Source organism: Cydia strobilella, chromosome 7, assembly GCF_947568885.1.
Source record: "Cydia strobilella chromosome 7, ilCydStro3.1, whole genome shotgun sequence".
NCBI lineage: Eukaryota > Metazoa > Arthropoda > Insecta > Lepidoptera > Tortricidae > Cydia > Cydia strobilella.
The window spans coordinates 16,603,102-16,724,997 of NC_086047.1; the positions used below are offsets into that span (position 1 = coordinate 16,603,102).

The window sequence follows — 121,896 nt, forward strand, 5'->3', positions numbered from 1 at the left end:
TCCGTTTCTAAATCACATTTAGAAACGGGTCTATCGCGAATTTATTTTGTTACCTTTATTTACCGACGTTTCGACACAGGTTTTACTGGTCGTGGTCGCGGCTAACTGACGTCCCAGCAAAATGTCAAAACAGAGATTTGTGTGACTACCCCACGAAAAGTGAAAGTTAATTATTATCAATAGTCCGACACACAACACTCACAACATCCGCGCACACATCCGAAGATAGATCCCTTGGCTTTAACTTCTGGATCACTGGTCCCCAAGTTGCCGATAAGTTAAAACCATCTTCCCTATTAAAATTTCTGGGGTGCTTCTTGATTTCAATCGCTTCTCGCACAACTCGAGGATAATAATGGCGTTCAGTGGAGACAACTTTTGGTTTATGAAGCTCAATCCACATACTCAATACACAATACACAATAAAAACACTTGGAACTTTGAACTCGACACACCGCGCCCTAAAAATAATAAATCGGAGTATGTTATACGGAACTTAACCACAATATTTTCTCTCATGTTTTAGAAAACCTAATTTAACTAGGTATCTCAGTCTTGACTTTTTTGATGCTTAGCCATTTAAAAAGCTTATTGTGTATAAATCGCTTTAAACGGTGAAACAATGAACGGTAAAAAATATCAAAAGCAGAAAGATCCCACAATTGTTCATTCACTATGAAAGCAAACAACTTTTTATAGCTGAAGGTACGAGACCTACCACAGCGGCCTTAAAACAGCCTAGCCATTAACTTTAATTATTTGTGATACATGTACAAATCAAGTACAAATAGGAAAAATAATTAGACACCTATTGCGGTACGAAAAATTGATCAAAAACTTCATAGAAGGGAGAATTTTAAGAAAAGAGGAAGAAGGGGAGACCAAGGAGCGTGTACATGGAAGTATTCGTAGAAATCGCTCCATTGACAAGAGTTTAACTCTTAAATACGTCTTAATGACGTTATATACGTTGTTGTACAAAAACTAACGGGTGCTGGGATTGTACAATCTACTATCAAGTATGACGACCGGTCGGGCCTAGTGGGTGACCCTGCCTATGAAGCCGATGGACTTTGGTTCGAATCCCGGTAAAGGCATTTATTTGTGTGATGAGCACAAATATGTGTTCCTGATAGTCATGGGTGTTTTCCATATATGTAAGTATATAAATATATGTATATATATATATATATATTATGTATATATAGTATAATTATATTTTAAACGGTTGTAATTTTTGTTTAATTAATGGGTAATGCTTAATTAATACATCAATTCAAATTTAAACTTAGCTACTAACTACATTACATTACACAGAAAATAGGCAATACATAAATCAAAACATAAATAATAAAATTGTATATATTTGTTCTCTGAGTACACAAGCCATCTTGAGCTTACTTAGTGCCAGTTGCACCATCCGCACTTGACAGACTGATCAACGTTACCCGGCGCGCCGCGGCAGTTTACTATGAAACTTTCCATACTATAAAATTTAGCGAACTCTTTAACGATGACAAACAGTTGGTGCAACCGACCCTTAGTCAATCTTTGTAGATTGTCCTATAATATTGATTTATTTATTCATAAGTATTCTCAATCAATAATTGATACTAATTATTCCTAATCGAGGTAACGTACTGTACGTAATTAACGTCTTTATATTAATACATATGATCTTCGTTGAATGAGTTTGCATGTATAAATATAAGACATTGTCATCAACGTTAAGAAAATATGCTAAATTTGAACTCAATCAGACAATAATATAGTCCATAGAAAAGTACTGTACAAAGAGTGAAACTAAAAGCGTGAAAAAATAAATTGAAACGGGCAAACGCAATCTAGCATCACAAAGTGGACCAGCTGTTTCAATCTGTAACCGTTTAAAGCAAAGGAAACAGAAAATAAGAACCGAGAGCACTAAAAGGTAATTTCCATTTCGCGGCGAAGTTGGCATTCCTTTACCCCTTAGAACAGCGCAATTAACAGAGCAATGACGTTATTTGTTCATTAACATTAATTTTCTTTGTTATATGTCTATGAGACCACTGATTATATTCCAACGCTGTCCCCTTCACTCGTATTCTGATCAGCTAAAGATTTGGTCGTCGCGCCTGAGTTGGTTACCTGGCTTAGCGACCTCAATGCTATACTCAGCAATAACGTTATTTGTTCATTAACATTAATTTTCTTTGTTATTAAAATAGTTTATGTCTATGCGACTACTGATCAATTATATTCCAACGCTGTCCCATTCACTCGTATTCTGGACCAGCTAAAGATTTGGACGTCACGCTTAAGTTGGTTACCTGGCTTAGCGACTTCAATGCTATACTCAGTCACTCGGGCTGACGTAAGGATTCTAACCATACGTCATACACCTAAATCAGTCAAGGCACTCAGAAGTTATGGTGGAATAAAGAATCTCACATACAAACATGAACCCTGAAAACAATACACTCCTTTTTTTGGGCAGTCGTGTCATCAAAATCAGTGATGGCTTGAACCTCAGTGGTAGGTAGTGCGACACCGAACGTCTCTCATTTTATCAAGGAAATTCACTGAGCGGCGACATCAATACCGCAGCAGCAGCAGTAATGTCGAAATAGTAATGCAACTGTAGGTAATTGACATCAGAATGTGTTGTCTTTGTCGTATGATATCTATTTCAGTTTATAATTTAAATATAGTAGTGTGACTACTTAAAACAAAAACTAATCAGAATGTTTTCATAAAATAATTTGATTTGTTATAGTTGGAGAATGTCACATATAGTGAAGATGGTCGTAACGTTAAGGCACTAGGATTTTGGGATGTAACTTTCATTTGACCTCGCAACAAAATGAAGATGTTCATTTAATTAATAAAATAGACGACAAGGAGGTAAAAACAGAAGCACGCAAAAAGTTTGCAAACTGCCTTATTAAGACTTTTGCCAAGTTACTCTATGAATTGAATGAAAAATGTGTTTAATTAAAATTTCGTCTACTTTTAATAAATAGACAGAAAAGTTAAACTATTGTTCGTGATTAAGCATTCAAATAAGTACAGCTACACACGTTGATATTAATATTATTAAAATTTCAAATTATTATTTTTTTCTTTTTTTTTTATCAGCTGAACCGAGCATTTTGCATTTTTTTTAATTAAATTATCATTTATTTCAGGCATAATACTCGAATAATCCATATATGTGTTAGTAACTTACATAGCTAATAAAAAATAATGTTGAAGAGTACAATTACAAGACAAACTAACATGCAAATTAATTACTAGGAGCTAACTTAGGGCTAGGACAAAACCGGATGAGCCTTATAATTTAAATACAACGCAACAAATTATATTGTTATCATTTTGCATCAAGTTGAAATTTTATATTCGTGGCCATTTTGTAAATCGTGTCATTTCAACCTAATTGAATTGACTGTATTATATTTAGTAAATAGAACTTCATTATAAGCGATATAATCCGTGAAAGTAGTTCTATTTCACGCATAACCTAAACGGGCCGATTTTTATTTTATTGTCAATATTTTTTTTGTTAGATTTCGAAAAAAAATGGCTGGTATGAGGAGCTTGTCCTTTCGTAGCGCGGAGGAATTTTTTTTAGGGCATACGGTGAAATTGTGCTCTATCTGCTCTCTGCGCGTGGCGAAAAAGTATAGGGAACTATCTATTCCCCAAATTTTACGAAAACGAAATAAGACAACAAACTAAAAAATCGACCTTAACATTGTCACGTAAAATTGGCAACAACCGGCGTATATAGGTAGTAATTAATAATGAGCCCGCGTAATGATGTGGGTAATCGTTCGCGGCGGAAGGGTGTTCAGTTCGTGGCTGAGGTTCGACAATTAATCGCTTCCGGTTTGATTTTGAAGCGGAGCGGATTTTGGGTTTTACTAGCCTCAATTAAACTTTGCATGAGACTTAAGACAAGGACGATCTGAGTCAAGATCGCTGGGAATATTGGATTTGATTTAAAATAATTGTAGAAAGGAAAAAGTCAACGGCTTAGTAACTCGTTTCTCGGATCCTTTTTAACCCCTTCAGGGGATGAATTTCTTAAAACGCTGAAATTACTTTCCTTGTACTAATAATATGCATTTAATAACAAAACTTCCGTGATTGTGTCGAGCGTTTTTCGACTTAAAATACGTGAGTGACCCGTTATTAATATATTTAATATGCCTTTATATAAAAATTCAAGTCCCGCAACTCCCACACTCACAAAATGTTTGATCTCGATACAAAGTTTCAAGTTCCAAGCTTAGAATACAATTTTAACCCCACACAAGCTTTCAGTCCTTATTTACCCCCTTAGGGGTTGAATTTTCCATAACGTTGAATTAACTTTTTTTACTCTTATTTAAGCCTTTCTAAGAAGTTTTAAAGCATTTGTAATGGATTCAAAGTTTCATCCCCATTTTAACCCCCATAGGGGTGTAATTTCTCAAAATCGCTTCTTGTCTCTTGTAAACTTTATAAATGCATCTTTTGTAGTTTCGGCTCTGCGTTGATGAATCAGTCAGGACACGCATATAAAATATAAATTAAACTTTGCAATTATGTGATTTAAGATAGGCGACGCGACGATCTTATCAAGATTGGAGGAAATGATGGATGTGTTTTTAAAAATGTGTTGATGAAGGAAAAGGGTCAAATCTCATTTTTAGTTTTCTGTATTTATGTGCAGAATGCAGTTCAGTTCATATTTAAGGTTCCAGTTTAATTTTGGATGTTTTTGGGCTTTAATTAAACTTAGCATGAGATTTAAGATAAGGAAAATGTTGTCAAGGCCGCAGGGAACCATTGGATGAGGTTTGAAAATTTGTAGAAGGAATACGATTAGTCTATTTTCATGGATATACTGGTATGGATGTTAAAAAGACACTCTGTCGTAAAAACTTGTAATTGCATAATTTTTTGGAATAGGATAAAGTTGCCAAATCAAAGCTGGTAGCAAATTATTTAATTAAATGACTGGTACTTTGGTGGCATTAGCTCTTCCGCGTTTTGAGAACCATAGTGGCAATATACACAAATTAAGAACCATTTAATTTGACGTTTTTCGATTTTTCCAATTTGAATTTTGAAGCACAGACGATTTGTATTACGACACTAATGGTTCTCTAGGAGCGTTTTTTGGTTGAAACTTACATACACACACAATTACACACAACAGACATACGAATTTTTAGTATATTCCCGCGCTATGCCAGTGCTTGTAATGTACTATTAAAAGACTAGGTCTGTCTCTCGAGACGAGCGTCCGGGTCGTTACGGAACTGAGTCAAGGGGCCGCTACATCGTTACGTCACATTACTAGTCTTCAGTGCATCATGACGAGAGGTTAGATCGTTTACAACAGTGTCAAACTCTTATTATGGTCGTCATTTGTTAGATAGTAGTTTGATGGTCATTTTGAGATTTTGATACTCGTATCACACAAATTGACTAATCACCACAATAAGCTCAAGAAGGCTTGTGTTGTGGGCACTCAAACAACGATATATGTATAATATATAAATATTTTTATATATACTTAAATACATAAAAAACACCAAAGACTCAGAAAAAAAATATCCGTGCTCATCACACAAATAAATGGAATTTAACTCAGAACCATCGGCTCCAGGCAGGGTCACTACCCACTAGGCCAGAACGGTCGTAAGGAATAGCCAAGTAACTGCTTAATTTCTAATTTTCAGCATCTTTTTGGTGGGATTTGTTTATGTACTCGTAAGTAGTTAAAAAATTGGATTATAATTTGTGATATTTTAATTTTAATAATTAAACTTACCATTTATATTATTAATAATTTAACTGATGATAATTTTTTGTGGTGATTTATGCACCAATATTTTTTCTTACTTTTAGCACAAACCACAGTAAAAAAAATCGTTTATTTACGCCAGAACGATTGTTAGCAATTTTTGTAAGTTTACTATTTCAGAAAAAAAATGCGTGAGGCTTACCTAAAATTCGGTCGATAGTTGCGTAGGTATATTTATTAACGATGGAAATTTGCTCTAAATATCTAATGTAGATGTTATGCAAACAAACGCGCTTACTGCAAACTCTAACAATCCAACACCTCTAAACATGTTTAATTAAAAACTGAACAATGAAAAACACGAAACTATTACCATTCAGTATAACGACCGACGCGGGCACAAAGGCCAAACTTCGGTCGTTGAAAATGTTGCAATGGTTTGGACATCTCATTTATTAAATAAAAGTGTCTGAAGTAAAGGGGTAAGTTTATTCGTAGGTAATATTAAGTCAAACAATACAAAACATAGTTGCAGTGAATCAAATAAATGATTGTGTTATTAAAGAAAATTATAAAGACAGGTATTTACAAATATTTCTGAAAAAATGTATTAACTTAATTAATAAAACGCAGTCGGTTTGTTAATTCGTTGTCATTTGAGTTGTAGAACAAAACAATAAATAAATAGTTACGTGTTATTACTTAGTTATTTTTTTTGTTTACAAACATAGGTTAACTATAATCCGACAAAAATAAGACTATTTTTGTTTTGAAGGACAAAAGGAAAGTAACAAAGCTAGGTGGAACGTCATCAAGTTTAGATTTATATGAGTAAGTAGATATGTGCGTTTTTAAGAAAGCGGAATCCGCTTTTCTAATTTGTTAGAACGAGATTTTCGTTTGCATTACAAGTTCGTAAAATGGGCCCAAATCGTTTCATTGCAAGCCACGAAGTTCGGGCAGCATCCAACTCAAATCGAAATCTATCCAAATATCCGTAATGTTTTCAAAATGTCATAGCTTTTAAGTATGTGAATGGTGTCTACGACTGTTTGGAAATTAACCAGTGTGCTCAATTTCATTTTGTTGACACTATCGAGCACAGACGTCACATAGACAGCTGTCAGTCCTTTTGTGTTGCTACGACCCTTTGTGGCTCGCTTTTATCAGAGATCTGTGCGAAAGATTATCAGATTTTTTGCAAGGTAAATGGCAGAACTCTTCAACCGCTGCATGGAGCAGAGGAGGGCATTATGCCCCCTTTGCTTAAAACTAGCAAAGTAGCTCCGATTTTCAAAGGCATAGGTAAAAGAGAAAATATGAATGGATGTATTTCTATCATCCCAGCGGTATTTAAGGTTCTTGAGAGTGGCCTGAGTAGCCGCCTCTCCAACTTCGGCAGCGTCTTACGTAGGCGAACAACTTGCGAACGCGATGCGGCGCGACGCGGCGGCCCACGCGGCGGCCAAGCGAATTTACCGCAAATGCGAAGCGGCGCGACGCGGCGAGGAAGAAACAAACCGTTGATACGTATGGAAGTGTCCTAGGTGAGCGTTCTTCGCGTGAACGCAGCACGGCGGCGCGGCGCGAAGCTATGGCCTTGTCCGAAGTAGGCGCGTCTATAATACACGTGCGCGGTTTTGATGCTAGAAAGATATCGACCTTATTCTTATTTCCTAAAGTAGATTTTTGTATTGTATGAAATAAAAATTCAATAATTAATGGTTCTGTGAGCTGTTGTAGACCTCGCGATAAGCTTCATAACATAAGATTAAAAATTAAAAATCTAGTTGAGTCATTATGACAGCGAACTCACAATAGTCTTAAGTGCCATTGACGTTACTGGCACCAAAGTCCTTTATTTCAATTTCCACCATTTTGAACATATAAAAATTATGAAATGAAATGAAATGAAAGCATTTATTTCGGATACAAATAATCCATATTATGTTAGTAGTAACTTATATTAGGTGTGTTAGTAGAAAGTATAATTATAATTACAATTCACATGCACGGACATCCAGTGAGCGAGGATAGGGCTGTCCATCCTCTCAGCGATCACCTTCAGGAGAGTGTTGGTACTGCCCCGCACGCGTTCGCCCAGGGACGCCACGCGCTTGCGCAGCACGGCTTGAAAACCGTCAGTTCTCCACGCGGCGAACATTCCTGACGCGCTGCCGCGCCAGGGCAGCCCCAACAACCCCCTGAAGGCGTTATTGTACTGGACGCGCAGAGCACTGTAGGCTTTTTTGGTGTAGTCACTCCACAGGTTGCACGTGTATAGGTTTTGGCAATACGTTTTGAACAGGGTTATTTTCACCTCAGTAGAACAACGCGCAAACCTGCGAGAAAGCATGTTACACCTTACCGACAGTGCTCTGCGCTCCCTTTCTATATCAATATCATCTTTTAGATTGTCAGTAATCCAGTGACCCAAGTATTTGAACCTAGTAACTGTTTGAAGAGGAGAACCACTGAGCATTATTGGCGGAATGGGATATGTTTTAGTGCCAGACTTGAACAGTAATACCTCACTCTTTTTTACATTATATTTTAGTCCGTGGGCCACAGCGTATCTGTCACATATATCAAGCAGAATCCTAAGGCCGTTGACTGAGGGGCTCAACAGCACCATGTCGTCTGCGTAGCTTATGTTGTTAACAAAACAACCATCCACCGAACATCCGACACCTGCGCTGCTGAGCTCCTCAATCAAGCCGTTAATGTACATGTTGAACAAAGTGGGTGAAGTCCCCCCCCTGTCTAACTCCGCACTCCATTTTATATTTATCGGAGTATCCCCCCGCCCACCGAACTACGTTTGATTGGTTGTCATACCAGTACTTTAAAAATTTTATGACTTCAGCTGGTAAACTTGAGCTCATGCTTAACTTGTTCCACAACACTTGGTATGAGACTAGGTCAAATGCCTTCGACAAGTCCAAAAAGCATGCGTATACCGGCGTGCTCCTGTCAGTATAATACCGAACAGTGTGCTTGAGACATAGAACCGCTGATTCAGTGGATAGTCCCGGTCGGAAACCGAACTGGGCGTCATGCAGGTTAATATGCTTGTTCATATACGTGTTAAGCACACTGTCCAGTACCTTCGCCAAGATGCTAGCCAGAGAAATTGGCCTATAATTGGACTTATCGGAGGCATCACCTGTCTTGTTTTTTATGATGGGTACGACTATAGTCTTCATGAGGTCGTCCGGCAAGTAGTTGTGGCGTAAGCAGAATGTATAAAACATGGCAAGGACTCTACGGAGATGTGCGCCTGCATATTGCAGATGTTCGATACTGAGGCCGTCGTGCCCGGGCGACTTACCTCTCGTCATCTGTCGGATTACCTTAGACACTTCTGCTGTCGTAATTCTGATCGGGCTGTCACCAGGCACGCGGTTCCCAGCATCGGGCACCTGCCCTCCCCCTGCAGCTGGCAGCGGTTCCACTTTGAAGTAATTCATAAAAAGATTGGCAACATCACTAGGCTCACTAATACTCTCAACACTAGCCGGTGGACTCACTCGAGGATTTACTTTATTGGTGGATTTCCAGAACTGTGCGAAGTTTTTTGACTTGTGGTGTGATGCAATTATATCCATTCTAATTTGGTCTTTGTTGTTTTGACAAAACTTCAGTTTGGTTTTGAATTTTTCCTGGAACTGCACATTTCCTCATATAAGCGGCCTGATTTAGGCTTCCCATGTGCACACCATTCCTGAAAACAAAGCCTCGCCTTCAAGTGAGCCAAGTGAGATGTTTGTTCCAACCCGTCACGTAACCACGTCCCCTGGACCGCTCTCTACCACAACTACCAACCGAAGCCTCAATGAGTGCCCCCGTAATAGAACTATATAGTTTGTCAATGATTTTCCTATGACAATTGTTATTGCATAACTTATCACAACATGCCTCCAATTCTCTAGGAAAATCAATGTGCTTCAACTTGTTATTACATATGTTTACATATTCTTTTATTTGTGATACGTCCCTTTCCCCCCATATTATTCCCTTCAATATATTATTATCCTTGCTAGCCTCACTTACACTAATTTTTGGCACACTTTTATTTAGATTGCATACAATTTCTATGGGAAAGTGATCGGACCAGTACACATCATAATGTATTTTGGCGGACAGAACTGTTTGTCTAGCAGCTGCTGATATCACGCAGTGATCTAGCCACCTTCTACACCCGTGACTGTCACTCACATATGTGTACGAGTCCGAAGGCAAGAGCTCTGAGTCTATTATACACATTTGTTGCTCCAAACAAAAGCTATTTAATTCATTATAGAAAGGCGTATTCGGATGAGCGTTAAAGTCGCCTAACAAATAAATCAAGTCAACCTGTTCATTATCTATGATCGCATGAAACGACAAAAAAATTCTATAATAATTAATTGTAATTTTAATTTCGACTTTAATTTTAATGTTGGTCTCAATGTTATTTTTAATTTTAACTGTAATTTTAATTTTATTTTGACATGTAAATTGACTTTATGAATATAAGTAAGTATGAGTATGAGTAAACGAGTGACTTCGGAAATGGGGTAAATTTCGATATTGCTAATGTCTATTAAAATGCCTACAAAAACAGTTTTACATTGGAGTATAGTTGTTTTTTGTAGGCATTTTAATAGAAAAATGGCAATGGAAAATGGCAATAGGCAAATGTGGTTACATTTAGAATGTTAATTTTATACACCAATGTAAAACTGTTTATTTTTTACCGTAAAGTAACGAGTAAATAGCTGCTTAGTAAGTAGGTAAGTTATACCTATTCACTTGCAGAGTATGAATAAGTTGAAAGGCACACTGCACCTATGTGTAAGTAGGTATACCTAATTATATATTATGTATGACATATAAATCGATAGTTATCGTATTAATGAAGAAATAATTTCCCGAATTGGTCTAGCCGTGTTTAAAAAATCGGTAACCTACGAAAAAGGATCCTGAATTCCCAACCCGCACTTATTACAAATATTTTAGTAATAAGTAGGTACAAACCCAAAAAACATAAAAGTATCTGGTAAGTAGTTACAAAGTTCGTTTTAATGTCGAGTAAGCAGTCAATTATTTTGGGTGACTACACAGCTTTTTAAAGAATATAACGAGGCTGCCAAGTGCTCTTTTAACGAAAATACTTTTAGTATCAAAAATAAAACAATGCTGAGCTGCTTGTTTTAGATGTCAAGGCATTATAATTAGAAAAACGATAGAAAAATAACGATCATATTTATTCACCCAGGCTTCTTATTACAAAAATAAAATAAAATTAATACTAAACATATTAATAACGGGTCAATCACGTATTTTAAGTCGAAAACGCTCGACATGTTTCACCCCGTATCGAGGAGCGTCATCAGGAGCTTCAGCCGCAGGAGCAGGAGCAGGAGGAGGAGGAGCGGGATGTCGAGCGTTTTCGACTTAAAATACGTGAGTGACCCGTTATTAATATATTTAATATGTCTGTGTCTCACGGAAGTTTTGTTATTAAATTTAATAGTGTTTAAAAGCCGCATTTAACTTTAAAGTCACAACAGGATTTAATGTTGATTTAATATGTAGGTATAAAGCTCTAAATTTCTAAGACATCTGACTACTGTAGTATTTTCTTCATATTACATTGTATATTTAGTTGAATTTAAAGTAAAAGTTTCAACACATAGCGCGGCGTTCGTGAACGCTAATCAGTAATCACGCACTGTTAGTGCTTGAAAATGGACACCTAGGCTCTCCGAAACATGTCGCACGAGTGACAAAAATAGAGTTAAACCGTTTAGGTAGCTTAGTGGTTAGTATGACTCACGAAAATTTAAATTCGATTTTTGAACTACCTACCTTCATATATTTATATTATTTTTTATATTTTAATTTCTCCTCGAACAACGGGGCGAACAAAATCTAAATCTTTGAATGTCGCAACATTTTCAAAAACATACCATTGAACTAATCCTATAACCAACCTCTCGCTTCTTCACGCGCGTAGTGGTTAAAATTTTGAACATAATTTTCACCGCCTACAAAACTACAAAAAACATTACATTTTTTTTACTTACAAAAAATCTTTTCCCGAAACAGCGCGGGCACCCTTGTCAAGAGGCCAAGGTTTGCTTAGGTATTTTTTTTCTAGTTAGGTTTAGTTTTAGTCGTTTTATTTTATAAGTAGCCTTCATTTTCTTTTATTTATTTATTTATGTTAAGGAGAACCAACAGCTATACACTTACACTTTTATTCAATCTTCATCGTTATTATAACTTCTGTACCTATTTATCATCTTTTCAATAAAGAATTATCACACTTCCAAATGAAGGTGAATTTTCATTTTCGTTTCGCTGACTAAAGCCTCAATTTTAAGTATAATCGCAATGTTTACTAAGTTTTCTAACTAGCAAGTTAAGTAACTTATCTTTAATTACTCTAGAGGGCAAAACCTGGTTAACTGTCTAGATAAACACAGCTTATTTTATAAATAGTAGTTTACAAGGACTTTGCACATTAAGTAGACTCATTAGGCTGGCCTGGATAAACTTTTATTCCTCAGGTCACCTAGATAAAAGGACTGGATTAACTTTGCAATTTAATTACAAAAACGTTTATTTTTAAATTACTTTGATGAAGTTTTTAATTGAAATGAAAAGTACCATTCGATTCCAAATCGCAATTTCCTTGTCTTCCATACATGGAAACGGCTTCTAAGCAATATAGCGGCGTTACATGGTGACGTCATCTGAAAAGTGACATTTAGATGTCAACTGCAGTTGCAGTACTGTTGCGACATTAGGGTAGACCGAGGTGAGTAGTGACAGAGGAGAGTTGTGACATAGTCGATTTTTTTCGCGATGTTAGTTCAAGTTACTAGCTAACAAACTCGTACTGTTGCGAGCTCGCTAACAGTTAATAGGTTCCAAAAAATCGACAATGTCACAACTCTCCTTTGTCACAACTCACCTCGGTCTCCCCTACCTGCAGTGGTGTGGATATTGCCGCTGTATTTGTCCATTTCCTTGATAAAATGAGTAACAACCGGTTTTGTAGTCCTCGGTTACATTTACGAAACGTACATTTTACTAACATTATTGGACGCCATTTGTCATATCCAAAATTGTAAAACACTGTTGTTTACAAGCTAGCAAAAATACTCAAATACTCTTTTCGATTTTTTATTGATATACATATAAAAAGCTCCTAACTCTAATTATAATTAAAAGAACTCAAAGGGGCAATAGAGCAGCAAAATGAACGCGCGAATAATAATTAACAAACTGACATCATTCAGATATATATTTTCATATCTAAATGATGCCAGTTTATTATCAATGTTATTTATTGCAATTTGCATTGGCCTCTCTAAAATGTGTAAAAATATTCTCCATATTGTAAATATTCAGGGAAAGAAATTGAGAACGTTTATATGGAAAAGCCGTTGTCCACTCACTATCCTCTTAAAGAGTCTTAGCATTCGAAGCAATAATAAACCTTAACATGCCTTTGCTTTGTACGGTAAAATACTCTCTATTTTTTATCTATTTCTTTTAAATTGAGGTTGGTTTGACAGCCATTGGACATAATTCTTTAATGAAAAATATATCTTCGCTTATCTTATATAAAAAAAGAAAATAGAGGACGAGATTGAAAAAATATACTTTCGTAAAAACTGGAAATATTTTTTCAAGTGAAGTAAAACTTTTAGTTATCAACAAGCAAATAGAATAACTGATTGGTGTTCTGACTCGATCCCAAGGAGAATAATGGACGACGACATGCATGTCGCAGTGAACGAAAATTTTTTTTTGGTAAATTTCTAATTTTCGCTTACATAATGTGTTTAAAGTTGCCTTAGAGGTATGTTCAAGTATATGACTAATCAGATAAGCATCGTCATCATCGTCGGCATCGTTCTAAGCTGTAAAATTATTTGACATTCTCTCGTTATGTACGGCAAATACATATTTATTTGCAGGAGTTCAAAGTAAGATCTGGAGGCCATTCCAACTTATATTTATTGCAAATTTGAAAGTACACTTTGACATCAAAATGATATCTAAATTATGTCATTTTGTCCTCATCCGCTCGTACGTCTCGCTTGCGCCAATACTTGTACGGCCAAGTACGAGGGAAATGCACGCTCGAATGATAAATAAATGACATAATTTAGATATCATTTTGATGTCAAAGTGTACTTTCAAATTGGCAAAAAATATAAGTTGGAATTGGCCTCCAGATCTTGCTTTAATGTCAAAAAATGTATTATAATTGTGAACAATAAACACTTGGACACATACTTATATATAACAGCAAACTTAATTTTTTTAGTTCAAATTCAGCATTTCGCATAACGCCATCCGCGCGAATGCGAAGCGTGTACAGGACGTAAAACAATCAACAATGTCCGTGTGTTTTCAATAGTTGTGTGAGGATGACGAGTCAAATTTTTGGTGAAACCAGTATTAAAGCGATCTCATATGTATTGTCATGATAGTACTCACAAGTTTTTAGCAAAATATGTCAAAATGGGATGTAATTGACTGTCTGTCTATAATGACTTGAGTCTGTGACTGATAGAGTAACTCTACCCATTATGCCATAGACAAAACTCTAGTCAAACGTTTAGTTTTCTCTAAAATTTGAAATATAATTTAAATTTTGTAGCGAGAGAATAATATTGATATTCGCGAGGCGCGCGGATCCGAATACTTTCTCGCTCGCACACTACTACCTGTTGCGCTCAGCGGACCGACCGACCCGAGCGCGCGCGAAGATCTCCGAGCGGCGCACGGCACTGAATAAAAGGCGCTGCGCGGCCGCCGATAATCATATCGGAGCCCTCTCTCATCATATCGGAGCCCTCTCTCCTCTGGAGCGAAGGGAATACGAAGCGCTGATCGACATCGCACTGTCCAAAATAATCGCCGCTAGGTCCGGCAGTCAGAACGGTCAACACCAATATGAATCATAGTTCCCTTAAGCTTAAACCCAGTTCGCTTACCATTGGCATCTACAATGCCAATGGCCTGAGCCGAATGAAGGATGAGGTGACTCTCTTCCTGCGCGATGATTCCGTAGACATTTTACTAGTTCAGGAGACATTCTTCAAACCGTTTATGAGAAGTTTTCGAGTCCCTGGGTTCACTCAGATTAGGAACGATAGGGTGGATAGGCCACTCGGGGGCACGTGCATTTTCTATAAAAGTAGTTTACATTGCATAAGTCTCGACCCCCCGCCACTGACTAACATGGAAGTGTCGGTCTGCCGCATATCGATGGAAGGTCATCCCCCAATATCGATTGCGTCAACCTACCTTTCACCACAACGCGACATACTTCAGACTGACCTTGATAGGCTCGCCTCCTTAGGTCCTTCGGTCATCGTGGCCGGAGACCTAAACAATAAGCATGTTCAATGGGGATGCGTGGCATCCAACCCCAACGGCATCCGACTCAATCGTCTCTTGCTCGAAAGCATCCCTTTCGATCTCCTCACTCCCCTTGAACCCACTCACTATCCCCATAACGTAGAACACCGACCCGACATACTTGACATAGCACTCCTAAAGAACGTAGGGTTAACCCTGCGTTCTATAGAAGTGGTACACGAACTAAACTCCGATCACAGGCCGGTCCTTTTGAGACTCGGGCCGCACCCTAATCATGCACCTCCTATCAGGACAGTTGTGGACTGGGATCAGGTAGCGCGTGGTCTCCTAAAGACAGATTCTCCCCTGTTAAGAGCCATCCCCGACAACATTACCACAACTCAAAAGACAGACGAAGCGATCGACCTTTTCACCAACTACCTCAACGCTGTAAAAAGCGAGGCCTCAAGGGAGGTGTCGGCCGAGGACATCCAACGCCGCCCTCTGCCTAGGGAGCTGAGAGAGTTGGTGACTAGGAAAAATCGTGCTATCAGGACTTACTCTAACTGGCCTTCCCCCGAAAACCGTCAAATCCTGAAGGACTTGTGCCGCGAGTCCAAGCAGCGAATTGCCGAATTTCGGGAGAACTCGTTCAGGGATCTGATGGGTGAGATAAAGCCTAGTCATCTGGCGTACTGGAAACTAGCTAGATCTCTCAAATCAGATGCCGTTTGGTCTACTCCCCCCTTGGATCGCCCGGATCACCCGACCCCCGCGTTCGAGGACGACGAGAAAGCCGAATGCCTTGCGAGTAGCTTAGAGTCCCAATGTACGCCCAGCCTCCTGCCTGCCGATGAAGCCCACGTCGAGAGGGTGAATTCCGAGGTGGACAGGAGATCGCGTCTCCCAGTAACTTCACCTTTCGTTCCGGTGTCGGTTGAGGAAGTCAGCTCCCGCGTAAGGTATCTGCGTGTTCGGAAGTCTCCGGGTGCGGATGGCATTTCCAACCGCATGCTGAGACTTTTGCCCGCGCATCTACTGCTCGTTTTGGTCGGCATCTTCAATGCCGCCCTGACCAATTGTCACTTTCCAGCCGCGTGGAAACGTGCAACGGTCATCGGAATTCCGAAACCGGGTAAACCCCGTACGTCTGCGTCCTCTTACAGGCCGATTAGCTTACTTAGTTCCGTCGCGAAGCTATTCGAGCGAATCCTTCTTACTAGGATTCTTAACTTCACGGTCGCAAATTCAATCGTCATTGACGAACAGTTCGGGTTCCGCGCAGGGCACTCGTGTGTCCAGCAGGTGCACCGCCTCACGGAGCACATCTTAGACGGCTTCTCACGGCTAAGTGGGGTAAAGACTGGTGCGATCTTTCTTGACGTAGCAAAAGCCTTCGACAAGGTCTGGCATAACGGGCTGATATACAAGTTATATCAGATCGGAATGCCGGATAGACTCGTACTCATAATACGAGATTTCCTTACGGACAGAAGCTTTTGCTACAGATTGGAGGGAACGCTATCAGCCCCACACCCCATTAGGGCAGGAGTCCCGCAAGGCTCCGTCCTCTCTCCTACGTTTTATTCGTTGTTCACAAATGACATTCCAAGACACCCGATGGTGCAACTTGGTCTGTTTGCTGATGACACCGCGCTTTTCACGTCTCACGTTCGTCGCGACCTTATCCGGAAATACCTCCAAGAGGCAATCATCGACCTCGGTCAATGGTTTCGTCTTTGGCGTATTGAAGTCAATCCGGATAAGAGCGCGGCTATCATATGCCACCCTACTTTCACCGCGCCGGTCGAAAGGAAGGTGGAACCGGTACGGCTATTTGACCAACCCATCCCGTGGGTGAACGAGGTCAAATATCTCGGCGTCACACTCGACCGTCGGCTGACTTTCCGAAACCACATCCGTAGGGTACGTAACAGAGCGCTGTTCGTATTAGGAAGGCTCGGGTCGATGATTAACAAGTTTAGTAAAATGTCACTTAGAAATAAGCTGACCCTTTACAAGACTTGTGTTCGTCCAATCATGACATACTCAAGTGTGGCATTCTCACACGTGAGTATGTCAAGTCTCAAGCCGCTTCAGGTCGTTCAAAATCGTTTCCTCCGTAGGGCGACTGGTGCCCCGTGGTACCAGACGAACCTCAGTTTGCACCGTGACTCGGGGCTTAACTCCATTTACGGTTTCTTTAAGCAGACTTCGCGGCGTTACTTTGATAACGCTCCGCACCATAGAAATCCGTTAGTTAGGAAGGCTGCGAACTACGTTCCCACTCCTCCACCTCCCCCCTCTGAAGTAACCCGATCCACACTGATTAGGGGACGCTCGGTCCGTCGTCCCAGGCACACACTCACGGATCCGGACGACGCAATCTCAGCGTCCATCGCTAGGATGGCCGCTGAGCGTGCGGCGTCCATCGCGGACACAACGCGTACACAAAGGCTTGCCCGCCGGCGGGGACGTCCACCACGCGACCACATCGACACATTCAGTCCGTTATCAACCCGGTACCGCCGCGTACCGGTTAGCATCATTCCGACAGTCGTCGGGCCTAGCTGAGTTTCTTGCTGGAGTCTTCTCGGCTAGGCTAGGTTGTAGCGAACCAGCGACAAAACTCCCATTAGCTCGATTCCCTTTACACCCTCAGATCAGGTTGAGACCGCTCAACCGATCTGCGCTGGAGCGAAAACTCTTTAGGAGTATTCCAGTGTAGCAAAAACCGTCTCGTGTGATGCGGAAGGGTCCTGGATTTTCCCCAGGCTACCATCCCCCCACACAGTCCTACCGCTCTAATTGCCACCCCTGCAATAGAGCCCAAGTCAGGTTCAAAAAAAAAAAAAAAAAAAGCCGATAATCATTCGGTTAACGTTTAGTCTAGCGTTGGACATCCCCTGAGGGATCGAGCAAGGAGTGAGAACGCCCCAGCGTACCGCTCTCCGCTCACATGTTATATATTTTGTAGCTAGGTACTTGTATGACTTGATTTTGTTCTAGTATAAGTTGCAACCAATAAAATACTGGTTTCCACTTGGCGTCTCATTCCATCCCTACAATTTTAAAATTATGATATTGTGGTAAGTATGGTGATGATGATGCCGATTTAAAGTATACCATCACTAGTATCATGTTAATACATAAAATAAGTAAGTTCTTGAAATGTCATGAATGAGGCTCCAACATTTTTAGGGATCCGTACCAAAAAAGTACAAAAGGAACCCTTATTTTATATATGAAAACTATATCACAAGTTTTGTGTATAAGAACTGTTGGAGCACAATTAGGTAGGTAGTAGACATGTTTGGAAAAAAAAATCATACATAAGCATACTCTTTATAATGCCTGTCTAAGCGTTAGTCTCGCCCGAACTCTGTATGCAAATTGAAATGACGTATGGACGCAAAGGACAATGTGCGGAGAGCTGTCACTCACGTTTTGAATTTCGTTTTTCACGTGCTTTGTTTCAGTGAACGCGCTGTTTTTATTTCCAATTTTTTGCACAATACTTTCGAATAGAAGTAGCCAAAAATTTACAGATTTGGCTTTTTACTCCATTACCTTTTATAATGATCAGCTGTTCGAAATGACGAATCATAAATGGGTGTTTTCTAAAATAAATATTGAAAACATGATTCTCACATACGATCCTGGTGTTTTTGGGTTCTTGGGTTTTTTCAACTCAGAATCACTAGAATATTCAATCCTGAGGCTAAAAAAATGTCCCAAAAATGTGTGTGAAAATTGTACTTTCCATTTAGGTCGTAAGGATGTCTCATCGGTAGTACTATAAGTGATGAGACATCTCACATATTACCTTAACTGTGACATATTTCAACTTTTGAAAATTACATAATTGACAAGAAACATTTCTGACAGTAATGTTACCGAATAAATTACACTTAAATTCCATGTAACATCTCCGCTACTTCTCACGTCAAGTAGATTTTTACAGATACTTCTATAAAAACAACACAAACACAAACAATTTAGAACAAATACGTAACAATTTAGAACAAATATATATTGTGTATTATTATTACGAGTCGAATATTAAATGATTGAAAATATTTTTTCTAATTGGTTTCCTTTGTTCGACTAGTACCTTACTCGAACTTAGGTACTTGTATAAACACGGTTACATCACTTACTAGTCTGTCAGAAACGTCAAATGCTACTTAAATGCTACGAGCCGCCGATGTCTAGCCATTATATATCTTTATATATAAAGATTTGTCAGAATTATTTGCAATTGACACTTAATTTCGAATACAACGTCATCTCGATTGACATTAGAATAGAGATCAAATCAAATTGCTTTGTTTTCAGAATTGTTCTAAATTTGAATGTAATTATGAAATAGATATTGATGTTAAAACTATACAATAATACCATTTTGACAGATGCGCAATTTGATCTAACAAAGCAGTTTAACTTTACGCTGGTCGCAATTCGCGGTTTAGAACGCATTATAGATAATTTATAATATTATGTACTATTACGAAGTACCTACATAATTAACAATTACAATAGGACCAATAGATGTAGTATCCTGATTTTGATAGCATAGTTAGAATTGCTATTTGAGATATACAATGCAATATACTACCGATACTTTATTTTCAATCCTAGAAAAAAGAGCACAAAATACTTAAACATGAAACAAAATATAAAATATTTATCAGTACGGTTTACAGGTCGCCAAAAGCGACTAAAAATAATAGTGAGTAAAAACCGTACTGATAAATATTTTGAAATATGTCTCACGATAGTTTAAGTGCGATTATGAAACAAAATATAATTATATATTTATTAAGAATTCAATAATATATTGTAAATACTTTGACTAATTATTAATTTAGGGGACCGAGTCTCCCCTAGGATCCCCCAGGCTAGGTATCTTCACGCTACCTTTCCTACGTAAAGTAATTTATGGGATGTAATAGACTTGGCAAATGTTATCTCAACTATGAAACACTAAGACAATATTTTAATTAACAACGACTTCTCCCAGGAGAGGCTTTCCCAAAGTTAAAATGTTTTAATGTACGAATACTTCTATATTTTTATATTATAAAGTATTTTGTTTATTTAGCCCTGTTTTTAATTTAAGAGAGAGCTTACGCAAAAATTGTAATTTTTATAATGAATTTATACACGTTTTAATCAAAGATAAATGCCATTAAAAAAATTAAAAAAAATTAGCTGAATCTAAACTACATATGTCTGACAAGACTCCAACCAAAACCTTAAAAAGTTAGTTGGCTCGGTAGAAAAAAATCACGAAAGCATGTTTACGTACCTACTTTTAATTTATTTTCATTTATTTATTTTCAGTTGTATAGCCGAGGCACACGACGAGCAACATTTTAAACACAAGTATATTTTCAGTTATTGAGATCGAGCGATTTCGGTCGAGCCGGCGGTCCCTGACGGTAACACGACACTCTCATACAACAACAAAGCGACCCTCGACCTAACTGCCGCTGGAGATGGAGAGTCGTCTGAGGAATGAGAAGTACAGCACAAGAAACGCCGTCCTGCCTCGGTACGGTGTACTGCGGGCCCCGATGTGACATGATGTCCTTCACCAAGCATTTAGTTACAATATTGGCGGCACCGACATATCGCGCTCGGAACAGGTACGCGATTTAGGTGTTCTCTTTGACTCAAATATAACGTTTCGCGAACATGTCCAGGCCGTGGTCAAGACTGCATACAAAAGACTGGGTTTCGTTCTGCGCAATTCCGCGCCCCTGACTGTGGAAGCCACACGCGTGTTGTATGCAGCACTCGTGCGCAGCATTCTCGAAACGAATGCAGTGGTGTGGAGTCCGCATGAAAGTAAATAATATATACTTATGATAGAGCAAGTCCAAAAGTCGTATCCTTGGGCTATATACAAAAAAATACACACCTTTTATCCGTATATGTACCCTACTCTGTTTCTGCAGGGACATCTAGGGTACGACTCGCTCCAGTTGTTGCGGAGGTTGCTCTTTTTGGCGAAATTCACGATCGGTGTTATTAGAAATACCCTTAGCCCTTTTCGAGGCCTTCATGCGATTATTTGTACCTAACCAGTACATTCGCGCGCGGCGTCACCCGCTGCTGGCGGAGGGCACCACGCGCACGCGGGCGCACGCGCAGGCGCCGGTCGCGCGCGCGCACGCTCTGCTCAACTCCGTGCTCGAGGCACACCCGGAGTGTGATTTGTTTGTGAGTGCAATCGGACGACTGATGATTGAGTGTAAGAGAGTGATAGAGTGAGAGATGCCTGTAAGTAGTATTATATAAGTATAATTAATAGTGTTATGTAAATACTTTTGTACCCAATGTATAAGTATTACTGTCACCCAATTTGTGCCGCTGTGGCTCTAGCTGTTAAGGTACAATTGTCAACTTAAATAATAATAAAAAATAATAAACAATAATAAAAGGCTAAACCCGGCGGAGGGCTATATCTTCCGTCGCACAGCGCGCCATATATTTTGTTTTCTTTTAATTTCCTGGCTCAACGCTCCCTCTTTAGGACACTTGAAAATTAAAATTATGTTTATTAGCCTATCTGCGCTGTGCGGACGTGTAACTTCTATGCTGATGGGGCCGTGGTCACTGCGATACTGTGGATTTCACGACACTAATTATTTCACGAAATTACTTTCGCATATATTGAAACTACTTTCGTGAAACTGATTTCAACATGCATGACACTAATTTCGTAATGTAAATCCCGCTTAAGCGTTGCAGTAGCATGTGTTGCTAAAGTATGAAGTACTTCTGGTTTTATATATATTTGCCATTTTCAAAATTGCCCCGCTTTCGAAGTAACCGTTCTACTGACCTTTCAGAATTGTTTACACTATAACCAAAACATCAACACTACACGGTGAACCCAACCCTCGTTTAGCTGCGGGTCCTGTCGCATATTATAAAAACTTTGTTTTTTGCTTACTTAGGCGGCACCGGTGATTAATCGTTGAATCTACAAAATACCTGGACGGTTCATACAATAGGTGACCAGCCATTTTCAGAAAAACCATTATAAGTTTGGTCTTTAATTAAAACTAAATCTTACGTCTCTAAATCTCAACTAATGTAGTTTTCTGAGACGAAGGCTCGGTAAGTGTCATGATTAGCAGTCTTGGATACTCGCTTCGAGAACAAATCTCATTAATCTTTGTTTTCCAAATGTTTTGTTGTTTCTCCCTCTTTGTTTTATAATTTGTAATTCGATCACGATTCGTCGCGGATGTGTCAAGCGACGATGTTTAGAGTTTATTTTAAATAACAAACCAGAAAGAGAAATAAATTTAGGGTTATTCCTTCTTCCCATCTAAGGTTACCTTTGAGGAAGTTTTTAAGAATTGTTTTCTCACGCGAAGTCCACTTGACCCAAACATTGTTGTCTTTTAATTTAGATGGCTTGTTTATTCAAGCACGGATAGATGGCTGAACTTTTACCTTCTATGGTTTTATACATCATTTTCGCGCTCACTTACTACAATAGTCCGTGTTGAACACTTAATTATGCGGAAAATGATAATGATGAAATTTCCTTTTGCAGAGTTGCTCCTTTCGACTTACAGATTGTTTTAAGAAGGGGAGCCAATCGAATTTTTGATGCAAAATTTTGACTTAAGGGTGAGAGGGGTTGTTTTGTCCAAATTTTTAAAATAAATATGCCATATGTTTACTTTTTATAACGAGGAATAGTAGGGCTTTTTCGTGACATTTTTATTTTTTGTGTGTATACTAAAATAAGAAAAACATAGGCATTCGGAAAAAATAAAATAGCAAATTTTAATTTTTCATTTATTTATTTTTTTCAAATTATTTATATAAAACTGTATAAATTAGATATCAGAAATGAATTTAGCATCCTTGACTTACACAAAAATTATACCAAACTTGAGCACATAGCAAAACTTTATAATATATATAACTTTAGTCAATAGGAGCAGAAAAACAGAAAAACCATCATCATCATTTGCCGTAAATCGCACTTTTTATCGTGTGCACCACAAGGGAAAAACGATATTTTTTTATTTTATATTATTGATAATTATAAAAAGGTATTGATTTTCACGATCTTGGATTCGAAACCGGTTCGGTATCTTTAAATAGGTAATCCACGTATAAAATTTGAGACTATAATATTATTATTATGGATATACTCTGTCAGTGTAAGCGTGTTCATATACCTATTCGCGTTTATGCTGGGGGCTTTATATCACGTGGCTTTTTAACACTTTTAATGATATGCAAATCTATAAAATGGTTGTTTGATATGAAATTTCTGATCACTTTGTTAAAATGTTTTCAAACCGGTCAGAGCGTTCAATGACGGTTATTTTGCAGAAAATTAAAAAGTGATTCTTATAATATGATTGAATTTAGGAAAAAACCATACACATTAATTAATGCACAACATCGTCACTATAAACATGATGTTCAAAACTGTACAGTTACCTGCAATAATGTATTGTTACACAACGAAGGCCACAAAAATATCTGGCACGATATCTTATTTGTAGAGCCATAAAAGCATGCAACGGAGCCACGCTGTTATGTCGTCGCCCAAATCTACTTAAATTGTATTTTGTTATTATTTGTGTTTTCTCGTATCTTTGTATTTTTCTTTGCTTTGTAGTTCGCAGTGCCTTAGTAGTAATACTGTAATGCTGTGTAACTAATTTGAATAATAAAATAAAAATAAATAAAATGTCACATATTATTGCAGGTGACTGTAAGTAACATATATTGGAAACTGTGATTATTAATATATAATAAGTACCTAAGTTATCTTACTTTTTTCAGGGTGATTATACTCAGTGCGATTTAGACAAAGAACACTACACTAAGCCCCACTTTCACCAGCCCACTAACCCGGGTTTAAGCAGTTAAACCGTTAACCCAGTGTCAAATTGTACTGGTAACCATGGTAACTCCAGGTTTAACCGATTAACCCCGGGTTAGTGGGATGGTGTAAGTGGCGCTAAGTAGCATAAAAATGCCTACCTTCTAAAACAAATGCCTACTCGTACAAGACATATCGACCGGGGTATGGACCGTGATTAGTGATTACCTTTTATATTGTTTTTGAGCTCCCGATATTTCCCGTGAATCATTTAAAACTCTTAAATGTCTACAAGTTTAAACTTCAGACGTTTTTATATCTTGTTCGAAGATTTTACTGAAAATAAAACAGATTTTTTGTGTTTTAAATGAAGAAAAGAATACCCGTTTAGTTTTTTATTTGAGTTTCTTTGTTTGAAGGTTACTTTTTTCACAATATTTTATTTCAGCTCAGGATAACATTACACGTTGAGTTCAATAACTTTGTTTCGGTATAATTCTAATCAGTAATTATATACGCACAAATCAACAAAGGTAGGGGAGACCAAGGAAAGTTGACACAAGTTTTACTTTTTTGGTCATAACTGTGTTGTATTAAAAGCTAGATTTATGAAATATGTATCATCTGATAGCAAATTTCATTACCATTTACCACCCAGAACAGAAATACCATAGTGTTCTTAGAACTATTCTAAAACATTTATTTTGTGCATCAATCCAGACTGTTTCAACTCTCCTTATCCCGAGGTAACTAAAAACAGGTACTTCCCAACACAGGTAATCCAACTTCAACCTTAAAACGAAAATATATAATACCTACGTATTAAGGTGACGGCTGTCACCGTACCCAATTATTTATTTATTAGCCAATTATTACCTCCCTCTCTTTCTTACACGCATCTCTGTCTGTGGCATTCGATCAATTTTCCCAGAAGTTAAGGTCGTGCCGTCATCTCCTCCGAGGTTTGCCGTGACGCCGCACAGAAGCTAAGTATGTTTGATATCCACTCGGTAGTTTTCTTGGCCCAAAAGTCGTTTGGCAGATGTGTCCAGCCCAGTCCCATTTAAGCCTACCTAAAAATCAAACTAAAAATAAAATAAAATTACGTACAATAATTAATTACCAAATGGCACCTTTTCTGAACTGTGCTCCCTATTACAATAAAATAAAATAAAGTAAATGTGACTTACCCTAGTACCTAAGCTATTTGAAAAATATTGTATAAGTATCCTTTATTTATTACAATATTTCAGAGCTGTCAAACTAGGCAAACTTAAAAACCGGCCAAGTGCGAGTCGGACTGGCGTTCCAAGGGTTCCGTACATTACACAATTTTTTATGTGAAACGTGAGTGAAATGTCTTTAAAAAATCCGTAGGGATCGGATCAAAAACTAAGTAATTAAGTCCTACTCACGCTTGACTGCAATTTCTAATAGGTTTTCCTGTAATCTATAGGTAAAGATCTATTTTGTGTATTTTTTTCTAAATTTTTGACCCAGTACTTTCGGAGATAAAGGGGGGGAATGGTCATTTTTTGCCTATTTTCTTAAATAACTTCTAAATTGTTTATCCTAAAATTATAAAAAAAATATATTTGAGATTCTCACAATAAGCTCTTTCATTTGATATATAGCACGATATAGTTTGAAAAACTTTAATTTTCTCATTTACCCCCCCAAAATTCATTTGTTTACGTTACATGTCCGTCTTTGGGTCACAAACTTACACATGTATACCAAATTTCAACTTAATTGGTCAAGTAGTTTACGACAACAAGTTAGTAGACAGACGGACGGACAGACAGACAGACAGACGCACGAGTGATCCTATAAGGGTTCCGTTTTTTCCTTTTGAGGTACGGAACCCTAAAAATTGAATAGAAATTACCGGTATTTCTCATACAAAATATTTACCGATTGCATTCCCCTCCTAATCATTTTTGCAATTGCCGAATGTCCGAAGTGCCTCGAGGGCAAGTTGTACAGCAAATAAATTATGTTATCTAAGCGTTTACGAGTTATTTACGTTTCGTAGTTCAACAGTTTAGTGTCCAAGTTACGTAAACTTACATTTAATTAATAAACAAACACCCGAAGCTATATTTACGAGCCAATTTGCACAGCCATTTAGGTCCTAACTGTGTTTAAGAAGTTTGCAATATTGATTATAATGAATGAATTAATTAATTATTAATTAATGAAATTATTTAATCCAGAAGATATCCATATGAGGTTAAAACATAATAATCATTACGTGTTATTAAGGAATCAAAATATTTGGCAAAATACTGATTTATGGTTATTGAACGTTTTTCATGTTATAATTAATTTCCAATAGGGTATTTGACTGTAATAAATTATTTTACACCATGCATGAAATAAAGCACCTGAAGATTAATGTAGAAACGTAGACGGCAGTTATTTTTAGACACAATTTCTATTTTAAAATCCGTATAAAACTATAAAGAGTAGGTAATTTGATTGTGACGTCACATGCTAGTTTCATATAAATTCCATAGTAGAAAAATCGTTTTGACAGTTCGAAAAAAGAAACTGGTTTGACTAGTAGTCAAAATACCCTATTGCGACTGGATATGCGCGTGAATGTCATTTATCAAAGACATTGACAATGACATCTCCCGCAGTAATGCGGCCAGCAGCACTTTGCACGGCAATGCAGCTGTAATTGGAAACTCAATCTTATTCCAATTCAATAAAACGTAATTTTGGTTAACAGTCGCCATCAGATATATCGGAGCGGCCAAGGTGCTCACAAATATCTGAACACGCCTCTATTGTCAGGGCGTTAGAGTGCGTGTTCAGATATTGTGAACACCTTGGCCGCTCCGATATATCTGATGGCGACTGTACTATACTTTGAGTAGCGAGCGGCCTCAATTAGGCTAATATTTAAGCCTAATTGAAGTGGTTTAATTAGCCAATTGTAAAAAGGTTATTCAATAATCTTTAACAGAAGAGGAATTAGACGCCGTTTAAAATATTTGAAAATTAATTAAATGGTATTTAATTCAATACAAATGCTTGATTTGTTGATAATAATACAAATATCAATACCTAAGTATATGGATTCCTATTATAGATAGATAGAATACTCTTTATTGACACACCTCAGTAAAAGATACAGCTTAAAGAAAAACAATTGATTAAAGATAGAGGCAGACAACAGGCGGTCTTATCGGTAAAGAGCGATCTCTTATAGACAACCTTGGGGTAGCGGAAACAAAGCATTAATTAAAAAAAATAGGTGTTACAAAAACGTTATGAAGCCTACTTTCACACAATAAAAATGTAAAATCTTATGTGTGTGATACATAAGATTTTATAAATTGACATACATAATACATAATTATACAGGGTGGAAAGGCACGACGATCCTTTCCGCAAAAGGGGGATTGTTTGGATTTAGTACTGTATTTCATCTAAAGAAACTAGGCTCATAATTAAGTTATAGACAGTTAACTTTTAATGCAAAATACTGCAAGTGACAACCCTCATTAGGTTCAGTAACATATATGGTTATCCTCTTTGCTTAGAACTACTAATATCTGTAACCTAAAGACATTTCAGTGCAGGTGACAAATTTGACGTGCGGTCTGCAGCTACACTAAATACACAAAAATGGCCATGCTACGTGCAGTGGCCGTGCTATGGAAATTGACAATAACACCGACGTGTCGGAGCAGTAGTGCAGCTGCGGTCGGGAATACGTTAAAATCACCATACGTGCAGTCGATATAGTCATTCATTTTACTATGGAAATTGAAAATAACACCGACGCGTTCAGGCCGCTGCAGCTGTCGCTGCAGGTCGCTGTAGTGTCGGAGCAGTAATGCAGCTGCGGTTGGAAATGGACTGTCACCTTTACCCGTGATAAAACCGTGACGCAAAATGCCCTTATGCCCGCGATTACCTAAATTTGCTTATGTTATACGGGGAGTGTAATTATAATGCCGCCGAGACGTTACGACGCTACAGACAAAGATATCCTCCACCACACCCAACTAGCCGTATGTCAATTTTATGTCAAATATTTTTGTAAGCATAAGTGTCACATTACACTTACATGTAGGTTGATAGTACGTAGTAATAGTAGGGTTGTCACTAAGAAGAAGATTAATTATTTTAATATTTTTACTAATTGTTCGTAACAAAAATCTAAACATTACGAATCGATTCTCCATCACTTAAACTAACCCCCCTTTGCGCGAAGGATCGTCGTGACTTTCCACCCTGTATATAACACCAGTGAAGGAAGCGAAAGAGGTATGTCAGGATCGTAGCAAGTGGAAATCCGTGGTCTCTGCCTACCCCTCCGGGAAATAGGCGTGATTATATGTATGTATGTATATAACACCAAACATAACATAGCTAAATATAACAGACACATATCAGCCACACTATATTTGAGGAGTTCCCCCGATTCCTCACAGATCTCATCAACAAAAATCTGTGATAAACACACAAATAAATGGCTTTACCAGGATTCGAACCTGGGACCTCCTGCATCGTAGGCAGGAGCAGGAGGGTAAAAAAGTCAAAATAGTAAAAAATATTATTATTGTCTGAAATAGGTATCATATACTAAAGAATAGTTATTTACGATACAAGTGCGGAAAAGAGGAAATTCGAAACGAGTGGCGATAAATTAAAACACGACCGCAGGGAGTGTTTTAAATCGACACGAGTTCCGAATTACCTATTCGCGCGTGTATCGTACAACGTTTTACAGTACATATGGCCCTTTAAACTTTCGACATATGCACGAAAAGTGCTCTTTACGCACTAGTGCGGGTAAATAGCACCATATGTACTGTAAAGGTTTTTTCTTAAGTATGACATCTATTTCAGTTTATAATTTGTATATAGTAGATAAGACAAATCAAAATATTTGATAAAATAGTTTAGTCTGTTTCCAAAGTTGAAAAAATATTATTAATTCTTAAAAGCCACACGATGTATAATTTTAAGGACCATTAACCATAACGTTAACATATCGTGCCGGCAGTCAGATAGCAGTATTTATTGCCACTAACACGGGAAAATACAGTTTAACTAAATTGCTATTGCCTTAATAGCATATTTTTCTTTACGGCTAAGCCGCTTTATTTACATTTTTACGTAAGTTTTATTGGTTTAGCTTAGCTAATTAACGTAACTACGTTTTTATAAATTATGCTTATAAATATTGAATTTGTTTGTCTCGAAGCTAAGTGTGTTTATATTTTATACTACAGATTATAAAATAATTTCGTGTCAAAAAAAATTATGCGAGGACAGTTAATTTATAAAAAATAAAAACCGCAGAAACCTGTTAAGTGATAATTTGCAAATGAATATTTTTTCAACATACGTGATCGAACAATCGTAATGAAGTTTTATTAAATAAACGTTGTTTATTGAAGTTTAGTTAATTAATAGGTATATGCTTATCAATACATTTTTTTACGCACCACTGACGCAAAAAAAGTAACAATTACTTTTTTTTCAAAACTTACCTTGTCAATAATCACTCTGTTCACAAAACACAGCACAACACTATAAACGCACTGCAAAACTGTCACCGTTCTCGTTTTCGATCGTAGCGCCGAGCGGTCGTAGCACTCAGGCGGCCGGCGCGGTTTAACTGAGCGCGTAGCACAGCTACGCGGGTCTACGGCGCGCGCAGCTACGATAACGGTAATTCAAAATACACTGAATTGGACTAAATGATGACACTTAACTCTATAAATGATTTAACTGATTACTGATGCTTGGCTGAGTTTGAGTCTAACTTACTTACAAGACTATGGTGAACTATAACTTTAAGGAAGATTGTGAAATCGAAATTAGATTTAACATAACTTGGTTTGGCTTCAAATCAGCTTACAAAATAAACAGTTGTTTTATGATTTTATTATAAAGATAATCGATTTATATTGTAATTGACAGCAGCGCAGATAAATAAGTAAAAACTTTTTTACAGAAAGTTGTTTCTTTTTGTCATCAAACCATAGTTATATTTTAACGCAGATAATTAAATTCATTTAATCCTTTAAATCATCCCACAGTAAAACAGTACTTGAAATACCATATACACACGATGATCCAATACCGCCCTCGGCGTAGTTTATAGTCCATATTAAAATTTTGAGCATTTTACCAATAGTATTTTCTAAAGAGACAATTTAGAACCTTAATCAATTAATCCAATCGTGCGTTGTCCCAAACAATCATACAGAGCCACAATTATTATTAAAATAAAAATATTTTGTTCTTTAAAATTTTAAGAAATAATCTAGGCCTATACTACACCCTTGCGGCACTTCTCTTAGGTCTTTACGTATAAGAAAATGCGATATAGCGATTCTAACGACTGTTATAAACATTCGTTTAACAATCAGACAAACTACCGACGTAAGTTTAATAGTGGGGTTTCGAGTATGGAACCCTAAAAATGCGGTAAAGGAAGATGTTAACACCAGTCAAACTAGTCAAAGGGCTTGCTAACATCACGCAAACACCTCCAAAACTCTAATTTGTTATCCAAAGGCCCTTGTATTTTCTCTCGGAAAACTTCAACCATTGTCGGTTTGCTTCGTGAAGATCCAGGCCTATTCGAGTCACAAAATTTTATTAACCTGACCGATATATGATATATATATGCAAAAGATATCCCTGGCCATTCAGCGAGGTAATGCCGCCAGTATTTTTGGCACATTTGGTCCGGGGGATAATCAGAGTGGGGGGTTATATTGTATTTGTTGTCATTTAGTTTTACTTTTATTTTAAGACACTTATTGTACCCTTTTTCATTATTCATTAAATATTTTATATTTGATATTTATACTGGAGGTGTATTTGTAAGAAAACACATATCTGACCTCCAGTATGTTACAAGCGCCCGTCGAAATAATCAGATAGCTCTGTCAGAGCCTAAATTAACGTTATATAAAAACGGATCCTATTACCAATCAATAAAATTATATATACAATAAAATCCCTGATACCATCAAACAATTATGATACCCAATAATGTGTTATTTCATAATTTTTTAATTTGATACAAATTTGTTGACAATGTAAAGGAATAATTGAATGAACTGTTCGCGGTTTGCCTTCGCCTGGGTCTGCGAATTTGCGAATCCCACTCTTGCAGTCGGTGCGCCCTGCCGGTGGACACTCTGGGGCGGCATGGCCTGCACTGCAGATTGAGCGCTGGCAGGCTTTACAGGCATGCCACCCTAAATGACTTAATCCGCCGCGCCCTCAGCACTGCCTCTCTCCCAGCGACTTTGGAGCCGTCAGGTCTCTGCGCAGCTGACGGGAAGAGACCTGATGGCTGCACGCTCGTGCCCTGGAGCCTAGGTCGCCCTTTGGCGTGGGACGCCACCTGCGTGGACACGCTGGGTCCGTCCCACGTGGAGGGGTCGGCTCGGAAGCCTGGGACTGCCGCGGACCAGGCCCAAACTATCAAGCGCCGCAAATACGCGTTCTTGTCGAATGAGTACGAGTTTGCGGCGCTTGCAATGGAGACATTGGGCCCGTGGTCGACCGACACCAAGAATTTTGTAGTGTCGGTCCGGTTGATAGGCGTATCAGGCGATCATAGGGCGGGCGCTTTCTTTGCCCAGAGGCTAAGTCTGGCGGTGCAGAGGGGTAACGCCGCTAGCGTCCTTGCGACCATGCCGGAAGGAGGTGATTTGGGGGAAGTCTTTTATATTTAAGGTTTAGTTTTAGGTTTTGTTAGCATAAGTTTAAATTGTACATGTTAAATGTTAATGAAAATTATTTGTTATTAAAAATATAAGAAAAGATTTGAATGAACTGTCAATATATGTCCCTTTTTGACATCACTGCATTCTTTTAAATATCGTATTGTAAATCTTATTGTAATTTTAATTTAATTGTAATTGAAAAAAACCATATCAAATTGTCAAAATAGAATCAGCCTGCGCGTACAAAACTATATCATAGACGTAAATGTGTAGTCTCAGCATCGATCAAGGTCATTGTTATCTTACAAACTTGTGCCAAAAGGTCAAAGTTTAATTATTTATCAGTGAGGGACGAAAAGTTTGGATATACGTCTTTATCAATAGTATTATCAGTATTGTACAGGCTAGCTATAGTCGAAGAGTGAAGCTAGGGATACACTAGGGGAAAAAGGTCCCGCAACATATTGTGTCGGTGACAAGTCAAGCTATGTCGATAGATTTAGCTTGACATATGTGGTATCAGGCGAAGTCGCACGACTTCATGAAACTTCGCCTGACGTACTGACGACAGCGCACGACTTATGACAGACACTGGCGACATGTGTCGCGCGTTGTTGCCAGAAATATCGAGATCCCACAACGTCACGCCACTGCACCCAAAGTAGCTGGCGATACGTGTAGCGAACCAAACTTACGGTTATTTATGGCCTGACGTTTCGAATGTGACGTTACGTTCGTGGTCACAGGCAGACTGGCGAGGAATTGTATCAACATCTTGCTGCGCGGGTTTTTGGAACTACCCGCACTTGATCTTAACCAAACCACTCAACCACAAATTAAATTATGTTCAGAAAATATTTCAAGTAGGAATACTACTATAAAAATTATAAACTGAAATAAATGTCTTATACTAAGAAAAAGCATGAAAAAGTGACCAAGGCCTCCAGTGCCCCAGGCTGGAATCGAACCAGCGTCCTCTGCTATCGCGGCAGGTGCCTGTGCCATTCGGCCACAGGGCCACGGCGGCATAGGTCAAATTTTTCCAAGTATATGCACTTCATACTGAAGGCTTATGGCGCCTCCTGGTCATCCCTAAGGTAGAACAGTATAGTTTGACCTTCTAACAGATTCTTACTGAATCATCCATGTGATTCCGAGCTAGCGAGAGAGATGGCGCTGCCAATCAATTATTTCAGTTTATAATTTATATAGTAGTGTTTTTACTTGAAATAAAAACTAATTAAAATAATTTCTGAAAATAATTTAATTTGTTATAATAATTCTAAAATAAGTATTGATTGGCAGCGTCAAATTGCTAGCTCGGAATCACATGGATGATTCAGTTAGAATTCAATTCTACCTTAGGGATGGGATGGCCAGGGAGCGCCATAGGCCTTCAGTAAGAAGTGCATATACTTGGAAAAATTCGACCTATGCCGCCGTGGCCCGGTGGCCGAATGGTACAGGTACCTGCCGCGATAGCAAAAGGGCGCTGGTTCGATTCTAGCCTGGGGCACTGGAGGCCTTGGTCACTTTTTCTTAGTATTAGACATTTATTTCAGTTCATAATAAATGATTAAATCTGAATTGGGCTTAAGCCCTATTATAATTTTGTGGGGGTTAGAAACATGTTAATAATAAAATTAGTATTACCAAAGATAGATATAACTCCGTAATAGATGAATACAGTCTAAGGAAAAAACATGCTTCGAAAATCACGAAAATTTCATTCTCGATCAGATGTCGCTAATACCTTTGGCCTACTCTCGTATAGAGGGCGTTGACGGTTTCGTTTGTTATTTAACAATTTTAACGCATATCAATGAAAGAACATGGGTCAAAATAATAAAAATAATTATCGCAAATAAAACAAATCATTTATCCATATTTAAATACATTTTATCGTATTTTTATAAATCTTCATTTTTAGTTTTAAAGTGTGTCGATAGATGGCAGTGAATTTACTGTGGTCACAAAATTTTCTATGACAGTACCGCTCTATAATATTATATCCTCTTTGGTATTACATACATTATAGTATTTTCATTGAAACAAATAGTTTGCAAAAGTATCGGGGCGGGTATCGCACTTGACCGAGTTTATTTTTACTCCCATTCTACCCCTTGGAAGCAAAGTGTAATTCTATCGGTTCCTGGCGATCGCGGGACCATTTCATCTGTTATTCCTAATGCTTACAGTTTGCACCGCTACATGCTATTGGACTCGCCATTTAGGAAGACACGCTTTTAATCTCGTCATCTACGAAGAGGAGGGGCTATTAGCCAAGATAATAATCGTTTATCAACAAATGCTTATCGAAAAGTAAGATTCAGTTTTTATTGGAATTATTTATCGTATGGCGAATTTAATACACTGTACATTCTCCTTCTTCCTCGCGTTATCCCGTCATTTTTGCCACGGCTCATGGGAGCCTGGGGTCCGCTTTGACTACTAATCCCAAGAATTGACGTAGGCACTAGTTTTTACTGCCATCTGACTTTCCTACCCAGAGGGAAAACTAGACCTTACTGGGCATTAGTCCGGTTTCCTTACGATGTTTTTATAATACACTGTACATTAAATGTATTACTTAAAATATTAAAATATAAAGCAATTTTTTTTTCAAATAGGTTAAGGCGGCACTCGTTATGGTTATGAAATCTTCCACGGGCCCATCGTATTTTGTCAGTGGGCACTCCAAGACGATATGTCAAACAGTTTGCTTTGAGCATCCGCATTTACGTTCCCGCCTAGATTCCTAGAGGTCTCAGTACACAGGTTGGTCAGAAAAGTTCTGCAAACGTCGGTAAGAGCAAGCGCAAACAGAGCAGTTGTTTGCGTCGTATTAATTGATTTCATTAGCGCCGATGAGAGCAACTATTTGCACTGTTTTAATGGACTTCGATTTTTGAAAAACACGCAAATAGTTAAAATGACGGTTTACTAATTTCAAATTATATAATATAGGTAGGTAATCAGTCAGTTTTATATACCTAAAAATGGTGTATGGAGATGATGGTCAGTTTTATCATCTATCGTGGCATGTGTCCTTATATAGATACTAGTTATGTGTTCTCCTTTACATGTTATTAGAAAATGATACTTTCTACACCGATATATAATAGGCCTTTTCATCTGTGCCAGATGTTTTAAGCGGCATCCCGGTAACGACACTTGCGTTCGTGGCTGTGTAGCCCTATGCGGGAGAGGATCCCTCGTCCACACACGCGGCAGGTGTATGCTCCCCCAGGTGGGCGGGGGTTGGAGGCCTGCTCGTGGCGCCCCAAGCGTTTTTCTTTCAAATAGGTAAACCAGGCATCGTCGTGCTTGGATTGGCCATCATGGACAACACGACGCCACATGGGTCGGTCTTCGGCCAGTTTCTGCCATTGGTTGCATGGGATATTAAAGGCAACCATATCACGCTTGACACAATCTTTGAAGCGCAGCATTGGCCGCCCGACCGGTCTTTTTGCGTCTGCAATCTCTCCTAGCAGGATTTGACGTGGTAAACGAGTCCGTTCCATACGATGCACATGCCCAAGCCACCTCAGTCGTCTCTTCTTTAGTATGGCTGTGATACTAGGGAGCTGTGCCTGGCCTAGAACAGACTCGTTTGTCACGCGATCCTTCCATGTGATGCCAAGTATGCTCCGCAGACAGCGCATGTGATAGGTGTTCAGCCGGCGTTCTTGTTTTGCGTAAGTTGTCCAGGATTCCGCTCCGTACAGAAGTGTGCTTAGAACACACGCTTGGTAAATAAGCATTTTCGTTTTTACCGTGAGATGATTGTTGTCCCGAGCCCTTGCACGGAGCCTCCCGAACGTAGTGGCTGCTCTGCCGATGCAACAGGTAAAAGTCAAATAAAATTTATTTCTTTATACAATCATTGCCAGCGCCAGCTACGCGCTACGAGGGTAACCGACACGGTAAAAACCGCATGTAGCGAAAAGCGCCTATGAACTGAGAACCACCCTAGCGGGTCGCTGGCAGTGAATGTGTTAACATATACAGTACTAGCACGCGCTACGCGCTACGAGCGTATCCGACAACACGGGAAAAACCGCATGTGGCGAAAAGCGCCTACGAACTAAAAACCACCCTAGCGGTTAGCTGGCAGTGAATGTGTTAACCCAGTTTTTACTTCACCTGATGGCTGATCGGCGGAAAACGATAACTACTTACGGAAGCCTAAGATTCCGAAGTCTGAAAATGGTCGGCACCAGACGACAAACAAACTGATTGCGACGTGTCTCCTTAATTAGTCGGGGATCAGCGACACGCCATTTATAATTGCGGTCTGTCTCGCGCGCCGGCCGTAGAACATGTCGATGAAAATTGTTCTAACTTAGTATAAGATTATTTTTATTAACTAAACTGGGACTTAAAGTAGTGCATGAAATGCGCAGACGATCGTCAAGGTCAAACCATAACATTGTTAAATTGCAATCGATCAAGAACAACATTTAAAATACTGCGGGTCTTGACCACACAAGTGCCGCAATCCCTCACAAGCTTTTACATCAGGTAATAAACACTAAAATTTAATTAAACATTTCAAGCATTTCTATTCTATTCTATTAATTGTTTTCTACTTTTTATTTTTAAAATATAATTAAAATATTACGGTGTTCCTTGCTTTTCCATAAAGCCACATTAAAAGTTACAACAGCAACGTGGGATGCGACATGTGTCAGCACACATCCCACACATGATACACACATTTGCTGCGTCCCATCTTAGGCTTAGAATAATGCACTGCGGTTTTTTCCTTGCGGTTTCAGTCTAATTTCTTGCATGCGGTTTCAGTCTTATAAAGCATGCCGTTCGTTTTTGCGGTTGCGGAACCGCTTTTGAAAAAACCGCAGTGCATTCTAAGGCTAAGACACACGGTAAAGGCGGCAGGTTCAGCGGCAGAATTTGCCGCCAAAAATAAGCACCCCAAATACTCCGGGTTACAGGGGGCGTACGATTTTGTGTCCGTTGCTGTCGAAACAGTCGGACCATGGTGCAGTGAGGCGTCCGAATTATTCAGAGAACTGGATCGGCGGCTAAGAGAGAGGGGGAACGATCCCCGTTCTGGGTCTTGGCTTGTCCAGCAAGTTTCCATCGCCATACAGCCGAGCGCGGCAACGCTCCGAGTGTGATGGGGACTTTTGGACCAGGCATGCCACAGAACGGGTCTTAGGTTAGTTAAATAGTTTTAAGTTTGTGTATAATTTAATATAAAAAATATGTTTACTAAAGCTGCAATACATTTCAACATTGCAACTCAAAGGAATACCTAAAGGTAGCAACAGAAAGTGGAATATCTGTTTATAACGTATCTGCGTCGGTAGCTTGTAGCAATTATCATATTCTAAAACAATTCGATTTGAAAGTAAGATAATGGGAGTGTTGCCGCTGTAATTAATTTAATTAAATTAAGCGACGCTCGCTGGCAGTTTAATTGTGATTTTGGATGTTGTGTAGGTTACTGACAGTTTGAAAGTTTGAGAAGAACAGTAGATTCTCGAAAGTAGGCCCGTTAACTGACAAAGAAGATTGTTTATAGTACGTATACCTACGTAATAACAGAAATATTTTGTCGGAATTAAATGTGTTTGTATCTTTGTGCTAATAATCTTTAACCAAATCTGTATAGCCGATTTATGTGTTACAATGACTATAACGCAGCGTCTTACGTAAGCGAACTACTCGCGAACGCGAAGCGAAGCGGCGCGGCGCGGCGGGCCTAGGCGTTCGCGTTCGCAACGAGATCGCCCACGTAGGTATCAAAGGATTGATTAACCCCGCGCCGCATCGCTTCGCTTCGCGATCGCGTGTTGTTTGCCTACAATAGAATATCCTCTATCAACTTTAAATAAATACAATATTCTAAACGGTAAACTGGTTGTGGTCCATCCGTTTCATAAAATAAATAACCTACCAAGAGGTAATCTTGGTCAGCTCGAAGGCGATCTAAAAGCACATACCGGTACCTAGCTCACAAATACTGGTACCTAACGTACAAATACCGGAGTTTAGGTATCTAAAGTGTAGGAATACCGAGCTGAGACGGAAGTGAGGTGAGCGTCACGTCGTCGCCACTACCGGCCGCGTATTACCGAACCCTACTCACTGATGTGCCATCGGAAAGTTTCGAAAATTGCGTAATTTTCACATGGAAAAGTAGCAGAAATTCTCATGTTTCTATAGGAATCGAAGCTGTCTATTTCCAAAATGATTATTTCCTTTGTTTTCTGTAAAATATTTTTCAAATATCTGAAAACTTTTTCAACTTTTTGGGAACTTTCCGCAATGTGCACATCTGTATTTAACTCATTGTGAGGCCTCGTATATTTTGAAAGATTATTTAGACCAGCGTCCATGAGAGATGAGAGGACGTGTGATAAGAACATACAACTATTATACATAACAATACACAGATAATTATCATAACCACATTTTTTTACAATGTTGGTCTGTATGTCAAATTTTGCAACCACCTGTTATTATTCAATTTAGTTAAAATCTGATACTTATGACCTGTCTTGGGGTTTTTAAACTTCGTAATAAAACAACGTTACCTCGATTACTAGCAGATATCTTTTTTAAGAAAAGTATAGTTGGGTATAAAAGCTTGCATCAAAAATTAAATAATTTACAAAGAAAAATGAGAAAGGCAGGTATATAGACGGACGGACATGAGCCATTTTTGTCACAAAACAAACTTTCTTACTACTCTACATTTTTAGTTAACTATACCGACTTTGCTGGGAATTCGTATAAACCCTTCTCAAAATCAGCGCGCTCCCAACTGTACTTCAAATACGCGACATCCGCTATCTCGCTCTGTTTTAGCACCTGTCTCCGGAGAAACCCAAACTTTTATTCCAAAAGGGTACAAGTCCACGCAAATATATACAAACTTACGATTTTTATAAATTTCTCGCTGGAGAATACAGTAAAACTTTTGTAGAGAACTCTCTCAAGCATTCATAGTAAAGTCAATTTATGCAGTGAGAAACCTAATTCGTTGATAATTATAACTAATGTGTTTCCCAGGTAGGTATACAGTTTTTGAGTCAACGCTTAAGTGCTATAAAGATATAGAAGCCGTATTCTGATTGTAATAACAGGTTATGAATTTGATCTGAATTTGTTATGGATACGATCTGTGTATCAAAAGTGACATTCTGTTATGGTTGCGACGACAGTGTCAAAGGTAATGGTTGACGAAATGTCACTTTTGACACTAACAGATCATGTTCATTACAAACCCAGATCATAATATGATATTATAAGCCTCCTACTCAATTCTTGTTTCTATGTTTTTAGGGTTCCGTACCCAAAGGGTAAAAACGGGACCCTATTACAAAGACTCCGCTGTCTGTCTGTCCGTCTGTCACCAGGCTGTATCTCGTGAACCGTGATAGCTAGAGAGTTGAAATTTTTACAGATGGTGTATTTCTGTTGCCGCTATAACAACAAATACTACAAACAGAATAATATAAATATTTAAATGAGGCTCCCATACCTTTTTTGCCGTTTTTTGCGTAACGGTACGGAACCCTTCGTGCGCGAGTCCGACTCGCACTTGGCCGGTTTTTTAATTTCTCTTTTCTAGGAAACGAACGAAATCCTCCATTTTGTATGCTCCAATAAATGTTCGTTTTTTTTAACTTTTTTGTAACCCATTTAGCGATTAGAGATTGACCCAATATCCAGGTCAGTCAATATCCACAACACAATTTATGCCCACGGACAGTCTTGCCCGGCGAACCGGGTAACGGTAACAATAAATTGACTCGGCTTATCTCTTAAAAGCTTTCGGCGAAGGGGTATGTCAACTTTTAGGATAGGGTAGCCATCGTTATACAAACGTGACATGGGTAGCTAATTTAGAAAAATGTGTTTTGATGACGCGTTGACCACGACGGTTGCTAACAAGCGCATGACCCGTCTTATTGGTAAGAATATCAAATATAAAAGAACCGAAGCTACTAGTTAACCTTAGTGCCAAACCTGCCTTAGAGTTAACCTTAGTTAAGCTTAGTGTAAAAATGACAAGGTTTATCAAGGAAATTTCCTGCCACGGCTATACTGTGATATAAACTGTCACCCGCGGTATTTCCGAACCGATACGACCTTCAAATAAAAATGAAAATGAAAAATTGTTTATTTCCTTATTAAGATTATTCTACAGATTGCCATCAGTGGTTGGGACTTCCTTTTAGGTGAATAAACCTGTATCAGGAAGCCCCGCTCCGCTATAACTAACAGTCTTGTTATATTAGGAAATATTGTACACACGAAAGTTACTTATTTTTATTTATCAATCAATCAATCAATATATTTTATGTAATAAAACTATGAAAACGGATTATATCGCGTATATTGAATTTATAATACATCCCGACGTTTCGAACGGGTGTCACCCGTTGACCACGAACGCTGTAAAGAGAAACGTCGGGATGTATTATAAATTCAATATACGCGATATAATCCGTTTTCATAGTTTTATTTCATAAGTAACTATCGCGGTAACCGAAGACAATACAATATATTTTATTTCAGACTAATGTCCATAGTGTTAGTGTACATTCCCTTAAGCCTATGTTAGTTAAACCTATACTAACTTATAATAAATTATAAACTAAACCTCTGGATTCCATATGTACATTGTCCCAATGTTTCCAGAAGGCGCAAGCAGGCGACTCTAACACTAGGCGCACGAGGCCGTTGGAACTGTCTCGCACGCGACGCATCAGGGAGGCAGTTCTTTTGCGTATATCGCACCGAAGCAAACTACTTATAATATTAACTTATAGTTTTCGGTACTTATGCCATTAATTAGTGTTCTAACCGAATTAAATTTCTTAATTAAATACTATGCTTGTAATGAGGATATATGTATGAATGTATATATATATTTTTTTTTTTAAACAGGACTAGGTATACAATATTTGATAGATATACTGAAGACAGTTTGTTAGTATATAGGTATATACTCATAATCTTTATTGTATATCACATTGTATCTTAACCTATACTTAACATAGAATTGTGTACGACATGATACCCTGTAGGGCATATATATATATATATGAGTGTGTGTGTGTGTGTGTGTATGTGTGTGTATGTGTGTGTGTGTGTGTGTGTGTGTGCGCGCACGTGTGTGGATTAGCCTTCAAACCTTCAAGGAAAGAGCATATTGCCATCTCAAAAGCCGGCAACGCACTCTTACAACCCCTCTGGTGTTGCAGGTATTCGTCTCTTTGCCTCCTATATTGTAAAAAGGTTGATATTCATGACAATTAATCTCTTTTATAACGGAGAGCAATTTTTCGACGATAACTCAAAAACTGTTAGAATCTGTTCGTAAAGAGAAGAGTCGTGGAATGTACTTGGCCCCATACATTCCGCGACTCTTCTCTTTCCGCACAGACTCTAGGTATAGGTACAGTCGACGTCAGAGATATGTTTAGGGGAGACCGAGGTGAGTTGTGACAGAGGAGAGTTGTGACATCGTCGATTTTCGCGCGTTTGTTAGTTTAAGTTACTAGATAACAAACGCGCACTGTTGCGAGCTCGCTAACAGTTAATAGGTTTGGTACTCTACGTTTCAGTGCCTAAATTGAATCATTTCTACGGATACCAATAACTAAAAAAACTAAAAAACATTTTATCTGATAGATTTACAAAGCCCTATTTTTAATTTAATAAATAACGTCAATAAAAGCATTCGACGAATTACTTTATAGTTTGTTTTTTACACATACTGCAGAACAAATTCGATATACGAGTACTCAGTACATACTGTCCGCGCGCGAATTCCGTGCACTGCTGAGGAATAAAAGGAATGTTGGACGTCATGACAGAGTGGTGTCATTTTGTACGTACGGGCGCGGCGCACATCCCCCCACTTCCTCGACCTCCGAATGCACGAAATTTGCGCGCGGACAGTACCTAGGTTTCATTTTCGCACGGCAGACGATGTGGTGTATTAAGTTGAGCTAAGGGTGTTCCAGCTGCGATCGCGCGATTTCGTACACTTCAGATCGTTTGTGGTACGCGTGCCGCGGCCGCTGCTAGAAACCATCGCGAGAAATACAATCTTTATTGGTAAATATAAACATAGTACATTTTACACGTCATAAACTTAACACTATTGAATACTTAATTATAACCTTATCATTAGATATAAGTAACAAACAAGTAACATTATTAGTAGGTAGGTACTAGAACTTGTTTTCGAACGGTGCTGGGCAATTACTTACCGCGCGCGGACTTCTGGCGGAAGGGTGTGGTATTTCGGCGGTTCCATGGTAATCTGCCGAATCCTACACCGCAACAGAGGTGACGCAACAGAAAACTGTATCGCCAAATGATTTTTAGCTTTTACGATTTTTATTATTGCATGTAGGTGTTGTTGGTCTAATAAGGTATGTACTCGTATCTATGTATATGGGACTTAGTTGAATGAAAATAAATTTGATTATTTTCAAAATCGACGTCATGGTTTCTTAAAACCTATCTTTTGTAAATTTAAATCTTTCCACTGCCCAATCAATTATAACATACAATTTTATTCCCATATATATATATTATTATAAATGCTAAAGTAACCTGTCTGTCTGTGTATACCACATACTTTAAATGAGATTTCGTATGGAGATAGTTCGAGTCCCGAATAAGGGCATAGCATAGTTTGTGTTACGGGAATCATCTTCCTACGCAGACGAACCATTTTGTAATTTTTGTGACATTTCTTGAACTAGAAACACAGAATAACTATAGTACTACCGTACAGAAAATTCACTCCTTCACAAAAGCCAGATTTAGGTATAAAATTATACCTACACTCGCCGCCTGCAAGCAAAATTGAAACTTATAACCGCGCACGAACCGTGAATCTTCTTTGCGCCCCGCAATTTTATGACCGAGCTGTGTGTCGGCACGGGGTTGTCACTTGACAAGTTTTTGTACCTATACCTACTGATTTATTATTTTTAAGATAAATATGTAGGAATTACAAACGTTGATTCTGTAAACATTATTAGCCGGAGATAGTATGTCTGATTCTCACGAAAGTAGGTATGCCACAGCCGTATTCCTTTGAAAATATGTCGGTCAGTTCCTAATATTGTTTCTGGGCGACCAATATTCAATAAATTAAGGATGTTTATTTCTAACTAACTATTACAAGTAAAGACTGCGGTAACTAATTTTCAATTTTGCGCGAGCGCCACGTGACACTACACGACTATCGTGCGAGCCGAGCGGCAGCCCACTGCCATACACCTGCCCGGGCGGTGCGCCGGCCAAATATACCTAAACTGCGTAGTGACACCCCCCTGCTAGAAACGTCGCTTTTGACATAGACAGATCATAATTATCTATACCAAGTCCAGATAAATAAATAAATATTTGGGAACAATCTTACACAGATCGATCTAGCCCCAAAACTAAACAAAGCTTGTACTTATAACCTTCAAACCTTTCTTCTTTTTTGTTTATCAAATTCTTGACCTGTTATTACAATCAGAATGTACGCCTCCTAAACCCCCTCAAAAATGTAGTAGTAATGTATGTAGTAGCTTCAATTAAAACAACAGGTAACCGCCTAAAAGGAACTGCAAAATAAAAAATGCTAGAAGGCTCAAATGAGGTTTTTAATAGGGAAAATCTCGAGCGCGTAATTAGACCGGCGTTCCTAAGACGTATTAAGATTAAAATAGACGGTGACAATCACAAGGCTTTGTTCTCTGATGGTAATTCATTTAAGAGATAAGAGCTGCTAAACCTTTAACGGGTTTAGTTGAAGGATTATTTTTTGTAATAAGTAAAATATCCTGTACCTATCTACCTGATAACCTATCTAACTTAGTACTAAAAATAGGTAATTTCCGAACCAGGATTGCCTGGCTCTTAATACCCTACGTCCTCACTCACGATCGTCTCAACAATCACCAACGTTCTTAAGAATCTCAAGGTAGTATTCTCAGAGAAAGGAGTTTTTGAAAGTCTTAGCGCTTTTTAGGTCCAAAAGGTACGGTTGACAAACATTTAATTAGCAATCGTAAGGCCTTTTTCTAGGCAGAGTTTTTGACTTTCGCTCGTTAGAAACTTTTTTTATAAATTTTGCCTAACTAATATTGGGGCTAGGTCGATCTGTGTATGATTGTCCCCAAATATTTATTTACTTAAATATCATATCATATAAAAACTTATTTACCAGTGTTTTTTGTGAATGAAATCATCTCCCCTTTTGTGGGAGACCTTCCTTTTTACCCAACTATGGTTTGTTTAATATGAGTAACTGAGATATTAATTTTTGACCAATAGTGACATTCTAGGTACATTTTTAATAAATCCTCAAGATCATCAGCTTCTGTTCCAAAAAATCGCAGTCAAAACGTTTCTAATCGTTTTACTTGTTTGAATGCGACTTAAAATAATTCTGGTACTACAAGCGATGATTTTAACAACTCGACAATCCCTTTAATTATTCATAAGAGTGCTTAACGAATTAAGGGCGTATTACGAGTCAAACAAAAGACAGAACTCCCTAATTACTCGCAATAATAAATTCATCTTTAATTATACCGGGCGGGGCGATCTCGTCGAATGAGCGCGCATTAACCGAACGATTGAGCCATTATGTTACCGCAGTAGATTTTAATTGAGTCTGAATGTTAGCTTTATAATAGTCATTTGCGAGTCTTGGTTCATGATTAATCACCTTTGATAAACATATCCCTTGAAGGAATAAATTCGCCTTTCTACTTAGATTTTCCTAATTATAAGTTACTTTTATTGTGTGTTTTTTGTACAATAAAGAGTACTAAGGTTTATTCTGCTATTTTCTAAAATACAATATAATATAAATGACTAATTATGGAAGTCGCCGCATAGGTGTAGGCCTCCCCCAGTCTTTTCCAATTGTCTCTATATTTAGCTAGTTTCTCAGATCAGCTACTCTACATATCAACTACTTAATATTAAATATATAAAAAATACGTTTTTTTATATCAAAAGTTGGTCGACCAATGGACTTATCTACCCACTACATAGTTTAGTGCAAAGAGAATACAACTAAATAAGTGAAAAAACCTCGTGGTACAGGTGAAGTTAAGCCTTATGTCAATGCTATAAAAACGTTGGTAATGGCAACACTTTTGTTGCTGTATCGGTACCGTATCGAAAATGTACCATAACCTCTTTACGCATTCAATGAAATATAGTTAGACCATGAAAAGTCTGCAACGATTTTCATAGCATACGCACATACGCAGTGTAAGTCTTATTTCTACGTCATAATTTCATAGAAGTTTGACGTTTAAAATGACACCTGGGGCCCTATTCGAGATGCACAACTGTCAGTTTCGGCTTCAACATCAGTTCAACAGTGGAATGAATCATTTGTTCATCAACTGTGGAAAGTATCATTTGGTTGTACACCAAAACTCATTCATTGAAAAAATTATGCAACAAAAATCAACTTTGTTTTCTTACTACTATACGGTTTAAAATGGCTCTGAACTCTGCGTGGTTCGGTTTGGTTTCGTTGTCACCTAACTGTGGATTGCTAATGTCAAATTTACCTATTTGACAACACACGATTTCTTCCATTCAACTGAAGTTCAACACGAAACGTCACTTAACGCATGTCGAATACCGCTCCTGCACTGCGTGTGCTATCAAAATTGCAAACTTAATTATACCGCCATAAATATCTTGATCTAACTATTGAATTACGGAAAAGAACAAAAAAAAATATTTTTATTATGTATTTCTAATTCCCGTTTCAAATACCCCCAATATTATGACTATTTCGCGTAATAAAATGCGTACTTAATGAATAGAATAGTATGAAATCTTGACCTGTAATTTATATTACCAATAAAGTATGAGTATGAGTATGAGTATGAGTATGAACTTTAAACGTGATAGTACCCAGTGGGCCGAAAATCGATGATCTCCTTTCCAAAAATAAACAATGGATGGAATAACTCAAATTCCCTGTAAATATCCGGAATCTAATTAACAAATACTTGCAAACGATATTTCATTGCTGATTTATCGTTCCTCGGTAAATCATTGCGTAGATAAATACTTAGAAACAGGAGTGAAGGGGCATCACTTTAATTTCTGGTGTAAAAGTCACTGAGAAATTTAGCTTATTTTCTTGAGCCAGCTATTACAATAAGGTAGACATCCAATGCTCGTCACTTTTCCGCTAAGTGTCGTTTTTAGGGTTCCGTTTGTCGTGTGTGTGTGTGTGTGTGTGTGTGTGTGTGTGTGTGTGTGTGTGTGTGTGTGTGTGTGTGTGTGTGTGTGTGTGTGTGTGTGTGTGTGTGTGTGTGTGTGTGTGTGTGTGTGTGTGTGTGTAGAGTGGATGTGTCATGTTTGAAGACAGCCGCCTCACAAGCTTAGACATAAAACGCCAGTTACGGAAAGAGAGACCTAAGCCCTTCTACGTGTACACGTTTAACGCAGCTGGCCAACTTTATTGTGACATTTGTGACGCGTGCAATAGAGTATTTAAGAGCAAGTTCGGCCTGGCCAGCCACATTAGGGCTCACGCTAAGGAAGAAAACGATGAGGAAGACTATGATTATATATATTTTAAGGGTTCCGTACGTAAAAACGGAACCCTTTTACTAAGACTCCACTGTCCGTCTGTCTGTTCGTCTGTCACCAGGCTGTATCTCGTGATCTGTGATAGCTGAAATTTTGAAATTTTTACAGATGATGATATTGTGTTGCCGCTATAACAACAAATACTAAGCACGGAACCCTTGGTGGGCGAGTCCGACTCGCACTTGTAATGTCCAGTTTTTTTATTAAACTTGCGTTATAAGAAATAATTATATAGCTTTAAAACCTGAGGTGATAAGTAAAAAACTCTTATCATGGGACTTACCTCTGTTTGAAATATCTTTTGATATTTACTTGTTTACTGCTAAACTTACGCCGTCGTCGGAACACTTTGGAGCACCATGTCTTGAGCGTTTCCCTGTCCGTGATCACCACGCTACCTGTTTCTTGTCGTTGGAATACATCGCAAGGAACTTGAATACTTCTGCGAAGAATTTAAAGAAAAGAGGTCCGAAATTCGCATTGGACTACTCAGCTACGAGACAAGCTTATGAAATGAGAATTTTTACTCATTTTATTTGGTATGTTTAGAAAATCCTCTTGGCATAATCGTTAAAACTTTCAAGAGTTCCGGATTTCAAAGTTTCTCTACAAGCTATGCACAAATAGTACGCGTTCCATTAGATCTCGTGTAGTAGGAAATCCAATCGTGCTCCCCAAGGTGTCACCCGGCTGCTCATAACTTGAGTGGTAGCACAAGCGACTAGATACAGCGATTAGCTCTCAATATTGTCGTTGACCTGAAATTACAAATGGAAGCACAAATGGCGATCAACTGATACTTGTCTTATAAATCTTATAATGCCGGTTTTATTGTAAAAACGCAATGTCTTCCAGATTTCCATAAAATAACAAAACAAAATGTTGGTGTCAATGCAATCAGGTGTCAAGCTTTTATGATAATATGCCGGTTATAACGACACTCGCTTACTTTATTCTGTTTAAATCGTTGCAAAGTTAGCTTAGACGAACTCTATACTTCTTCGTTTCGTCTGCAACACAAATGGAAATGTGTCGTCGAGCAGGCCTATTATGGATGGCTTTATTAGCGTAACGGAAAGTGACGGATACGCTGTCACGTAGACAAAAACGAGTCGTTTTAAACGACCATCATATCCGTACAGGACAATAAAATGTTAAAAGCGTATGACTTGCGGCAAACGCTCAAACTGTCAACTCCCATCCACCATTCCTTTGTGGCTTTCAACACTATCGAAGGTACCAGTTATTTGATGCCGCCAACTAAAGTGTTTCTGTTTCGCTTGCAAAAGCTTCGTTTTCATACATTAAGAATGCATAGGGTCGCCATATCCTACACCGTGCTGTCATTAAGATATAATTACTACTTATAGAGAAGTCCCTCTGGTGTTGCGGGTGTCCATGGGCGGCGGTAATCGCTTACCATCAGGTGATCCGTCTGCTAGTTTGCCTCCTATTTATTTCATAAATATTCTATTTTCAATGTGCCGAGCCCGAATTGCTCCCGTATTAAAGGTGACAGGTGACATTCGGATTCAGACTACACCAGCATTCCTGCAGCGGTATTGCAGCGCGACATTACTGCCGCCTGCATTGCTGCCGCAAATGTCAAATTTCCGGGCAGCAACATTGTGTCGGTCTTTTTGTTTTATTCGTCCATGGTACTAGCACAGTCTATAAAACAATACAGTCAGCTGACTAGACAGGGCAATCGTGCGGGGTGCGGGGGGCGAGGGGTGTACCGCGCGCACCCGAGCTGCATACATCGCCATTGTTAGTAGCTCGGTACACATCAAAGGCGTCGGTCCACTGTATACTTTTTACACTTTGTTTAAATAAGCTTTGCGAAGTGAGCTCTATAGGAATAATAACTCCGTTCATTTCGACCGCAACCGTTCGTTTTGTTTGTACAAACGAGTCCTTTGTAAAACACTTTATTCTCTTTATTGAGCTATGTGTGATTTGGGATTACCTTTATTTTGTTAAAGGTTTTTTCAAATCGAAACTGCAGTCGTCAAACAATTAATAAAATGTACAAGAGCGTTTTGGGAGCATTGCACCTTTCCGTAATCGACATTTACGCTCATTTTTTTAACTTTCGAAGCCTGGTACTCTTTTGACTTGTCTTTTCGTTGTGTATTATTAGTATCATCTTAAAGCCGCTTGGCTGTTCTTAAAAAGTTTATAACTTAGTTTTTCTAAACCAGCTACGTACATAAGTTGACAAAGAAATTCGTCATTAAAGCAAACTTTACGTAAGCGAGTCGTACTCATAAATTACGTCAATAAGTACTTTGAGCTATAATTAGGCATTGCTTAAATAATGGATTTTGATAAAAAATACGACTTAGATCAAAAACTTACTGTTTTCAAGGAATGCTTCTTTGACAGGTAACAAACTAACGTTTTCATAGCTCAATCGGTGACGTTATGTAATATACACTCATAATTATTATGCTCAAAAGGTAAAAGTTATTATGTTAGGGTTCCTTATGGTTGATAGTTTAGCCAACTCTTATGTTCAATGAATTGTAACATTGGTAGGTCGCTACCTATCAATGTTGCAAAACCCCGTTGAACTCAAATAAAACCCCGTTGAGCAAACCCAATTATGCCACCTATATATGGTTTCTCTAATGTAAGCTTTCACATTTGTAATATAAGTGGGATACATCCTACACGATCGAGGGTCAGCCCTTCACCTGCTATATATCATTTCTCGTAACATTTCGACATGATATTAATAATTCTTGTCGGATTGGAGCGACTGACAGCTATCAACTCAAAACTCCATTTGCTATTCAGGGCTGTGCAGCGCTTATAATATTTTTATTTGTTTTATTTTCTTTAACTCTATAGCTATGGTTGTAAGTATTACAATCAGATACATCAATATGTGTATACAGTACCTAAAAAATAATGTATTTCATAATCCGTTTCAGTATTATATATAACTATGATAACTTTTTGACGAATATACCTGGAGATTTAGGTATCAAATTCTTGTCTTTTTTTGGGAATTTTATGGTCTGTCCTTTTAAGCCAAATCTCAGAGCCAAACTAGAGACATAAACCTATGTTGGCGCCATCTATACAAACCTTTGACAGTTGCCAACCCCATTCGATACACATAAGCCTACTCTAAACCCGGATACAACTGTACATAAACCAAAGGCCGCCCCAAATCAAATCGCTCAAATTGATCATATTCGACAGTAAAAAGGGCCCATAGCCGACCCTTGCGGCATTCGGCAAGGTGTTACATGGCAAAGCTCTCAAGTCAGTCAAGTGAGACCTTTAGACTGCCATTACCGCGTCACACGTCAAAGCACCCAGGGTGGTTAGTATGTAGACTGGACAGTAGAGACCCTACCTATAAAACTGGCTGTAGGTTCGATTCACGGATAAATGCAATATTTTGTGAGTTGTTTAAATGTATGTATGAAAAGTTGTATACACTTTATTGTACAAAAGATATTTAATATTGTTCATTTGAATTTGATTTGTAATGGTTTCTTCTTCTTCAGTCGGTCCCTCACAATACTGTCCTTGAGGATCGTGACATCATGTCCTTCTGTTGAAGACCAGGTTCCTCCATAGTTGTAATGGTTTGCAGTTAGTATTTTCCTCGAGTTGGTGTGGTTTTTTATGTTTCACTCGGGAGCAAAGTTTGTTAAACCCTCGTGCCTTGAAATCCTCGCAATACTCGTGGTTCAATTTTGGAATCTTTCGCTTGCTCGGGTATCAATATTAGCACATATTAGCACAAGAGGTTACACAACACTTTGGGTCCTTGTAAAACAAATTACTATTTACAACTTCTGCGCGGATTAAATTACTTGTCGAAAATAGTACATAGTACCTACCTAGTTGGAGGCGCGGTGAAGGACATAATAATAGTTTTTTCAACACACTTGCTCCAAACGACGTTTTTATTCCACCGTTTTTGGCTCATAATCCTAGATATTAAACACGCGTGCTCTTTCAGTGTATTATTCCACTCGTGCTTTTTTATTATTAGTTAAGAAGGTAACTGATTGCTAATAATATGCATGGAAAGGGAGCCTTCTTTAATTGGTCAGACTGGCGGGCACCGGCGCGCCCGATCGCCTGCGCGGCGCGCGGCCCGTCCGGCCGGGGCGAGGGGCGGCCGACAGTATGACAGATGCAACACACAATACTAACTGTTTTAACTATTAAAATTTGATTATTATGAGTTTCTTTTTTTTCTCGCAAGTGTGTTGAAAAACATCGTATGAAACGCGTGTGCATTGGTCATTACACACGTCGGCTTTCTTATTGCGCGCTCGCTTACAGCTCGCGCGCACAATATCGCCTCGTGTGTAATGACCAACTTAGCACACTTGTATCATAATGTACTATTATCAATCATCATCATTCCATGGATACGAAGTCGCGGACAGACGCTACTTATGAAGGTACCAACATATTTATTAGGTAGAAACACATAAAATATACTTACTTTCTGACGAGTTATCTAATCTAACTACATGACGACTTATATAATTCAGTAACACAGTGTAGTATAAAAGCGATAGTCGCAACTAGTTCATAATAACTCCGAACGTACGCAAGTTTCCGACAAAAAGTTGCTCCCGTTATCGTCACATCGTTTATCTCAACAATTTCGCTCCTAACTAACAATATTTCTTTAGCTTTCGGATAATAAGAAACATTTTGTTAAACGAAATTGCGCATCATAGCTTAGATTATTTCCAGTTTTTGTCATAATTCTTACTGGAATAGTTTTGCTCTTTGAAATTCAAATAGGTAATATTATAATATTATAAATAGTAGGTACGTAATTTATCTTTTTTTTTTTGTTATGGCTCATCAATGATCATGGTATCATAAAAAGATGGGCGCTGGAAGTCGCCAGCAAAATGCTGACTTGAGATGAGGTCATTTCGTGGCACTTTCTTCTTTATTAAGAAAAATATTACTTTTTTAATAACAAAACTTCCGTGAGACACAGACATATTAAACGACGTTTTCGACTTAAAATACGTGAGTGACCCGTTTAAAATATAAGCATATGTTTAAAATATTACTTATAAGTATTTTGTTTTATAACACTTTAAACTTTCACGTTTTGAACACATAATTATTTACACGAATCGAACGTCGAAACGAAACGGAACGTCGGAATTAAAAGTGAAAATAATGAAATTAAATCTCGATAGACCCGTTCGTGTAATTAAATAAGTATTTTGTTTTGTTTCTGTTTACGAATATAAATATTTTTATTGAAGTAAAACTTCTTTAGGCGCGACTAGAGAGTAACTCAGATTTTTTTCTGACGGAAGTAACGCTCTGTAGTGACACACGCGCACACACACACGTCAAAGTGCCAACATAGCGATAAACGTCATCGTCAAAGAAGTTTTACTTCAATAAAATTGCGCGTAAGGATTACACGCACACACTTTTTTCTATGGTATTTTTTACTTATTTAAGTAATATGTATATATGTTAATATGTATTCTTATAACACTTTGTTGGCAAACAAGCCTTCAGTCCGTCTGATAATAAGCGATTACTGTATCCGACGGTAGCTTAAGCTAGAAATATAACATTGTTGATGGTCCTATAAAATTTGCTATGTTTAAATAGGTACCTATATATTTTGCTTAACAAAATTAATCAATTTTCGTTTAATATAAGCACAATTTTGAACTTCTAGTCAATTAATTACTTAATAACAACATAATTGCTAAAATCTAGACAAAAGCGTTGTTAAGCAAAAACTCAACAAAATCCAAAAATAACTCCAATCATTCGGCTCTAAAACTTTCCCCGTTAATTCTCGGAAACGGCCGAAAATGAATCGCGCATTCGTCTTCTTCCTAACTTTCTGTTCGGGGCACTGTTTCTTCGACATACGAGATATAATGTCGGGCACTATGAACCGACTCCCCGGGGAATTCGCAGCGGCCATTAAGGACATCGCGGAGGGTCTGCCCGCGAAAACGGTGGCCGTTGTCCGGGGGAACTCGACGAATTTAAGGTAAATAACAAAACTTCCATGAGACACAGACATATTAAACATATTAATAACGGGTCACTCACATATTTTAAGTCGAAAAACGCTCGACATGTTTCACTCCGTACCGAGTAGCATCATCGGGAGCTTGCGTTGACGGTGACGGACCGGCGCAGACTGCGGGCCGCAGCCCTCCGCGCCCGATGACTCGGCGCGGGCGGCGAGAAACTACCCTCGTTTACGGCATTATTGTCAAATGATGGGTTGCACACAACACTCACTACGTCATTCGCTAATGGTTCCTCCACACTGTTCACCGACGTAGTACCCAAAACAGTTTTCCAGCTCGGAGGCACTGACCAACCACAATCACGGTTAAAATTCGGATGACGACTAATTTCGATAAAACCCCGACTTCGACTCGACTCGGGGTTTTTCGACTTAAAATACGTGAGTGACCCGTTATTAATATGTTTAAGGTAAATAATTGGGTTGTGATCATTTTGCTGTGGGTTTTGTTTGTATTTAGAAGCTATTATTTAACTTGCTGTACTAAGGATACGCTAAACGGTCCGGGTCCGGGCCGAGACTACCGACACTTCGTTTTCTATGACGGGTAATCGGTGATCACAAATTAAATTTCTATAAAAAACTAAAGTGTCAGACGCCTCGTTCCGGACCCGGGCCTTTCGAGTCGGAGTATATGTACATAATATATAATTATACAGGAGCCGAAAAATTGTATAGACACATTGTGAGTTCATTGATATGTCCGTCAGATTTGTCTGGCAAAGTTGTGTCTGGTGGGCAAAACTTCTATTGGCTCTATATTTTTTTTATAACAATTAATAGCAACGGAAAATTCTACTGCCGTTAAATGGTACAACGCTGCAACTCAAGTTACAGCGTTTTAAGTAACCTTGGATCAAATGATTCCTTTTATGTTCTTCTACCGTCCCCTTTTTTCATATTTTTGATATCTCCTTTAATTAAGTCTGTAGAAAACTGTCAAAACGCGGCAACTATAGTCTGAGCATACCAAAACATTATACAAGAGTCAACGCGTTTTTATTTCAAATCCATGATGATATATTGATGACATTAGGTAAAGCAGCAGAATGCTGTAAGTGCTACTGGCAGCGTTCTGCCTGCAATATAATGTTATTACATTAAGAGCATAGAATACACCAAAACGAGGCAAGTGACTGAAAAAATTATGGTAACATTAAATTTAAAAGTGGAAAAATTACTGCCTTGGGTGAGACTTGAACTCACAAGGCAGAGAAATGCAGAATGAAGGCAGTAATTTTTCCACTTTTAAATTTATTCTAAGCTTAATAGCATCGATCGCAGACGTTTCTGCTTGTTAAAAATTAATTTATGGTAACATTGTTTATTTAAATTTAAAATAAAAATATACAATTATGTATTAAATTTAGATTTTTTAAATTAAATAACCTTTTTAAGAATTACACTTACAGTGTTTCCTCTTTTCAATGAATCAGTTTATGAGTTATAACTTAATAGCCATAACATTGCAACTAGGAAATAATTGTGGCAAAATGATGTAACTATGGAGTCACAGCATTTTGGTAAGACGTTTTCCTGGTTATTTTTTGTAGGATCCTATTGACAAATCACTTTATAGCTAATAATTTAGTAAATACACTGTTATAAAATTTTCATTATAAACGGCTATATAAAATGCACTATTAGGTATGTATTGAGTAAATTTCAACATGTTACAAAGGCCGAAATGTTAAACCTTTAAACGCGTTTTTCTCAAAACTATGTTTTCGACTTGCAGCGTTCTACCATTTGACGGCAGAGTAACAAACATAGATATAAGTATGTTTCGTAAATGTCCTTGCCAAGTTTCATTACCTAATTATTAAAGCATGTCGTTTAAAATGAAAGCGTAAGTTTCAAAATTGACTTAGAAAACGTAACCATGGCAACGACTTTAGGAACAAGTCCCGTCCAAATAAATACATTTTTAATGTTATAGTGCCGAAGATATGTACGAACTTTTCTGCTTGCTGAGCGCGCACTCGGTACAAGTTATCAACTTAGACATGAAGACGAAGGCGAACAAAGAAAAGGTAATAGATTTAATTAATCATTAAGAGATAGAAATGTCCTTTTTTAGAGTTCCGTAGTCAACTGGGTAGGTACCCTTATAGTTTCGCCATGTCCGTCTGTCTGTCTGTCCGTCCGCAGTTTTGCTCCGTGATTTCTAGCCCTAGAAAGCTGTAATTTGGCCAGGATATATAAATTAGTCACGCCGACAAAGTAAGGACGATTTTTTTTCACTTCAACCCTTTAAAGTGGGGTATCGTTGGATAGGTATTTCAAAACTAATAGGGTGTTCTGATAAAAATAATATTTTCGGAAATAATCGCTCCGAACAAAAAAAACCTGTGTACCTAATCCCTCTAACTTTTGAATTAAGCATATCCTGACTTGCTCTCTCGCGGTTTTTTTAAGGTTCCATATACAAAGGGCGACAACCAGGCCTTCACTACGTTTGTTTTAGGGTCACTACCGCATAGACAAGTCGTCAGACTCAACTTGTTTTCTTGTACTCGTATAAATAACAAATGACTATTATACTCATAATATACTATTCTTTACAGTATTACGCTTTCGTAAGAGAAGCTCTGGATGTCTCTGACGAAAGAACGAGTCTCATACTCTGTGAGCCATATGAATGCGAAGCAATTCTATCAGAGGTTTGTATTCACGTACGGGTGACAAGAACCTAGTCGCCAATATACAATAGAAGTTACGCTCTCGTTATAAAAAAACATTTATTTTAGACTAAAAGGTTCATTTATACATGGTTAGTAAACATTAAAATCTTATTACTAGTGTTAGTAACACAAAAAGATACATAACGGAAACTAAAAACTAAACGACGAATGACGAACAATTTTAAAACGACATTCTAAAGTAATATGAAATTTATCTGGTATTTATAGTCTGTCTGGTATTACACCCATGACATGTAAAATTTGTAATTTTATGAATAATGGAATCCCACAAAAATGTTGCCAAGAGGAAACCATAAGGCTCGCACTGTCAAAAAGTTATCAGATCTCTTGTAGAGCCAAGCTTCTAACTCTACAAGCCCTAACTTCACAAACTCTACACCTTAGTCTAAATATGCGGCTTGGCCGTTTCGCTACCATCACAGGGGCTATAGGTGAAAAATTTATTCACTATTCATTATTTTTAAATATAAAATAGTTCTTCGCTTTAGCGAAATGTTCGATACAATAAAATTTATAATAATAAATAAAATAACAGCTAAATTGTGTTCATGTTCGGATATTTTTAAGGCCTTTATATAAAAGAAAAAATAAAAAAAAATTAAGTTATTGTTAAAGCGAAATTAAATATTTTCAAATGAATGTAAACAAGCTTTTCGAGTAATCGAATTGAATTTGAAGTCGGTTAAAAGAGACAGTGGTAATGTTCCAAAAACTATGAATAACATTAGCTTCGTTCGCATAAAATTTGAAAGTAGGTCACCACCCTACGTAGACTGTATCATAAATTATTAATATTGTTTTCAAGAAACAGGTGCTTATAGTTATTTTGGTAACGCAGGGTTTATCTAATTTATACCAATTTATTCCTTTTTCATGAAATTGTATTGAAAATATTAAAACGGGTCACTCATACATTTTTGAATCGAAGATTGCTCGACATATTTCGCTCCATAACGAGAAGCTTCAACGGGAGCACGCGTTGCCAGACGACGCAGACTGCGACCTCCTCTTCTCAATTGTAAAGCTCCGTTTATGGAGCGAAACATGTCGAGCATTCTTCGACTTAAAAATATAATACAATACAATGAGATGTGGGATGGGTGGAAATCAAACATTGGCTAATTTATTTTGTTGTATTGTCTAGTTGACGGAACACAACCTGATCCACCGCACGATTCTGTACCTGTTCTACTGGTCGTACGGGCCCGTCAGCGAGCGGTTCCTGCTCACCCTCTCCGAAGCTATGAGGGTAGCTGTCATCACCAACCCACGGCCCGGTGTGTGAGTACATTCATGTTGTTGTGCTAGTTGACGGAACAACCTGATCCACCGCACGATCCTGTACCTGTTCTAATGGTCGTAGGGGCCCATCAGCGAGCGGTTCCTGCTCACCCTCTCCGAAGCTATGAGGGAGCTGTCGTCACCAACCCTCGGCCCGGTGTGTGAGTACATTCATGTTGTTGTGTTATTTCACGAAACAACCTGATCCACCGCACGACCCTGTGCCTGTTCTACTGGTCGTACGGGCCCATCAGCAAACGATTCCTGCTTACCCTCTCCGAAGCTCTGAGGTAGCTGTCGTCACCATCCCTCGGCCCGGTGTGTGAGTCCATTTGTTTTAAGATAGGCATTAATAGAAAAACCAGCCAAAAGCATGTCGGGCCATGCTCAGTGTACGGTTCCGTAGTTACCCTTCCGTTACAATAGGCTAAACTGGAGCTATTAGTATGGAAGATTGTAAACAAAGGGATAAAATGATGCTTTGTGCCTTTCACCCGAGTTAAATAATCTACTTTTCATATCGAATAGGTACGAGGAAACCAAAAAGACAAGGCAAATTTGCATAGTCAGTAAGGCTATATAGCTTTATAGTTTATGATGGATCATTATTTTTAGTATGTGGGTATTTTTGCACTTTGTAGCTTTTCCTCAGTCACCCGTTGACCACGAACGCAGCGCTGTAAAGGGTTCGAAACGACGGGATGTATTATAAATTCAATATACGCGATGTAATCCGTTTTCATAGTTTTATTTCATGAGTAACTATCGCGGTAACCGAAGACAATATTAAGTATTTTTTATCTTACATTTTAATTCATTTACATGAATATTGCCAAATAACTTTAAAAACACATTTAATGTCGTAATAACATACTGTTCCTGTGGCTGTACGTCGTTTTATTATGATTGGGAGATTTTTTGCGATATCATGTTCGCTATAGTTTTCATTTAATGTCTTTCTAAAGATCTATTTCTACGATTTTTTTCATAACTTTTGGACCCATGGTTCCAAAGTTAGAGGAGGGGGACACGATTTTTTTTCTATCGGAGCGATTATTTCCAAAAATATTTACTTTGTTTTTTTGTTGTACAACTTTGTCGGATTTATTGATTTATATAACCATGCCAAATTGCAGTTTTCTAACACTAGACGGACGGACGGAGCCCTAAAAAGGAAAAGTGGTACTATAATGTATAAGTAGTATGTAAAAAAAATATGTTGCGCTGCAATACTGCTCCAGTAATGCTACCGACTGCATTCTGCAGAAAACGTCATATTTAACATTGATGTCTCAATAAAATGACCAATAGAATTATTAATAGTAATGCTGCTGGTGCAGTCTTCAGAGTTCGAATAGTAGTACCTTTAATGTACTTATTACAATAAAATACTTTACTCATCACAGTAACCTCTACATATATAGCCAAATCAACATCTATATATAATAAACGTAAAAGTCCTGACTGACTGACTAACTCACTTAAATCAATGCCCAGCCCAAACCGTTGGACCTAGATAGCTGAATTTTTCACAATAGGTAGCTTTTATGACGTTAGTATCAACTAAGAAGGGGTTTTTCAAAATTCATCCCCTAAGCTGGTGAAAAAGGGGTTGAAAGTTTGTATGGAGATCATAATTTTTTTTTAGTGCGGGACTTGAAACTTCGTATAAAGGCTTATTATTGAAATACAAGAAAAGTGATTTCAGAGTATTTAAAAATTCATCCCCTAAATGGGTTAAAAAAGGGTTGAAAGTTTGAATCCATTACAAATACTTTGAAACTTCCTAGAAAGGCATAATAGCCGATTACAAAAAAAAGTAATATTGACGTTTTGGAAATTCAACCCCTAAGGGGGGTAAAAAGGGGATGAAAGTTTGTCTTGGGATTCAAAGTTTATAATGTCGGGAACAATTTTTTTCAGATCTTGAAACTTCGTAGTTTGTGAAAGACAAATTTCATGCGTTGTATAATTTTTAACAAATGATTAACCGTCCCTACTGACATCTTATTCTGCATAATGTTCTATATTATGCTCATGTAGAATATATAACCACCAACATACAAATCCACGCGTACGAAGTCGCGGGCAACAGCTAGTAATAATATAAAGCCAAAACATTTTTCCGTCGCCGCAGCGAAACCAAACATGGGTGATACGATCAAACTATTCGGGACGGCAATAATTCATTTACCTCCCTCGGGAACAAAATAGATGCCGTCCAATTACTACTAATTAGTAAATAATAAATGAATGGAGTATATAATAGGTAATCTTCCCAATTAATATTAAATATATCACTTGGGACTACGATTATACCCTGTTTACTTTTAAGCTCATTGTTTTTTTTTTTTTTTTTTTCATAATTCGATGGAAATTTCTAAAAGACATTTAAAGAAGAACTTGTTTAATTAATAATTAGGATAAGAGGTAGCTGACGGGGCGCAGCAAGGTCTTATTGTCAACTTTCGTGTATACACACATTCGTATGTACACGGTTCCTGTTTAATTAAAAGTAATATTGGGTAGAAACGCTCAAGATATTATGATCTAACAACCATTTGATACATTATCAATATATTTCTTCTAATTAAGCAGGAACCTTGTTGAGATAACTATAGAACTTGGTACACATTTAGATGTCAATTATTAAAATGTTTGAGATAACTTCGAAGAAGGAGTATTTTGAAAATAATATAAATGAAGGAGTGTCTTTTCAATAGGGAGTGTTTATCTTCTCAGAACCATACAGAAATAAGCCCCTTTGAAAGACACTCCTCTATTATACTAGAAGAATTTTCTGCTATAACGACGGTTAGCAAGATCTCCCCTAACAGCATTTATACGTCATTATGACGTCGCTGACGTCACTGCTACCTGGGTCTTAGTAAGCGTTGCAGTAACGTAAGTGTTGCCAAAGTATGAAGTACATCAGGTTGTGGTATAAGAGGTCTTCAAAACTACCCCGTCCCCGAAGTTATGCGTATTCACCTTATGTCAGCGAATGAACTTGGCTCAATTTCACATTTGTATGGATAATATATTATTTTTTACGCAAACAAATTCGCGATCGCGAGCAAATGCTAATACCTATTAGTAGTGGGTCCTAGTCTCGCGAGAGCTTTTAGGGTTCCGTACCCAAAGGGTAAAAACGGGACCGTATTACTAAGACTCCGCTGTCCGTTTGTCCGTCTGTTCCTCTGTCCGTCTGTCTGTCACCAGGCTGTATCTTATGAACCGTGATAGACAGTTGAAATTTTCTGTTGCTGCTATAACAACAAATACTAATAAGTATGGAACCCTCGGTGGGCGAGTCCGACTCGCACTTGGCCGGTTTTTTTTTTAATTTAAAATTGGTACTTATACAATTATGTCAGTTTATATCTCAAGAGCTTTGCGAAAACTGAATAAACATTTTAACAGCCTCAGTCTTTGATCGAAATCCAATTATTTCATCTCCGGTTGCTCTCTCAATTCATCAATTATGAAGCAAAATAAAATATTTACTGTTCGATAATTCAAAGAGATCCTTGATTTTCCCCATTTTCCGGGGAGACGCCAAACAACGCCCGATTGTCGGCCGCTCCTTTCTTAAAATTACATTATGTCCAGAGTTCAATAAGTCGGAATCGAAACAGTGGAAGATGTCTCACTAGCTCTCTCAATGTTTTTCGTTACTAGAAATTACAATACATAAAAATTAGAGCTACACAAAACCTACTCGCTTTATTTTCTTTGTAGACATATGTAGATGGGCGTTTTCTAAAATAAATATTAAAAACCTGATTCTGACAGATCGTGGTGATTTTAGGTTCTTTCAACTCAGAATCACTAGCTAGCGTACCTATTAAATTGATAAAAAATGTCACGTACGCACATACATGAAAAAAAAAACACTAAAACGTGACGTAATGGAATGGACATTTTGGGACATATTTTTTAATGGTGGAATGGAGAATGCTGTCGATTCTGAGTAGAATGAGCCCAAGAATGACTTGAAATAATCAGGTTTTCAATATTTATTTTAGAAAACGCCCAGATATAATAATATTATGTACGGGGGTTCGCCTCGAAGATCGTCTACATCAGCCATATTCGGGCGCACGAGCGCCGTGCTAACTGTAACAGTTAGCTCCTAGTTACTAGGAGTCGAAGTGGTCGCCATGGTCGAAATCGGCCGGAAGGATCATCATCATCATGTAACGTATTTACGTCACACATTTGCATTTGCGTTACACATTTGTGTTGTGCATGCCAAGTTTCATGTAATTTAAGCATGCCGTTTTAAAATGAACGCGTAACTTCGATTGTATGGAAGCTGCTTTTTGGCGGCGGATTTGTGTGGTTCTAAATACTTCATATTTATTGTCTTCGGTTACCGCGATAGTTACTCATGAAATAAAACTATGAAAACGGATTATATCGCGTATATTGAATTTATAATACATCCCGACGTTTCGAACTCTTTACAGCGTTCGTGGTCAACGGGTGACCACTTCATATTTACTTGTTTTGTAGAAACATTCGTCAATACTCTTCCATATTAGTGCGACAGAGATACATTCGCGTTTCGTTCGCTACGGCGCAAACGATTGGTATTTTGGCTAGGCCTCTAGATAAGAAGCGCTATACTAATAGCAAAGATAGATATAACTCCGTAATAGATGAATACAGTCTAAGGAAAAAACGTGCCTCGAAAATCAAGAAAATTTAATTCTCGTTCAGAGGGCGCTACTAGTTTTGGCCTACAGTCGTATAGATGGCGTTGACGGTTTCGTTTGTTATTTAACAATTTTAACGCATATCAGTGAAAGAACATGGATCAAAATCATAAAAATAATTAATGCAAATAAAAAAAAATTATTAATCTATATTTAAATACAAAACAATCTATATTTATTATTATTATTATTATTATTATTAAATACATTCTATCGTATTTTTATAAATCTTCATTTTTAGTTTTAAAGTGTGTCGACAGATGGCAGTGAATTTACTAGGGTTACAAAATTTACTATGACAGTACCGCTCTAGTATAAGTTACTCTATGCTAATAGCGATTCTCATTAAAATTGCGATACAATGGCTGTGACATACGGACGGACTAGACGAAACTATAAAGATTAGTTATTGCTATTAAGTATTTCTAGAAAATACATTTTCTGAATCGAACCGCTAAAGAAACATAATACTTATTAATTTTATTGATGGATGCGTTGACTTCAAAGTTCTTACTTTCAATATTCATCCAGTGATCAATCTTTATATACTTTCGTCTTTCACGAAGTTGCACAGAATACAAGCCTAGCGGCCACGTACTTAGTAATTTGATTGGCCGTCCGGTTAGGACTTCGAAACATGTTTTATGAGTGCCAAGGAAAATACGACTTATTGGGTTGAAAGTTTTTTTCAATATTGATGTCGTGGGTTATTGGATTTCGTGATTGCTTGGGGCCAGACAGGCTTAATTTTTGAGTGCCTAGTAAAACTTCGTCAAATAGAAATGACAAGCTTTTAGTTTTACGTTGTTTAAATATTTCGTCATTATTAAGTACGAAAGCTCTTGTCAAAAACAAGATATTAGGTAGGTACCTACTTATATTTTAATCACTTTTTGAGGTCGTTTCTCGTTTGTTAAATATTCAACGTAATCAGGTAGGTTGAAAGGTTGTATATTTCAGGTTAAATAGTTTGTACAACAAAAACATATAGGTACGACATGCTTTTAGGGTTCTATAAATTATATTCTGGCAAATATTTTTAGGCGGTTCGCTGTGCAAGATGTTATTGCAGATGATTATGATAGTTTTATTGTTTTCAATCCATTTCCCATTAATTTGATTAGCATAAATCAATTTATGTAAATTTAAAGGATGCCGGCAGACCACATAATGATCATTACCGTAAAACGGGGTGGCTTTCAAATGCAGGGGCGACTTTGTAATTTTAGTTTTTAAGCCAAAATATATTTTTATGCGAGATTGTTTACAGTAGGTAAACATCAATTGTTACGAATCGTTCGAAAATATACTCACTTTCGATCCTGTATTCGTAAGGATAAATAGCGAATAGTTGTATTAAAAATTAACTTCACAGTTTTATATTATATAATTTATTTTAACGCCTCAATATGTTCACATAATTAATTTAATTCATATTGCATGTTTTTTAACTAAAACATTCAATGATATTATAATTTAAGTCTCAATGTTCTGATTTTAATATGGCAATTTTGTATTCAAGACTTTGACAGTTAGGGCTTTCAAAAACTCACCATTCATTCTCTCGATTCCTAACGACAATTTCACTTTGCCACTTTTGTACTTCTTCGTAGTTTAGAAAGTAAACCAGCATTTAAAACTACAGTCCACTCTTATTTCACCACCTAAACAACACCTGAGACCAGCGAAGATTTTACATGGTCCTTACGAAGCCTCTGAATTGCGAGAAGGCAAGATTGTGGCATCGAGTCGAGCTCCACCTATTCAACGGACCTTCTCCAGTGAAGCCGTGAGTCATCCAGGTTGGCGCAGGGCACATCCAGCTACGTGCAAGTTCCAGAGCTGACACTCATCGAGTCCCAGCAGTCAGGATCGACGAGTGAACAAAGCCGCGACGGACACACGGAGCGTCCCATTGCAGCGGGAATCCAGCCGTAACCACCAGACAGTTACGGAATCCAGCCCATCCAGCACCAACCAGACCAGTCCAGGAGCATCCAGTGGGGATCAACATCAACCAACATTCAGATTCAGATCCAGAAGCAGTCAGCACAGAAAGAAGAAGCACGAGAAAGTGAGATCGTTCTATTTCCTTTCAATCCACATTTCCTTTGTTTTGTAGCTGCACCATCAATACATTTCAACCATATCCATATAAGTAATTCATATTCATTACTTTTCCATCTAGTGCAGAAAGTAAATTCATTGATTTCATTGCCATCATTTGATCAGTAGCAAGTAGATATTCACTAGATCACTAGTATTCATTAGCGGCATTTATAACTGTAGGCAAACATAACCTCTTAGCACATTTCGTAGTAATAAATAAGATTTCATTTCACAATTACACTTTTAACTTGATACCTAACTGTTAATTAATCACAATATTCATTAATTCATCAATATACTATCCTTTTTTCGATTTAAACATCACAATCGCACGTGAACACGTTATTCAGTCAATTTTTATAGCGAACTGCAGTGTGCCGGGAGCTCGTAAACAAGGTAATTAAACCATTGCATAATTTTATTGCACCTCAGATCTATAGTGCATAAAAGTTAAGCGCCTGAGAATTTCGCATAGCAAATTTTATTAAAGACAATTTATTTCATTTCAAATTAATTTTGAGTAGGGTCATACTTAGTTTATCTTAGTTCACAATGTCTTCGGAACAAGATTTAAAGAAACTTTATTACAAGCGTGGGGTTATTAAAGGCAAACTTAATGCTTTTCAGAAGTTTGTTTCAAATGTAGCAGCCGAGCCGCAATTAAGTGATTTGCAGGTTGCCGAGTTACAGTTAAGATTTGACAATACAGTGCCTATATACGATGAATTTGATGCATTACAGACAGACATCGATATTTCGTTTGCGTCTGCAAGCGGAGGGGATATCGGAGAGGAGCGGGCTCTTTTCGAAAATACCTACTTCGCGAGCATGTCGTCTGCGCAAGTGCTGATTCAAAAGCATTCGAGGCGTTATTCTCCCGGTAATGAGTCGGAGGTAAGCGCTACTAATATCGTTGTCAAGGCACACAATTCAGACTTCATCAATTTACCTAAAATCAATTCACATAAAATACGGTCAGATTCAAATATTGACATCCCGAGTTCGTGGGAGTCAGATTCAATTCAATCACAACAAAGCGTTTGTGAGGAGCAGTCTTTAAAAACTGATCCTGATGATTATTTCAAATATTCAATGCAGTTGAAGGAGTCGCCTGAGGTTCTAGGGGACTCATGTCAACGTGCTTCGGCTACGTCTCTTTCAATGGAGCGTCGCTTAGAAAGCAATCCAGATAGGGGATTCATCGTTAATTTGCCAGAAATGGCAGAACAATCCCTTGTTATCAATCAAGAACCTGAGAACACATTCACAAGATTAATACTTTCTACACGGTCACCTCCGCTTCTCGGTGATGGCAATCTCATTTGTGTGGGGGGAAGACTGAGCAACTGTAGCTACGATTACGACATCAAACATCCAGTGTTGCTCAGTTCAATATTCAAGTTACATTACAGCACGTTCTTGCATGCTGATCCAGTCAAGATATCCAACCAAAACGGTAACAGTTGTGAGTTTGTGTGTCTTGCAACGGAAGTAGTTCAAGCAGTGCACCTCGAACTCGATTCACATTTAAATGAACAAGCATACAATACAGACTTGCGCCGGCTCATTGCGCGCTGGAATGAACCTCAGACAATGTCTGATAATGCATCGACGTCATCGGAAGTCACTAAAGGCATCAAGTGTTCATTCATACCATCTTCACACATTACATACGAAGGGATATCTGCTCTTCTGATTCAAATTAGGGCAATTTCAATCTTAAGGCCGCTGACTTCAATGTCAGATGAGTCAAATAGCTTCAGTCCCTTAATTCCTTCCCACTTCCTTATAGGGCGATCCACAATTTTCATACCTCATGCACAGATTGCTAACTCCAGGACTTCGCCAAATCGACGTTCGTGGCACTATTCAACAGGAGAACTCCAGGAAGGCGTTCTGGTTGTCGTGCAGGACAAAACTGCCTCCTCTTCTCTTCTGGCAGCTCGGTCGAGTCATCCGAGGCATTCATGGCAGCGACGGCGTCGCAAGCGGAGCAAGGATTTATAGACAAAGAGAGGGGACTATCCGATGGGCCTTCAAAAACATTCGCCCTCTCCCTGTCGACACATAGTTGAAGCTCTCACGCTTCAAAGCCGGGAGCATGTTACGAATCGTTCGAAAATATACTCACTTTCGATCCTGTATTCGTAAGGATAAATAGCGAATAGTTGTATTAAAAATTAACTTCACAGTTTTATATTATATAATTTATTTTAACGTCTCAATATGTTCACATAATTAATTTAATTCATATTGCATGTTTTTTAACTAAAACATTCAATGATATTATAATTTAAGTCTCAATGTTCTGATTTTAATATGGCAATTTTGTATTCAAAACTTTGACAGTTAGGGCTTTCAAAAACTCACCATTCATTCTCTCGATTCCTAACGACAATTTCACTTTGCCACTTTTGTACTTCTTCGTAGTTTAGAAAGTAAACCAGCATTTAAAACTACAGTCCACTCTTATTTCACCACCTAAACAACACCTGAGACCAGCGAAGATTTTACATCAATATATAGTAATCTAACTAGTTACACGAACTGTTTCAGTAGATAATGAATAATGGTAATTTTATGGCCGTTTCAAAACTATCAAAGTACCTCACCTCCAATTTTCCTAAAGCCGCCCCGTTTTACCGTACTTTATAATTATTACAACAATAGCATTGTATAACTGTTAATGTTAAAGTTATATAAAACGGTACGGAAAACCGACGACATATCATTATGCCAAATAAATCATTATGGTCATTTTAGGTCAAACTAAAGTATATGCCTATTAACTACGCACCGACAGGACAGATGGTCCACTTAAGACTGCAGCAGCATCAAATATATAAAACTATTTAATTGTGATATTTATTTAGATGCGATGTTGACGCGAGCGATGCCACTGTCAGTTTTGAAATTGTGCGCCCGCGTCAACTGCAGCAATAGCTAGCCATACACGCACGGATTTGCCCGTCGGATCTGCCTGAAAGATGTGTCAGGCGGACACATCCGTCAATGTGTGGCGAGTAATAGACACAGATTTGTCCGCCGGATGCCCGTCCGCTGCCCATCTGTGTCTATTTTACACATTGACGGATTTGTCCGCCAGACACATCTTTCAGGCAGATCCAACGGGCAAATCCGTGCGTGTATGGCTAGCTAGTAACATTGCTACTTCAGTCGCCAACCCAATGAGTGCCAACATGTTACTAATTAGGTTAGCTTAGTAGTTATATATGGTACCTAAACTACGGAGAAGGTCTCTCATGAGCGAGATAGTTCTCACGCTAGCCCAATGCGGATTCTTGACTACAATTTTCAAATACACCTTTGAATTTCTTCGCAAATGTATGTGCAGGTTACCTCACGATGTTTTCCTTCACCAAAAAGCTAGTGGAATATCAAATGCTATTCTTTACAAGTACCAAAAAACTCATTGGTCTCATCGAGCCCGGATTTGAACCCGCTTCGTCGTATCCACTCGGCCACTACCGCTTTTTTTGCTTCCGTGCGTAAACATAAAAAATCTAAAATCAAATATCCGTTGTGAATTTTTCCACAGATTCCGTATTTACTACAACCAGGCTACGCCCCACAAAATCCACCATCTCTCTCTAGTCAACTGGTGGTCAGGGACATTGTATAAGTCACCAGTGCTGCCGCCGGCTGACAAGGTGTACCAGGACTTTAAGGGGAGAGTGTTCAGAGTGCCAGTGTTACACGTAAGTTGCATCCACTGATCCTCTTATATTATTCATTCATTCATTTATTTACTGCAATCCATGGTACATATAGGTGTTATAATAATTTTAATTGTAACAGCATGAACCCTGAATAGGGTATAGCAAGAAAATCTTAACAACTAAATACTTAAAATACTTTACAAAACTTAACATAACATAGATTTGATTAATTTCTAAATTCTTCTTCTTAATTTTGGCGTGCGGCTATTAATTTGGCGCACGATGGGGTAACTTTGCGCCCCTAAGTAAACATAGGTAGGAGCAAAGAAACAATCGGTATCTTTTGCTACTTTTTCATTATTGATCCTTATGTTTTATTATATAAATGAATATATTCCATAACGTTGATTTAGGTACTAATAATATTATGTTAGATAAGATCTTGTTCTTAATGTCAGTTCATCTGAATGAATTTTATAAAGAAAAGTTTTAGATTTCTCGTGGCAAAGTGGACATTATGGAACATATTTTAACATAATTTGATGTTTATCAATCATAGCTCATTTCTTTACACATGTATCAAAATCTGTTATCACCTTCCGAATTCTCTGAAAAACTTACAAAATTATTCCAAAATAAGTTAATAATCTTCCTTATTAATAAGTGCTGTTTTATAGTGTGAAAGACTACTTTAACGAAAAATATGAATAAAATTATCTTATAAGGAATATGTAATAAAATTTTTAAATGTTTAAAATTGTTTAGTTAGTAGTTTTAAGTTAACTGTACCTATAGTATAAGTTTATGTTGCTGTGTCCTTACTATACAGGGCGTCACTTAAACTAACCCAATAATATATACCATTTTTATAACAGTAGGCCGAGCACATGATTGACGCGACAGTATCTCGCCGCGAGATAGACTACCCGTCTTTTACTAACTGTATGAATTAAAGGGGGACGGGTAGTCTATGTCGCGGCGAGATACTCTCGCGCCAATCATGTGCTAGCCCGGCTGGTTTGTGACATGCAAAAAATTATTCTATATTCTATTCTATTCTATTCTATTCTATCATCATTGCTTTATATGTAGATTTTTTAAATTTCGTTTGGATTCAAAATAAATATTACTAATGATGTACTAAATGTAGGTACATTTTATAGTTTATAAACTATTACCGCGGCACGGTAATAGTTTGTCCCTTCTAAGTCGGAGTTAGGTTAGACGGACTTATATTATACAGGACAAAATCCGGGCATGCATGATATGGTAAATCTTTTAAATTAATGGGCATTATCTAGGAGCACTTTTTTTAAATAATTTGTGGTTATCAAACTACATGGTAGTTTTTTTTTCGGTTTTTCACTTATATTTTGATGGCTTTGCGCCTTAGCGGCATGATTACTTACACAAAACGAAAGCTGATTAAATTTGCAACGAGTACAAGTTTTATTTTGTCAAGTTTTTCGATATCGTGAATAGTTATCGAGATATCCTCTCTTGAAAATTTATTTGGGGCTCTCAATTTTATCTTGATATCTACATCAGTGAAGTTACTAGGCCGTGTTTGGTATCGTTTTTGTATAAATCGGGAGTGCCAAATTCATTTATGGTATCACATGTACGAAACAGGCTAAAGTTTTATTTATTTCATTTTTTCCCTCTCAAGTGTCATGAAAAACATTGTGTGAGCCACGGCCGCTACAAGAATTAAAAACTCCTGGTAATTAATTCCCATCTTCAGCTTCGGGCTACAATTCACACTCGTTCGTGAACAATGCACTATCCTGAATTAGAATCACATTTTCGCAGGCCCCACCCTGGCACTTCGTGAAGTACAACAACGATTCGACCGTCAACGTCACCGGGGGACGAGACGATAAGCTACTTTCTCTGCTCGCCAAGAAACTAAACTTTCGGTAAATAATCGTCTTACCAGTTGCAGTCCATCCATCTTCGTTTTTCCTTTGTTTAAAAAGAAATGGACATATTTATCTATTACGAAAAAAAACATTTCGAATATCTACATACACTGCCATGTGTACTGCCAAATTTTTGAAGACAAAAGTCGTGGGCTGCTACAGTGAGTGTTTATTAACATGGTCCTTTTTGAGACTTTTTTCTTTACTTACTTTTTTCTACTTTTATACTTCTATGCTGCTATCAGCTATACTCTGATTTGTAATTAGATTCCAAAAAACTAACCTCACTTTTTCTCTTTTCCGTATGTTTTAAGAAACTAAACAAAATATTGTCTTCGGTTACCGCGATAGTTACTCATGAAATAAAACTATGAAAACGGATTATATCGCGTATATTGAATTTATAATACATCCCGACGTTTCGAACGTTTCGTTCGGATGTATTATAAATTCAATATACGCGATATAATCCGTTTTCATAGTTTTAAACTAAACAAAGCTAAAAGGATACATCTATATTTATTTTAAATGCTAGAGTATGCAAAAGGGAAATTTGAGTTTACTTCTTTACATATTTTCCATTATTACGAAAGAAAAAGGATCTGAGAGTTTAGTTTTTTGGAATCTAATTACAAATCAGTGTATATGCTTTTTCGTAGCCTCCAAAATGGGCAGTTTTGCCGCTATTGTAGCAAAAATGCTTCATAGTGGCTTAACGACAATGTCATGATAAGCGCCGCTGTGGGTTAATAAAAGTTTTTTTTTTTAATTATCCTGTATTCGTCTAAGAATCAGGAGGATTACCCGCCTTCAAAAAGAAAATGTTCAACCCGGTAAAAACCGAAGTAAATTTACATTTTTCAAATCAAACGTTCTACTTGTTTAGGTACAAATACTACGACCCACCCGAAAGAAGCCAGGGAACAGGGATTTCTGAGAACGGAACTCTTAAAGGCACACTCGGCCTAATCTGGAAGAGGGTAAGATTCAAAGGGTGCTTCAAATTACGAGTATTTTTACTTGATTTACATTCAATCATCTGATAAGGTTTAGCTACACGAATACAAAGGATACACAAAATAGACTAGGACAATTTGATTTGAAATTCTATTTAAATTATTATTTGTATGTCTTTTCAATTAAAACCACATACTACTCTACAGTCCCTTGAAGCTGTGATCAAACTTCCGCAAAACACGTACCTATATTTCGATACTTTCAAGGGAACCAAAATTTATAGGGTACTTTCCGTTGACCTATGTTAGAACTATGAAATTTGGCAAGACGTCTTACACCGTACTTCCAAGAAAATTGTTTTGATCATGATCTCTTGAGTCATTCATGACTTTTTTTACTAAGACTCCTCTGTCCGTCTGTCTGTCCGTTTGTCTGTCACGAGGCTGTATCTCATGAACCGTGATAGCTAGACTGTTGAAATTTTCACAGATGATGTATTTCTGTTGGCGCTATAACAACAAATACTAAAAACATAATAAAATAAATATTTAAGTGGGGCTCCCATTACAACAAACGTGATTTTTTTGCCGTTTTTTGCGTTATGGTACAGAACGCTTCGCGCGCGAGTCCGCTCGCACTTGGCCGGTTTTTATTAAAGGACGTAAGTACGAGTACCGCTGGTATGACCTTTTGCTTGTATGGCTTTTTCATATATCGTATGAACAAAGATATATGTAACTCCGTATAAGATGAGTAAAGTCTAAGGAAAAAACGTGCCTTGGAAAATCAAGAAAAAAATATGCTCAAACAGAGATGGCGCCACACCTTTGGCCTATGTTCGTGTAGATGGCGACACCGATTGATATTTAACAATTTTAACACATATAAGTGAAACAACATGGGCCAAAGTCATATGGCGTTTTAAAATTAAAAAATCATTTATCCATAGATATATATACATTTATTTTTATTTTTATATATTTTTATTTTTAGTTTTAATCCTGTGTCGAAAGATGGCAGTAAATTTACTGTGACTACAAAATTTACCAAGACAATAACCCTCTATAGACTCTATTCTCTTTGGTATGAAGGTACAGATGTACTCGTACATCGTACTTTTTTCGTTCGTATTTGTCATGCTTATTCAGTCAACCTCAGTACTTTTTGTACCGAGTGACTGAAATAGCAAGACATGTTCGTACGTTTCGTAAGAAAAATAATTGTGCACTACAACTGTACGGAACCCTCCATTATGCGTGGTCCGACACGCACTATGCCGGGTTTTATAATTAGCGTGCCCAACACCTTTGACCTTTATACCTACGCTTTCAACAATTTAATAATAATTTAGGTACAAAACTTTTTCGAAGACTGTAAATTATAAACTCAAATTCGCTCGAACTAATTTAAACCAAGACATAAAATTTAATATTTAATTATTGTACTTTAACACTGTTTTCAGTTCATTTGATAGATCTGTGTAGTATAGACAAGTGACCTTTCCATTTACTTGCAAATATTAATTTAGTTTTCGAGGAAAATGATTTGTGTGACTTGTTACGTCTATGTTTAAAGAAAGAAAGTCTCAATTGGTATATGGTATATGGAAGCAATAGTTAAAATAAGTGAAGACCTGGAAAATATCTCCACTTGGGCAGATAATAACGGTCTACTATTGAATCCACTCAAATCAAAGTTTATGATATTGGGATCCAAGGTGCACATATCTAGGATTTTAAATAATGAGCCAAAGATCAGCATAAGGGGATCACTGATCGAACCCGTAGATGAGGCAAGAAACCTGGGGTTAGTGATGGACAGCCAGCTAAGGTTTGAGAAGCATATAGGAGAATTGGTGAAGTCGTGTTTTTATCGCTTGAAGGTTTTGTACCAAATTCGAAACCTTCTAAGCGAGGAAATACGTAAGTTGCTGTGCGAATCGCTGGTTCTCTCCAAGTTAAACTGCGCAGATATTGTGTATGGGCCACGACTGCTGGAAAAAACTCGCCGTCTTATCCAAAGAGTCCAAAATGCTTGTTTCCGTTTTTGTTGTTCAATCTCGCCGAGAAGTCATATCACACCTTACTTAAACAAAGCGTCCATATTAAACATGTCCTCTCGTAGACACCTACATCTTGCGAGTCTGCTATTTGGCGTTTTGAATGACAAAAAGCCCGAATACCTGTTTACCAAAATTCGTATATCCTCTTTCCATAAACGACACGGTACTCGTTCCACCAGACGATGTCTCCTAGAAGCACATCCTCACAAAACCGTTGCTTTTACAGGCTGCTTTCGGTATCTCGCAACCAGGTGTTGGAACAATATTCCTCCACCTATTCGTGTTATGAAAACTAAGCGTAGTTTCAAATTTAATTTAAAAAAATTCCTTTTAGAGAAGCAAAGTTTGGGAATTCCTCACGGTTACCTGGTTGCTGATTACCGAATTTAGTCTTAGTAATCCTGCTTAAAAATAAAAATAAAGATTTTCTCTAAATCACATTTGACACTACATACATGCTGACCACACTGACACTTCTATGTCACAACTATGTGCAAGCATTAAATGTCTCTATAGTTTAAACTGTGTCACTAGTTATTTATTAATAATTAATTAGGTAAGTACTAACTTTCGACTATTTCATTATTTTCCACTGTTTTTTGTTGACGTGATCAGGTCCTGGCAGAAAATCAGTGCTTTTCCTAATGGGTGAAGCGTAATACTGAGCCAGAACCTTTTTGTTTTACTGCGACGCACACAGGATTTTTATTTGTATAAAACAGTATTTTTATGTATTTTTTCCTTTTCCTCTACATATTATGTAAAAATCGGTGTGACTTATTTGTTGTTGTAATTTTTATTTATTTTCTGGATTGTTCTGTGTACCTATGTCATTTCTGTTTTTGAATATTTTGTGTGTATTGTGGCAAACAAATAAACAGTTTATCTATCTATCTATCTATCTATTACTATTTTTATTCTGAGATTTGCCTACCAATCTTAAAAATTCTATGGAAATATTGTTTACTATAAATTATTGCCATCTCGACTTCAGTTTGTGGTTTTTACAAGCTTTTATTTAACTTGCAATGTATGTATGTATGTATGTAATTGTCGGGCCAATTCGAACAATGATCTAGATATCAACTGGATATGAAACAGAAACAATAATAGAAGTCATGACAAATTTGACATTTGACTCCGAATGTCCTCTTGAACGATCTCTTTCAGATTTGCTTAAGATATTACTTAGACATCCAATTGTAGCGTGAAATGACAATTGGTTTCTCGAATCGAACTGCAAAAGATAACTAGTTAAGAACTAAACTATAACGTATCTATTATATCTCGTATTGTTCACGTATCTAGTAATTATCACGTTGTTCGAATTGACCGGTAAGTTCGTACTAGTCAAATCTTACAAGTTAAATTTGACCCACTTCCCGTACTCAGAAGAAGCTGAAATTTTGCATACGTATGTGAATCGGTTGACAATGCAATATTATGATGAATGGAGCTGATATGATGCTGGAGACAGGAGGTAGCCATAGGAACTTTGTGATAAAACAGCATAACCTAATTTATTGTGTTTGTGATTTTTAGAATTGTCACGATGAGTATTACTCGTATTTGCCTGTGGAAAGAAAAGTACAGTCGGCAATAAAAGCTTGTATCAAAAATGAAATTTTTGCCAAAAACTTATTATACTTTAACATTATGTTGTTGTGCGGTGTTGCGGGTGTCCATGGGCGACGGTAATCGTTTAACATCAGACGATTCGTCTGCTCGTTTGCCTCCTAGGTATAAATAACACATTACCTAAAATTAACAAATTTCATTACCTACAATTAAAATTAAAAAGTGTAAAATATCGTTAATACGATAACCTACACAAACCAAGTAAGAAAGCGCCTTTAAAGTTATTTTTGTTGGCAGAAAGCGGATTTCTTTCTCGGCGACGTCTCAATGACATGGGAAGGTCTGCAAGCCGTGGAATTCTCATTCCTGACCCTGGCAGACTCTGGGGCCTTCCTGACTCATGCACCAGCCAAGCTCAGCGAGACCCTGGCCATCATCAGACCCTTCCAATGGGAGGTAAGGCATCTACATAGGAAAGCTCTTATACTTGAGGCTGGCAGACTCAGGAGCCCCGCTTACCCATGCACCTGCCAAGCTGAGTAAGACCGGAGAGAATTTGTATTCTAATCCTGACTAATTTGGTGGACATTGTTGGGTACATATTGGCAATGTCAAGTAAGGAGTTGGCAATCATAACACTTTTAGAATTTGATTAAAAACGTATACATTAAGGGAAGCTTTGCAAGCAGCGTTGTCGTTCTTAGCCATGGTAGACTCTGCTGTCTTAGCGACCCACGCAGCAGCCAAGCTCAACTAGACCCCTGTCGTCATCAGACCCTTACAATGAGAGGAAAAGTATCATATGTAGGTCAGCAAGTGGTGAAGTTCCCATTTTTCTCCCTAAACTCGGCAAACTTTCTGACACCGGCTCCGACCACGCAGACCATCATCTGATTTTCCGTTTGCATTCCATAAGTACTCATATCCCGGGATGCCGGTATTGATGAAGACAGTTTCGGTATTAATACCGGTATTGGAGAAGTCCGATATCTGGAAGCCCTCTGCTCAAGTACTCTAACCCCAAATAGCACAAATTTTTACAAGCCAAACACATTTTACTAAACAATACAATCCAATCTGAACTCATCAAAAGTACATTCTAGAACATATCAGCTGGATGACTCATACTCATTTGGTTATCAAATTGGTAATCCCCGGGCTACAGACGGACAACGAACTTTAATTGGCTGGATGAATGTTCTATTACATTTCGACTCTAAGGAGACGGTTCAATCGAATTCGGGGTTTATGATTCACCGCCCTGCAACCTAATCGTAATATCTCGGGGCGATTTTCGCAACTTTAAACTTGGTATTATTTAATACTAGCTCGTGTCCGCGACTTTGTCAGCGTGGAATCTATCAATATATCTTCATAACAAATTTCATCCAAATCGAATACAGCAATTTAAGCATGACAGACAGACAGAGCGTCATCATTGCGCTTGTAAATTACGTTGTGATCTGTCAAATTTCCATAAGAAAAAACCTTATTCTGTTTTCAGGGTTTCATTTCGGTTTTCAAAAATCGAGCACAGTTCGAAATTTACAAGCGCAGCTACGCCGAGTTACTTCCGCATATTTATAATACTAGTAGGAATTATAAGAATAAAAAACTTAGTTGGATTATTCATGTTTTCATTCATCTGTTAAAAAAATCTGGCACGCATAACCGTAACAGTCATTTAACAGTAATTGAAAAAAAAGTTTGGGTTTTATAGCGTAAAACAAAGCTAACTACGGGGGCAGGGGGCGTCATAAGTTTATATTTAATGTTACCAACCAACCTAACCAAACTACATTTAATTACCTACCTATTTTTTTTTGGCATGAGAAGATAGCAAATCACAACCTATCTGCCAATCTCATTTGGCATACGATGTATGTATCATAAATTTAATAACATATCAAATGTGACTATGTCAGTTTCCCTACGAGGCTAGTATTTTCCAAGGATAAACCAAATTGAGTCTTGTTTCGGGAATAAACCAAATTAAGACGGTTTGCTCTTGGTGGTTTTCGATTAAAAAAGCTGCCAATAACTGATATCGACAGTGACTTGCACGCGTTTAGATGCACGTTCCAGTTGAATGCGCTAGACGAAATTGAAATGTCACATTGACATGACCTTCTCAGTCTTCTCACGTCTGTTGGGACAATTAGGAGTTTATTTATTAGGACATTATTTCTTCAACTAAGATAAGTTACCTTTATTGTATAATTTTCTAATAATATGTCTAGGTATGGCCTTTGGTGTGTGCAACGCTCCTAGTGACAGGGCCGGCGTTGTGGGCGGTGATCGCAGCGCCATCTCTGTGGCGGAAGGGCCGGAAGAATCAACTGGCGTTGTTTAGCAACTGCTGCTGGTTTACCACGTCTCTGTTCCTCAGACAATGTAAGATACAGATAATCCATTAGCATTTTTCTCATGCCTCTGCTTATGTCTCTGCGCAAGCGCATGGCATGACGCAGTAAGTCTTTTTATTATATAAGGGGGCAAACGAGCAGACAAATCACCTGGACACCACCAGAGGGGTTGCAAGTTCGTTGCGGCCGTTGCGGGCCTTTAAGATGGGAGTACCTACGCTCTTTTCTTAAAGGTTTCTGTTCATATCGATGCCGCGTGGCAGGAATTTTCTGAAGAAATGCACACTTGAGGAATGCCAACCCTCTAAGACTTAGATTCTAATTGATTAAGTTGGCTGGAATGGATGCATCTTCGCGCATCGAATACGATTTTCGGACTTTGACTGTCATTTCTGACTTTTGTATTGCTTTAATGCAATTGGCCCCACATAGACGTTTGGTCCTCAAAACAAACCTCATCGACTGCTACCATTTATAAAAACTTGTCATCTAGCCTATACTGGTACTGACCGGTAACCGGCCGTTTTCCTTATTTTCAAGAGTTAAAAAAATTACTGGCACTATATAAACTCCAGGAATTTTAGATGACTCGTGAGGTCGAGTCCATTGAGGAAATAACTACAACTGCTTTCAGCATCAAGCAAAGAACCTTCCAGCACCCATAAGGCTCGTCTCGTCGCCGTCCTGATATCCTTAGGAGCCACCTACGTCATCGGCGACATGTACTCAGCTAACCTGACAAGTCTGCTCGCCAGGCCTGCGCGAGAGGCGCCGATAGGGACTCTGCAAGCTTTGGAAGATGCGATGAGATACAAGGGATACGAGCTGGTGGTCGAGCGGCATAGCTCTTCTTTAGCTATTTTGCAGGTAGGTAAATCGCTTTTCACCACATCAGCTCGTTAAGGCAGAGAGCCTTTATTCAAAAACGAATGAGAAAGTTTAATTTTATCGACAAGAGTGGCAAACTTAAACCTATCAAAAACATAAATGTGAAATGAGAGAATCAAAAAAATACCTAGGATCGCAAAGCTATTCTTCCCTGTTAAGTAGCGGCTCACAAAATACGAGTACAGTACAGGTACACCTACGTTCCAAATTTCTTTTGAATACATCTTATAGTTTCCGAGTAAACTGGCTGTGGCGAAATACAGACACGACGAAACTTTAGGGTTCTGTTTTTGCCATTTTGCCTACGGAACCCTAAAAATCGAGCCGTGTTAGCGAATTCGACTAACAATCATAATTATTATTATTAATTAATTAATTCATGTAAAACAATTACAAAGTTACATTTAATATTAAGGTAAATGATGTTCACATTCGTGACTTAACTATTATAATATCATTAGGAGAAAAAAAAGAAAGCATGCATTTATTTATGTTAGAATGATTTTATAATTTATATGCAGGAAAAAGGATCCTGAATAATTGGGAACCTCCTATTTTTGAAGACGCGCAACCCGAATAAATTAAAAAATTTCTAACTTTCCAGAATGGTACGGGTGTATACGGACGACTGGCGCGGCTGATGCATCGGCAGCGCGTCCAACGCGTGCGCAGCATAGAAGTCGGCGTGCGGCTGGTACTGGCGCGCCGCCGCGTCGCCGTGCTAGGCGGCCGGGAGACGCTGTACTACGACACAGAGCGCTTCGGTAACTACACAAACCAGACTGCTGTAGATGCGGGCGTGATTATTTCTAGGATTTTGCTAGAAAGGTACGGGCGTATACGGACGGCTGGCGCGGCTGATGCGTCGACAGCGCGTGCGCAGAGTTGAAATCGGCGCGGCACCGTGTCGCCTTACTGGGGGCCTAGCCAAGATGCCAATTGTTTGCACCATAGCCAAGGAAACGATAATATCTCTCTAACACTCTTCCATATTAGTGCGACAGAGACAAGACGCAAACGATTGGCTGGGCTGCCGGGAGACGCTGTACAACGACATCGAGCGAGCGACACACACGGGCGAACGAGACAGAATGACATTATTTACATATCGTTTTGATGTCCAGGTCTAAGTTGGAATTGGTCTCCTTCTCTCCATATCTTCGTACCTGTCACCATTGCCATAACAATCTTAAAAATTACATTAGAAAACCAGTTTGAAAATGTACTTTATATTTAGGACGACATAATTAATACTTGGTATAAGTTTTTAATGCAACTTACGATTGTTAGTATTATTACGCAAAGTCGTAAAAACATAAACTCGTAACTCGTAATTTTAATTTATATTCTCATTCTTGTATATTTGTTGCCTCGGTGCACTTGGTTTCATAAAGACATTTTTATTTAAAACTTATCGAAATAGAATAAGTTAACACACTCAACGAATTGCAAGTTGTTATAATAAATATGAACTAAGCGTCAAAAGTGCAATCCAAACTCGTGCGCAACACGCCCGCAACTTGGCCGCAACTTAGCCGCAACTTTGTTCCAGGCTCCCACAATTTCCACCTGAGTGAGAAACTTTATACGCGCTACTCGGCGATCGCGCTGCAGATAGGGTGCCCGTATCAAGACACGTTTAACCATGTGTGAGTACCTATTATATTATTGCTCTTTGTCTTGCTAGGGTGCTTTTTAGGGTTCCGTAACCCAAAGGGTAAAAACGGGACCCTATTACTAAGACTCCAGGCTGCCCGTCTGTCCGTCTGTCTGTCTGTCACCAGGCTGTATCTCATGAACCGTGATAGCTATAGACAGTTGAAATTTTCACAGATGATGTACTTCTGTTGCCGTTATAACAACAAATATTAAAAAAGTACGGAACCCTCGGTGCGCGAGTCCGACTCGCACTTGGCCGGTTTTTTAGGGTTCCGAACCCAAAGGGTAAAAACGGGACCCTATAACTAAGACTCCTCTGTCCGTCTGTCTGTTTGTCACCAGGCTGTATCTCATGAACCGTGATAGCTAGACAATTAAATTTTCACAGATGATGTATTTAGAATAGAATATAATAGAATAGGAATAATTTATTCGTTAGCACACACAAATAGAAAATTATACAAAACAGAGAAACATAAAAAAGAAAAAGTGCCACGAAATGGTCTCACCTCAGCATGTTGCTGGCGACTTTCAGCGCTGATTTTCCGATGAGACCATCCGGTGAAACAATCACGACAGGTAACAAAAAAAAACAACAAGATTAATATATAACATACAAAAGACAAAGACAGAGATATGTTAAAAATACATATTACAATAAACGGTATTATTACATATTCTTTATTTCTGTTACCGCTATAACAACAAATACTAAAAAGTACGGAACCCTCGGTGAGTCCGCCTCGCACTCCGGTTTTTTATACTCTCCTTTCTGGAGGAATGAGATGCCTTCCCATCCCTTCTTCGGGATTTTTGGCAGTATCTATTCGCAACCCGTAACGACGGGCGGGTCTTTTCAGTGCCCTTCAGTGGGCTGCGGCTTCGGTTGGCCTGGACTGGCCATATATGTGGGTATTATTATTATTATTTGTAATGCAGGCAGGCAGTTTAAACAACTGATAATGCCTGTATCCAGAGTCATAAACCAAGTTCTCAGTGTTGAGTAGAATTTGCTTTGTGCTTATCTAATTTATTCTTAAACTCATTGACACTTTGGGCCGCTACTACATCCCCTGGGAGTTTGTTCCAAGCGTTGACCACTCTGTTGCTAAAGAAGTGTCTATAGTATGAATTTTCTTAAATGATTTTTACTCCGTAATAGATGGATACAGTCTAAGGTAAAAACGTGCCTCGAAAATCACGAAAATTTGATTCTCGATCAGATGGCGCCACTACCTTCGGCCTTTCCTCGTATAAAGGGCGTTGGGCGTTGGGCGTTTTTCAAACTCACTGCACCTTAAACGTATGTATCGATTTGGATGCGGTTTTTCTTATTTGAAAACCGGTTTAACATGAAATGATTCCCAGTGTATTTTATTTTATTGACATTTGTATTTTTGATTTTAATGGTTTTTTATTTTTGACATTTGTATATATAACTATATTTTATTTTTTAATGTGCGATTTTGTTATTTGATTTAGGGTGTTGTGTATTTTTAATTATATTTGTATTGTAATTTTTGACATTGATTGATTGATTGATTGGTTTACTAGAGGTAGGCATGTTTTATCAAAATCGGTTCATACGTTTTATTGCGTTAGGTTTTTTAATTAAATAATTTAATCATAAGGTGTACATTAAGTGTCACTGCCATATTAAAAATTACTTTAAAACTTTGTACGCTACATCATAGGTTATTACAATAAATGATAAATTACATTAATCGATGCTTACTCGTAAATTGCTTAATGTTTAATACATTAAAACGTTTGAGGAAGTACATAAGTCATTTTCATTAATGATGTATTCCAAATGTTATTAAAGTTCGATGGAATTAAGTAATTGAGCGCCATTCATTTAATACGTAAGACGATTTTTGCCAGTTTTAGATCCCTCCCACCCCTATCTCAGAAAAAATAAGAATAGGCCGACCTCCCTCCCATCTGTATTATGTAAGAACCTAAAGTACATTGAAAATGAATACACGTTCGGTTTGTTTTAGTTTTCATTGTTAAAAAAAAAACATTTTTGGAACTTTTATTTGTAGTTACAAAGGTATTGGAGTCCGTCCAAACTAACTCTGCTCCGTAAAACCTCCCAGCTATAGTCCAATACTGCAACTATGGTTCACAAGTAAATAAAATAAATAAAAAAATAAAAAAGCCTTTTATTCTAAGCACTGAGTTTTCCTAGTTACATATACTCGTATTGTATAAAGAAAACATTTTTATTTGAAATTTGTTTTAGGTTTTTTATATATTCTTGTTTTGTGCGTTAGACCCCTTCTGGGTGAAGGCCTCCTCCATCGATTTCCACTTGTCTCTGTCTTGAGCCATTCGGATCCAGTTTTTTCCAGACGTTTTTTTGATGTCTTCGTCCCATCTTGTACATAGTTTGCCGCTACGTCGTTTGCCTAGAGGGCCACCCCATTTTGTGATCTCAGATGTCCATCTGTCATCTTCGAGTCGTGCCACATGACCTGCCCATCGAAATTTCAATTTTTTTGCATAGCACAAAGCATCTATAGTTTTTGTTACACTTCTTATTTTAGTGTGCCGAACTTTCTCAATTTTTTTAATTTTTAGGATGCTGCGTTCCATGGCTCTTTGGCATGTAGTGATTTTGTTTGAGACCTTTTTTGTAAATTTCCAAGTCTGGCAGCCATATGTTAGGCACGGAAGTATGCAGGAGTCCATTATTTTTCTTTTTAATTCAATTGACATATTGCTTTTTAATATTTCTTTGTAGCTCCAGAACTTATTCCAGCTTTGTCGTGATCTTCTTTCTATCTCGAGCTCGTTGTTGTTGCTTTCAAATCCGATTTGCTTGCCGAGATAGATATACTGTTCAACATACTGTACTGGTTCATTTTCCAAGGTGATATTTTTCTTTATGCTGTTTGTCATAATTTTGGTTTTTGATAGGTTGATCTCCAGGCCTACTTTTTTACTAGCTGCTTGGAGTGTTTCCATCATGTATTGTAAATTTGCACTTGTTTCAGCTAATAGGACCAGATCGTCTGCAAATCTTAGGTGTGTAAGGCATCTTCCTCTGACTTTTAAGCCATAATTTTTCCAGTCTAGTGGGCTTATAACTGATTCCAGTACAGAAATAAATAATTTTGGCGATAATGGATCCCCCTGCCTAACTCCTCTTTTTATGGGAAAGCTGCAGCCTGCTGTCTCTAGTTTGATTTTACTTGTGCTTTGTTTATATATGTGTTTTATTATTGCTATATATTCTCTTTCTACTCCTTGGCTTTTCAGTGCTTGCCAGATACTGGAATGTGAGATTGTATCAAATGCTTTTTGGTAATCAATGTAAGCTATGTATAAGGATCTTCGTTTTTCTTGGTACTTTTCGATAACAAGTTCGAGTGTGTGTATATGATCTATTGTAGAGAAGCCTTTTCGGAATCCCGCTTGCTCTACAGGTTGTGTTTCTTCTAGTTGTTTGCTTATTCTGCGGTCTATAATAGATGTGAAGATTTTGTATAAGGTTGATAAGAGGCTTATAGGCCTGTAGTTGCCCATGTCGTTAGGGTCTCCTTTTTTATATAATAATATAATCTCAGATTCTGACCACTGCGAGGGAGTTTCTGCTGTCTCTAGTATTAAGTTGAATAAAAATGCGAGTGGAGTAGCTAATATTTCAATTCCTAATTTTATATCTTCGTTTCTTATGTTGTCACAGCCGGGGCTTTTTTCAGATTTTAGTTTTTTTACAACTTGAATGATCTCATCCTCATCAATTTGTTGTATCTGATTTACTTGATTTAAGCATGATTCCGTTTCAACATTATTGTTTTCTGTGTCTTGAGTAGCACTGTATAGCTTTTTGTAGAAGTTGGTAGCAATAGTAATAATATCTGTGCGGTTTTGTGTTGTTTCACCTGACTGTTTTAAGCCTTCTATCCAGGTTTTATTTGTTTGCAGCTTTTTGTATGCCTTTTTTAAACCCTTGCCTTGATCAAGATAGGATTGGAATGTCTTCAATCTGTAGTTCTTATAATCCGATTTTATATATTTACTGGTGAGTTTATATAGAGCACTGAGTTCATTCTTTTCCGATCTAGATTTTCCTGAAATTTTTTGTAGTTGTTGTCTTCTCTGTATCAGTGCCAAAGTTCTTTCTGTTAAGATGTTATGTTTTGTAGTGGATTTTTTTGGCGATTTTGCTTGTTTTAGACTGTCCTTGATGATGTGTATTAATTTATTATAGTGGGTTTGAACAGATTCTTGACTTTGATTGTTTCCTTGTGTATGTAGATGTTGTTGGAGGTTTGTCTTGTAGGTTTCTATTTCATTGTCAGTATTTAGAGTGTTATTCTGAATATTTGTATATCTGGACCTGTTATTTTTGAGGTTTTTTAACATTATTGTGCCTCGAACCATTCTGTGGTCAGTTGAAAAATTTAAGTTGAGTGTTTCTATATTTGTAAATAATTTCGGTTGATTTGTCATTATATAATCAATTTCATTTTTATATTTGCCATTTGGGGAGCGCCATGTCCACCTGCAATTTGGTTTTTTGTTAAAGAAAGTGTTGATCACCGAGAGCTTGTTTTCAAAAGCAAAGTCTATTAGCAGTTGACCTCTTTCATTTCTTTCTCCGTATCCATATTTCTTGGTTATAATGTGTTCTTCTTGCAGTGGCTTTCCTATTTTAGCGTTAAAGTCTCCCATAACTATTAGATTCTTATAACTGGATTCTATTGCTCTGTCTACATCTTTGTAAAACTTGTTGATTTCATCTTCACTTGCTGATTCTGTGGGAGCATATGCTTGGATAATGCTTATTTTATGTCCTTGAATGTTGAGGTCTAGTAGAGATACTCTTTCTGTGATACCTCTAAAACTTTCCAAGTTTTTCTTTAAAGATTTGTTTATTAAAAAGCCGACTCCATACTTCCCTGGTGTGTTGCCGATGTAGCACAAAATATATTTTTCGTATTCTTCTATCTTATTTCCAAATCTTCTGACCTCTGACATACCAATGACATCATATTTTACTTTTTCTAATGACTCTTCGAGTTCTATTAAACGTTCATATGACAACAGCGTTCTAACATTATATGTTGCTAAGTAGAGCTTGTTTTCTTTTCCTTTCGCTGTGTTGTTTATGTTTGATGGAGGGTTTTGGTCGCCATCCCCACGATGACCAATCGGATTGGGGAGTAGAATATTTTCTGTTGTGGTGTATGCTTGTTGTTGTTTTTCTTGTATTGGTTTCCGTTTCAAGTTAGTTGTCGAGATAGGTGTTTTTTTTCTGAGATTGAATAAGCTCGTTCGCGCATAAGCTGGAATGCGTCCACTTTTGGGATTTTTTTCGTGGAGGTGCTAGGTTGGTCTCTGGGGCTTGGAGTTTCTGAATATCTTCACAAGTTCACAAGTATGCTTCACATATTTGCGCCGTTTGGCGTAGAAACTCTTGGACCGTGGGGGCCTAGCGCAAAAACAATTTTTAAAGAAATTTCCCAGCGCCTTATTGACACCTCAGGCAGTCTCAGGTGACCGGAGGGCTGGCAGCTACCTCGGCCAGAGGATAAGCCTGGCCATCCAAAACGGTAACGCTGCCAGCCTTCTGGGCACCATAACGCATGAAGGTGACCTGGGGAGCATTTTTTATTTATAAGTTTACTTTAAGATTTATTAGGTATAGTTTAGTTTTAATGTTTAGTTTACTTTGACTTATATTACATTGTTGTTATTTTGGTTCACAAGTTCAAATGGAAATTATGTATCAATACCAATGTTCCTTTTGGTTTACTCCGAATTTTTTCCCTTTATAAACATACCATGCCTTAGAACTACAAAAAATACAGTAAAAGACACACCTAAACGAAATAATTACAGTAAATCTTGGACCATACTTGGATGCTTTGGACTATTATATTAGTTGGGAGGTTTTACTGCTCCGAGTTTGATATTATTTGAAAGTTTTCACATCTTTTCGATCTTACGTCAGAACTCTACGAAGAACCCCCCCCCCCCTATAACATCCCCCCCTCTTACTAAACTTAACTTACTTACCTACCCTTTACTTAATCAACACAACAGCCCATTACTGCAGACGCCCATCGCCTAAACTAATATAATTGATACATAATTACCTGTCTACCCCAGTATCGAAGATGCAAGCCCATGACCCCCAAAAATGTAATTTACCTCCGCTTAGATTAAATTAATTGGCCTTAAATAAAACGTTGTAATCGTCTAGATAATGGCAGGACACTACTGCTATGTGTAATAACCCAGAAACTTTTTACATTAGAAGGATAAGAATAGCCCTTACAGAACACAAGTTACCTAAAAAATATCTTAATGAAGACAAATAAAAATTAGAGTAATCAAACTTAAAGGAATCAGGACAGATATATATGTATAGATAAATTTATTATGATGACGCTCGAAAAGATCAGATTAATAAGTAAATTAAAAAGAAAACCTAAGTTGATGAAAATAATAATGATATTTTTATAAAATGGGGTTAAATCCTCCTACCCATCGGAAACATGTTCATAGGTATATATATCTTCTATAACATCTCTCCGACTGAAACGTTCGAGCAAATAAAGCTATAGCCTCAATCTATATATCTTTGGATTGAGTCTCAGGTTCCTTAGAACAAGCTTATTAGAAGTATTAGTAGTGTCTTAACACTTTTGTAAGTACTAAAGTTTTAGTACTGCAAAATCTAAAATAAGGAACACTTGGTCCCTTGTATAATAATAAATCGTGGGATTTTACATGCTTTAGCTTTATTATCTATCATCGGGATGAAGGTCTGTTTCAAAAACCTAGTTTTGCACTATCAAAGAAAGCGAGCTCCTTAAGGACACTCAAAATTGGACCTTTATCATACGGTCATCTTTTAATTCTAATCAAAATATCTCCTTAGAGTACAATTTCATCAAATGGCAAGTCCATAGACTCTAATACCATCAAATATTATAAAGATGAATAAGGCCTTAGCCTAAAAGAAGTTATTCAGAATTCTGAACTATAAATTCAATTCGCTCGCAGTGATTCCACATTCAAAGTATAGTAGAACACCACAAGACCTTGCGTTTCACTTAGTCGTTGCTTGAATTGCCCATAATTCTGAACATCTTTACATCTATTCAGTTTGATTTAATAGTTGGAATTATAGATTCCATTACTTGCCATTATCAAGCAATTGTACTAACTATAAGGTACATTCAGCAGCTGTAAATTCTAATTACACAAATCTTTCAGTGATGGTCAACAAAACCCTACCAACCGTAATTGGCCTATGCTTGGAGAGTCATGACCCTTTTTGATCACTTAGAATTTGAATAATTCCTTATAGTAATTAAATTGTTTAGAAAAAAATACTAATTTATTTAAATCAATCATTTCTAAAGTAATTATGTAATTATTATCATCTAAAATAAAACATTTCCCATTCATTAATTTTAATCAATATAAAATTCCAGAATTCTACAATCTATCGGTAACTGTAAAAATATCAAATTGGACTTTCAGAAGCTACATAGACTCTGTTATTTGTTTAAATTTCAGAATCTAGAAGCTACACCCATCATGCGAAAATTATTGCTACGGGATGAACATATACTTGTAAATTTAAATAAATAATAACAGATAATATTAATAAATATTTCATAAATATCTAAATTATAGAGTTAAAATTTTATAAAAATGTTTTACAGAGTTTTTGCTATGGATTATGTTTTCTTATCGCTGATTTAAGTTTTAGACTGAAAAACAGAATAATGACTAGATTAAATTAGATCCTATAGATCTTCCTGAAAATTTACATAAACACATAAAATGACCTGTGGAATAAACACATAATGTCCTGAAAATTTACACAGTCAATCACACTGTAATGAAAAAACCACTTACCAAGGCTCGAGCTTTTCTTTCTTCATACTTTAAAATTTACAGACTGCCCTACACAAACTATGGCATCTGCCTTACTCACTTCGACACAAATACACTCACAAACCTAAATCACTGAAAAACTTATGGGCTTGGTTGGCACGATTAACGTTTTAACCCACAAGATGTTCAATGCCATCAAAATTTGTTTAGTACACACACATGCAATAAGGAATTATTGGATCTATAAACTGAAACTCTCAGGTCTAGTTACTCAATAAAATTAATTATTAACTATTATCAAACAATTTAAAACTATTAGATATTTATTTTTAAGATTTAAATATAATTGAATTTACTTGATTTTATCTAATTGTAATGAAAGTTGACTATTTATTTTGTTACTTGACTCCTATCAGTCCTATCTTAGTAAATAACATGATTCCGCTCACCACCCCGACGATCTCGTTCTATGTCTCCCCTACTACTGCTCTATACTGCTGCTGTTTCTTATTGCTCGTTCCACCACTACTTTTGTGAACTTTAAACCGCGCTCTATGCCACCGACGAACTGGTGGAGCCTCTTCCGAAGAAATAGGTAATCTCGAACTACCAGGTATCCCGAACCTAGGTCAAGGGTTAAGCTCATGCACGGGCAGAGGTTCACCTTACACGTCTGAATTTCCGAAATTGAATGATCCCACCTACAACCATCCTCCTCTATTTATAGTAAAATATTTGACCAAATAACTTTTTCCCTCCGCTTAAACGAAATTCACCCTTATTTTTATCAAGTTAGGACTTTCCCTATCTGATTGTTGTTATTCGCTAGTTTAAAAAGTTCCGCAACTTTAGTTTAATGTGCAACAATGTACACTTTCGTCAGTATTGTCATACACAAATTTCCAATTTCCCGATAAAATTCCCGTTTTGTTAATATATATATTCTGAACTTTGTTTCTGATAGAAAAGGAATTTTAGTAATAAGAAACATATACACTGTTTTGTAGAGAGATAATAATAAAAATACCCAATTATTTGAGGACAATTCATACAAATCAGCTATCAATCATGCATTTAGAGTTTGAATTTAGTGTTTTAATAATAATTCTACCTTCCGTTATCCACTTATCTAAGCCTCGTCTATATTAATTTTATGAAACTACTTGTGTTATGTTCTGAAATATTTTATCATTATTATCATCATCCCTGTTGCGAACTTAGCATAGTTCTGGCAATAATCCGTTCATGAGTGTTGTCAAATTTCCATATATAGATATTCTCTTCATTAAATAATCATCTCCCCAAAACTTGATAAATTTTCCCGACTTGTCCGGTAAACCCCCGTCATATGGCCACCCAATTCGCATTAACCTGGATTTCTTGGAATTTTTGCCCGGTGCGTCGACCAAATTCACATTTCTTTTTAAAACAATTTATTATTTCTTATTTCTTGGAATTCTGTAATGTTGTTGATTTTTATCGTATTGTTACCATGCTGGCTTGTCTATATATCTTAAAGGGTATTTATGTTTGCAATGTTATTTACTGTATGTTGTTGATCTTTCCTAGATATTAAAGCAAAGTTATCTATTTAATTGCAGTTCTCTTAATCATAATGAAATGTTTAATATACACGTATACTTAAATAAGCCTAATATGTAAATTATATCTACTATCTGTACTAGAGCACATGCGATCGGTTACATTACACCCCGCCCCCCATTGTAAGAAAAAATAAGACATGTTTGACCCCCCTCCCCCTAAATCGTCTTACGTAATAAATGAATGGTGCCTAATGATTCCTATATAACAACACTTTTGTCCATTGAATGTTATTGGATTTTAAGTATATTATTACAGACTTCAAAAATATTTTGAGAGCGTTACACGGGCTTCTTAGTAAAAAAAATTCAGGAATCGAAACGAAAACTTCATGAGTACTAATATCACTATGAATACAAAAGGCCGGATAAATAATATAAGAAAAGATAATAATGGAATACATAAAGTGATTTATTCTCTAAGACCACTGTTTATCTTCGAGCATCTTTTTGGAGTGTTTAGATTTCGGATCAATAATGACGCTTTGATCACTACTGACTGGAGAATCAAAGGAATTGGATTATTTTTGGCGATGATTTTTACTAGCATTTGTGGATCATTTCTTCTCAGCTGCAAGCCTATAACAGAAGTTAGAACAATACCTTCATTAATTGGGATTTTAGCATATTCTAGCTCGGTTGTATGTTTCATATTGTATATTGCAGTTGTAGTAATTCATTTGTTATTCAGAAACGCTGTCAACGTTCGTATTATCTTAAATTTTGCGGAAATGGACTCAAGATTAAACCTCACTGTGAAGGAAAACTTTTACAGATCGGCAAGGAACTATAATTACACCATTATTTTTGCAGCACTCGCCATAAATTCGGTATACATGGTATTGTACTCCTTGAGTAGAAATACCAGTACAAATTTTATTCATTTTTATACGGTCGGCAGTATATACACTTTGCATGACGTTGAAATATTGTTTGTTTGTGTTTTGGTTCACATGCTTAAAGTCCGACTGGTTATACTGAATAACAGTCTCGATAGACTTGTCAGAGAAAATGAAAAAAATCATAATGTATTCGCTACGACAATTCGCCAGAATAAAATGGATACAAAACTGAATGAACTATCGCAGGTTTACGACGTTATCGGAGAGACGAGCCGCTTGATAAACAACCTTTACAACTTTCAAATCTTCATAGCGTTAATATGTACGTTCATTTACGTACTGAGTTCTATTTGGGAGCTTTTGTATTCTTTAAAAAAAGAGATGATTGTTGTCGACTTGATATTGTCCATTGGTTGGAGTGGTATCAAGTTATTTTACTTGCTGGCATTGTCGCTTGTTTGCGACGGCTTGTTGGCGGTGCGGGACGACACGAAGGTGCTGGTGAATGAGCTGGTGATGGACTACAACCTGCCGCCGAAAGCGCGCGCGCAGGCCAAGTCGTTCACTCAGCTGATCGACGCGCGCCCGCTGACCTTTCACGTTTACGATGTGTTCACTGTCGATATCACATTGATGCTAAAGTTCATAAGCGTTTCCACTACGTACTTAATTATCATTATACAAATTTCAAATATTGTTTGAATGATAGGATAGTCAAATGATGATTGAGTATTTGCACAAATTTGATATAATGCACCGCGACTTTGGAACTTTGCAGTTTTACGTTATGTACTTTGAATAAAGTTTATTTAAGGGTTTCTTCTAGTTTTATTTGTTCCTTTTTTAGAAAACTGATAAGAAAGTTGCATTTTATTTGCTTGAGGCAAAGTAATCCAAATTTTGAGTTGTTTTTTTATGTTTGGTGGTAGAATTGACTTATAAATGATGATTTTGAATGTGAAGTATTTAATAAAATTCATTGTTAAGTCGATTTGCTTTGATTTTGTTTGTTATTTTAAAGTTAGTATTGTCCTTGTGTTGGTGTGGTGAAAAATTTCGTTCTTCACTCGGTAGCAAGTTTTGTTTAACCCTCGTGCCTTGAAACCCATGAACGCCCATGATTCCGTTTTGCGGACCACTCGCTACGCTCGTGGTTCAATTTTGGAATGTTTCGCTTGCTCGAGTATCAATATTAGCACGAGAGGTTAAACAACAGCTTTGCCCCCTTGTAAAGCAAAAAACTATTAATCCATTGGTCAAAACTAGTTCTCTCCCAAAATCCACAATAGAATGTGTCTCTCATTTACAGGTACATATGTTTTACCTACCTAATGTGTTTTTACTTATTTAATTTTATTATAGACGTTCCTACATACTAGCTTGAGTACACTCATTTGCTTAATTGGGGTATACCTACCCAATACCCATCACTAATATGGCGACGAAGAGTGACAATAAAACCAAAACAAAAAATCGGCCAAGTGCGAGTCGGACTCGCGCACGAAGGGTTCCGTACCATTACGCAAAAAACGGTAAAACAGTCACGTTTGTTGTATGGGAGCCCCACTTAAATATTTATTTTATTCTGTTTTTTTTTATTTTTTTTTATGAAATAGGAGGCAAACGAGCAGACGGATCACCTGATGGTAAGCGATTACCGCCGCCCATGGACACCCACAACACCAGACGGGTTGTAAGTGCGTTGCCGGCCTTTAAGATGGGACTACGCTCTTTTCTTGAAGGTTTGAAGGTCATATCGGTCCGCAAATACCGCAGGCGACAGTTCATTCCACAGTTTAGCTGTGCTGTTTATAGTATTTGTTGTTATAGCGGCAACAAAAATACATCATCTGTGAAAATTTCAACGGACAGCGGAGTCTTAGTAATAGGGTCTCGTTTTTACCCTTTGGGTACGGAACCCTAGGAACAAGTGTAATATACAATAGGTAAAAATTGTAGGTCGGTTACTCCATAATAATACTTATGTCTGCGATCTTATCGCCTGTTTTATACTATACGTAGTAATACATAGTATAAAACAGTCGCTTTCCGCTATCTGACCGTCTGTCCCTATGTATGCTGAGATCTTTAATACTATGCAACGGATTTTGATGCGGTTTTTTTTTAATAGATAGTGATTCAAGAGGAAGGTTATGTACATATGTATAATTTCTAAAGGTTTTGTGTAAATTAACTGAACTACCCGTGCGGAGCCGGGGCGGGTCGCTAGTTGTATATAAAATGTAGCAAAAGATAGACTGTCTGCGGTAAGAGAAATAGTCGTGGAATGTGGAATGTCATCATCATTCGCTTGCCCTTGTCCCATTCACTTGGGGAAGGCTCAGCATGTCTTTTTCCTCCATACCTACCTCTCTGTCACCCATCATCTCATCATTCACTTGCGTTCGTTTCATATCGTCTCTCTCACACAGTCCATCCACCTTTTCCTCGGTTCTCCTCTCCTCGTACCTCCCTCCACATTCATTCTTAATATCTTTCTCGTCACATGACATTCATCCCTCCGCATCGCATGCCCGTACACGCTAGGCGATTTGGAATGTATGGGAACCAATACATTCTGTGACTTCTCTTTCCGCGCAGACTTTAGCAATTATAGACGCATCCGCAGAAAACAAATAGTAGAATACTAGTAGAGTAAAGGACAAAAATTTCTAATAATGATACTATTGGCACCGTGTGCCTTGAGGATCTGCCATCTAGTGGCTTGAATCGGAAACATAAAGTGTACCAATGTACAGTGTTTAACTATACTTGCTTTGTGTATTGACTTCACGTCAAAGCAAGTGGTGCCCTCTAGCGCTCACGAACGTTTTCTTATGCATTGTAGGTTCTGCCATCTTGTGGGCTACATTGGAAGCTCACACTTGACATTTTCACTTCGCGCCAATAAACAGGGGGCTGCCCCCTGCAGTACAAACTCGATGGGTAGAGTGACAGGTGTCATCTCCATATAATTTATAACCTAAAAAAGTGCCAAATCTCGCAAAAATTGAATTCAAATGACACCTGTCACCTGTCAGCATGGTTATGCTCCTCCATGGTTATGGAGTTTGAAAAATACTACCTATAGGTCCATTTCGATTCGATAATTGTTAAGAGGAAAGGAGACGGCCGCTTCTCCATACAAACATAGTCTCCATTTTCCTCTCTAGATATTGAGATTATGGAAAATATTTTTACATAATTTGATGTATATTCATCATCATCATCATCATCATCATGTCAGCCGATAGACGTCCACTGCTGGACATAGGCCTCCCCCAAGGCTCGCCACTTCGACCGATCTTGTGCCGTCGCATCCACCGATTGATTACTTACTTACTTACTTACTGCTGTGGCGCGACGACCCGAAGTGGATCGGGGCCTCCGACACCAAAGACCGCCATGCTACTCTGTCCAAAGCCGTCCAAAGATCTGGTGTCCGAGCCGAACATCATCGGCGAAACGTAAGCCGCCAGGCTCCGATGGCTAGGGCACGTAGTCCGGATGGGGGAAGATCGCGCAGTCTTGAGGGCGTACTCTGGAGTACCAAGTGGCCGAAGATCGATTGATTGATGTATGTTAACCAAAGCTAAACACTTTTGTCTTTTTGCACAGCTAAGTACTTTTGTCTTTTTCCGATTTTTTTTGATTATTATAAAAATTTGGAGCGAAAAACAGGTTTCATACAAATTTTTAAATGCTCCTAATTCTTATTATAATTAAAAATTCGAATAAAATCAATCGTAGGGGCATAGCTGTGGTTGATACACTTACAATAAATCGTGTCAAAACGTGGTCAAAACATTTTCAATAATGTTAATATCCAGAGAGGAAAATGAGGACTACGTTTGTATGTAAACGTGATTACGCACGGGTCCTCCACTTTAGTCTTAACACCCCAAACGTCATTAGCTGTGCAAAATATAATAACAGGGGATATTTTCAGCATAATGTCCCTATTTGAAGCCGGCATCATAGCTAAGATGACCATGGACGAGTACAAGAACCTGCCGGAACACTCCCGAAGGTCCGACCCGGTCAGCGAGTCCGATCAGGACAGCTCGGAACTCAAGGACTCTACTGGTACTACGTCACAGGTAAAGGTAGTCTTTACCACCATCGGCAGGCGAGGCTCACTTCGCGAGTTACATGCGGCCCACACCAATTTTCCGCTACGGAACGGACGCCTGTTCGCGCTGGCGTCATCTTGCGATCAAATCTGTCGTAATAGACGCGTTTTGTTAGAGTGAACCTTCTGTACCTAGTACTATTATTTATTCTGTGCCATCGGCTTCTAAAGTAAGTACGCTAAGCGCGAAGTATTTAGTACATTCACACGCCATTTCCTATCTCTATCGCACGCGCATAATTTTTTTTTTTTTATGAAATAGGAGGCAAACGAACAGACGGATCACCTGATGGAAAGCGATTACCGCCGCCCATGGACACCCGCAACACCAGAGGGGTTGTAAGTGCGTTGCCGGCCTTTAAGATGGGAATACGCTCTTTTCTTGAAGGTTTGAAGGTCATATCGGTCCGGAAATACCGCAGGCGACAGTTCATTCCACAGGAAGTTTCTAGAGAAACGCACAGTTGAGGACTGCCAACCATCTAAGTGGAGAGGATGGTAATGTTGTCGCGTAGGGCGATGGCGAAAAGAAGCTGCAGGGATTAATCCGAACAATTCCTCGGAGCACTCCCCGTTATACACGCGATAGAAAATGCAGAGCGAGGCCACATCTCTACGCAGCGCCAAGGAGTCAAGCCGTTCCGAAATACGCTGGCAGTCGACAATTCGAGTCGCTCTTCGCTGGATGCGGTCCAGATGGAGAAGCTGGTATTGGGGTGCCCCTGCCTATAGATGAGAACAGTATTTTTTTTTTTTTTTTATTTATTTATTCACTTTAAATATTCATACAACTTTTGCCAGTATGCCACTATTGTAAACCTCTTTGGTTTATGTAATAGTTGGCGAGTTCGCGCGGTCCGATCCGCGTTTGCTTAATACTATTAGGTATATAATTATATTATACTATTATATATATATAAAACTAATCTATACACATCAAATCTCTGCATCTATTTTATACATTACTCTAGACTTAGGTAGTATTTTTTTAGTCTTGGCATACATCTGCCGTGGTTTTCAACAATGTTAATGAGATCATACAGTACATTTTTAGGTAAGGTGTTTAGTATACATGGGAGTAGAAAGTCAGTTACTCTTTTACCGTATACCTATACATTGTTACTTTTTGGAGTTGTATATGCAGGTAGATAATCTAAGGTACGCAAATTACTGGAGCGAGTATTTTTATCTAATGATGGTATAATTTCACACTCCTCTGTAACTAAGGACAAGCAAAACCTATCAAAAACGTTAATAACTTTGCAATGTTTAAATAGACCCTTTTTATCATTTTTATACTTTCCTTTAATTTTATTTGGTACAATTGTTTTTAAAAGTGCTGATTGTAGGTTATAGATTTGTTTCAAGTAGGTTTTGAATGTCCGCCCGTAGCTTGTGATACCATAACATATAATTGAGTCGGCGAGTGATAAGTATAGCATACGTAGTGTATTATATGGGAGTTTGTATTTAAGCAATGATAAGTTGGCCATGACGGATCTAAGTTTTGAACATATGTGATCTATGCGTGGTCCCCAATTGAAGTTATTATCTATAACTAGGCCTAGATAGGTGTGGTGTTTGACAGGTTCAAGTGTTTCGCATTTGCAGTTATTGCTAGGGTTGTGTTTAAGCAGTGATGTGCATGTGCTATGATGTTAGGGACCCGTATTTCTCTAGTGTACGGTGATCGTATGTGGATAACTTTAGTTTTTTTAGCGTTTATTGTAAGGCCTACGTCATGAGCCCATTTGCATAGTAAGTCGAAGTTATTTTGCATGGTTTTTTGGTTTATTCCATGTGTGGGCGAACCTGCGCTTTATACAGCTGTAGGCGGTGGGCCGGCGTGAAATACTGTCTCGATCTGTTGAGCACACCGAGCTTTTTTGAGGCTAATTTGGCCTTACCCTCTAAATGGCCGCGGAACTGGACTTCACTCGAAATGTCGACGCCGAGGATTCCGATACTGGCTGCGGCAGTCAGGGGAGTGTTCTCAAAACGAGGTGATACGACAAACTCTAACTTTTTTGCGGTAAACGCGCAAACCTGTGTCTTGGCAGGGTTAAAACGGACTAAGTTTAGTCGACCCCATTCAGAGATTTCTTTTAGGGAAGTCTCAATTTCAGACACAAGTTTGTTCCGGCTCTCGATGACGTTTTCCCGAGAGATATTGGTGCGGCCGGTGTAAGAGGCATCACCCGTACTATCATCAGCATAACAATGAATTCCGCTGATTTGCAGCATGTCATTGATATGCAAAAGGAATAGCGTGGGTGATAGCACACAGCCTTGGGGGACACCAGCATTCACAGACATGGAGTCTGAGCATTCACTGTCAACTACGACCTTTATGCTTCTGTCTGCTAGAAAGCTACTGACCCATACACATAATCTCTCGGGAAGCCCATAAGATGGTAGCTTCGAAAGAAGTGCTTTGTGCCAGACGCGATCGAAGGCCTTCGCTATATCCAAACTAACAGCCAATGCTTCACCCTTTGTCTCGATCGCCTGTGCCCAACGATGTGTCAGGTAGACTAGAAGATCACCAGCCGAGCGGCCTCTACGGAAACCGTATTGTCGGTCACTAAGCAACTGGTGGTCCTCTAGGTACCGAAGGAGCTGGCAGTTGATAATGGACTCCATTATCTTCGAGAAAAGGGAGGTTATAGCTATTGGCCTGTAGTTGGATGGATTTGAGCGGTCGCCTTTTTTAGGGATCGGGTGCACCAAAGCTGACTTCCACGAGGTCGGGACTACGCCGGAAGAGTAAGAGAGCCGAAAAAGACGCGTTAAGACCGGTGCCAACTCGGGAGCACACATCTTCAGCACAACCGCAGGGATTCCATCGGTCCCACTCGACTTATGAGTGTCGAGGGAAAGAAGTGCTTTGCGCACCGAGCTCTGTTTGAACCGGACATCCGGCATATAGCTCTCGCACAATTATATTGCTATTCCGCTCGCATTGCTTAATAATAACATCGAATTCAAATTTTATAGTTGCATTCAAATTTGGAACATCTCTGAAAACAAGGAAATTGATAATATTGTCTTCGGTTACCGCGATAGTTACTCATGAAATAAAATCATCAATTTTTATCGCGTATATATATATATCTTTACTTGAAAAATAATTATAGTGTATAACTAGCCTTATGAACCGATTTTGCATGTAAAACCAGCCTTAAAGTTTGTAGTCTATGATTGTTCATTATTTTAGTATGTGGGTATTTTTGCACTTTGTAATTTTTCCTCAGTCACCCGTTGACCACGAACGCTGTAAAGAGTTCGAAACGTCGGGATGTATTATAAATTCAATATACGCGATGTAATCCGTTTTCATAGTTTTATTTCATAAGGAAATTGATCTCAATTCTAATATCAGTCGATATGACCTTATGTTCGAAACGAAATATCAATTGCAAACAGTGTGATCAATGCCGCAATGCCGGTCGTAACATACCGTTTTTAGAACACATCATAGAAACCTTATAATCTATGTGTAGATGAAGCAGTGTATGTAACTTTAAGTACCTAATAAAACCTTAAAACACTCGTGTGACCGTATTATGAAACTCGCTTTGCTCGTTTCATAAACCTACGCATGCACTTTAATTCATTTCTTTATGTAGCAGTGACATAAACTACTAACATTATTATTATTTTTTATACTACTTGGGTGGCAAACAAGCATACGGCCCGCCTGATGTTAAGCAGTCTCCGTAGCCTATGTACGCATGCGCGTTTCCGACCCTAACACTCCTCTCCCTAAATGTTAATATATTTTTCCTTTTTTATTGTGGGACGTACCACATTATTACAATCTATAAATTGTATATACACCGCGCCGGCTTAATACAACCATGTTGTGTAGTCGGGAGGTAAGTCATGCGCTAACGCATGTCCTCAGAGGTGGTCAAGGTTGTGAACCTTAATATGCAGATGTCGCTAGTGACGTCGTCACAGTTGCAATGATTAAATTCGCGTTGATTGACGGATGGTCAGCTGGCGCAATTGGTAACGCATTGGACCGGCAATCCAAGGATGTGGGTTCGAGTCCCACGTTGACCAGAGTTGATCATCGTTGATTTTTTTTTTCATTGTGATTGACATCTGTATATACAATTTATAGACTCCTCTCCCTCGTTGAGCTCTGGCAACTTTACTCACCGGCAAGAACACAACACTATGAGTAGGGTCTAGTGTTATTTGGCTGCGGTTTTCTGTAAGGTGGAGGTACTTCCCCAGTTCTGTTGGGCTCTGCTCTAGATCTGGAATGACATCCGCTGTGCTGTGCCCTACCACACAAAGCGAGATGTCATGCCCATACCTCTCATTTGGACGTAGTTTAAGGACATACCCGGATCCGGGTCAATTATTTATTTATTTTAAACTTTATTGCACATAAAAAATAGTACAACAGGCGGACTTAATGCCACTATAGGCATTCTCTACCAGTCAACCATAGGTCAAAACAGAAAAGCGTCAAGGTGGGTGCAGTGAGAAATAAACAAAAAAACGTAACTTATGACCAAAGGAAAATTTCTATATAAACACCATAGTAAAGTTTAATTATTATTATAACTGTCTCTGGATGTATTTTATTTAATGCAAGCTGGCAACCTGACCACATGGTTCTCATTATCCAATAAAACCACTCGCAAGCTGTGCTCAAACAACCTTAGCTACACCAATTATTCCTGACACGAACCAGACGTGTTAAGTAAAAGGTATAAATAAAATACGCCTTTTTTTTTATTAAGCAGATACAAGCAAGCGCAGAGCAAGCGATACATTCCGAATAAGTCCGGAAGCGATGAATTTTTCAATTTTTCCTTTAATATAAAATTTGTAGTAGAGCCATATACATAAGCTCGTAGACGCATCTGCTTGATAAAAAATTGGTTAAATAAAGAGAGCCTTTACGAGCTGGTATGGTGTTTTTTTTTTCAAACTTGCTCGAAGTTTACCCTTAATTCTGGATACGCCCTTTATACATTTTGAGAAAGAGGGGCGGCGCAGTAAGGGTAATTTTGGTTGTAGGCGCAACAGGTCGAGTCGACAAAGGGCCTCACCCCCTTGTCGTTGAGCATGCTCCGGGGTGCGTTCTGCTTGCTGGGGATTGGCCATTTACTGGCAGGTAATACTTTTGTTCCATTTATATTACTTGTTTAACACTCCTCTACAACATTACTGTTTACACAATCGTGATAAGACTAAATGTAGCAAAATAAAAATAAAAAATATGTTGCAACTTAAGCTCGTAACTCATAATGTAAACCTAGTATGCCCAAATAGCTTTATTTGGAGATACTGTTTATAAATTTACAAGGGCATAAGAATCAGACTATGCTTAGATGTGATATTTGTTAATTAGGATCACCAACAGAAGATACAATTTACATACTAGTATTAACTTACAAAAAGGGCACATTTTTTATTGATAATATAATATATCTATAATATAAGTAAAGAAGCTTTCACATATAAAAATACGGTTGATGGTTGCAAATCAATATTACCGCATATGAGTATGTACAGTCAAGTGCGAAAATATGGGTGCATACAACTTACTCAAAAATATGTCCCATAGTTCTTAATTCGCTGACATAAGAGCTATGGGACATATTTTTGAGTATGATGAGTGAATCCATATTTTTACACTTGACTGTACAACCAGTAAAACTATTAACTTCGCACCCTTGCATGCAAATATATATACAAGGGTACTAAGCTAACAGTTTTGCTGACTGTACCTATAACTTTTAAAGGGTTCTACGTAGTTTAGCTAAAGCAAAATTATTAAGCTAGTACAAATCATCTATCTACATAGACACTTGTTAAGCCAATTTTTTTTTGTGTCCTATCATTTTCCAGCTCTAGCCCTAGCAGTCGAGATCCAGCTCCACCGTCGTAACAAAAATAAGGGGACCATAGAACATTCAACAAGCAGAAGGGCGGACCGAGTGAGCGTTGTCAGTAAAACAGTCAATTCTCTGCGAAGTTTGTTCAGGCGGCTGGCTGCAGCTGCCCACCGGCAGCTCGACAGAGCCTTGGGACCTGCAGTTTAATAGTCAAGTGTCTGAAACCATATGGCCTTGCGACCTACAGTTAAGTTAAGTCAAGTGTCTGAATATTTCGAGGGGCCGATCAGCATCGTGAACAGGGTCACGGGACCTACAATTAAAATCAAGTCAAGTGTCTGAAAACATATTATGAGGGGCAGATCACATTAGCTCAAAAGGGCCTTTTATTATATTAGTACACCAGTACCGACAGCTGAGACTAGATTATTGTATCAAAAAAGTTAGTCCCGTGTCAACAGAAACAAGATAAGAAAGTTAGAAACTCGACGCTTGGTTTATAATACATCTAAAAGTGATCAGAACTTGACGTCATGAAAAAAGTTGTGTTCGTGCTGGTAGAGTCTGTGCGGCAAGAGAAGAGTCAGGGAATGTCCATGCCCAATACATTCCCTGACTCTTCTCTTTCCGCACAGACTATTCAATATTTTTATGACACTGCCTTTAATAATTTTATATTTTATCAATTAAGACTCACTATGTTCAAATTATTTGATGGTAATACTTAGTGCAATATTAATTATTATATAAAGATAATGTTATTTAGTAAATCGAATTTTAACTTTTAAAATGTTGGCATCGAATTATTGCCACGAAGTTTTGCGCCTAAGTTAGTACAGTAAATTAAAATACGTTTCAGGATTTGGATAGTCTGTCCTTGCAAATATGCGGGCCAATTCTAGTTTTAGTTATTAGATCTCATTCCAATATGATACTGACATGATAATTTATTATTTCTTCAACCAAAACCGTCACTTGGAAACTGGCAGATCAGTATTATATCAGTATGGAATGCGCTCCCGCCATCTGTATTCCCTGATCAATATGACCTCGGTCTCTTTAAAACAAGAGTGAATAGGCTGTTACTGAACCGGTGAGCTCCATCTTAGGCCCTGTCTTCACTTTCCATCAGGTGTGACTAGGGCCAATCGCCGATCAGTTTATAATAAAATAAAATAAAGTATCATATTGGAATGAGATCTAATAACTACAACTAGAATTGGCCTGATAATCTTATTTCCGTGTGATGTTTTAAGGCATTTGCATGTAAAATTCAATATAAAAACTTTAATTTTGCATTAGCCCCCCTCGTAAAGAATGGCTTTAGACACAGTCCGTATGTTTTACTTTCTATTCTACTATCGCTGACTGTACTTGTCTTTCCACAGGCAACTAATACTCATCGAGACAATTCTAAAGACTCCACACAATTAGGTTTCGTTATTTTATCACAGAGTTCCTATGACCTCCTGTTTCAGTTCAGCTCAAAGGTACTATAATATTGCATTGTCACCCGACTTACATGTGCATGCAAATTTTCAGCTTTAATGGAAGTCGGGAAGAGGGTCAAATTTAACTTGCAAGATTCGACCCGTACAAACATAGTTACATAAGTACATACATATAGGTACATTGCAAGTTAATAAAATGCTTCTAATGTAATTACATTAATCGATGCTTCAATTGCTTAATGCTTAATACATTAAAACGTATGAAGAAGTGAGACTATTTTATTAATGATGTATTCCAAATGTTATTGAAGTTCATTAGTTAAGTAATTGGGCGCCATTCATTTATTACGTAAGAAGATTTTTGCTAGGTTTTGACCCCCCTATGTAAGAAAAAATAAGAATAGGCCCGTAGGCCGACCCCCTCCCATTGTATTACGTAAATATGTAAAGGATATAAAAAATTAATACACGTTCGGTTTGTTTTAATCTTTACTCTTCAAAAAACGATTTTTGGAGCGTCTATTTGTACGTACAGAGGTACTGGAGTTCGTCTAAGCTAACTCTCCACCGAGTTTGATAACATAGTGTGGAAGTATTATTTTACTGTATGAGCATAGCCTCCGCGGCAAATATTTAATTAGTGTTAGATTAGGTCATAATTAGTTTAGTTTAGAATAGTAAAATTTAATATATATTAGAATGTATAAATGTAATGGGTTGATACCTAAATAAATAACATTTTTATTTTTATTTATTTATTTTATTATTTATTTAAACGTCATAATTAATGATAGTTTTCGCATCTTTTTGATCTTACGTAAAACTATCAAGCCCCCCCACCACCCCCTTTTAAGAAATACTAAGATATTTTCGACCCCCCTCCCCCTAAATCGTCTTACATAATAAATGAATGGGGCTAATGATTTTTATATAACAACACTTTTGTCCATTAAATATTATTGTATTCTAAGTCTAATATATTACTACAGACTTTGGAATATTTTGATACCGTTACACGGGCTTCTTAGTAAAAAAATTCAGGAATCGAAACGAAAGCTTAATATGAGTACTAATATCACTGTGAATACAAAAGGCCGGATAAATAATATAAGAAAAGATGATAATGGAATATATAAAGTGATTTATTCTCTAAGACCACTGTTTATCTTCGAACATATTTTTGGAGTGTTTAGATTTCGGATCAATAATAACGATTTGATCGCTACTGACTGGAAAATTAAAGGAATTGGATTATTTGTGGCGACGATTATTACTGCCATTTGTGGATCATTTCTTCTCAGCTGGAAGCCTATAACAGAAGTTAGAACAATACCTTCATTAATGGGAATTTTAGCATATTCTAGTTCGGTCGTATGTTTCATATTGTATATTGCAGTTGTAGTAATACATTTGTTATTGAGAAACGCTGCCAACGTTCGTATTATCTCAAATTTTGCAGAAATGGACTCAAGATTAAACCTCACTGTGATGGAAAACTTTTACAGAACGGCAAGGAACTATAATTACGCCATTATTTTTGCAATACTCGCCATAAATTTGGTATACATCGTGGTGTACTCCTCCAGAACAAATAACACAAATTCTATTTATTTAGTTACGGTCGGCAGTATATACACGTTGCATGACGTTGAAATATTGTTCGTTTGTGTCTTGGTTCACATGCTTAAAGTCCGACTGGTTATACTGAATAACAGTGTCGATAGACTTGTCAGAGAAAATGAAAAAAAGGATAGAGTATTCGCTACGACAATTCGCCAGGATAAAATGGATATAAAACTGCATGAACTTTCGCAGGTGTACGACGTTATCGGAGAGACGAGCCGCTTGATAAACAACCTCTACAACTTTCAAATCTTCATAGCGTTAATATGTACGTTCATTTACGTACTGAATTCTATATGGGAACTCTTGTATTCTTTTAAAAGAGAGATGATTATTGTCGACTTGATATTGTCCATTGGTTGGAGTGGTATCAAGTTGTTTTACTTGCTGGCATTGTCGCTTGTTTGCGACGGCTTGTTGGCGGTGCGGGACGACACGAAGGTGCTGGTGAATGAGCTGGTGATGGACTACGACCTGCCGCCGAAAGCGCGCGCGCAGGCCAAGTCGTTCACTCAGCTGATCGACGCGCGCCCGCTGACCTTTCACGTTTACGACGTGTTCACTGTCGATATCACTTTGATGCTGAAGTTCATAAGCGTTTCCACTACGTACTTAATTATCATTATACAAATTTCAAATTTTGTTTGAATGATAGGATAGTCAAATAATGATTGAGTATTTGCACAAATTCGATATAATGCACCGTGACTGAAACTTTGCAGGTTTTTTGAATAAAGTTTAATAAAGGGTTTCTTCTAGTTTTATTTGTTCCTTTGATCAAAGCTACAGAAAATTTAATTAACCCCTTGTTTATAAACTTTTTGTTGTTTGTAAACTTTTTTAAAGTTAAGTAATTTGTCAATCGTGTAGTTTTTGTCTGTATTATTTATATAATATATTTAGTGATATATTATGTTTCTTGAATAAGTATTTTCACCACACCAGCTAATAAAGCCTCTCTTGATTGTTCGAAAACTGATAAGAAAGTTGCATTTTATTAATATGTGAGGCAAAGTAATCGAATGCAAATTTTGCGTTGTTTTCTTATGTTTGGCGGTAGAATTGACTTATAAATGATGATTTTGAATGATAAATATTTGCTTTGGGAAATATTTAATAACATTTATTGTGAATCGATTTGCTTTGATTTTGTTTGATATTTTACAGTTATTATTTTCCTTGTGTTGGTGTGGTGAAAATTTTTGTGTTTAACTCGGTGGCAAGTTTTGTTTAACCCTCGTGGCTTAAAACCCTCGCAACGCTAAAGATTCCATTTTTGGAATCTTTCGCTTGCTCGGGTGTCAATATTAGCAGGAGAGGTTAAAGAACAACTTTGTCCCATTGTGAAACAAAAAACTATTAATTCAATTGGTCAAAAATAGTTCTCTTCCAAAGTCCACTTAATTCAATTAAATTCAATATTTTTATTTCGAATAAACAAATCCATATTATTGGTAGTACAAGGCACAGCAAAACTTGTAAATCTATGAAATAAAACTATGAAAACGGATTATATCGCGTATATTGAATTTATAATACATCCCGACGTTTCGAACTCTTTACAGCGTTCGTGGTCAACGGGTGACCACGAACGCTGTAAAGAGTTCGAAACGTCGGGATGTATTATAAATTCAATATACGCGATATAATCCGTTTTCATAGTTTTATTTCATGAGTAACTATCGCGGTAACCGAAGACAATATTTGTAAATCTATGTTAGTGATAAAAATAAAATAAAAACAAACAAAACAAATACATAAGCTACTTAATTTAAAAGCGGCGTGGTGCGGCTTGCGGCGGTGCGTGCAGCTGCACCCAGCGCGCGCACAAAGGCGAGTCCCAGCACTCCCAGCGCTGCGCCAGCACGTTTAGAATACTGTTTGGGCTGTGGCGAAGACGGTTGATTAATGACGCACACCGTTTTCTAAATATTGCGTCGAAACATCTTTTAAACCACTAACATTTATTGAGCTATATCTATTGTTTACCATGATTAATAAAAGGTACAAAAATTTACCACAATTATGAATAAGGAGTGAAAATTCCCGATAATAAACAAAAAACCCGGCCAAGTGCGAGTCGGACTCGCGCTCCAAGGGTTCCGTACATGACATAATTTGAACAATGTATTTTTTATGTGGAACGTGAGTGAAATGTCTTTAAAAAACTCGTAGGGGCCGGATCAAAAACTAAGTAATTAAATCCAACTCACGCTTGACTGCACATTTCTAATAGGTTTTCCTGTAATCTATAGATAAAGATCTATTTTGTGTATTTTTTACAAAATTTTAGACCCAGTAGTTTCGGAGATAAAGGGGGAATGGTAATTTTTTGCCTATTTTCTTGAATAACTTCTAAACGGTTTATCATAAAATTATAAAAAATATATATTTGAGATTCTCACAATGATCTTTTTCATTTGATATGTCACACGATATAGTTTGAAAACTTTATTTTTTAATTTTCTCATTTACCCCCCAAAAGTGGCCCCCGTGTTTAAAATTCATTTGTTTACGTTACATGTCCGTCTTTGGGTCACAAACTTGCATATGTATATCAAATTTCAACTTAATATAGGTCCAGTAGTTTCGGAGAAAATAGGCTGTGACAGACGGACAGACAGACAGACAGACGCACGAGTGATCCTATAAGGGTTCCGTTTTTTTCCTTTTGAGGTACGGAACCCTAAAAAAGCTTGAAACCCCCAAAATTTCTATGCATTTGATATTTTGAGACCTCCATCTACACTAGCGGCCCTAGCGGTTAAATTAACGCGGTAGCGCTCATTGCGGTAAATAACCTACACAATACCCATCACAATGGCAACGACGAGTGACAATAAAAAAAAAAGGCCAAGTGCGAATCGGACTCGCGCACGAAAGGTTCCGCGCCATTACGCAAACAACGGCAAAGAAATCGCGTATGTGTTATGGGAGCCCCACTTAAATATTTATTTTATTCTGTTTATAGTATTTGCTCTTATAGCGGCAACAGAAGTACATCGTCTGTGAAAATTTCAACTGTCTAGCTACCGTAAAACGGGGTGAATAGACACGATTTTTATCTTCTAGCTCGATTTTCAGAAGGAATTCAAGTATCATAATTAATAAAGTTAACTTTTTTGTATGAGTCTTAGCTGGTTCTTCAATTTTGCATACGTATTTTTAAATTAAACCGGTTTATTTTAGAGAAAATCAAGAAAATCTACCCGTTTTCGTCATATCCGTAAAACGGGGTCAATAGATACGTCATATGTGGTGATTAGAAAAAACAGTCAGGGCTGTCACTAACTTCAAATAGGTTTAAATGTAAGCTAAGTTGATTTTTTTACATAAAATTCTCATACGTATTATGAGTACTATGTCATAGTTTAATTATGTTTGATTAATAAAAAAAGTGATTTGGCAGTTTATTGTTTTTCTTTTATCCTTATATAAACCTATTTGAAGTTAGTGACAGCCCTGACTGTTTTTCCTAATCACCCCATATGACGTATCTATCGACCCCGTTTTACTGATATGACGAAATGGGGTAGTTTTTCTCGATTTTCTCTAAAATAAACGGGTTTAATTTAAAAATACGTATGCAAAATTGAAGAAACAACTAAGACTCATACAAAAAAGTTAACTTTGTTAATTATGATACTTGAATTCCTTCTGAAAATCGAGCTAGAAGTTCAAAATCGTGTCTATTCACCCCGTTTTACGGTATCACGGTTGATGAGAGACAGACAGACAGATGGACAGTAGAGTTTTAGTAATAGGGTCCCGTTTTTACCCTTTGGATACGGAACCCTAAAAACAAGAAATATACTCCAAGAAAGGTAACAATTTTAGGTCGGTTACTCCATAATAATACTTATGTCTGCGATCTTATTGCCTTAATTGTATATAAAATGTAACAAAAGATTGTACACTCTATGCGGAAAGAGAAATCGTGGAATGTATGGGACCGTGGACTATATATGAAAAATTAAGACTTAATAAAAGGTTATAAAGCGGGTTATAAATTATAGCTAATTAATTTTCATATTCTTGTGAAGGGGTTAATTTAATTACCTGTAGCTTTGATCAAATGAACAAACAAAACTATCAGAAACGCTTTATTAAACTTTATTCATAGTACCTACATAACTAAAACTGCAAAGTTTCAATAAGTCGCAGTGCACTATATCGAATTTGTGCAAATATTCAATCATCATTCAACTCTGTGTTTTTCGTGTTGTTATTTTTTATGTACAATAAAGTATATACATACATCATTCAAACAAAATTTGAAATTTGTATAATGATAATTAGGTATGTAGTGGAAACGCTTATGAACTTCAGCATCAATGTGATATCTACAGTGAACACATCGTAAACGTGAAAGGTCAGCGGGCGCGCGTCGATCAGCTGAGTGAACGACTTGGCCTGCGCGCGCGCTTTTGGCGGCAGGTCGTAGTCCATCACCAGCTCATTCACCAGCACCTTCGTGTCGTCCCGCACCGCCAACAAGCCGTCGCAAACAAGCGACAATGCCAGCAAGTAAAACAACTTGATACCACTCCAACCAATGGACAATATCAAGTCGACAATAATCATCTCTTTTTTAAAAGAATACAAGAGCTCCCATATGGAACTCAGTACGTAAATGAACGTACATATTAACGCTATGAAGATTTGAAAGTTGTAAAGGTTGTTTATCAAGCGGCTCGTCTCTCCGATAACGTCGTACACCTGCGACAGTTCATGCAGTTTTGTCTCCATTTTATCCTGGCGAATTGTCGTAGCGAATACATTATGCTTTTTTTCATTCTCTCTAACAAGTCTTTCGAGACAGTTATTCAGTATAACCAGTCGGACTTTAAGCATGTGAACCAAGACACAAACAAACAATATTTCAACGTCATGCAACGTGTATATACTGCCGACCGTAAATAAATGAATAGAATTTGTGTTATTTTTACTCAAGGAGTAAACCACAAGGTATACCGAATTACTAGCGAGTGTTGCAAAAATAATGGTGTAATTATAGTTCCTTGCCGATCTGTAAAAGTTTTCCATCACAGTGAGGTTTAATCTTGAGTCCATTTCCGCAAAATTTGAGATAATACGAACGTTGGCAGTGTTTCTCAATAACAAATGAATTACTACAACTGCAATATACAATATGAAACATACGACCGTCGTAGCATATGTTAAAATCCCAATTAATGAAGGTATTGTTCTAACTTCTGTTTCAGGCTTCCAACTTAGAAGAAATGGTAAACAAATGCCACTAAAAATCGTCGCCAAAAATAATCCGAATCCCTTAATTCTCCAGTCAGTAGCGATCAAATCGTTATTATTGATCCGAAATCTAAACACTCCAAAAATATGTTCGAAGGTGAACAGTGGTCTTAGAGAATAAATCACTTTATGTATTCCATTATTATCTTTTCTTTTGTTATTTATCCGGCCTTTTGTATTCACAGTGATATTAGTACTCATATTAAGCTTTCGTTTCGATTCCTGATTTTTTTTACTAAGAAGCCCGTGTAACGGTCTCAAAATAATTTTGAAATGTGTAATATATTAGACTCAGAATCCAGTAATATTTAATAAACAAAAGTATTGTTGTATAGCAATCATTAGGCGCCATTCATTTATTACGTACGACGATTTGAGGGGAGGGGTCGAACATGACTTATTTTTTTTACAAGGGGTTGTGACGGTCTTCATAGTTCTTACGTAAGATCAAAAAGATGCGAAATCTTTCAAACTATGAAATTATGACGTATAAAATAATACTTCCACACTCTATGTTTTCAAACTCGGTGCAGTTATGTAGCTTAAACGGACTCCAGTACAAATGAACGTACCAAAAAAGTTGTTTTTTAGGGTTCCGTACCCAAAGGGTAAAAACGGGACCCTATTACTAAGACTCCGCTGTCCGTCTGTCCGTCTGTCACCAGGCTGTATCTCATGAACCGTGATAGCTAGACAGTTGAAATTTTCACAGATGATGTATTTCTGTTGCCGCTATAACAACAATTACTAAAAACAGAATAATATAAATATGGGGCTCCCATACAACAAACGTGATTTTTTTTACTGTATTTTTTTCGTAATGGTGCGGAACCCTTCGTGCGCAAGTCCGACTCGCACTTGGCCGGTTTTTTTTAAGAATAAAAACGAAAACAAACCGAACGTGTATTAATTTTTAATGTCCTTTAGATTCTTACGTAATACAGGGGGGAGGGGGTCGGCCTATTCTTATTTTTTCTTACATAGAGTTGGGAGGGGACACACTGGCAAAATCGTCTTACGTAATAAATGAATAGCGCCCAATTACTTAACTCGAATGAACTACAATAACATTTGGAAATCATTAATAAAAATGTTTCACTTCTTCATACGTTTTAATGTATTAAGCATTAAGCAACTTAAGCATCGATTAATAATGTAATTTTTTATTCTATTAGTATTAATAAAATTTATCGTAGCGTACAATATCATGTTGTACATGATTAAATTATTTAATTAAAAAAACGCAATAAAACTAATGAACCGATTTTGATAAAACATGTCTACCTCTAGAAAACCTGTTCCGTACAAGAGGGTTCCGTACAAACTTTCAATTATCTCATGTAACTGTAAACTCTAAAAAGACTTGACCAGTATGCTAAGCATATCTATGTACAGCGCCATCTATCGACAAATCGGCTAACTAATTTGCGCGACCGGTTGTATGTATGTTGGTTTTTCAGGGATAATTCTTTATCATGTGAACCGATTTCAACGATTTTTATTTTATTTAAAAAGGTGTTTTAATTCCTCATCTGCATTATCTGTGAAATAAAATCAGAAATACATCATCTGTGAAAATTTCAACTGTCTAGCTATCACGGTTCATGAGATACAGCCTGGTGACAGACAGACAGACGAGCAGACGGACAGACAGACAGACGGACAGTGGAGTCTTAGAAATAGGGCCCCGCTGTTAACCTTTGGGTACGGAAACCTAAAAAAAAGATCTCACTCAGATAAAAGTTATTGCGTATTCCTATCGCATATATTCTTTGAAATCGATTTATACTAAGTCACAAACTATTTAATCGTCTTTTAGTACGCCAGTACAGCTGAGACTAGATTATTGTATCAAAAAAGTTAGTCCCGTGTCAACAGAAACAAGATAAGAAAGTTAGAAACTCGACAACGCACAACAAAAATGATCAGATCTTCACGTCATGAAAAAAGTTGTGTACGTGCTGGTATTCAATATTTTTATGACACTGCCTTTAATAGTTTTATATGTTGTCAACTGAAACTTTCTATGTTCAAATTATTTGATGGTAAAACAGTTCAATATATTATTCAGTACGGCTACCATCAGTTCGACACTGACATAAATGTTAGCGTAAACGTAACTTACTTTCTATGCATCTCGCTCGTACTGACATATTAGTGCGAGCGAGATGTATAGAAAGTAAATTACGTAGACGTTAGAGTATATGTCAGTTTTGACACTGTCAGTGACTCATGGTACGGGTAAAGATAATGTTAGTAAGTCGAATTTTAACTTCAGATGTTGGCATCGAATTGTTGCCACGAAGTTTTGCGCCTATCAGTAAGTTACTTAAAATATGTTTCAGATTTTGGATAGTTAGTCTGTCCTTACAAATATACAGGCTGATTCTAGTTTTAGTTATTAGATCTCATTCTAATACGATACGATGATATGATAAGATAATTTATTATTTCTTCAACCTTGAAACTGGCAGATCAGTTCATATCAGTATCATATTGGAATGAGATCTAATAACTAAAACTAGAATTGGCCTGATAGTCTTATTTCCGTGTGATATTTTGTATATTTCAGTATAATAATAATAATATAGCCTCTTTATTCCTCAATGAACAAACATAATTCACAGTAGGTAGGTAAGTAGGTATCATTTCATAATTAAATTAGAATTTCATTTCATGCATTACGATATCTCATTTACATAGTAACATTCCAAATTTCCATTTCCATTTCATAGTTTAGTTTAATATTTTTTCATGATTTAGTACATTTTACACAGATAAATATATATAAATTAATGAATTGCACGTAATTTATTTAAATGTTTATTTAAGGACTTCTCTACGAGTAAAGGCCTCGTGGAGAGTTCCTTAAATAACCATTTAACAAAAATTCAGTATAAAAACTTTGATTTTGCTTTAGCCCCCTCGTAAAGAATGGTGTTAGACACAGTACGTATGTCTCAAGAAACGAAAGGAACTCATTGAATTAGATCGCCTACAAGATGCTGCTAATAAAGTTAATCTGGCTCGCTTCAACGTCTGTACTGTCCAACTGTCCCGCTGCTAACAATAATTCCTAGAATTAAGATAGAAACAAACATCGAAGTCTAATTTGAAATACTTTTAATAAACAGTCTTCCATTTTTAGGGTTCCGTACCAAAATGGTACAAAAAAGGAACCCTTATGGCGCGACTCTGTCCGTCTGTCTGTCTGTCACATTGCTAAATATCTCGAGAACTACTTAAGCTATCGATTTGTAATTTGGAATAGTCATGAAGAACTCTAACCCAAACATATTGAGTGTAATTTTTTTAAATAATTATGGAAAATGCCCAGTATAAAGAGGGGGCAAAATTTCAATGTCTAATAGTTGCTAGGTCGAGTGGGATACCGCACCGCTTGCCATCAGCAGGGTGTTCATCCTCACACCCTAGCACCTAAATCGTCGCGTACTGTGCCGTTTAAGAGGAATTTCCTCCCGTGGACGCTTCGGCTGTGGAATGAGCTCCCTGCCGAGGGGCTACAGGGTTCTTCAAAAAAGGAGTGTACAGGTTTTTAAAGGGTCGGCAACGCGCGTGTAATCTCTCTGGTGTTGCAGGCGTCCATAGGCTACGGTAACTTATACTTACTATCAAGCGGGCCATATGTTTGATTGCCACCGACGTGGTATTAAAAAAATAAAATAAAATAACAAACAAACTACTAAGCACAGATCAGTTCGGATTTCAGTCAGGTAAATCGACGTCTCTGGCTAGTTTTTCTAGTTAAATGTTACCGAGTGTCTTGATCGTAAAGAGCCTGTTATAGCATTGTTTTTAGATATGTCTAAAGCATTTGATTTTGTAAACCATGAAACGCTTCTCAATAAACTACGATTATGGCATTAGAGGGAAAGCCCGTGACTGGCTTACTAACCTAATTGATAGGAGCCAGTGTACAGTAGTTGTACCTATCTAAAGTAGTTAATGACGAAAAAGTCTGTGTCATGTCAGAATATAAACTTAATCGACGAGGAGTTTCTCCAGGAAGCTTTTTAGGACCATTATTGTATCTTTTATATTATTATATCAATGACATTCCCGATGTAACAACACACACTATATATTATTTGCTGTGCTGAAGACACGACTTTATTGTTTAAATGTACGAACGTGGATAACTTTGAAAATGAAATAACCGAAACCATTAGAACCATAGTAAATTGGCTAAATATATACAATCATGATCTTAAAATTAATATTGGTAAAACCAAAGCTGTACAATTTAGACCAAATAAGAGCCAAGCATTATCTTTCAATGTAATTTACAATACTGTTAAAGTAGAAATGGTTAATTCTGCATTTTTGTAAAAAAAACATTACGAATACTTTTACAAGCTATCCTGTCACATTTTCTTGTTTTTTTTTTTTTTTTTTACTGCGCAGATTCTAGTAAATTAGGCCTACATGAGCATTACAAAAGGCAGCATTCCTGCTCTCACAACCGAGCAACAGCAATACCGAGAAGAGCGGCAAACGTTAGACGTGTAAAATTTGACGTGCATTATTCCAACATTGTGCGGCCGAATTGGCAGGCGCAAACAAAGCCGCATGCAAATGCGATGCACAATACCATAGAGTAACTTATACTAGAGCGGTACTGTCATAGTAAATTTTGTAACCCCAGTAAATTCACTACCATCTGTAGACACACTTTAAAACTAAAAATGAAGATTTATAAAAATACGATAAAATGTATTTAAATATGGAGAAATGGTTTTTTTTATTTGCATATTACAAATTTATTTACATACAAGATATATACAGTGGTACTACGTAAACGAAATTAATAACTAGCTTAAATCTAAAATAGGCCCTTGAGGCATTGTACCAAGGATGCTGGCGGCATTTCCCCGCATTTCGAGGCACGTTTTTTCCTTAGACTGTATCCATCTATTACGGAGTTATATCTATCTTTGACAATACTGACAGTGTAGATTACTTTATACCATAGGCATAGTATAGTAGTTATAGACTTGAAACCGAGCGACCAGGGGTAAGAGAAAGACATATTAATGTATTGACAGGTTAATGTATGGCAGCATAATCCTTTTTCTCATTCACTCTTATAAATTTCGGTAGTTCGCCATCGCCTCCTACCTATGCTGCCATAACCCGACCATGAAAAAAAACCCGGTCGGTGATAAGGTCAAAGCATGGCACTATTTTCTCTTTCCTCTTATAGGAATCGCAATAAGACTATCTTCTCTATCAAAAAGTGTCAGGCCCTTGCTTTATACAGTAGGTATGTCCTACGGTAGCCCGGTTTCACGGGTATAGTATGAATTTTCTCAAATTATTTTTACGCCTAAGACCCTAATCTATTAAACAAAAGCCGGTCGGGATCGGTCAGCTCCCGTATTAGCCACGTGGCAAAGCAACAACGTCGTTTAAAAACCGGCCAAGTGCGAGTCGGACTTGCGCACGAAGGGTTCCGTACAATTATGGAAAAAACAGCAAAAAAATCACGTTTGTTGTATGGGAGCCCCATTTAAATATTTATATTATTCTGTTTTTAGTATTTGTTGTTATAGCGGCAACAGAAATGCATCATCTGTGAAAATTTCAACTGTCTAGCTATCGCGGTTCATGAGATACAGCCTGGTGACAGACAGACAGACAGACGGACAGACGGACGGACAGACGGACAGCGGAGTCTTAGTAATAGGATCCCGTTTTTACCCTTTGGGTACGGAACCCTAAAAACGGCTGTATCGTAGTAGAATAAACGGTGACAATTTGAATTTCTATCTCTACTCAAGAATGGAATATCTTCTATTGTATTCATATTATCTACATATAATGAAAATAGATGCGCAAAATAAATGACGTAATTACATAGGAACTTCCATAACGATCCCGAGCCCATTCCAGGAACCATAACTAAGGCAAGTTCCTTATCCGGCCTTCACCACTAGAGGGCTTCGTCACTTTTTCTTTAATATTATGACATCTATTACAGTTTTTAAGGCGTTCGTTTGTCGAAAAAAATTTTCATTGACCGAAGCGTAGCGAAGGTCTACGGTTTGACTCGGGCATTTTGCTTTTGTATGTCCGGATGTTCTCTACAGGTCGCAATTCTCAACCGATTCTTGTGAAATTTTGTGACCAAATTCTATGATTAAATAGAATTTTTTTGTCGACCCGGTTTTTGCAAATTTTTCAAAATGGCGGAGTCGTGATAGCTCGCGCCCAAATAAATAGTCGTATCGATATCATAACAGTATTTTCTTTTTGAGGTATGTTTACAGATTAAACGAAAAATGCAGAAATGTTGTATTGCTCGTTTTGGCGGTATTTAGATGTTTAGTTTTTACTCGAGAATGAGTAGCCGTATTTCGTCAGCTTAGATAAGAACTAGCATGGCGTGTTTTGCAAACAGTCGCTTTTTTCGTTTGCAACGGGTGGTCCCTAATTCGACCCCCGGTAATTGCATGCTGCTGCATAACTTTTTGTATTATTTTTTTCACTTATATTTCGTATTGTTTTTATTTTATTTAATATTTTTCTATTTTCAAAAAATTAAAATAATCGTATTATTGATTGATCAAGCGCGGGCTAAGCGTATTCGTTTCATTTTTACAAGCTTTTATTTAACTAGACCTAAAAAAATGTTCTTTTTGGTTAATCGCACTTAAACTATTGTGAGACATATTTCAAAATATTTATCAGTACGGTTTTTACTCATTATTATTTTTAGTCGCTTTTGGCGACATGTTTCGGATTCTTTAGGAATCCTTCCTCAGGCACGAGTGTCCGCGGCGGTTGTACGTCGTGCACTCGTCGTCGTCGTCGTCGTCGTGTTTTTTCTTTTTGGTTATTTTAATTTTCTAAAGTGTTCTTAACCGCGGAGCCATACATTTATTTAAATTTAAGTGGTTCTCCTTATTCCGAATTTCATATAATTTTATTTACAGTTTTTCTCTTAAAATACGTAGATTTTTTGCACCATAAACTTTGAGGTTTAGGTTGTATAGATTATTTTGTCTGAGTGGGTTTATGGAGCCAATTATTCAATAATATTACCTATTGAAAAATTCAATAAAAATTGAGAAAATTTTGCTCAACGCCTGTCCGTGTGAGTGATCATCCATGTTAAACAAGATGGTGAAGTTAAGTTTAATATGGTTTAATAATAACTAACAAAGATGTCACTTTAGCACAGGTGACCTAGCTAAGTAGTGCCTAATTTGCTTGACATGTTGTGACATCGTGAGGTTGAAACGGGCCGATTTTTGGGTTCCTTATCCATGGGGTAAAAACAGGACCTTATTACTTACTAAGACTCCTCTGTCCATCTCTCCGTCTGCATGTCACCAGGCTGTATCTAATGAACCCTGATAACTAGACAGTTGAAATTTTCACAAATGATGTATTTCTGTTGCCGCTATAGGAACAATTAATACTAAAACGTACGGAACCCTCTGTGGGCGAGTCCGATCCGCACTTGTGCGGTTTTTAGAGTTTCGAGCGCTTGATTTCGTGTGGCTCCCTTCAATATATCTCCACTACTAAGCATTTCAATACTTTTATCAAAAATCAGCCAAGTATACAGGGTGGTTTGGGTCAGTGAGGGCAACTACCAGATCCCGTGCTGCTACGTGAAAATGGTCTTAGAAAACCTTCCCTCAATTTCAAATGAATGAAGATTGGGGTGTACATATTTTGGAAAAAACATAGGTACCTACAGGATGCAAGAAAAAAGTCATTTTTGACCAATGCCTGCGGCGCCCTTTTTCTCTTACCTTTTCTTTAGCTTTTCACTGTAGGGTAGTGCAAAGCCCAACATTCAAGTCTTACATACAGGGCGCCTGCTTAACGCTATGAGGTCCCTAAGATGCCCTATGCGGTCTTCGCAATAACTATTCCACGCCACGTTTCAGGTCAACCACTGCGGCTGTGTCCCTAATAGTCCTAATACAGACTTTCCCCATGTTTGTTTTGATGCCAATCGATCCCATTCCTATCCACGATCAAAAGCTTGTATGGGCCATAAAAAACTTCCGCCTAGGAAAGCCACAAATCGAGGAAAACTTTTCCCATACAATTTGTATGAAATGAAAACTTATTTTTCACATGCTATTTTTTATGACAATCGATTCCATTCCTATCCAGTATCAATAGTTTCATAGGGTTCAACTAATGGTCCTACTAAAAAGCCACAATAATTTTCAAAGCGAAATTTATAAACCTAGAAAGTTACGCTGAAGCGATCAAAATCAAAGTGATTTGTTAAGATTTAGTTAGTGGAAACCGTTTTCTCCCGAAATGGAAATTGTATGAAAAAAGTACCTATTGTCTGTAGTTATTCTACCCTCTTATTTAAACCATCCTAGACACATCCATCTTAAGCTATGCTCGCGAGGTCTACAGCCACTAGTATACATACCTACTGATATCGGAAAGCTTCCAACTGAAGATTTTGTAGATTTTCACCGAAACGAAGTTAAGAGCGATCCAATTATTTCACCAAGAGGGCTTATCATTATGAAATGTTTAAAGTCCCTATAGTTAAGGCTAAGCGACGGGATAAAATATTAAATAAAAAAACCTAATTTCGTTGTATGTCGACAGGCTTTGTCCACGTTTTAACGTCAGCGCGAACTGTTAAATTTTACTATTCCAAATTTTATAAAACATTATTCTCAAACGGTAATCTTATCTGCGGTCGGTATCAAACCATTATCTATAACAATACAGTAATAATATTAGCCTTATTAAATACCGGTCGACAAATGGGCCCCAGCGATAAAAAAAGGAAAATTAACAATACACACAGAACCATAACAGAAATCGTTAACAAACAATTTCAAACTATGAAGGAAATTGTAGATTTTTAAATTGTTAATTTAACATTAAAACTTTTGCGTTTTGAACACATATTAAATCACATTTAAAATCGGGTCTATAGCGAATTTATTTTGTAACCTTTATTTACCGACGTTTCGACACAGGTTTCACTGGTCGTGGTCGCGGCTAACTGATGTCCCAGCAATGGTTAATTTGACCAAGATGTATACCTAAATTATTAATTTATGATGTCAAATTTCGGGTTTGAACTAAGCACTTTAATTAAGGGTCCGACTGGTACAAAAGACGAAGTTCCCTAATGAACAAAATCCGATTGAGTTTGGCAAATTAATAATTGGTGTTGTGAAAACGAATTTGACTTCTGTTTTCAACTAATAGGTGCCCGCGATTTTGCCCGCGGTAACTAGTGTTGTCAGAAACTCGAATCTTATAAGTGTAATATACATAAAACTCCAGTAAATAGCAAGACTAACTTGTTTATTATCGGTTTTAATAAAATTAAAACATCAAACCTACCTTTTTTTCCAGTTTTACGCCAATGAGCACCGACTGGAACCGACCGATTTCTGGAACCTACAACCGACGCTGACATTTGTTCTCAATTGTGGAGTCGTTTAGACATTATTAAATATAATAATAATAGTTATTTGTTATACAAGGGTGCAAAGTTGTATTTTACCAGCGAGTGTGGAATTGAAACACGAGCAAGTGAAAGGATTCTATAGTTGAACCACGAGCGAAGCGAGTGGTTCTAAAATAGAATCCTGAGCGTAGCGAGTGTTTCAACACACGAGAAGTAAAATACATTTGCACCCGTGTGTAACACAAAACTTTTCACCTCACTATAGCGACGAAAGTGCAACATCCACAGGCGTTAGATCATCTTCATCACTGGAATCACTAATTTTTTTACGATATTATAACAATAAACTCTGGACATTCTGTATTTTTACGTGAGAAGTTTTAAAGTAAAAATTTTGTTGACAATGTTGACATTTCTGACGTATGAAATGATGAAATGTCAATGATGCGTTTTGAAATTGCGTCGACACAACTTGTGCGTTCGGAATTTGCGCGTTATTTAACATCATTATTAGAAAACAAACGTTTCTTATGGAATTTTAAGGTTTATGACTTAAAATCAGTAAATAAAGCTAAATTTGGTATGTTTTATTAAATTCTCAAGCCATTTATTTAATTATAATTAATATCGAACAAACCATTATTATGAGCGTTTTACGTTTTGTTATCTGTCAAGCTACTTAAACACGCTCCATCCAAGGTCAAATTACTTTCCCCACTAGTGGATAAAATGCGTTTTTCCCCGCTGGTTTTAAAGGATAAAAGACGGCTTTCCGAGCTAGTGAGGGGAAAAAAACATTTCAAAATTAATAATTTATAAATAAAAAATTTGACCTAAGTCGTAGTCGCTCGGTAAAGTGCCAAGAAGGCTGGCCGCATTGCCTCGCTGGATGGCAATGCTGATCCGCTGGGCAAAACATTGGCCAGCCCTCTCACCAGAAGCCTCTATGAGGCGCTTTGACAGCTCCTCATAGAGGCCACGCGCGGTAGGTCCCCACGGCCCCAGGGTTTCCACCCCAAGCGCCGCAAATATGTAGCTAGGTATTACCTAGTGTGGCATACTTGCGACGTTTGAGAGTTTCGGCCGAGGATGCGGCCGCACTAGCGCCAACTTTGGTGCCTGGAATATGGGACGGCGCCAGGGTATCTACGCAAATAAATAAATAATTGTTGTATATTTTTATCAATTTGCCTATAGGTAGGTAACACCAAGGCACTGAATTTAAGTGAACATAAATGTAATATTTAACAAGTTTTAAATCTCACATGAGTCTTAACCTTTTAAACTGCATTAAGTAGGTTTTTAATCTCAGCGTCGCTATTCAAGTAGGTACATTATTCAAAAAAAAACATAACTCCTTAACTTACTTCAGTACTGAATTAAACAAACAAATTGATGCAATGAAGGGTTAGTTACTTTTTTAACCAAATAGTAGGTATAATAACTACATTTTAACAGAAATAATAACATTATATTTACGTCTTATCTCTCTTGAAACACATAATAAATTAGTTTCTTAGGTGACGTTATTTGGACTAAGATAGAGATAAGTAGTTACAATAACCTAATGAAAAGAAAACGAAGTGTAAACAAACCCATAATAGTAATCAGCCCTAACTTGTTTACGCCAGCTACGCTAATCACTTTACTTCGGCAGTGTTCATGGAAAAATAACTTGCTTTCAGTCCCTCGATTATTTAGTACAATCCTTAGTGTTTACTTACGAGTACAAAGGTCTATTAGATGTACAAACAACCAAAAGTACAATAAACTCAATGTTTTCCAATAGATATTATTTCAAATATAGAATCGCTCGGCTAACTGTTCAAATACTTAAAGCTGCGTACAGAACAAAGTATAAGACTGTTAATACCAAAGAGGATATGATAGGATAGTACTGTCATAGTAAATTTTGTAGCCACAGTTAATTCACTGCCATCTATCGACACACGATTATAACTAAAAATTAAGATGTATAAAAATATCATAAAATGTATTTACATACATATTAATAAATGTTTTTTTTTTTTATTTCCATTAATTATTTTTCCTAGACTTATATTGACCGGGATATAGACCGTGATTACCTCCCGGTCAATATAAGTCTAGTGAAACTAACCGTGAATCATTCAAAACTTTAATTATTTTTATATGATTTTGACCCATGTTCTTTAACTGATATGCGTTAAAATTGTTAAATAACAAACGAAACCGTCAATGCCATTTATTCGAGAGTAGGCCAAAGGTAGTGGCGCCATCTGATCGAGAATCAAATTTTCTTTATTTTCGAGGCACGTTTTTTCCTTAGACTGTATCCATCTATTACGTACTAAATTGGGACTTTCTACGTAAACAGAGTCGAAAAGGGTTGACACCCAAAACTTTGTTGATAAAAACTATCAGTTGGCCGCAAAATAATATCTGCGATACCCTACCGACGTCAAGTCGCGGGGAATTTCTGTGTTAGTTGAGGGATACATCAAAAGTTGGGATAACTTGGTTATTCACGTAGCACGGCGATATCGGAGAGGCTACCGCTAACCGTTTCTTTCGTTCGTTCTCCTATTTGCCTCTCTATCGCTTAAGCGAACAAGAGTGATAGAAAGGCAGATAACACAATAGGGGGTATTACTGCAATGTTCTGCCACCAGAGTGCAGCACTAGCCCGTTTGGTAAACCATAGAGTAACTTATTCACGTAGATACTGTGCTTTTAACAGGTTTTGGACAAGTTTTAAGAGATAATAAAATATGACATTGATGCACCAAGGCGGTTTGTTTACAGAGGACCTACCGGGAAACGCGAATCCAAAATTTAGCTATCTGCCTCTTTATCGCTCGAATATGCAAGAGTGATAGAGATGTTAGACAACGAAATTTCGATTTTCTTGTTTTGCGATAGACCCTCAGATTGTGGTAGTGGCGCTCCCTGCGCAGTTTCGCGTAATATTCCCTGTTCCGAGTTTCGATTTTCGCGATAGGCCCTCAGAATTCGGGTCATCGGAAGGGACATTGTGAAGTTTTGTAACACAATATTTGTCCTTAGCTATTTCTAAAGCGCGCTAGAGCTAAGGAACAAACCTACCTACATCAAATACAAGTCGTAAAAAGGGATAAAGTCATTACTTTAGTCTCCGGCAACTTGGCCGAATTTCACCTTCTCATACAAACGGAGTTCCGTTTTCATTTTAAAACTACGTTTTGGATTGTAATGTAACTTTGCACATACAATGACATGAGGTATGTCTAGGTCTGTAGGCCGAGCACATGATTGACAAGACAGTTATCTTGCCGCGAGATAGACTACCCGTCTTTTACTAACTGTATTGATTAAAGGGGGACCAGTAGTCTATGTCGCTCATCATGTGCTAGCCCGGCTGAAATTAGTTTATAGAGCTCCAGTATATAAAACAAACGAAATAGAGCAAAAACACGTTTTGTATGAAAAACATAAATTCGCTGTATTTTTTTCACTATGGTATCTGAAGCTACATAAACTAATTTCAGACATAGATATACCTTATCCTATTGTAAGTACAGTTTCAGAGCAAACTAGCTACTCGTTTTAAAATGATAGCGGAACTACGTATGTATGGAGAACCGAGCTTGCCGGAGCCCCTAAATTTGATTTCAATATTTGCAAGTCACGATCGAGACGTGCGTTTTTGGATCCGGCCAAAAAGAAGGGTAAGTACATATTATTATAGTGTCGTACTTATCATTATCACGAGCTCTAAACACTAGCAGAGAAGTGGGAAGAATTGATGTTAATACACTCTTAAAATTAGTTTTGTATCAAGCAGAAACGTATAAACATAACGATGCTATTAAATTAAGCTTAGAGTCCAGGCCAGTCCAGTGGTCATGGGTTCAACTCCCACCCAAGACAGTGAATTTTTCCACTTTTAATTTGTTTTAATAACAAAACTTCCGTGAGACACAGACATATTAAACATATTAATAACGGGTCACTTACGTATTTTAAGTCGAAAACGCTCGACATATTTCACTCCAAACAAACAACAGACACATACATATGAAACATGCCGAGTGTTTTCGACTTAAAATACGTGAGTGACCCGTAAAAATATGTTTTAATTTGTTTCTACACTCTTAAAAGTTTTATAACTTCGGCCCTTGAATTTTAAGACCCCTTATTATATGTACCTCTTGCACAAAATACTATTAAGAGCCCAGTTCTTAAACTCCACTCCAAACTCAAATATTTCGCGTTATTATTTGTGATCATCACACGATGATTTAGTGATGACTTGGTTAAGATAAATGGTAAATGAATTTTCAGGCATGGATTAAAAGCAAAATTAACGAAAACTACGCTTTACCCGCATGATGGCTTCTCTACACGATGGGCCATCATACTGGTCCACTAAAATGGGCTACCGTGTAGAGAGGGTAGTGGTGTCGGATGGCTTATGGCGCGGCGGGATGGCGATGGGATGGTGATGTCGGTTTTTCGTCAGCGCATCAAAGGTAGTGTGGGCCAGCGATGGTGGTGGATGGGCCCATTCCAAAGCTCTCAACTTTCGCATAGAGGTTGAGATATATATATATATATATATATATATATATATATATATATCTTTTCCATACTCACTGGTCGCGGGTAAAGCTGGGCCATTGTGTAGAGCTGTAGGAGAACCATAACCATCACATGGCGGAGCCGTGTAGAGGAGCTATGAGACATATTTCCAAATACCAACATAATGTCATCACACGCCAATGATCAAAACCGCTATATCGTCTGCTCCAAAATAGACCTTAAAAACTATCATTAAAGTTGATTTTAGATGCAATCCGAATAACACTTGAATGCAGTTTAGTTAGTAAAGAGGAATCACAGTCGTGAAATTAATCTCGTACAGGTATACTCGGATAAATTATAAGCCGACTATGTGTAGTTTCTGTCTAGGGATCATTAATTATGAACCTCTGTGAATACCATGAATGGGAATATCACCCGATTTTCCAACTAGGGATGCGGCATAGCAGTGAAAATACAGCGGCGACACTTTAAAAGGTAAAAACTGAACATGAAAGAACAAGTTTAACAAGTTTTTATTTGTTTTTTATTTTTATATTTACAGGCCGGGTGCGGCCTATAACACGAGCAAAAAATTTAACTATAGGCTGTGGTTCTCAAACTGACTAACATTTTGTTCAGCGAATTAAAAAAATAACTTGTATTTTGATTTTTAGCGCTTTTTAATTAAAGTTTATTCTAAGGCGCAATGTACATATTGCGAATTTTGTTATGTTTTTATCGTGACAAGCAACGTCAATACTAACAATGATGACAGCGTACATTGAAGATAATATTTAGTTTGTATTAAAATAATTCTAGACTTCATAATTTTTAAGTTATTGAACAAAAGTGTCATCGTTTGAGGAATATAATCTATGTTTAAATTATTTGCTCGTGTTGTACCTATAAGGAA

General features: G+C 37.5%; 3 protein-coding genes across 3 annotated transcripts; 2 read left to right on the forward strand and 1 right to left on the reverse strand.

Annotated features, from left to right (window-relative positions):
* The first annotated feature begins 52,112 nt into the window (after positions 1-52,112).
* On the forward strand, positions 52,113-98,870 carry LOC134742859 (ionotropic receptor 40a). The gene is made up of 15 exons (XM_063676045.1): positions 52,113-52,385; positions 54,370-54,463; positions 54,998-55,093; positions 56,280-56,416; positions 66,806-66,965; positions 68,739-68,845; positions 69,735-69,828; positions 73,743-73,901; positions 75,686-75,839; positions 76,446-76,678; positions 77,304-77,463; positions 78,252-78,348; positions 92,620-92,770; positions 97,843-97,939; positions 98,677-98,870. The coding sequence occupies exons 1-15, from the start codon at positions 52,201-52,203 to the stop codon at positions 98,868-98,870; spliced, it is 2,118 nt and encodes a 705-aa protein (XP_063532115.1). The 5' UTR covers positions 52,113-52,200.
* A 2,575-nt stretch (positions 98,871-101,445) lies between these two features.
* On the forward strand, positions 101,446-102,385 carry LOC134742818 (uncharacterized). The gene has a single exon (XM_063676005.1). The coding sequence runs from the start codon at positions 101,456-101,458 to the stop codon at positions 102,383-102,385; it is 930 nt and encodes a 309-aa protein (XP_063532075.1). The 5' UTR covers positions 101,446-101,455.
* Positions 102,386-106,000: 3,615 nt separating this feature from the next.
* On the reverse strand, positions 106,001-110,150 carry LOC134742861 (uncharacterized). Its single transcript, XM_063676046.1, has 4 exons — positions 110,130-110,150; positions 109,525-109,548; positions 108,054-108,067; positions 106,001-106,643 (listed from the first exon to the last, which is right to left on the reverse strand). The coding sequence occupies exons 1-4, from the start codon at positions 110,148-110,150 to the stop codon at positions 106,001-106,003; spliced, it is 702 nt and encodes a 233-aa protein (XP_063532116.1).
* Between the last annotated feature and the right edge of the window lie 11,746 nt (positions 110,151-121,896).

Excerpts from the sequence above, each read along its gene's own strand:
- LOC134742859 (XM_063676045.1), top strand. The coding sequence starts at position 52,201 with ATGAATCGCGCATTCGTCTTCTTCCTAACTTTCTGTTCGGGGCACTGT. Across the intron at positions 69,829-73,742 it reads TCGGCCTAATCTGGAAGAGG|AAAGCGGATTTCTTTCTCGG; the intron begins GTAAGATTCAAA and ends TTTTGTTGGCAG. Across the intron at positions 97,940-98,676 it reads GATTGGCCATTTACTGGCAG|CTCTAGCCCTAGCAGTCGAG; the intron begins GTAATACTTTTG and ends ATCATTTTCCAG.
- LOC134742818 (XM_063676005.1), top strand. The coding sequence starts at position 101,456 with ATGGGAATTTTAGCATATTCTAGTTCGGTCGTATGTTTCATATTGTAT.
- LOC134742861 (XM_063676046.1), bottom strand. The coding sequence starts at position 110,150 with ATGGAAGACTGTTTATTAAAA. Across the intron at positions 109,549-110,129 it reads TGGAAGACTGTTTATTAAAA|ACTATCAGGCCAATTCTAGT; the intron begins GTATTTCAAATT and ends CACGGAAATAAG.